This window comes from Zingiber officinale, chromosome 2B, assembly GCF_018446385.1.
Source record: "Zingiber officinale cultivar Zhangliang chromosome 2B, Zo_v1.1, whole genome shotgun sequence".
Taxonomy (NCBI): Eukaryota; Viridiplantae; Streptophyta; class Magnoliopsida; order Zingiberales; family Zingiberaceae; genus Zingiber; species Zingiber officinale.
In genome coordinates, this window is record NC_055989.1 from 118,177,169 (window position 1) to 118,321,347 (window position 144,179).

The 144,179-nt window shown below is 38.7% G+C and overlaps 6 protein-coding genes and 1 long non-coding RNA gene across 10 annotated transcripts; 6 read left to right on the forward strand and 1 right to left on the reverse strand.

Moving 5' to 3' along the window:
* The first annotated feature begins 587 nt into the window (after positions 1–587).
* LOC122046913 (PTI1-like tyrosine-protein kinase At3g15890) lies at positions 588–7,082 on the forward strand. 2 transcript variants are annotated; one of them, XM_042607869.1, is made up of 4 exons: positions 588–869; positions 1,049–1,199; positions 5,864–6,126; positions 6,206–7,082. In XM_042607869.1, the coding sequence occupies exons 1-4, from the start codon at positions 826–828 to the stop codon at positions 6,804–6,806; spliced, it is 1,059 nt and encodes a 352-aa protein (XP_042463803.1). In that variant the 5' UTR covers positions 588–825; the 3' UTR covers positions 6,807–7,082. The 2 variants fall into 2 exon arrangements, with proteins under 2 accessions (XP_042463803.1, XP_042463804.1); XM_042607870.1 differs by lacking the exons at positions 588–869; positions 1,049–1,199 and adding an exon at positions 1,213–1,452.
* Positions 7,083–28,616: 21,534 nt separating this feature from the next.
* LOC122046914 (serine/threonine-protein kinase PBL34-like) lies at positions 28,617–71,064 on the forward strand. 3 transcript variants are annotated; one of them, XM_042607871.1, is made up of 7 exons: positions 28,619–29,023; positions 46,298–46,617; positions 46,691–46,826; positions 54,572–54,705; positions 54,784–54,907; positions 69,809–70,156; positions 70,658–71,064. In XM_042607871.1, the coding sequence occupies exons 1-7, from the start codon at positions 28,894–28,896 to the stop codon at positions 70,675–70,677; spliced, it is 1,212 nt and encodes a 403-aa protein (XP_042463805.1). In that variant the 5' UTR covers positions 28,619–28,893; the 3' UTR covers positions 70,678–71,064. The 3 variants fall into 3 exon arrangements, with proteins under 3 accessions (XP_042463807.1, XP_042463805.1, XP_042463806.1); XM_042607872.1 differs by lacking the exon at positions 70,658–71,064 and adding an exon at positions 70,234–70,430 and having other exon boundaries at positions 28,620–29,023; XM_042607873.1 differs by lacking the exons at positions 69,809–70,156; positions 70,658–71,064 and adding an exon at positions 68,182–68,810 and having other exon boundaries at positions 28,617–29,023.
* Positions 71,065–112,755: 41,691 nt separating this feature from the next.
* On the forward strand, positions 112,756–114,426 carry LOC122046915 (uncharacterized acetyltransferase At3g50280-like). The gene has a single exon (XM_042607874.1). The coding sequence runs from the start codon at positions 112,805–112,807 to the stop codon at positions 114,161–114,163; it is 1,359 nt and encodes a 452-aa protein (XP_042463808.1). The 5' UTR covers positions 112,756–112,804; the 3' UTR covers positions 114,164–114,426.
* Positions 114,427–121,508: 7,082 nt separating this feature from the next.
* On the forward strand, positions 121,509–123,214 carry LOC122046916 (uncharacterized acetyltransferase At3g50280-like). The gene has a single exon (XM_042607875.1). It carries the CDS (start codon positions 121,588–121,590, stop codon positions 122,944–122,946), a length of 1,359 nt encoding a protein of 452 aa, XP_042463809.1. The 5' UTR covers positions 121,509–121,587; the 3' UTR covers positions 122,947–123,214.
* A 4,092-nt stretch (positions 123,215–127,306) lies between these two features.
* On the forward strand, positions 127,307–128,983 carry LOC122046918 (uncharacterized acetyltransferase At3g50280-like). The gene has a single exon (XM_042607877.1). The coding sequence runs from the start codon at positions 127,357–127,359 to the stop codon at positions 128,713–128,715; it is 1,359 nt and encodes a 452-aa protein (XP_042463811.1). The 5' UTR covers positions 127,307–127,356; the 3' UTR covers positions 128,716–128,983.
* Positions 128,984–131,688: 2,705 nt separating this feature from the next.
* Positions 131,689–133,550, forward strand: LOC122046917 (uncharacterized acetyltransferase At3g50280-like). Its single transcript, XM_042607876.1, has one exon. The coding sequence runs from the start codon at positions 131,849–131,851 to the stop codon at positions 133,247–133,249; it is 1,401 nt and encodes a 466-aa protein (XP_042463810.1). The 5' UTR covers positions 131,689–131,848; the 3' UTR covers positions 133,250–133,550.
* A 6,756-nt stretch (positions 133,551–140,306) lies between these two features.
* LOC122046919 lies at positions 140,307–142,711 on the reverse strand. Its single transcript, XR_006130423.1, has 5 exons — positions 142,520–142,711; positions 141,840–141,915; positions 141,743–141,777; positions 140,791–141,661; positions 140,307–140,668 (listed from the first exon to the last, which is right to left on the reverse strand). It is a non-coding gene; the product is annotated as an uncharacterized LOC122046919 (long non-coding RNA).
* Between the last annotated feature and the right edge of the window lie 1,468 nt (positions 142,712–144,179).

Consider the following 144,179-nt stretch of genomic DNA (forward strand, 5'->3'; position numbering starts at 1 on the left):
TGTCAGATATTTCTCTAGGAATTGAAAGGCTAGACAGGCAATGAAGAAAAAGACATTGGTTTCACTTTTCTCTTTTCCTAATTGAGAGGAAATTAGGATTTTGTCAATAAGATTTTAGAAAAAAAAAATTGTCCTTTTAATTTTTTGTTAATTATTTTATTTCTTAAAAATATAAAAATACTATAAATACTTAATTTTATTAAAGGAAATATAAAGCATTTTAGATTGTCAAATAGTGTTTAATGTCACCTAAGCAATATTGTTAGCTCCAACTATTGACTAAATTATTCATGCTATTTTAAATTGTCTATTAGATCATATTCTTTGAAAAAAGATAAATTAAAAAAATATTAAAATTCACAATTAAATTTGACAACTAATCAGTTAATTAGTAACATTGACATCGAGCAAACCAGCGTCAATCGCCGTGTTGACGCCGACCAAACGAATAAAGCGTGAGAGATACAACAGCCGTCGGCTTGGGCGGGCCCCACGACCTTTTTCAAATTCCAGCCGTCCAGTCGACCGACAGCTCAGCAGACGAGCCTTTAAGATTTTTTATTTTTATTTATTTTTAATAAAGTGGAACTGCCGCTCCGTTCGTCTCCGCTGGTTCCTGCGCTGCGCTGGGCTGTTGATCGCTTTACGTCCCTCTCGGCTTTCTGCCTGATCTGCCTCACCAGAACTTTCCCATCCTCCTTCCGTCGAATCTCTCTTTGATCCAGCTTCATCGCATGCGCCTCTTCATCTGGGCGATCGAGGTGAGCGGAAAAAGGAGGCCAAGTGTTTTCTTCTCATCGCTTTGTTCCTTCGTTGGAGGATCAGATGCCTTTCTGGTCCTTCTTCTGCTGCGGACGGTGTTCCGATTGGTACGCCATCTCCCTTAATTTGATTTGACTTGCGCTTTGTTGTAAGAAAGGGAGAACTTCGTTCGGTAGATGAGCAAAAGATTGCACCGTCGTGGGTTTTGATTGGAATCGTAGAGAAAATATTGCGGATTTTTGTGGATTCGTTGGGTTTGATCACAAAATTAATTTGGGATTTGTAGCAAGGAGCAGAGGAGGAAGGATTCGAACTCGTGGAGAATATTCTCTCTGAAGGAACTGCAATCTGCAACGAACAATTTCAATTACGATAACAAGCTAGGTGAAGGCAGATTTGGCAGCGTCTACTGGGGTCAACTCTGGGATGGTTCTCAGGTTTAGTTGTGGTTTCCATCTTATTTTAGTTATTGTGTCGATGCTCTTATCATGAATTCATAGTTTACGGAGGATTATTTGTGGTTACGTGTTGTCCCTTTTCGATTTCTTTTTCCCTCCTGCACATATCCCATGATATTCTTCAATAATGATATTAGCAAAGAATAGTGCCCAATTTATTATGTACGTCTTTGAGTGTGTGCAGGTGGAATTGATTCAATGACCTTGGAAATGCAAATAACCTAACTTGATGGTATAGATTGTTGTATAATTTCTTTTGGTGTGGATGGTTTCCAAGCCACCTCCTCACTTTAATTTTTTTTTCATATTTTATTTGTTTTTCCCTGCTATGCCTAATATTAATTTTGATGACTAATTTCTATTTGTGTGGTAACTTAATGCTCATCTTATTTCTTTGATAGTCCTTTTCAGTTTGATTTGTTTTAATCATCAGACTAAGTAGCATGTTTGTTTTACTATTGCATAATATTTCATTTTGTCCAAAGAGGTGGCAAATTAAAGTGTTATTTAATTTAACTGCAAATTTGTGTAAGCATATGTAATTGAGGAATTGTATTGTATTAAGGTTTGTGTTTTCCAATGTAAGTAAGAAATGAATTGCCTTAGTGCATGCGACCGCAAAAAAGGAGGAAAATGACTTGGGGGATAATGATATGATAGATAGGTAAGGATCGTTGAATTGAAATTAAACAAAACGTGTTTCGTCAAACCAATTTGGGTTTATTCCAAAAAATGTTAGCCATGGAGGCCTAATAAGCATGGATTGATGTAAAAGGTAAAACATGATTTGTATTTTTTTTTTTTGCTTATGTGAGTGTTAAAGGTATGATGTATTGATTGAATCCTCTCCCAAAACATTAAGATTAAGTGATCTCCTTGTCAAATTTACATGGTATCGAAAAGGAATGTGTTGAACTTTGTTAGTGCCATCATTTTTAAGACCATCCTGTGCATGGGCTTGTTTAGGTCAGTTCATAGTTCACCCTTTGGTAGGAGTTTTAGGATATAAAAGTTTGAATTTAACCTTTTCTTAAACAGCTTGGATTACAGCGCGCACAACCAAAGATTATTGTTAAGAAAATCTGCAATACTAGTGCCATTATTTTTTAAGACCATCCTGTGCTTGGGTTTGTTTAGCTCAGTTCATAGTTCACTCATTGGTAGGAGTGTTAGGATATAAAAGTTTGAATTCAACCTTTTCTTAAGCAGCTAGGATTACTGAGCACACAACCAAAGACTATTGTTAAGAAAATCTGCAATAGATTCTATAGAGATAATATATGGTTTGTCTCAAGTATTGTTTGGTTGCATAATATGTCAAACTTGTGTACATATTGAGTTTTTAATATTATTTGAAAGGCAGGAGTGAAATCTTCCATCGAGGCCTAGATTAGTCTAATTCTTTCTTAATGGTTTTGTCATTCTGATTCAACTAAAAGTTCATAGACCAAGGCCACTTATAGTAGAAAAATTATTTGGAATCTTCCAAAGTCAAGGTGTCTCGTGTTAAGATTCAATACTTTTTCATGAGTTGGGAAAACAATTTTGATTTCTAATATTATGTCAAAACTAAGATTAAATAATTTAGGTATATATGTATTTCCTTTGTGGTTTAGGTTTAGTGATATTTGATCAAGTGTTGGGCTATTAGATAGCAACATATACAAATAATAATAATAATAATGTAGTAGAGATGAAAATGTTCAGATGCTTTTATGGAATTATTAGACAGGATAAAATATAAAATATTAATATTCGAGAGAAATTTGGTGTAGCTCTAATAGATGGTAAAATGAAGGAAGATGTATTAAGATGATTTGCACATTCAAAGACAATTAATAGCTTTTATAGTTAGAAGAGTTGAATCTATTAGACTGGAAGCTATAAGGGGTAGATGGAGAAGGTAAAAACAAAAGATGGTTCTATGATGATGATGATGTTCTTAATGATCATACCTAGCCAAGAAATCATTTAGACACCATAATATATAATGAACTAAAGTGGAGATTTTGAAAAACCAAGGGTACATGGAATCCGCCTAAGGAGGTGCACATACAAAATTGGACCCATATTGTGTTTTCAATTGGAACTCATCTCAACATTTTCTCATCTACCATACTCATTGAATTGGTAGTGATCTGCATTTCAATTTTTCTTACAGACAAAGGGAAATCAAAAAGAATTTATTTGCTATTATCATTTATCAGTTCTGATGATCTGTAAATCGATCATTCACTCATCCATCCTTCACCATTAAGATTCTTCGTCCATGTTACCTGAAGTACAAAATCTTACACCTGCTGAAACATAGATTGATGACTGTCAAATGTTGAAATGCATTACAAGTTTTTATTTGTGGATCTAATTGACTCCTGGTTCCTGCAACTATCTAGATCTTGAATTCTGGCTACACAAGATGCTAAATCTAACTTGAAAGTGGAATTTACCTACTTCTAACAAAATATCCTCAAGTCATTTCCAAAGCAGAAACCCATGGTTTTGAATGATTTTTCCATACTGAATAATTTAATTTGTTTTTTCTAATCACAGATATATTTCCTTTGTATTATGTATTTGATTTTTTGGAGATGAAGATGAAGGATTTTGGGAAATACATTTTTTCATAGTTTCCTGAATTTTTTCATTGTACTATGATTAGACATATCCTAAATATCACTGGTATTATTTTATTTATTTTCCGGTGAAAAGTATGTTTGCTCTTTTAGTCTTTATTCATGATTTTAATAGATGCAACCCCTTATTATATACATCCTTTGAAATTCCATGACTTTCCTTTCAACTAGGCATGCCCACATAAACATATAAAGTAAACTATATTTGAATTGAAGCATAAAAAATCATGATTTTTATTACAAATAAATTTATAAATCGTTGTATATTATTTGTTTCAAACTTAAAAATAGAATTAAAATTTATTTTTTAATATTATACCAAATAGATTTAGTTTGATCAAGGTTGATCAGATAAAAATGTATTTTCAGTTTAATTTCAATTTGGTTAGTTATAAAGCTAAAAAAAAATAAATGAATCATCTTAGAATACAGTATATACCTTTCATTGAGATTCATTTTGAATATTTCATTTTGACAGTTTTATACTATGAAAATTTGACTTATCATATTATTTTTTTAACTATAAAATTTAACCCATAATATTATTACATTTTGAAAATAAAAAAAATTAAAAGTTTGATGTTTCATTGAAGGTTTAGTTTGAAACTTTAATTCATGTAAATGCAATTTTCCTTTACATGTCCCTTGATATATTGTGTCACCCTCCCTACCGGAGACATGGAAGACACATGGTGCATTTATCCTTATTATTACGAAACCAATATTTGAATTAAAAATATATATTTTTAAAAAAATTATATTCAAATAGGGGAATTCTGAAAATAATATTTTATTTTTTAAAAAGTAAAAAAAAAAACTTATAGTAAAAAAAAAAGGCAGCCCAGTGCACGAAGCTCCCGCCATGCGGGGTCCCGAGGAAGGATCCATTGTACGCAGCCTTAAAAAAAATCTTATAGTGATGTTTATTATTCAATTTAAATTGAAAAATTAAACAAAGAATTGGATTTCGATTGTCTTATTTTTTTAATTTGATAAATTTTGTTTGATTATGATTGAGCAAATCTGAATTTGTTTGTGAAATTCCTGATGAGTAACGAGGGCATAGGACATCTAATGTAAAAGAGGGGTGCTTGATAGGCTTCTAATTGTAAGAAGGTAGGGTGCTTGGCAAGGATGACCACGTGGTTGTCACTAGAGGAGTTTTGGTAGATGTCGGGCGCCACAAGCTCCCTACAGAAGGCAAAGTTGTCTTTTGGAACAACAAAGCTAGAAAGTGTTTCAAGGAAAATGATCTAGTGGAAACAGGGACATGATCCACTAGATGCTTGCGGCAAGCTCAATGGACCCATATAGATATATGCAAGGAAGACAATTGCATCTTCCTATTCTAGAAGATCTACAAAGGGGTCAGATCTACTTAAGTGCAAGTATGACCACTGATCTAAGGACTGAGATTGAAAGAGATTGATGAATCCTTCGTCAGAGAGGCATTAAAAGTGAGTTTAGCAATAGTGGATGGTTGGTAAATACATTGCTGGAGGTGGTGGGTACTGCATTGGGTGTTCGAGACTGTGGTCTGCAGTTGTTGTGGCTGGTGGAGAATTTAGGCAATGTGAGGTGGTGTAGCTTGGTTCCATGTGAGAAAGCTTGCAGTAGAAGGAAGGCTGTGGTAATGCTGCAGGAACTGCTAGGTGAAGGCCGTGGTGGAGATGGTCTGGCAGAAATCAGGGGTCTCTTCTCACAGTTGAACTGAAAGGAACATGATACTGAGTATCAAATACCAATAACAAATTAACTGATTCTTTTGAGTTGTCATTTGCAATTAATTGTTACGTAATTGGTTTCTATTTTTGCTATAAAGTTGTTTGTTTGTGAACTTTCTCACATTCCTTTCTATGACCTAGAAGCACAAATAGCACATTTAATGATTCAGAATCCTGGTGCTGGCTTCTTATGAGTTACATAGTGATATGATCTTTTTGATTCAATTATTGGTTTTACTTCTAATCGCCATTTCAAATTTGAAAAATATGCTCATTCCTTGTTCAGATTGCTGTCAAAAGGTTGAAAGTTTGGAGTAACTCTGAGCAAGAAGAATTTGCTGCCAAAGTTGAAACATTGGGAAGAGTGAAGCATAAGAACCTCTTAAGTTTCAGAGGATATTGTGCTGAAGGGCAGGAGCACCTCATATTGTATGACTATATGCCAAACTTGAGTTTGCAGTCACATCTTCATGGTTATAGCTCAGACGAGTGCCTCCTCGACTGGCGTAGGCGAATGTCCATTGCAATAGGAACAGCTGAGGGAATCACGTATGTTCATAAAATTAAATAGATTGATCTTGAAGTCTGTGTGCATTTGGATTGACATGTATACCATTTCTTGTTTTAGTCATCTTCACCAACAGGCAACACCTATCATCCACCAGGACATTAAAGCAAGCAATGTTCTGCTAGACTCAGGTTTCTTGGCCCGAGTAGCAGATTTTGGTTTTGTGAAGCTAATTCCTAATGGTGCAAATCATCTGACAACTAATGCTAAAAGTGCGCTTGGCTATCTCACACCTGAGTACATCAAATCTGGGAAGGCCTCAGAGAGCTGTGATGTATATAGTTTTGGAATTCTCCTTTTAGAGCTTGTTTCTGGAAAAAGACCAATAGATAAAAATCTGTCGATTATAGATTGGGCTTTACCTCTTGTAAAGGAGAGGAAATACCGAGAGGTTGCAGATGCCAGACTTAATGGAGATTATATAGAAGAAGAATTGAAAAGAGTTGTGATTGTTGCACTGAATTGTGTTGAAAAAACCCCTGAAAAGAGACCTAAGATGCCAGAGGTTACCAGTTTACTGAAAGGAGCCTCTGAAGAGAAGTTATCAAGTCTAGAAAATGAGATGTTCAAAACAAAACCACTTGTTAGCTATCAAGGAACATCTACTCCCGTTGAAATATCCGAGGATGTTCTACAAGAACAAACTGCTTTAAAGAAATGATTGGAGATGATAAAATCATCTGTATATTCTAGTTGCTACATGCTTTTCATCATCCAAATATCAAGATTTGTTGTCAAAAGGTCTTTTACAGGTTGACTGATCATTGTTTATGCATGTTGGAGTGATAACGATTTGGTTTGGTTAAAGATGTAAAAAGGACTCAATGTTTTAGGTCAAGATTTTCTGAGTGCTGTTTGTAAATCAGTTGCACAAGGCGGTGTGATTAAATTCAACCGAATGTGAGTTTCCTATTAATATTGCAGTTTTGATGATGCATTTTGCTGTTGCCGTTCTAACATTCATTGTTATGTATGTCTTGCACAATTCTTTTTCTTTTTATATAATTTGTAGGTTTGCTATTTCCTTGTGTACTTATGGGATTTGTTTACTTGGCTGGATAAATTATATAGAGAATTATAATGAATATGATGCTTATGAACAAGTTTTGTTCTATGTTGGATAAGAGTTTATTTATATTCATTTGAAATTTAAAAATAAATTATAAATAAGTTTTAACACTAATAAATTTTGCTTAATAATATTTATAAACAAAATTTCTGAAATAGTTGATGAATAAACTTTCTTTATTAACTTGCACAAATTTTGATTATGATTTTATTTTAAATTTTATATTGAAATTAATATAATATATTTTTATTAGATTAATGTTTGAAATAAATTTTAGATATAGTATTTTTTTTGTTGAGCTTAATGAAAAGCTTAAGTGCTAAGATTTTTTAGTAAACAAGCTTAAACAAACTCTAAATGAATAAGGTTGGCTTGACTCAATTGCAATCTTAAATAGGATTGAGCACTGATGTCATCTAGTTGGGCTCATATATATAAGGGAGAACAGGAGAGCAATTGATTTTGTAGAACTAAATGGATCCAATGAGTTGTTGAGCTAATCAAATTGTTTCTAATTTTTAAAAATAATAAAAATTACTATGAAATTATTTGGATATTTATTTTTTATTTTAATATTAAATTGCTTCTGATCACAAGTTATCTGGCTAAACATTTTGATTTTTTTTTATGTTGGATCATAGGGGATGAATAGTCGATTGTTTGTTTTGCTTATTCACGGCTCATGTTAGTAACTAGTGGAATATCAAATATAAAATGTAAATAAGAGGCAATGCTAATGTAGAACTGTCACATCAACATTTCCTAAAATCGATGCTACGGATATAGAGGAAAAATAAGAGGCAATGCTAATATTTAATTTTTATATGATTTAGAGCCCTCACTTTCTATTTCACAATCTATGACTCGCCATTGGTAAATATCTTTATTTTTTTTTCCTTTTAAGATACCTTTAAGATGGAGAAACCTTTTACAATCTAAGTTTACAAATAATAACAAGACATACAGATAAGTAATGATAATTACAACAAATAAACAATACAAGACGGAGCTCTTATTTTGACTTGCTTTCACTTATTGTTATTTGCCTTCATTTATGTATGTTTACTCTTGCACATTGCTAAAAATCTCTTATTGTTTGTCGTATTCTAAATAGTTATCTGTTGAATTTCACCTGATAATTGACTGATTTTGGGACTGCTTCAGCCTTCTATCTGCTAACGAATAACTGAGTTGATTAAACTTGCATCTAATCAATTACTTGAATCCTCAATAGATGAGTTGATTGATTCTTTATCCAATACTAATTGTGGTTCATAAACCATCTAATGTCTCCCGCCAATCTTTGCACATCAATAGTCTTCTTTTAGCTTTTTTGTTATGTTATTAGTCAACTAATTTTACATATCAATTGATTGCCTAGTCAACTTACGTCCAGCATAAATATTCTATTTGTAGGCAAACCCACATAAGCTGAATGCTTAATAATCAAGGGGGAGAAAGATGTATCATTAAACACCTTGGTGCTTATTTTACTTGTACACATATATATATTGACATCTTGATGTTTGACATGTTGGAAATGTGAATAGAAATAAGAGAGGTGGATGGAAAGGTTTCCCATGTGCATGGGAGTTTAGTCTTACATTGGGGAACGAGTGGCTTGTTGGCAATGTAAGTCATAGTGGGACTAGGGAATGTAAGTCTTAGTAGGACTATGTTGTATAAGTCCTAATGAGACTAGGCAGAACAAATGCTATTTGGGATCTAGGTAATGACAAGTCCTGATTGAGAACTAGATAATGAAAGAAATCTAGCTAGGAACTAGATGGTGGAAGGCTTGGTTGAGAACCTGGCAGTGAAAAACACTTAGTTGGGAACTAGACAATGGAATACCTGGTTGACAATCAAACAATGGAAGACCTAGTTGGTAACTAAGCAAACCTAGTTGGGAACTATGTAAAGTCCAAGAGGATCAACTGGAAGCTGAACACTTGGTAGTGGAAGTCTCGATGAGTTAGTTGAGAGATGAACACTTGGTAGTGGAAGTCTCAGTGGATCAACTAAGAGCTAAACACTTGACAATAGAAACCTAGTAAGTTAGGTAGAGCAAATAATGAGTTTTGCATGTTTATTTTGTTGAAAATTGCAACTGGACAAAGATTCAAATGACCAGAGAGTGTCCAAAGGCCGGACTAGTTGGGAACTGGTCTAGGTGATTGGACCTATGGTTCGGTCTACCAAAATTGTAGCTTGGTCCACCAAAATTGTAGTTAGATCAATCGAAAAATCTGGTCAACCGGAAGCTGATGTTATCAAGTTTGAGCGAATCGGTATTTAAATGAGCATTGACTGAGATCCAGAAGACCAAAAGAGTTCCAGGTGACCAAAAGTCACAAAAGTTAACCAAATCTGCATTCAAAGAAGATCGAGTTTGTTGCTAAGTCAACAAAAGTCTAATCGATTGAAAGAGCTTCCAAGCAATTGGAAGAGTGTCGATCAAGCTCTATAAAAAGGGAGTCAAAGCAGCTTCTTCTATCATCACTTGCAATCAAATCTCTTCATTCTCATTCTTAAAAAGTCCTCCAATTTATGATTGTGTGATTCAGGAAGCACTATGAGGAGTGTCGTGACATTCAAGGCTTCAACTCGAATAACACAAGTTTGCTTGTTTTAATTTCTTTATTACTTTCATTATTATTGTTATGCATTACTAAATCTATAGGAGGTTTCTCTACCTTTGGAAAGTATCCAAAAAGGAGGGAAAAAATAGTAGACTAACTATTGAGTGCATAGCCTTGGATGTAGCACCCAAGGGGTGCAAATCAAGTAAATCCTTTGTGTTCTTTTCTATTGTTGTTTATTATTATTTTTGTTGTGTTACTAAATTTGATATATTAGAAAAGAATGACAAAAAGTCATATGTTATTCACCGCTCCCCTCGAGCACAAAATAAATTCTACACTCTGGAATGTGATGAGTATAGATTATGTATGTTTTTAAGCATCATTGATTATATATCTTGTTACATTTCATAGTGTAATTTGTATTCGCACACCCTATTTATTTGAATTTGGCTACTTTTACTCTTTTAATTTAGAAAATTGCTCTTTGCTTATTTTCATTGATAGGATATGAATTTAGAGCTAAAGTTGAGCATTGAACTTGGAGCCGGAGCAAGGACACGCTCTGGTTGTGTCCCATGACACGGGTGCGCTCCTACGACCAACAAAGACAAAGAATGGAGTAGAAAAAGGCTCAACATGAGTTAACCATGCCTCATCATCGAGTTTCATTATCGATCCGAATACACGAAGCGTCCATAAAGAAAAAGCATTCAAAAGACCATCAAAATGAAGTTTTAACACGCTTCGACAATGTCCCATGACACGAGCGTGTTCGTATGAAAGAAATCGACCGTCCATGCCAACCAGCACGGGGTCATGTCAGCCTTAGACCGCACTGCAGTTCGAACGACCATAACTTTCAGATCAGTTTGAACCATGAGTCATATCACCTATGGAAATATAGATAATTTCAAGATCTGCAATTTTGTTCAGGGTTCAATCCAAGAAAATCTGGTTTAAAGGTCAAAAAATCATTTTGGTAGATCCCAACAAATCTACAGATTTGGGCAATTTGGGGGAAGTATAAAAGGGTCAAACAAACTCTTGCTTAGATCATCTTAGACCAGAAGACTCTACCCCCCCCCCCTCTTAGGGAGAAGGTTTTTTCCCTCTTGGAGAAATCCTAGAGCAATCATTTTCATCCATTTTGATGACCTATCCACTTCCGAAGTAAGGAATCATTCCGAAGACACCGAGAATCTTCTGCCTAAACATTTCTTTATCTCTATTATCTGATTTGGATTGTATGAATGTTTCTCTTTGTGTCTTTGATTTGTAATTGCCTCGTTATGGAGTAGTTCTCTTAATTTTAGAAGTAGAGATCAACTCCTTTGATATGTAAACACTATTCTATTTAATCTATTGAGTTTGCATTTACTTGTTTGATGAAATGTGTGTTTATAGTTTGGGCTTACTATATATACATAATCTCATATCAAAAGCATGATATTCATCTCACAAGGATTCGGAGATGAATCAAAATGAGAACCTAATCCTCTGATCAGTAGAAACCTGAGACTTGGAGAGTCGGTTATGAAAGTAGATCGATATGTCACGAGCAGCAATAGGTTATCATAGATCTTAATGGATCAATCCCAATTCAGAGATATAAAAGTAGGAGAAGGGCTATTTGGGGTTCATGGGATCTAGTAACAAGGTCTCCTTAGGAAAGCTATCCCTAATTTCAACCGCTCTGAAAGTAGACGATGAATTGGAATTGATATGCAGTATAGTTCCAAAAACCCACATTGGATACCATAGGGTAGTCTACCTATATAAACTACTATTGAGGATAGGAAACCAAATATAAATTAGGTGTTATTTATAATTATTTGGGTGAAAGTGAAGTCCTAAAATCACTTTCCCCTTCACTCACTTCCCTAACTCAGTTCCCTTCCCCAGCTCTCCCTCAACTCTCTCCTGTTCGCATATCTCTCAACTCTCTCTCATTTTTCCTAGTTTGTTCATGACTTTAATTATCCATGATTCTCTAGATAACCAATTTTGTCACTCTGACTAGTACTAAATTCACAGTTCTCGTGGAATTGATATATTTTTATTACTTGACGACATTCTATACATTTACGAATTTGGACACATTCGACTGCTAGAGTACATGTGGGGAAGTTGTATTAATAGTTAATTACCTTTTAAATAAAATGTCTCAAAATAAAATAAAGAAACCTTGTAAGTTGTGGAACGAAAGACAATCATCCTATAAATACTTGTGAATATAGGGTGTCTTGCAAATGTTTTGGTATCTTATCTAAAAGAAATTAAGATAGAACCAAATACTATATTTATTGGATATGCACATAACAATAATATTTATCGATTTTTTATATATGAGTCTAAACTATCGAAAATACATAATAACTTGATAATGGAATCGAGAAATTCCTCTTTTTTAAACTCGATTTCTTATAACTTGATAATGTTTTTTATGATCCAAGAGGAAACATGCTCCTCAAAATAGGCATATGAAACACAAGAAGATGAACCAGTTGAAGTTGAACTCAGATGTAGTAAAAGAGCTTAGATGAAAAAAAACTTTTAAAATAGATTTTCATCACTTGCATGTTGGAAAGTGAACTCTAAAGTTACTCAAAAGCAGTAAGCCCTTTTGAGGGAACTCAATGGAAAGAGGCAATTACATCTGAAATTTGTTGATACCCCAAGATAGTTTTGATGTGATCAAACAAGTTAGATTAGGTCCTGTTGTGTTTAACATTGTGTCTAAGTGTACAGGAACTTAGGAGCACAGGACGTCGAGCAAAAGACGTAGCTAGCGAGAAAGACGGCAAGAGAGAGAGCTGACGGGCTCGGTGTGTCCAAGAGACGAGGTGCTGCGAAAGAGTACGCAGGTGGACGAGAAGGAGGCGCATGATGTTTTCGAGGGATGAGAAGGAGGCGCATGATGTTTCCGAGGGACGAGAAGCCAGAGCGGAAGCTTCCTCGAGAAGGTCGGAAGCTGGGTTCGGGTGAACCCTATTCCAGATGGTCGAAATCACCCAAGCAAGAGGAACCGGAGCGGAAGACTCAGACCGAGGTGAGAGAAACTGGAGCGGAAGGCCGGGATTAGAGAAAGTCAACTTGGTTGACTTTCCTAGTCCATGCGCCCGGAACCTGTTTTATCAAGATCAACGTGGCCTTTGACTGGCGCATCGAGGATAAGATTTTATCCCCCTCCAAGCGCTTGGAACCCTTCCAGGCACCCCGAGCAGGGCTATATAAGCAGTCCTGCTCCTAGAAGCTAAATACAATAAAAAAAGATCAATACAACACTTGTATGCATTCACTATTCTGTTTTAGCTTTCTGTTTGTGAGCTTTGAATGTTGTAAAGAGGATTCTCCTCTTGAAGGAGAAAGTAGTGCGCTTTACTTCCTTGGATTAACAACCTTCCTGGTTGTAACCAAGTAAATTCTTGGTGCCTCCGTCTTTTAGTTTATTATTCATTTTTATGCTAGTGTTCTTTTAAAGTTTGAGAAAGGTGTTCTTTTGTTTTGTTTTTGTACAGGGGCTATTCACCCCCCCCTCTCTAGCTAGCCGCCAAGGGTCATAACAAGTGGTATCAGAGCAAGGACACCTCAAAAGGACTAACCGCCGACTGAAGTAATGAGGTAGCCGAAGCTAACATCTACCCATTAACATTCGAGGGGAAGTTCGCATTTTGGAAGCGATGAATGGAGGTATTTCTTAAAACAGATTTTAATATTTGAAGCACCAAAGAACACAAACGGAGAAGAAATTGAAAAACACCTCTAGATTAAAAAATAACACAACGACTTTACGTCAAATGGTAAGGCTGAATATCATCTAATACGCATACTACCAGTGGAGGATCTTAACAGAATCGACAACTACCAAAGTGCGAAAGAACTTTGGGAAAAGTTCTTGAAGCTCTACGAAGAATCCGAGACCGAGGAAATTACCGAGACAACCCTAATAGCCGAATTCCTTTCTGAGGACATAGAAAGCTCACCGCATATAAGCATCGATGAAGGGGGAGAGTCTTCGGAAGAAAGCAGCAGTTCAGGGGGAGTTACGGATAACGAGATCGACAAGATAAGTCAAGTATGATCTCTTCCTCCTGATAAGTTGTTTAAATTTGTTAAATTATTATTTAAAGACTATTGCAAATGAGAAAAAGAAAATAAAGAATTAAGTTAATTCTAACCAAATCTTGTCTATTAGAATATTTTGAAAAATTAAAATTGGAAAATGATAAATTGAAAATAGAAGTAGAAGACTTGAAAAATGCATGCTTAAATGTTAAAAATCAAAACAATAAGAGATATAATAATTTAAACTGGTATTTTAAATATCATAAGGGGCAAATTAAGAAAATTCTACAAAAATATGTTCCCAAAAGTTTCTTGATTAATCCAGTTAGAAAGAACCTATATGGGGTTTTAAAATCTTGTTTAAATTAAAATATAATTGGACTTAGGGCTTTCAGAGAGTAGATCAAATGTTTAATTTCCTTAAAAGGCTTTGTTTAGAAAGTTGTTATTACTCTAATAACCAAGAAGGCCTAGTGTCTCGCCACAGCTTGGAAGATTAATGAAATAAAATATTTAATTGACTAATTGATAATACTTTAAATAGTTCCTCAAACATTTTTTTTTCAGTCTTTTAACTTATATATATTTTTTTTTTGCAAATTTGTTTTTACTTAGAAATTTTTTTGCAAAACTTAGAGTTTCTAAAAATATTTACGTTGCAATTTTTAAGTGATATCAAAATTATTTTCAAAAACTTGATAAGCTCTTCAAAATTGTTGAAAAATCAAAGTTTTCTTTTTTTTAACTTTCCTATTTTTTGAAAAGTTACTCTTAGATTTTTTTTGGTACCCCATTTTTTTATGTGATCAAAGGGGGAAAAGAGAAGATTAAGTCTAGGGGGAGGTAGTTTGATTATTTTTTACTTCTTGCACTTTATTGCAAATTTATTTGTTTTTTACTTTATATTACTTTACCCTAACTTAACTTGGGTTGCTCACATCAAAAAGGAGGAGATTGTTGGTACCCTAAGGTAGTTTTGATGTGATCAAACAAGTTAGGTTAGGTCCTATTGTGTTTAACCTTGTGTCTAAGTGTACAGGAACTTATGAGCACAGGGCGTCGAATAAAAGACGCAGCTAGCGAGAAGGACGACATGGGAGAGAGTCGACAGACTTGATGCGTCCGAGGGACGAGGTGCTACGGAAGAGTACACGGGCGAACGAGAATGAGGTGTGCGACATTTTCTAGGGACAAGAAGTCGGAGCAGAAGCTTGCTCAAGAAAGCTGGAAGTTGGGTTCGGATGAGCCTTATTTCGGATGACCGAGATCACCCAAGCAAGATGAACCGGAGTGGAAGACCCGGACCAAGGCAAGCGAAACCGAAGTGGAAGGCCCGGACTGAAAAAAGTTAACTTAGTTGACTTTCTTGGTCTGAGCGTCCAGACTGAGTCCGGGTGCCCAGAACTCAAGTTTTATCAAGATCGACGTGACATTTGACTGGCACGTCGGGGATAAGGTTTTATCCCCTTCCAGGCGCCCCGAGCAGGACTATATAATCAGCCCTGCTCCTAGAAGCTAAATACAATAAGAAATATCAATACAACACTTGTACGCATTCACTATTCTGTTTGAGCTTTCTGTTTGTGAGCTTTGAATGTTGTAAAGAAGTTTATCTGCCTGAAGGAGAAAGTAGTGTGTTTTACTTTCTTGGATTAACAACCTCCCCGGTTGTAATCAACTAAATTCTCGGTGCCTCCGTCTTTTAGTTTATTATTCATTTTTATGCAAGTGTTCTTTTAAAGTTCGAGAAAGGTGTTCTTTTGTTTTATTTTTGATCAGGGGCTACTCATCCCTCCCCCCCTCTAGCCGACCGCCAAGGATCCTAACAAAATTGACTCTATCTTGTAAAAGCACACTTAGAAACTTATGAATTTCTTCCAAGAAATAAACGACCATTGAGTTACAAGTGGATTTTAAAGAAGAAAATAAATTCAGATGACACGATTGACAAATATAAGGTTAAATTGGTAATTAAAGATTACCAACAACATGAAAACTTTAATTACTTTGATACGTATTTGTTGGTGCTAGGAGCACAATGTCAAACCTATGTTTTGATGTATGGTTAAGTTTAAAGTTAATATGCATGTGTATGGATTAAATGTTATCAAGTGTGTAGGTGCAAGTTACTTGATAAGAATAAAAGTCCTAGTGAAGCTAGGTGGTTAAAGTTCTAGCGATACTAGGAAGACCTGATTAGGAATCAAGTAGGAGCTAAGTCTCGGTTGGGAACTAACCAACAAAATCCTGGTTGGAAACTAGGTGAATCAAGTTTAAGTGATGCTAGTTGAGAGCTAAAGGCTTGGCAAGACAAGCACAAGTAAAGTAAGCTAGGAGCAAAAGTTTGGTTAACAAGTCCAAGTAGAGTAAGCTGGGAGTTGAAACTTGGCAAGACAAGTCCAAGTGAAGTAAGATGAGAGTTGAAGTTTGGCGGACAAGTCCAAGTAGAGTAAGCTGGGAGCTGAAGCTTGACAAACAAGTCTAAGTGAAATCAGCTGTGAGCTATAGCTTGGCCACTCAATCTAGATGAGCCAGCTAAGGGATAAGAATCAAGAAACAAAGTGCAAGTAACTTTATATTTTCTATTATACTCATTATGCATAATAATTGTAGGGAACCAAAGTTTTATGATTTTAAGCGACCAGAGGGAGACCGGGGTGACTGGTTGGTGATAACTCTCGATGAAGAAAATTAGATAGTCCAGGTGACCATATCAAGGTTAGGGCGACTGGAGCATACGGACGACTAGAGCATACGGGCAACTAGAGCAGCTTCCAGGTGACTAGGAGATTATGTTATCCAACAATCCGAGTGAGTTGGGTCAAATTCAGATTTGACCCCTCTATAGGTGACCAGAGGTCTTCAAGTCAACTAGAGAATGTGATTAATTTTATCAATCACATAAACTTTGCAGCCACATCAACAGAATTCAGGCTATTGAGAAGGCTCCAATTAACCAAGGCTTGCCACGTCAACAACAGAGGAAGGCTATATAAAGAGCCTTGAGGCAGAGCTTTGAAGATCATAAATTCACTCAATCTCTCATTCATTCTCGTGCTCTTGTGTTTTCTGTGCTGTGACATGCTGCAACCTCGCACTTCATTTCTAATCAACAAAACATAGAGTAATCTTTCATATTTCTTATGTTATCATACTTGTTTTTATTTATAATTAACTTTTTAGATTTTTCTGTACGTATTCTCCACCTTTCCAGAAGCTTTCTAGAAAGAAGAAATTAAAGAAATAAGAATCACATTTTATTATTGTTGCGCATGTTTATCTCTAATTTAACTGTTATGTTAGTTTTCATTTTTGCTGTGCTACTTTGCTTCTGTTATTTTGTTATCATTTATTTCAGTTAATTTTTGTTTTTAAAATTCATAATACTATTCACTCCCCTCTAGCATCGAGTTCGATTCTATAATATTCTTTAGTATCAAAAATAACTTTTATCATAACATTGTTGACTATTATCACTTTATAGAATTTGGAAATACATCAAACAGATGTAAATATTACTTTTTTTAAATATAGATTTAGAAGAGAAAATCTACGTAAAGCAACTTGAAGGGTTTTCTATTCCAAACAGAAAACCAAGGTTTGTAAATTGGTAAAGTCGTTATATGACTTAAAACAAGCTTCAAAGTAGTGACATGAAAATTTTAATAATGTCATGAAAGAAACTAAATTTAATATCAATGAATATGATAAATATGTATACATGAAAGTCATAAGAATGACTATCATTTTGTATTTATGTAGATGACATACTTATTATTGAGAGCAATGATAAGATGATTAAATCTACTAAAGTTATGTTGAACTCAAGAATTAACATGAAAGACATATGTCTAGCTAATATGCTTCTAGGAATTAAAATTTCTAGAATATCAAAAGGACTTATTCTAAGTCAGTTCTATTATGTGGATAAGATTGTTAAAAAATTCACTAAGGGTGATATTGCATTGGCATGAACTTTGATAGATATAAGTCAATATCTATTGAAAAATTGAGAAAGAGTATCTCTCAGATATGATACTTTAGAGTGGTTGGAAAGTCTGATATACTCAATAAATTGTACATGATCAAATTTAGCTTATGTAGTAAGTAAACTAAGTAGATACACGAGTAATCTTGGCATGAATAACTAAAAAGGAATAACAAGAGTACTGAGGTACTTCAAGTGTACTCGTGATTATAAACTATATTATATGAGATATCTTATTATGATCGAAGGATACAACAATATAAATTAGATATCCAACATGAAAGACTTTAAATCTATGAGTGGATATTTATTCATTTTGGGAAGTGCATTTATTTCATGGAAATGTTTTAAGAAACTTATAATAATCAGATCTACGATAGAATCTGAATTTGTAGCCTTTGACAAATATAGAGAAAAAGATGAATGACTACGATAATTCTTAGAGAATATTCTTAGATGACTAAAACTTATAATGACAAATTGTATAGATTACGATTGCTAATCGACAATTGGATGAGTACCAAATCATCTATATAATGGTAAGTCTAAACACATACATCATAAACATAATATCATTAGACAACTACTCTTAACAGGAATTATCACTGTTGACTATATAAAGTCAAAGAATAACCTAGAATATTGGCTAACCAAAGGATTAAATAGAGTGATAGTTGACAACCTAACTATACCAACTAAGTAGATAACTATGGGAAACTACCCAATGGACCAGTGATATCTATAAAGGATGGAGAGTAAACCTACAACTTTTAATAATTTAATTGAGTAACGTGGATTATTTTTAAGAGATCACCTGTGCGAGAAAAAAAAATAAGGTCATTTCAAAAGGAATTGAAAGACATAATTCTTAGAACTTCTAACATAACTAGGTGCGTTTATGACCAAAAACAAACACATCTATGAGAATTGAGTTATATCAAAGAGAGTCCTGACTGAGATATGTAAATACTTATACAAATAGTAGAACAGTTTAAGGACATCACATCTACTGGTCAACTAGTAAGTAAACATATTTTATAAGAGAATGTTCGAAGGGTAAAATATACATGTTCTATACAAGACTCAACTATTGAATGTTATTAGACACTCTTTTTCCATTCATATAAGGGATTATTGAAAATGTGAATGTAAATAAGAGAGGTGGATAGAAAGGTTTCCCATGTGCACGAGAGTTTAGTCTCACATGGGGAGCTTCTAGCCATTGAAGTTGTGAACATGTGTGGGGAGAGACTCTCTTTCACTTGCGGGCCTGTAAGAGATGCAAATTCATGGCCCGATTGCACTGAACTAAGGTGACATGTGTGCGAGAATGACCTGCGCGTGTCAAATGTTGAACCGATCAGGGTAAAATTTGACCAAGTGAATTAGCCAACATTTTGTCACTCGAATCCTCTATTTTGCTACCTACTCATGTGTATAATAGATGCATTAATGTGTTAGAGTTGAAATGGTCAGATGTTAATGGCGAATTTATAACCACTTGGGCAGAAACAATCTATAATTATGGTCAACGACTGTCATTATGCCTTAGGCATTGAATAGTCTACTCGGCCTTTCAATGTTGCTGAGGGTGAGAGCCTCTATATATGGAGGCTACGACCTTGAGCAGAAGTAGTAGACGTATAAGAAAAAGAAACTTCATCTACCTTCATTTCCCTAGTTTCTTTCTCTCTGTCTTGCACATTGCTTGACAGTTTTTCTCATGATAACGTTTGGGTATTCACTCGGTTCACGACGAACAACCAGTGCTTAGTTGTGTTGGACCCCATGGTTTTTTTGATGTGATCAACCAAATTAGGTTGTGTCCTGTTTGGTTTTGATCCATGTGTCTAAGTGTGTAGAAGCTTAGGATCACAGGAAGTCGAGTGGAAGACGCAATTAGCAAGAAGGATGGTATGGGAAGGGAGCTGACGGGCTTGGTGCATCCGAGGGATGAAAGGGTTACGAAAGAGTACACCGGTGGATAAGAAGAATGTACGCAACATTCAAGGGATGAGAAGCGGGAGCAGAAGCCTGCTCGAGGAGAAGACCAGAAATTGAGTTCGAGTGAGCCCTATTTCAGTTGGCCACAATCACCCAAGCGAACGGAGCAACGGAAGATCCAAAGGAAGACTGGAACTATTTATACACTACAGGTGGAGGGTGCCCTCCATGAGGTATAGGAGGCACCCCTCCATGCTTATGGAGGGTGCCCTCGACCCAGTCTTTATAGCCGTTTGGCAGCGGATAAAGCTTTATCTGCGGTCTCGCTGGAGGCACCCTCCAAGCCCCTTGGAGGCGCCCCAAGCAATAAATAAAATTTTCCAAGGGCTATAAAAGGACTCCTGGACTTAGGAAAGATACAACAATTTTAGAACAACTAATGTAATCATTTCCTAGAGATTTTTTGAGCTTTTCAAAGAGTGAAGAGGCTTCTTCGCCTATAGAGAAAGAGATTTTTCTAGTAGAGCTTTGCAACCACCTTGGATTAACAACCATGTAACCAAGTCAAATCTGTTTGCCTCTTTTATTTTTAATTAGTTGTTCATTTCAGTTTATTTTAATTGCGATATTGCTACTAATCTTGGTTGGAAAGAAAGGAAAGGTTTTATTTTTTTTTCAGACACTGCACCCTCTCACCGGCCTCGTCGCTGCGCCAACAAGTGGTATCAGATCCCAACCGCCTCAGAAGGACTAACCGCCGATTGAAGCATCAAGATCAAGACGATGGCCAGTACAAGCATTCATCCACCAAAGTTTGAGGGAGACTTTGCACAATGGAAATGCCGAATAGAGGTATTCTTTAAAACAGATTTCGAAATTCTTTTAACAATGAAATATGGTTTTATAGTTTCAAAAGGCAAAGAAGAATATCAGTGGACAAAGAAGGAGCAAGCCGACTTCGTAGCGAATGGTAAAGCAGAATTCCATCTGCTCAACGTTCTTCCACCCCAAGAGGTTAATCGAATCGGCAGCTATGTCTCAGCAAAGGAACTTTGGGAGAAGTTCTTGGAACTGCACGAAGGAACTTCTGAAATGAAGCTTGCGAGATAGGACGTGCTCCGGAATCAACTGACGAATCTCCAGATGGAAGAAGGATAGTCAGTAGCACAACTACACAGAAGAATCAAGGAGTTGATCACCGAACTAACAAACCTCAGAGAAACGGTAACGAATAGCGACGCACAAAGGTATGTGTTAAATGTGTTCCCAAGAACACCTGAACGGACAACTATAGTAGACTCCTACTATATATCCAAGGATCTTGAGGTAAGTACTTTAGAAAGTCTTTTCTCTACGTTCGAATTACACGAATCTCAATGCACAGGACAAAGAAAAGGATCGAGTTAGAACATTGCCCTGAAGGCAAGAACAAATGATTCAGACTCCGAAGAATCAATTGATGAAAATGAAGCAGCGCTAATGGTAAGGAAGTTCAATAAATTTATTAAATATAATTAATTTAAGTCACAGATGAGAAAGCAGTATCGAAACAAAAGAACCGTCCAATACTACAATTGTAACGAAGAAGGGCACACCAAAGATGACTGCCCAAAACTGAAGAACAAAGGCAAAGAAATGAATAAGAAGTCAGCTCGATCCAAACATAACCTCAAAGCAACGTGGGATGAGTCGTCATCCTCTGAATCTAAAATTGAAGCATACGCCGGACTAGCCCTAACGAAAATCCATCAAGAAGAAGATGAGACCAGCTCAGAGATGAGCATAGATGAAGGGGGATGATCATTGGAAGAAAGCAGTGATGAAGGGGAGCATTAGAAATTGAGGTAAGTGAGATACGTGCTCTATCTCCCAAATAGTCTTTTAAATTTATTAAAAGTTTTACTAAATATCTAGTTAAACTAGAAAAGAAAAATGCTGAATTAAAATTGAATTTAGCAAAAGCATGTCCTCTACAATTGTATGATATCTAAAATTAGAAAATGAAAAATTGAAAATAGAAATCAAAAAATTGAAAAATGATCATGCATGCTTGAATAACTTTCAAAATCAAAACTTAGAATTTATGGTAAATTAAATTGGTATATTAGACATCACCAAGGTCAACTTAGAGAAATTCCCAGAGAATATGTACCCTCCCAAATTCTTAGTTAACCCAATAGGAAGGAACCTATATTGGGTTTAGGGTTTAGTGCCTCGCCATAGCCTGGAAGTTGATTATTGAATTAGTTATTTAATTGTCAAACTGATAAGCTTGTGAAATTAAGATAATTGCTTTCAATGTTTGTCAATTTTTAAAAAACTCCATAAGCTAGAAATTGTTTTAAATTTATTTTACTTGTTTTTATTAAATTAAGTTTTTTAAAAAAATCTCCATATTTTTTTGATGTGATCAAAGGGGGAGAAATAGGTACAAGTTTAGGAGGAGTTAGAATTTTTTTTAAATTCTAAATTCAAATCAGTTTATTTTATACTTGGTGTTGCAATTTCTTTTATTGTAAACTTTATACTTAAAATGTTTTTTTTACTACTTGTTTGTTATTACCCTAACTTGAACTTGGGTTGATGCACATCAAAAAGGGGGAGATTGTTGGACCCAATGATTGTTTTGATGTGATCAACCAAGTTAGGTTGGGTCCTGTTTAGTTTTGATCCCTGTGTCTATGTGTGTAAGAGATTAGAAGTACAAGAAGTCGAGTGGAAGACGCAGTTAGCGAGAAGAATGACACAAAAAGGGAGCTAATGAGCTCGGTGCATCTAAGGGACGAAAGGAATGCGGAAAAGTACACCGATGGACGAGAAGAATGTACGCAACGTTCGAGGGACGAGAAGCCGGAGCGGAAGCCTGCTCGAGGAGAAGACTAGAAATTATGTTCGGGTGAGCTCTATTTCGGTTAGCCGCAATCACCTAAGCAAACAGAGCAGCGGAAGATCCAAAGGAAGTCTGGAACTATTTATACACTACAGGTGGAGGGCACCCTCCATGAGGTATAGGAGGTGCCCTCTATAAGGTATAGGAGGCGCCGTCCATAAGGTATGGGAGGCACCCTCCATGCTTATGGAGGGCGTCGTCGACCCAATCTTTGTAGTCGTTTGACAGCGGATAAAGCTTTATCTACTGCCTCGTTGGAGGCACCCTCCAAGCCCCTTGGAGACACCCTCAAGCAGTAGATAAGATTTTCCAGGAGCTATAAAAGAATCCCTGGACCTAAGAAAGATACAACAACTACTGTAATCATTTCCTAGAGATTTTCTGAGCTTTTCAAAGAGTGTAAGAGGCTTCTCCGCCTATAGAGAAGGAGATTTTTCTAGTAGAGGTTTGCAACCGCCTTGGATTAACAACCACCTAAGATATAACAAAGTCAAATCTGTTTGCCTCTTTTCTTTTTAATTAGTTGTTCATTTCAGTTTATTTTAATTGTGATATTTCTACTAATCTTGGTTGGAAAGAACGGAAAGGTTTTATTTTTTTTTTCAGACACTACGCCCTCTCACCGGCCCCGTCGCTACGCCAACAAGTTGTTTACATGGTTTTCCCATTATATCCTGGAAAATAGATGTCCAACGTGGCCTCGAAGTACAATTAGAGAGAACAAATCTGTTTTAAAGAAAACTACGTCAAACACAAGCCTCAGTATCTTTCTCTCCTGACTCAACGATTAAACAACGACAACCCACTTGACCGACTTGGTAATCGGGCGATGCAACTACTCAACGTACACTCAGGAGCACTCACCCACTTGACAAAGTCATATTAGGTGACTTGGCAACTCAGCAAGTTCGACATTCAAAACTCAACCATGTTAAACTCGACCAACTTGGACTCAACCAACTTGGCCAACTCGACACTTGGTAGATTGGCTAACTTCGCACTCAGTAGCTTGGCCGACTTGACACTCGGTGACTCGACGCTCGGCTAGCTAGGGAAACTTGGAAGCTCAGCTAGCTCGACACTCTTTGTGTAGCGCTAAAAAATTTCACTACTAACTCATATGCTCTAGTATTATGGTTAGTAGTAGTATTATGAATTTTATTCCATTATCATATTATTTGATTCATTTAAATTGTTTAATGACGAGTTCTTTTAGAATTTTAGTTTTGATGATACGAGGCTTGAAATGAGAGGGCGGGAACACCGGGTTAAACCTTAAGAAATTTTAAAAGTAGTGGGGATAAAATTTAAAAAGATCTTAAAACTTATTTCACAAATTAATGCTTAGAAGGGAGGATTAGGAGAATTTGTAAAATTTAATAGCACTTTTATTAAAAGTAACAACTTAGTCTCCTCCTTTACAAAGTTAACTAGTTGGCCAACTCACGGATGAATACAAAAAGGGGACTAAGAAGCCAATCCTAGAACCCTTGCCCCCCCTAAGTCTATTTTCCCCATCAAATTTCAAGCTTCTAATTCAGAGATTCAGTGGTGTCTATGTATTCCCCGGCCTCCTTGGTCGCCTCGTGACTCCGTGGTTGTAAGTTATCCAAATAAAGGCAAGTACAAAGTTTTCTCTAGGAATTATTCATCCATATTTATTGAATGTTATGATTTGCGCATTTTTCCTTCGTTTTAGACATAATATAATGTTAAAGTTAATGTTTCATGATATTCCTTTCATGTCATGGCTGCCTAGGGTCCCCAAAAAGATGTTGGATTGCTGGTTTGCTGCCTGTGCATGACTAGTGAGTTTGTTTGAGTCGTACATGCTACTTTCTTGGGTCTACATGGTTAGGATCAAGTCTAGGTGATAGCCCTTTGAGTTAGGATCATGTGGATTCAAACAGGGAGTGATTTGGCATAGAAATGAATAAGTTATGAATTTTACGGTGAGACCACTCAAACTACGTCTTGTCAGGGCAGAATTGAGCAAGTCGAGTTTTTTGGGTTCCTAGGGGCAGCCGATTGACTTGGAATGATTATTTTGATTTTTAAGCATATTTTTATGATGTTCTAGTAATTATTTCAAAAATTTAGTTTGAGGTAAGAAAAGAGTTTTGAGATTTGAGGCGAGGAAAAATATTTTTGATAAGGAGACTTGAATGTAGTATTCTTTGACGGATATGGGGTCGAGAGTCGTCTCGTTTGGCCATATCAAATTGATGCGTAGTGGACTTCGGATAAGCACCGAGGTACCCTGCACTTGACAGGTATGGATTCCAGATGAGTACTGAGATGCCATACCAGCCTGGTACCATGGTTTGACAGATCTTGATCAAGCGACATGAGGTTGAGTAGTAAAAATCTGGGAGTTGATTTCATAAGAAATTTAGTTGAGAAAGTTCATTCATGCCTTTCGGTTCATAAACATTTACTTGAGTTCGTTTAGTTTAAAATGACATGTAATTGTATATTTAGTACTAGATATTTACGAATTTTGTACTTGTTGAATCTTTAAACTCACTACGGTTGATTGGTGCAAGAGAGCACGAGCCAGAGACAGAGGGGCAGGATTCTTGAGAGGACTGTATTATAGCAAGACACTCGACCCAGTGACCTTTACGTTTTCCGCATGATTTTCTTTTGGAGTTGTTGAGGGAGGTTAAAATAAAAAGAAATGTTTCCTTTTTTCTTCTTTACGGTTGTCGCAATAATTTGGGTTTTGACTGTTTCTTCATTAGGTTCAGATATTTATAGACTAAATAAATTATTTTATAAATTGTTTCAATTTCTGATATTTATTTATGATTTGATGAAAATTAATATTCTATTTTCGTCCAAATCACTGTTCATGTGAATAGTGATGTGATCAGTAACATTTTAAAAAAAAATTATTTATTCATTTAAAACTTTAGGGCTTTACAGTTTGACTCGGCCGACTCGCCACTTGATAGCTGGGCTTAGCTTAGCTTGGCCATACAAGGCAGCTTAGCATCCTAGATAGCTTATCCTTCCCTACTTGACAACTTGATATTCTCAACCCAAGTCATCTCAAAAGATAAATTTAAATTTAATTTCTATAATTTAAATTTGATAAATTCCCCATATCTCGACAATATCACCAACATGGCAAAGGGGAGAAGAAAAGTTAAGTTGGATAAAGGTGATACACTAAGGGGTAGGTATAGAATCTAAATTTAAGGAGTTATTATATACTTCTTTTTTGTTCATTCTTCATCATCTAACTTAAATAGATTGTTAAATATAAAAAATAGGGAGATTGTTAGTACAATTAGTTTTGATATTTTGGTAAAGACCTAAGTTAGATCATGTGTTTGATTATTTATATTAAGTGTGCAAGTGCAAAACACATGATGAAAATGTTGTAGGTGTTATAAAGGAAGTTCCATTAGATCGAGGTTGATTGGATGTTTAGTAAATCAAAGTTTTGACATATCAAGGTTGATTGGATGCTTGAAAAATTAATGAAAATTCTAATAGATCAAGGTTGACAAAATGCTTGATAGAAGAGGAAGATCCGAAAGCAACTCAAAGTACTAGAGAAAGGCATGCTCCTATAAGTTTGATAGACTTCTTTTGTGCAAAGATGAGTGTGTGAGGGCACATATATCTACGGACTAATTGAGGGTTAGCTTAGGCTTAGACTAAGGCTTAGAAATGGTCTTAATCAATCACCAATCAATTGAATTTGAAATTCAGTCGATTGATACTTGAATCGGCTTGTTAGTCAATTCATGGTAATTAAACAAAAAAGGGAAATAAAAGCTTATTGATGGGCTCTGCTCATGTGGTATCTTAAGCCAACTAAAATAAAGGTTGCTTGAGATCTTGAGATTGATAGAGCAGTTAAACGATTGCAATGGAATTGTTAGCTGATACAAAGGTAGAATCCAAGAGCTTCGCTAAAGAGCAATCAATTAATGATGATAGACAATCAACTAAAGTAATTGATAAGTAGTCACATGGCAGAGACCAGTCGAATAATTCAAAATTGAACAAGAGGTAGCTTGAAGACTTGGGTGACAGCTAAAAAGATAGCGATAGTCTATGTGTTTTACAACACTTCTAAAGCATTGTTATTTTTCCATTTTCTCATGTCTCCAAACCCTCTTCATTCAATTGTAATTCTCTTTTTGTTTTAAATACTATACTTGTTAAAAAAAATAATTATAAGGGTTTCTTTACCTTCGAAGGGTTTCTTCACCTTTGAATGGAGTGTCACCTGTCCAAAGGTTACGAGTCATGGAGTAAAAATTTAAGGCTGCTTAACCATGTAAATTTCTAAGGGATAGGCTATCATTTCAATTTGTATTGTGCTTTGATTTTTTTCTTTTGGTTATATTTTTATCTTGCTAACAGTTATTTTGTACGCTAATCTCTGTTATCAGTTTAAGAAATATTATTCACCCCTCTTGCCTTCCCTCTTTGATGCAACACCTTGGCTGTGACACCTTGTATTAAGAGTGATAAGTTTTACTGACTTCGTATCCTACTTCTGTAAAGTTAGTAACATACCTAATGACAACTACGCATGCATCCATTTTAAGCATCATCAAAGTTCTCTTGGACGATCTAATGACTAGCGTATTAGATGTTGATTGATGGAAGTGTTGGAACGAAACGTTCGTCTTTAATTTACCATCATTTTAAGGACCATCATCTTTTACTACAATTTTTCAAGGACCATCACATTATATTAAAAGAGTGATTTTAATAAATTTTATTATTTCAGTGCATAGTGAGTGTCCATATATGTTTGCTTCTGTAGCACCTTCATTAAAACATTTTAATTAGATCGACACATTAGACTAGCCAAGATTAGCAAATTGAGTTAAGGCACTTAGTTTGACTTGTTGAGTTACCAAATTCAACCACCAAATGATTTGCCAATTTTGTCAACTCGTATTATTGACCCTTTTTTGATTGATTGATTAGCTTAATTAAGCCTTGTAGAATTATTAATTAAAACAAACACACATACCTAGATAGTTCGTTGGATTAACCATTGCAATTCACTTTTTTTTCCTTTTTTTTCATAATATTAACCAAACCAACTCGGATGGACCAATTGAGTTAGTTTCAGATTGCAATTAATCAATAGTGATGGTCAAACTTAATTGGCTTGACTTTAATCAAATATTAATCCCTTGTGATTTTGGTTGGTCCTTTCCACTAGCTAGATCGATCCTTTTAACTACCATAAATTAAGTGATCAATTAACTAATCTTGATTCAATTAGCTTATATTAACTCGGTCAACATTGAATTGTAGCATAAAAATGGTTACATTTATTTTAAATATTTCTCATAGTCCGTCTTCATAAAGAAAATAAATTATATTAGATTCGAAATTACCTGTCAGTGACCAAATGCCCAAATGGGATCCAATTGGACATATTTTTTTAAAAGCCTCGTGCCAATACAGGGAAGAAGAACTCAGATATTTTTAAAGGCTTCGTGCCAACTCAGATTCAATTGGATTTCTTATTCAAACAATGCAGCCCCAAATGTCGTTTGTTAGTGGCCAAATCCAACGGAAGTGGCTCGAGTAGGACGGTGCCAAGAAAGTCAAACGAACCATATATCCATACACCTTTATGAAATAAAAGATTTCCCATCCCATGTGCCAATGATATGATGTGATATTTGATTTGATTTAGGAGGCTGTTCTATAGACTCAATTTATTATTATATTTAGGTACCACAATCAAAGTCAAAATACTTTTGAACTTATAAACGTTCCTATTACGCTCATCAAGATATTAGTTGCGAGCTGTTTCTGCTGAGCTGGGAATTGGATTAAATAAAGAATACGAAGGCGGGCGGATAGCGGAGGGGAGGAGTCAGAGTGCGCACGAATTGACTAATCTCCATAGACCACCTTCTATTTTCCTTTTTTTCTTTTCTTCTTGAAAATCAAATAAGGAAGAAAAAACAAAGAGAGGAGCAAATAGACGAAAAGCCGCTTTCGTTTCGCATATACCTCGATGATGGTGGTGGCGACCGACGACGACTTCACCTTTCCTATCAATTCTTTTTACCAATTCGCTTGCTTATCTTCGTCGTTGCCTCTGCTTCTCCTTTCTTCCTCTTCGACATGGAATCGTCGCGTTCTGCTTCGCTCGTTTTGATTTCCTTCCGATAGATAGTCGTGCCCGCTGCGTTCCTGGAGGAGGCGGCGGTGATGGGGCAGAGCTGCGGATGCTGGTCAGCCATAGCTGGTGGGTTTCGGGGAGATTGTGGAACGTCGGAGGCCGCGGCCAGCGCATCGCCTAACGCGATCCAGCTCAAGACCAGTGTGGTCTACGACGCAGGTGCTCTCTTCTCTCTCTCTCTTTCTCTCTTTGAATTTTCAGAGTCAAGTTGGGGTTTATTTGATTCACTTACTCCCGCGTCACGATGGTTTCGACACGAAAAGAGGGATCTCTGTAGCTCTATTTATGGGATAGATCAGATTCTGTTCCTTTCGGAATTTGTATTTTAATTGAGCTATTCGGTTCACTCTTCATCACTCTGATGCAATAGTCAATTGAAAGGGATGAATGTTGTGAAGCCAAAAGATAATCCAGAAAGTTGACTTTATGGCGATTAACCATTGCTTTTGTTAGATAATTCTTACTAAAGATTTACGAATAAATACAGACATGTTTAGCTGGTTTTAGTTAACAGATAAGAATGTTGGGATCGCAAGTGCTTCTGGTAATATTATATGAGAATGAAGACCTGACTAGCAGTCTCTCAATTTCACTATCTCAAACCATACACTTATAGATTGAAATCCAATGCCACTAAAATATAAAATAACTTCTACCACTAGACCACGTTATGGAATCTTTATTTCCCTTGGTGGATTAACGCAAATACATAAAGCAAACCGAATAGTTAATTTGGTTCGGCAAAGGCCTATATCTACAAAGGCAATCCCAAGTCCGTATAATGTGGGAGCAAGAGCATACTAAAAAATTCGACAATCTTGTTATTCACAAATTGAACAAAAGACTCCTTCATCCTGCTCTTCTCTTAAAACCAATGAAAATGGTGGAAAGTCTCACCTCAAGCACTTATAGAGTATTAAAATACTTATTGAAAAAACTCTTCTTTCCTACAAGAAACATATTATCTGACAACCTTCAAATGACTTCAAGGTATTTTTTGGCTTTAGAACTCTCCAACAATGTAAATTTTACATTTGCCTTTATTCTCGACGTCACAATGCTAAATAATGAAACCAATCTTAAATAAATGCTAATGTAAGGTCTATTTGGCACTATTGGGCTCGCCGGATTCAACACTTGGTTGCTACCGATGAGGTACTTCACTACTATATCTGGATGTCAAGATGATTCGGTATAGCGATTCTACTTCTCTTGACCTGCACCAATAGTATGCATGCTTAAGTTATTTTATCCATGTCTTTGAATCCATCTTCATTAACCTTATGTGCAATTGATCTGGTCAATGACGTTGCTAATATGGAGGGAGATTCTTGGATCTCTCAATCTACAATTTCCTATTTAGTGCCCTGAGATGTATTACGCGACTTGACTCCTTTGTATATGCTAAGTATCTCATTTGTCCTAAGGATCTCTTTAGATTATATAAACATTCCTATAGCAGTCCTCTCATGTGGCTCTATTACCTTAAAACTCCACTAGCTGTCCGTTGTAGTGCCATTTTTGAATTTAATTGACTCAGTGAAATTAGATTTCTTATGAGATGAAAGCCTCTTGCACTAAGATATGTTCCTCATGTAGATTGAGTTTGATTTTACCAACTCCCTAGACCTCCACCATTGCACCATTTCCTAAACTCATTGCCTTATTCACACTTGTATGAATGTCTGAAACAACTCTTTGGTACAAACATGCATTGCACAAGTTAAATCGAATACTCGACTTCTCCCAAGGATATAGGCCTAGATCTAGATCTATGCTGTTGAAATGTTTGCCCTTATGTCCATCCTTCCATTTTCTCGTTTTGCATAATTAGTGCATTCCAAATTCAACTTTGAAATGATAGTTTTCTTATTCCTTTAAGCAACATATACATTGACTTCAATCGTCATCTCTTGTAGAGTCACCTTGCTTCTTTTGCCAACTAACCATCTCCATAAAAGGATCAAATGAATTAGATAGTAAAGTAATGAATATTTGTACGAAATCATAATCTTAGATCTTCTGCCTTACATTGGTCCACTGATTTATAAGGTATGGAATGCATTTAGATGCTTTATTAAAGTCCTTGTCATTTGCCATTTATAACATGTGCAGTGCAATTGCATTTTGAGATGGAACTGAATAATGATGTTTCCCAACATGATAACATCCCTCCAATCTCTACATAAGCCCTTATGCTATAGTCTGATTGACCATCACATGAACAACACCATCTACATGACATGATGTCATTGACTTTTTTTTTTCGTTTCCATCATCTCTTGATTGCTTTTGTCACACCTTGCACTAGCTAGGCATGCTGTGAAGCTAGTTTCATTTTCTGTACATAAACTGCAATAATGTCAGAGCAAGAGTATACGCAACCTAACCAAACTAACTAAATTAATATATTTGAAGAAATTCCATTGGTACTGTTCCGCCGAGTTAAAGCAAACCCTAATTTCATAAGAAAACCCTAATTTTTCTACCGTCATCCCCGTTCCCTTTCTCCTGCGCGTCTGTGGCGCTGCTCCATCGTGCAGACCGACCGACACTGCTACAACGCGAACTGCCGACGCTGTGTCCTCTCATTTCCGCCGCCTCCAAGGAGATCCAGGAAATCCACCCTTCTTCACGCGCCGCCTCCGCCGCTCGCTCGCTTGGCGAGATCCTCTGCCTCGGCGTCGCCTTCGTGCTCTAGTTCGCGATTCTCCTTGCCACAGCCGCTCGCTCGCGATTCTCCTCGTCGCGCTCTCCACCACCTCCAAGATCGCGCCCCGCAGCCCCCTTCCGGGTCGACGCAGAATCTCCCTCCCTTGTCGCGCCTCCCTCGCCGTGACAAGCTCTCACAGGCGCCGTCGAATCTAGCTAGGGTTCGCAACGGTCCGCAGAATCTTCTTGCCCTTTCTTGCCACAATCTCGCAATCTTCCTCCTCTCTTGGACCCATCGCGCTGCACGGCGCATCTTGCATTCCAACCTACTCTCCGGCGTCCATCAGTGTCGTCCACCCGTGCTGGTCCTGCAAGTTCATCAGCGTCGTCCGAAGTCCTCAGCCTTTCTTCGTAGTTCTTAATACCTGGGCGACTCTCCTCCGTCCAAAGTCTTGACGATGCCTCCTTCTGTTCTTGTTGACTCGTCAGCTTTGGTCTCTCGACACAACAACAGATCTCCACCTTACAAGGGTGGCAAAAGACGTCCTTGGTGTGATCATTGATCGGGACATACGATTGATAAGTGCCGGAGTCTACATGGTTGACCTCCTCGCGCTGCTCAGATCGTTTAGAGTTCTGTTGCTTCCTCAGCTTCCGCTTCACAGTTAACACCGACGCCGATCCCACTACCTTCCTATAATGACTTTCTGAAATGGTTTGAGGATTGCCAGAATCCTGATTCCACTGCTACTATTGCACACGCTGGTAATTCCTTTGCTGACATATCTCGTTCTTCATGTCCTTGGGTTCTTGATTCTGGGGCCACCGATCATATCACTGGTAATAAATCCCTATTTTCTTCTCTCACTACTTCCGGTTATTTACCAATGGTCACCATGGCCAATGGTTCCCAAACTCAGTCCCAGGGTATTGGTATTGTTCATTCTTCACCGTCTCTTTCCATTCATAATGTTCTTTATGTTCTCGGAGCTTCCTTTAATTTATTGTCAATAAGTCAACTTACTCGGTCTCTTGATTGTGTCGTTTCTTTTACTAAAACATTTGTTTCCTTACAGGACCGGAGTACAGGGAGGATGATTGGTTTCGGATGTGAGTCTCATGGTCTATATCGACTTTAACAACCCTCTCTTATTGGTTCGGCAACGGCATCTCCACTTCTTATTCATGCTTAGTTGGGACATCCAGGTCTTGATAAGTTGAAACAATTATATCCTAGTCTTTCTCAGAGTTTTTGTCTTGTGAGTCGTGTCAGTTAGGTAAGCATGTTCGTAGTTCTTTTTCTCCTCGCATTGAGAGTCGGGTTACGTCTCCTTTTGCTTTGGTTCATTTTGATGTTTAGGGTCCGAGTCATGTTTCTTCTACGTTGGGGTCAAGGTATTCTGTTACTTTTATAGACGATTTTTCCCATTGTACATGGTTATATTTGATGAAGGATCGTTCAGAATTATTTTCTATTTTTGAATCTTTTTTTTTCATGAAATAAAAACTCAATTTGGTATTTCCCTTCGAACTTTGCAAAGTGATAATGCACGCGAATATTTATCTACTCAGTTCCGTACCTTCTTGGCATCTCATGGTGTGTTGCATTGCATATCTTGCCCTCATATCTCTCAACAAAATGGGGTCACAGAACCCAAGAATCGTCATCTCCTCGAGAGCACCCGGACTCTTCTTCTCCATTCTCATGTTCCTCTTCAGTTTTAGGGTGACGCCGTACTTACTGCATGTTATCTCATCAATCGCATGCCTTCCTTCACTCTCCAGGGTAAAATACCTCATCAGTCTCTTCATCCTTTACCACCTAGGGTCTTTAGTTCTATATGTTTTGCTCATGCTCTTGATCCTGACATTGACAAACTCTCTCCCCGGTCTCATAAGTGTGTCTTCCTTGGGTATCCACGGTCTCAGAAAAGGTACAAGTGTTATTCCCCTACTCTCCGTCAGTACTTTATCTCTGCTGATGTCACGTTCTTTGACTTGGTCCCATTTTTTGGGCCTCACGCATCTCCATCCGAGTTTTCTCCTTCTCCAACTGTACCAGTGACTATCTTTTGTCCTCCGGAGGAGTCTCTATCAGCTCCGGCCTTGTCTCCTCCTTTGCAGGTTTATCAGCGTCGTCCTCGTCCTATTTTGCCTCCGCCCTGCAATGACACTACCGAAGACATATCTTTGGAGTCAAGTCCTTTGCCTCTTCTTCTGGTCTTGTCCTGAGTTTGATATTCCCATTGTACTTCGAAAAGGTATACATTCCACTCGTAATCCTTCTCATTATGTTTCTTTGAGCTATCATCGTCTTTCTCCTTCCAATTATTCTTGTCTTTCTTCCTTGTTGTCTGTTTCTCTTCCAAAGACTGCAGGTGATGCCTTTGTCCATCCAGGATAGAAATAGGCTATGCTTGATGAAATGAGTGCCTTGCAGAGCAGTGAGACTTAGAACCTCGTTCCTCTACCACCTGGGAAGTTAGTGGTTAGTGAGACTCAGATCCTGAACGGTACAGACGATTAGTAGGGAAACTAAGCTATCTTACTGTTACTCGTCCGGATATCTTATTTGCAGTAAGTGTAGTAAGTCAATTTCTCAACTCTCCGTGCAAAGAACATTGGGATGCCGTGACTCGCATTATTTGATATATTAGGGGTGCGAAAGGGTCTTCTATATGAAGACAAAGGACAGACTCGAGTTGTGGGATATTCTGATGCAGATTGGGCAAGATCTCTCTCTGATAGAAGATCTACTTCTGGGTTTTGTATATTTGTCGAAGGTAACCTTGTTTCTTGGAAAAGCAAAAAGCAGAATGTTGTGGTAAGATCCAGTGCAGAGGCAGAATATCGAGCTATGGTTATAGCCAGTCAAGAACTTATATGGCTAAAACAGTTGCTTCAGGAACTAAGGTTTGGAGAGGTTATACAAATGTCACTCATATGCGACAACTATGTCGCTATGCATATTGTCTTAAATCCAGTTTTCCATGAGAGGACAAAGCATATTGAAGTTGACTATCACTTTACCACAGAGAAAGTCATATATGCTAGTTTTGTCAACTCACATGATCAGCTAACAGATATATTTACTAAGTCACTAAGAGGTCCCCGAATTGACTACATATGTAACAAGTTTGGTGCATATGATCTATATTCTTCAGCTTGAGGGGGAGTGTTAGAATATGTAAATATATAGGGGTATTTATATAATTATGTTGTATATCTTCTTTCCTATAAAAAGCCTAACTCGTGGTATCCAAGACACGAGATTTTGTTTTCCTTTTAACAGATACCATGCACACATCTTAGTAAATAACTTGGAGGTTAAAAACTCTAGAATGTGAGCGTAAAAAACAAAGTGAGTATAAGAGAGAAGTCCATGGTGTGAAATAGTATATATTTCACAACAGAATCCATTCAACAATCATCATTTTTTGCACTTGATCTCATTAATCTTTTTTTATAATTTTTTCTTAAATTCTCATAAATGTTTTTATCATTTCTCGTATTTCCTCTCTTATACTCTTACAAGTATTCCATTTTATATTTATGAGGGGATATGTTATTCACATTACATAGGGCAAACAACTTACAATTTGCCTTGTAGAATATGCATTGCATATAGAGATGAACGATCCGTAATTCACTTGGAATGAAGTGCATAAAAAATATAGATAAGTATAAATAGGTCGAATGACTTGCAATCCACTCGATATAGATGCATTGTATATATATAAGGTGAACAACCCACAATCCACCCACCCGATACAAGAATACATCATATATAAATATAAAATATAGAGTGAATAACTTGCAATCCACTCAAAATGCACCTTACAAAAGGAAAGGGTGCACAACTAGTAATCCACCTAGTGACAACAACTTTTCATATAAAATGATAGAAATCTACAAATGTGTGAAAGACCCAAGTGCCCTTTTTTACTGCGAAACCAATACTCTATAATATTAACAATTTATTTGTTTTATTAATTCAATAAACAGTCACATTGCTCCTTTAAAGTGCGGAGGTGAAATTCTAAGATATAAGGGTTGCATTCATTATGCCATTAATTTAGTAAAAATAATCACATAGTTCTTTTAGTACACAAAATCAAAGCTCTATGATACATATAGTGCACTGTATTCATTGTTTTGCTAATTTACTATAACTAATTTAGTCACATAATCCTTTGAGAGTGAAGTTGAAGATCTGCATAATCAATGTTGCATTCATTTTATTGTTAATTGAGTATAAGTAATGATGCAACTCCTTTAGAGTGCACAGCTGAAGCTCTATGCTAAAGGTGGTTCATTTATGGATTTTTTTCTTTAATATAAATAGTCACAGAACTTGTTTCAGAGCATTGAGCCGAAGCTCTATGATAGCAGTAATGGATTCATTGTTTTATTGTTTGGTAGGCAAAGTTATGCTTTAATCCATAAGTTTATTGTGTACATATTATCTCTTATTAATTAACTTATCATCAACAGTTGTCATCAAAACATGCCAATATGGATAGTCAATTATGAATATCAAAAAAATTAAGTAATGTGGAAGCACATATCAAGCAATAAGAGTAGAGACAATTACTGAAATAATTCTCTTTTCCAAAAAATTTAGAATTATATTATCTACTTTCATAAATTTAATCATTCACAAGGTAAATGTAATGAAATAAGCAAATTTTGCCACTTTATGGAAGAACCTTCTAAAGTGACACTAGCATGACAACACAATGCATCACTGCTCAAATCTATAAGATATAAATGAGAACATCAATTTTATATAACTTTACAACATGACATGGTGAATAAGCTTACTTTATGACTACGCCTCTAGGAGAGGTAATCAAATGCTTTCTCTAATCCTTGAAACTCATGTCATATTCTCCCTGAAGGCCAATATGAAATCAAGTTTGATTCTTGCCATATGGCTTCTTAACGCTCAATCACTACAAAAATTGTTACTCACAAAGGAGCCAATTTAGGGTTGTGATTGTTGATGTGAATGGAGATGGCACGTCCTTTTTTAGTCCAAGATAGTGCCTATTGCTATGGTTTGAAATTTTGTACCGTGCTTGGTGAAACGGTCAAAACGTATCATTTTGGTAAATCACCGAAACACGATACCACTTGGCACTAAGATTTACAATCTTGAAATTGTGCTGACGTTCCGATGTATGATGCTGGTGACAGATTAGGTTGAAGGAGGAAGGAGATGAAGCAAAGGAAGGGGATATTGTTTGTGCTGAGTGAGATTGAATTTTGATAATTTATCAGAATGATATGTTTTGACTATTTCTCTTGTTATGGTATAAGATTTAAAACCATATTCTACACATATAGTGTCTCCTTCCTATGCTTCATCTCCTTCCTTCAATAACTTTAATTCATTATCAGCACCGTGCATCAACTCATCGATACGATATCGAAACAATATCATTCAGTTAAAGATCAAAACTTTGGCACAACTTAGATTTTGAACCTTGATTGCTGCAATTGGTAGCTATGAAAAAGAGGAACAAACATGGAAGCTTTTGTCAGAAAATTCACTCTACACATAGTAGAGCTAATAGAGGACAAAGAAGAGGTTGAGGTCGAGGGAGGAGGCAGAATCAACAATGATTATGGTAACCAACAACAAAATCATTATCAAGAGAGTTTTTTTTTTCAGTTGACACTAGGTATTCACCTTATGCCAACTAATCTTTGGTGACCGGTCCAATGGAAATTTTCTACCGCCATCGGGGTAAATCGGGAAGCGCTCGCAGCTGGCGGCCCATTAGCCCAATGTTCTTAGTTCAACCGCCCATTAAGGGAAATTCATCCATTAATTTGTCGAGGCTGAGACTCGGTTTAGATGTCTGGGAAACTGAGAAAGCGCCGCACCATTTCCTCGGGGGCACGAGAGTTATTTTCAAAGAAGAGATAGAGGACATATAGGTCGCCATTTAATAACTTATAAAACAAAGTCAGTGGACTTGTTGAATGTACGCATATCATAGTAAAGTGGAGATCAAACTAACTTTGTAGAAAAAGAAAAAAGAAGTGTCTTTTCATGGTGTGCCATCCAAATGAAAGAGAATTCCACCTATACTATTGCTATTGTTCTTTTCGTGCTTGAGTTAAAGACCAATTTGCTTTGTGTGGGCCAATTACAAGAAAAAGGTAAAGGTAAGGGAATTTTTTTTTAATCAAATATGGAGTATGTTTAATTCAAGATGCAAAGTTGAGCTTAATAACTCAAGTTAACACATAGTTATTTAAGGTATGAGGTGCCCAAAAACGCATAGATGCTATGGGGCTTGAGGTGCACGTCTTACTGAAGTAAGGCCTTTGGGTATAAATTTATACAATTCAAACTTATATAGAAAATTTTTGCCAACATATTTCACTAACAAAATTATAATTCATAAACTATTAAATAATAATGTAAATATAAAATTTACTAACATTCAAATATTGAAATGGTTTATCTTCATAATCAAAATCAAACTTCAAATATTGAGGAGCCATGCAGAGAGAAATAAGTTTGCAAGGGAGGTTGACGTTCATTTTCTAGGGGAGAGGAAGAGTCACTCAAGAAAAATGTGTAGTATGCATGCAACCTAATTAAAGGTTGATGTTCATTTTCTGGGGAGAGGAAGAGTCATGTTAGAAAAATGTGTCACATGCATATAACCTAATTAATTTAAAGGGTAATTAAAGGTATGAGTTGGGCTTTAAATTTTTTTTCACTTCAATAAGGCGAGGGAAATTTCGCCTTAAGCGCGCCTTAACCTCTCGAAAGGCACGCCCTTAAGCGCGCTTCTTTCAAGTATTGCGCCAAGGTTACTACCCAGGCGCAAATGCACTTTTCACAACTATGAGGTAACATAATAACAAATTGTATATTCCTACTTTATCTCTACACTACATCTCATTTATGTTTTTCACCAAAATTAGAGGATAAGACATGACTTTGACACTTCAGCTATGATTTTCTAAATTTTGGTGAATTGAAAATGTTGCAACAAAAGAACATGGTGATTGGTGTTCCTCAAATTGCAATTCCTTCTCAAATTTGTGAAGAATGTATTGTTAGCAAATAACATTGTAATCAATTCTCATAAGAAAATATCTTGGAAAGTGAAGGCGACATTGGAGTTGTCCTTTTCGATATTTGTAGGACAATAACACCACGCTATAATGGAGGCAAAGAATATATTATTATGATTTTAGTTGCAAAATTTTTGTGCAAGAAAAATTTGAAGCTTTTGAAGCATTTAAAAGCTATAAAGTACTTGTTGAGAAAGAAGTTAACAACCTATTAAAGTTCTTTGTATAGATTGTGGTGGAGAATATAACTCACAATAATATATAAGTTTTTGAGAAAATTATGGAATCAAAAGATAGCTTACAACACACTATACACCACAACTGCATATATCTAGCTTACAACACACTATACACCACAACTGATTGATATATGCGAGAGGAAAAATTATACTATCATGAATATGGTGAAAAACCTTTTGACAACAAGTAGTATTCCAAAAGGTTTTTGACTAGAAGTGTTAGGTGCTACTTGGAATACCGTTCTGTTTCCTGTAAAAAAAATTTATGCAAGCACAGAACTTTTCCTAGCAACCCATGTGCTCTTCAGAAGTTAAACTTGGATTGGAAACGAAACTTAACATTTTTACTTCAAGTTCGTTCTTCAAAGTTAAACTTGGATTTGAAACGAAACTTAACATTTTTACTCCAAGTTCAACCCTTGTGTTCTTCAGAAGTTAAACCATATTACAGAAGTTGATTAAATATCTATTTCAAGGATTGACTTCCATGTCGTTGGCGAAGCACTAGGCCTTCTTGGTTATGAGATCATCCACCACTTCCCAGACAAAGTCTCTCAAAGAAATTGAATATTTAAACTTCTCACAGTAACCTTAGGTTTAACTAGAGACCTCAATCAAAGCACAAGATCGAAACATAAAATCGAAGCACAAAAACGAAAACACGAAATCGCTAGCCTCTTGTGTTGGTATTTCAGGATCCATACAAAGAAAATAAAACTAGTTGTGCTGCGGAATAAATAAATAGTTGTACCTTTCTTCGTAGACAAAGACCTCTTGATCTTCTGCCGTATTCCTCACCTCTTCTTGGACATCGTGTGGGCGACGATCTGCCAAGACAAAAACACCCAAACCCTTTTTGTTTCCAAGCCGCCTACCACAAAAGGATGCAAAGAAAGGAACACCTCCTCCTTCTTCTTCTCCTCCAAATTGTTGGCCACTAAGGTGCTTCGTCTCTTCGTTTTCTTTTCCTCCAAGCTCCGGCCACCAAGAGAAGATGGGGCGCCGACCCTAGAGGGAAGAAAAGGGAAGAAGAAAAGAAGTGGGGTGTCGACCTTAGAGGAAAGAAAAGAAAGAATGGGGCACCGACCTTAAGGGAAAGGAGAAGGTTTTTGGTTGTGGAGAAAAACTTATCAATTCTTAATTGATTGATTTTTGGGGCATAACCTCCTCTCCTTTTATAACCCTTTGCCCCAGATAAAAAAGGAGAAAAAGTAATAGATTTTTGTTTAGAAAAGAATTAACATAATTCTTTTTAGAAAAATTTCTTAAGAAAGAATTAGTATAATTCTTTTTAGAAAATTTCTAAGAAAGCATCAACATAATTCTTTTTAGAAAAATCTCTAGGAAAGAATTAACATAATTCTTTTTAGAAAAATTTCTTAGGAAAGAATTAATGTAATTCTTTTTAGAAAATTTCTAAGAAAGAATCAACGTAATTCTTTTTAAAAAAATCTCTAATTCTGTTGAGAAAAAAAAATCTTCTCCCTTTTTTTTTTCTTTTCTTTTCTTTTGGTTTGGCTGACCCCTTGCTTGGGCACCAAGCAAGGTTTGGTCGACCCCTTTCTTGGGTAGGAAGCAAGGCTTGGCCGACCCCTTGCTTGGGCACCAAGCAAGGATGTGGCGGACCCCTTTCTTGGGTAGGAAGCAAAACCAAAACGGGTGAATGCGAGGCTTTATAGAGGCTACAACAGGGACCGAGAGAAGGAATTGGTTTTGACCTCCTGATGGACTTGAGCTTCCTGTGTTCGACCCGAACACCCAACTCAAGTTCATCAATAATAACTCATACCACTAAAGAGTTATTATTGAACTACCACACCAATCCCATATTACAATATGAGCTCCTTCTTATCATGAGTGCGTTAGTCTCCCTGTGTTTAAGATATCGTATGTCTGTTAATTAAATGAGTTACTGACAACTCACTTAATTAACATCTAGCTCCAAGAGTAGTACCACTCAATCTTATTATCATGTCGGACTAAGTCCACCTGTAGCTAATTTGAAACATCTAGGTATGAGCTCCTCAAGGGGACATCATCAACTTAGATTACTAGGAAACAATTTCCTTTTATAATCAACAACACACCATATAAATAATATTATTTCCCAACTTATCGGGCCTATTGATTTAACTGAATAAATCTCACCCTTTGATAAATTAAAGAAATAAATACTAAGTATATGTGTTTGTTATTATATCGGGATTAAGAGTACGCACATCCATAATAACAGAGGTTTTGTTCTTTTATGCAGTCAGTATAAAAAGAAACAACCTCAAATGGTCCTACTCAATACACACATAGTGTACTAGTGTAATTTTATAGTCAAGATAAATTAATACCAAATTACACTACAACCATTCCAATGGTTTGTCCCTATCCATCTTGGTCGTGAGCTACTATTTATAAGGAACTGATAACATGATCTTCTGTGTGACACCACACACCATGTTATCTACAATATAAATTAAATAGACAACTGCATTTAACTAAATGTAGACATTTGACCAATGTGATTCTCATTTCAAAATGAATGTTCATAAAAAAGCTAGACTTTTAGTATACATCCTAACAAGAAGTAGTTAATTGGAGCATTCATGAATTGTATAGAAGTCACACTTTCTATCCAAAATATGACACTAGAGGAAGCATGGAGTGGAAGAAAACCTTTGGTTGGTTATTTTCAGATTTTTAAGTGTATTGCCTATTCCCATATTTCAATGAAAAGAGAAAGAAGCTACACAATAAAGGTAAAAAATGCATTTTCTTTGTTATAGTAATACGTAAAAAGCTTATCAATTATATTATTCTACCACCATGAAATTTTTTATTAGCTGTGATGTAGTATTTGATGAAAAAGCTAGTTGGTTATGGAATTCAAATGATGTTAAAGAAAATATTTCTGTAGGTTTTGATGATGATGAGAAAGAGAAGCAACTTACAAAAATGAGCAAAAAGAGGAAGCCACTTGAATATTCCAATAATTGATCAAAATCTACTTGCAATTGAATCACAAAGGTCACCACATGTTCAAAGAAGAAGAACAACATAGATGCCCTCGGGGCAGGGTTGAGTTGGCTAGTGTGAGACATAGTTGTTAGCATAGGGTAAGGGTTTGAATCTCGATAAAATCGAAGAAAAAAATCCCTCTCCACACTAGCCAAAGTTTCCCGATTTACCTCCTCACAGATGGTCGTGGGGTCGACCGTGTGGGGTTGCTGGGGTGACAGATTCCACCTTTTGCTACCAAAAAGAACAACATAGATGACTATTTATGAGTTGACTAGAATTGACCAAGATGATAATTCACTTACACATTTTACTTTGTTTCTAGAGTATGACACTAAATTTAACCATCTATCTTTCAGTTGGATGTCAACATTCCTTTATGGAGATTTAAAAGAAGAGGTATTTATCGATTAACCCCTAGTTATGTGAAACTTGTTAATGAGCATAAAGTCTATAAGTTAAAGAAAGCTCTATTTGGATTAAAACAAGCCCAATGAGCTTGGTATAATTGTAAAGAATCTTATTTTTTGAAGGACAGATTTCAAAAATGCCCTTATCAACATACCCTTTTCACATTGAAAATGAAGGGAAATGGCTAATAGTTTGTTTATATGTAGATACTTAATCTACACAGGAAATAATACATGTATATTTGAAAATTTTAAAAAAATCACGATGACTGAATTTGAGATGTTAGATCTTGGTATAGTGCATTACTTCCTTGGCATTGAAGTGGTGCAAGTTTCTCTGCAGATAAATGTTTCTCTCAAAAAAGGTGTGTGTAAGAAATCTTAGACAGGATTCAGATGACTTAGATGACTTGTAAGGACTCCATTTGAATTTGGAGTAAAGCTCAACAAAGATATTGTAGGAAAGATGGTTGACGACACTTTTTACAAAGTGGAGAGTTTAATGTACTTAACAACAAGATACATGTTGTAAGTATTAGTAGGCACATAGATTGTCTAAGATTCATCTCTTGATTGCAAAAAGAATTTTAAGTACTTGCAAGGTACTAAGGAAGTTTTGATTGTTCTACAAGAAAAGAGAAAAGAGAAAAGAGAAAAGAGAAAAGAGAAAAGACAATCTCAAATAGTGATTCTGCATGAGATTTAGATGATCGAAAAAGCACATCTGGGTCATCTAGGTATGCCTTCATGTTGAGGACTAGAGCTATTTCATGGTCATCAAAGACACAATCTATTATTGCTTATCAATTGAAATTGAAATTGAATTTGTTAGTGCAACACCTTGTGCCTACCAAGCTATTTGGCTAAAGAAAATCCTTAAAGAATTGTATTTTTAAGAGGATGGATCTACTCAGATTTATTGTGACAATAGTTCAACAAATAAAGCTATCAAAAAATCTAGTGTTACATAGTCAAAGTAAACACATAAGTAAACACATAGATGTCAAATATCATTTTTTGAAGAATCTCACAAATAATGAAGTCATTAATCTTATTTAATGTAGAAGTGAGATCAAATTGTTGAGATACTAACAAAGCCTCTGGATTTTCTTGCATTTCAGAAGCTTAGAAAGTTACTTGGTGTTTTTGCATGGAGTTTCAAAGTTTAACTCATATTAGACTGTCATATGAGGTATTGTTGATAAAATATAATATATAGATGTAGATGTTGACTTGGTCATGGAGTTAATGTGTTCATGATTAAAGGTTAGTGGATGTTAACGTTTGTATGGAGTTAGTGGGTTAATATTTGTATTATGGATAAGAGGGTTAATGTTTATATTATGAAGTTAATGGGTTAATGTATGTATTATGGAGTTAATGGTTAGTGGATGAGGAGTTAGTAGGTCAATTGATGTTTATGATTGAAGAGTTAGTGGGGTAATGGTTAAGTTGTTTTAAGATATGCATTAGCCCATAAATAGGTTGTTTGTTCATCAATAAAAAACAATGAGAAAATTTACTCTCGTGCCTTCTTTCTGACCTCAACCATCTACTATTGTTGTGCATTTATGTAAAACTCTTTCATTGTTTCTTAACATTTTTATGTATCACGACAGTAGTCAGAGCTAATTTTACTTGTTACCTACATTACTACTGTCAGAGCTAATTTTACTTGTTACCTACATTACTCAAACTCAGGACAAAGTATCCATATCCATGTTGAATACAAAATTTAGATGTGTGACTTTTTAAAAATAAGGACATGAAGACTCACTAAAAAAGTTCTAAATTTAGGACATGAGTTTGGAGGCACAATTATAATAAAAATTTAAATACTAATATTTGATCAAATATTAGAAAAACTAACTTTCATATGCTATTATGTTTATTATAACTCCTAATATAATCAATAGTTTATTTAATTATATAACTCTTTATTTATAGAACACATATGAATTGTGTTTTCTAACTTATTTAATTCTTTTTTTTTTGAAATAACTTACTACCTTATAAATTGCATAAAATATGTAAGTGATAACTTATATAAGTTTATAAGTTATATTTATATATAAAGTATATAACATATCAATGTATATTCAATATACCCTACATAACTAATTAATTTATAACCTTTATTTCTCAATGCCCCAACCCTAATCCCACCTCTCACTTTGCTGCTTGTGCTCTTCCTTCCTCTTGATGTGAGCTACGTTCACCACGTAGTGTCATGAGCATTAAACTTCACCATTGCATTTGACACCATTAAACTCTGAAAATCTCCTTAGTGCAAGTGACATAATTGTATTCTTCTCCTAGACTTGTGTGACGCCATTTAACTCCACTTCTTCCCAGCACAACACGAGAACATGAGTCATAGGTAGGTAATTTTCTTTCATTTTTTTCTTCTTCCTCTTGCTTTCACAGGCGAGTCTGACTGCCCAGTCTCTTATTGCATATCTGCATTTGTGTTATGTTGTATCGACATGGGTATGGTGTGGGTGAATGCTGTGTTCAAGTATCACAACTCATGATGCCCCTCTTCTTCTCGATGCCATTTGCACCATATTGGGCTCCTAGTTGCGACATCTCCAACTCTTGGCAGTGAAGATCCACTGCCTCTTTCCTTCAGTTTATCATGTCACACCTAGCTTGGTCTTCTGCTTCTCCCTTAGATCCACCCTCACAGACTGCTTGTTGCTGCCACGAGTGCTGCTTTATTTGTGTGCTTCTCTGTTGGATTTATTGTTGTTTTTTCTCACTGATGGATGTTCTGTTGTCTTTTACTGTCTAGTATTTTCTCTAGCCCGAATCAGATCCGATTCTACTATAAAGAGCCCTTCTGGGGTAACCAAGTGTCACCTTGTCTTCCCTTGGGGGGTCCAATAGAAACATCTGCTCATCCAACGTATCTATTGCATCTAATTAGACTCGTGTATTCCTTAGATTCTTTTAGAAATTCATATATCTTTGTTCTCAAATTCCTCTCACAACAATTTCTTCTTGTTTCCTTATTTCTTCAGCGGAATTCTCTCCTCCTAGCATCCTCTCTCTCCAATGTTATGTCTTTTTCCTTTTCATTCAGATCTACTCATCTTCATTCCCAACTTTTATATTTGCATGCTATTGTATATGCCACAATGACCCCATGATCCTCATTGATCATTTCCTCTCCACTTTCATCTATTTTGACTGTGCAGTTGTATACAATGCTACTGTGAGAAGTCCACTTGAGATACTTGTTCTCTGGTCTTTTCTCATTTTCTTTCTCATCCTTAGGTTCCCAGTCTAATGGTTTTCCTTCCTTTTCTTCTGCATACCATATGTTATATGTGCTGCTTTAAGGAGAAGCCCACCTGAGAGTGATTCCTGAGATCTCTTTCTATCATTCTCTTTCTGTTGATGTACTGGCTAGTTAGAGGTGAAGGAATACTTTTTTGTGTGTGAACCTTTCTAATATCATATAACCAATTGACATGTATAGTACTTATGCTCCAACTTTGAGTGCTAGAGGTATTATGCTAATAGACTTATTAATGCAGTGAATTTAGTCCCACTTTAGGTGTTTTATATTTAGAATTATCATATAATGGATACATTCTATATACTACAATATCAATACAATTTCCCTAACTTCTATAATAAAGAAGAAATGAAGTAAGTAACCTTAGCCAGATAAGAGATTGTGCCAAGATAGTCAAGTTTTGCAATTATCCAAACTTTAAGTTTGTCTATTGCGTGATCAGGAAATATATTAACCGTGAACACCCACTTGAAACTAATTATAGACTTGTCAGAACTCAGAAAGAAGAGAGATTAGTTCTGATTCCAAAACAAGCTTATGATAACATTATTTCATTATCATATACAAATTTGTATTATTCTTTTTCAATTTCCTTTGCTATTTTGAAGATTTTGAGAGAGATGAGTGCTATTGCTCTATATTTGTTTCTTTGATTGTGATATGAAGCTTGAACATCTAAGCACAGACTAAATGTTTCAAATTTGTTTCTTGTGTGCAGCAACTGAGACAAGATATTTAAATGCTAGCAACCGTGAACTTGCCTCTTCTCATGAGTCTGCTTTCTCGAAGGAAAATAATCAAGATGCAACATCTGAGGACAAAACATCTCATAAATTACTTCAATTTACTTTCCAGGAGCTGAAATCTGCTACAGGTAATTTTCGACCAGACAGTATTCTTGGGGAGGGTGGATTTGGATATGTTTTCAAAGGATGGATAGAGGAGAATGGCACAACTCCTGCAAAACCAGGCACAGGTCTTACTGTTGCTGTCAAGAGTCTGAAGCCTGATGCACTCCAGGGTCATAGGGAGTGGGTTGTAAGTACTCTCTTTTCCAAGCATTTACAATAAACTAGGAAATCTCTCACTGACCGAAATTCATACAATGCAGGCTGAGATTAACTTCCTTGGACAATTACATCATCCTAACCTTGTAAAGCTGATAGGTTATTGCATTGAAGATGATCAGAGACTTCTTGTCTATGAATTCATGTCTAGAGGAAGTCTTGAAAACCACCTTTTCCGGAGTGAGTAGAAGTTTATCAATTTAATTTTAATTTATTCTTCCCTATAATATTATGTCCATTCTAGTCATTTTTTTTTAGGGGTGCACTTGAGTATTGAAGAACAGGTCAATCTGCCATAATAAAATGAGTTATTGTATTGGTGAATAAGTGTACCAGTATTGAAAAACGGGTGCACTTGAGTTCCTTTCATGGAGGGGAGAGTTCTGTGAAGGGAGTTTCACATAAGTTTGTTCATATTTGATTAGAAAAAAATTAGCTAAAATTAAATTAAATTTCACAAAATATGTATATAATATAAATAACTCTCCAACCTGTATGATATTAACACAAACATCTTTGACTATGTGCATCGACTAGATCTGCTCAAGGCAAGGAAGAAGAAACACTTATCAGTTAAGTTCTTGCTGCAGAATTAGGGATTGTAGAAAAAGTGATGAACAACCACATATAAAATCATCCTTTTATGATCATGACCTGCTGACGAATAAAAGTGGGGAGCCATCAAATCATGGATTGGATAACACTTTTCTTATCACCCTACCTATTTATATTTGGTTATCCTTTATCTAATAACATTTTTTCCCTTTTATATTTCTCTCATAATCCTCGCTTTGAATATATTACTTAATAGCTATGTGTACAATTCAGATGTGTTACTTTTTAAATGATTGCACAATGTTATTGTGAACTTTCATGTTAAAATGAAGGTATACGTTATTCAATAGTATTAGTTTATTATGCTTGGAGGTATTAAGAAGCATAAGCAAAGAATAGTGGTTGAGGCATCACATAATGCATTTACAACGTGTGGTCTCATATATAAGTAGACATGCATTCTGAATTCAAAGATATAATATCGATCATAAAAACAATGATACTAACATTATGTTATTTCATCTACCACATAATATTTGTTAGACATTCCATAACTAGGCTAGTTTATGCTAGGATATTTTTACCATTTCTACATTATTTTTAAACTTTTCTATTTATAGGAGGATTATGCTAGGCTAGTTTATGCTAGGATATTTAAACTTTTCTACAATAAACAAAATATTTTCAAAAAATTAAAAATAAATAAAATTTTTTTTGAAAATGCTATTAATGAAATATCAAAATAATCATCATCTTCATTATCCAAATTTACGTCATCAGCTCCATCGCTTGATTTGTATCCATCGGTATCTTCTTCTTTAGTTTCTTCATCATCGAGGTTGATCTCTTCTTCATCTACTAGACTAGTTCGAGCTGAAGATTGCTTTCTTTTTGCTGGAGTAGATAATGATGCTCCTTTTGAAGTAGACACATTTCTAGATCAAAAGCCATACACAATTACACACCAATGCAAATCTTCACTTTCATAGACAAAATCATTATTATCGTCTTTATTGTATATTATATCTTTGCCTCAAAGCTCTATTGTACTTGATATATACCAAATCATTCAATCGTTGTTGAGACAACCTATTTTAGAATGTATCTGCCAAAAAATTAAAAAGTTAGAAGTTAAGTCCATAATATAAATTTTAATATGTATTTAAAAACTCCAAGTTAAATGTTCAAAAACACTCCAATTATGTTCACAACTTGAAGAAGAGCATTTGAGGTTCAAAATCTTCATTGCAAATATTTTTAATTCTGATGTTGATGCACCATAAGAAGACCACCAATCAACTTGAAATACAAAAACATATAAGATTAATTTTATTACCATCTAATATTGATATTGCACAATATATTATTTATGGATTTACTTGATGATTTTGAAGTTCTTTATCTAATAGCTATTGGAAAACCAAAAAAATCCAACTTTTTGTATTTTTCTAATTGATTCATGATCTTATCTTGTGAATCCTCACCTCTCACTGATTTAGATATGCACATGTGCAAACCCTTCATCACTTCTGCATTATTTTCTATGTTAGGGTTTGAGTAAAAAAACTCTGGATTCAAGAAATATCCGGTCGTGCAAAGGTAGATAGAGTTGAACGCTCTATCTTTTGTCAATGAATTAAAAAACGTTACAATATTTCTCTTCATTATTGTTAAATGATGCAGCGATAGCTTCTTTGACTCTGTCCATTAACTCATCAATATAACCCATAGGAGACTTCTACCAGTCACAATACTTTCACTAATGGGCTACCAACTTTTAATGCAAAACTCATATTTTTCCAAAAAGTAGGCATCAATATCACTTCTGCTACACGCTTTCCAACGGCTCTTTAGAAAATCGATTATTTATCCACTTTTAAGATGTAAACATCTTTCTTAGATTTGCTTGTGGTATGTGAAACCACTTTAAAGTAAAAAAAGCGGTTACAAAATGTGTCTTGGCGGTTCTTTCCATATCTCTCTGTCCCATAAACACCCTCATCATGCTCAATACTTGTGGTCTGTTGTAAATATAATCATTCACCATCAATATCCTTCGTGCAATTTTTTGAGATGAGGAATTTTGAATATATCCTTGAGTAACAAATCTAAACAATGAGCTGCACAGAGAGTTCAATACAAGTGTGAAAATCGGTTTTCCAAAAGATGGCCTGAAAAAATAAAGTAAATATAGTCAAAAAATTTAAAATATGATCCAATTCTTAATTGAAAGTAACATAAATTTAAAATATTATCTGCACTAACATTGCAGCTTGCATTATCTATTACAATTTGAACCACATTCTTTTCTCCAATGCAATACACAAATTTAGAAAGTAACTCAAACATCTTGTAAGTTGCGTGAGAATAGCCTAAAAAGCATAAGCTAATTCAACAAATACGCTTCTTTTAAGACCATTTACCATAAACTTTATAAGACTCCTACCCTTGTTATGGGTCCATCCAAACTTAGCATGATCTTCTTGGGATTTGAGAAGCAAGTTTGTATTTGCCAACTCCTTTAGATACTTAACTCTCACTTCATGATATGATGGAGGTTTCATCTCCGATCCAAATTGCCCAATTGTTTTAATACAAGGCTTAAAAAATCATATTTAATGGCATTGAAAGGAATTCTGGCATCATAAATCCATGTAGCAAATTTCTCCACCACAATTTCTCTTAACTTTGTTTTTTATTTTATCAAATTGCCCTTTATTTTTTTGCAGGTCTTTGTCTAACAATTTCATCAACATTTTTCATAAAATAAAGATTAATAGTCGAGTTTGTTTACATTTTTTATCTTAGACCGTAAGATGGATGCTTGAACCGGATATTGACCGTCTTCTTTTCACTTTAGTTTGAAGATCATCTTTATATTCTTCCAAATCAACAGTATCATCAGAATGAGGAATATCATCCATTTGGTTCTTCAAATTACTTTTTTTGTTTTTGCATGAACTCTCTAATTTCTTCTATAATATGCTCGGGACATTTCGGACAAACTTTCACATTTTTATTGCCCCCAATTAAATGTAGCTTGTGTCAATAAATCCCGTCATTTGTCATTTTACCACAAAAATACAACTGACAATATTTGAACTTTTAAGATCTGAACATGTTATATAATTCCAAGCAATACCTTTTCGAGTTGATGGAGTTATTGTATTTGACAGGGTTAAGACAACTAAAATCAATAATAATCAATCAATAAAAAAATTTTAAGAAAAAATTAATAGAAAATAAATTAACATGGATTAAGACAATTTAAATCAATAATAATTGCAACTGCAACTCAAATCAATAATAACCACAACTGAAATCAATAATGATCAATCAATAAATAAATAAAAATACAAAATAGTAAAAAAAATTAATAGAAAATAAGATTCTTACCAATATTGAGGAAGCAAATAGGAGAGGAAAACAATAGAAGCTGCAATGGCAACGGTGAAGTGGCGAGAGGCAGACGAGAGGTAGAGGCGAGATAAGATCTATCGATTTAGTATCGATTTAGTGAGAGTTTAGGGCTTTAAGACTTTCACCTTTTTTTTTTTTTTAAATTTAATAATAAGGGTAGAGTCAGTCTGCCCAACTTAAAAAAAAAAGAGAAAGTTGACTTCTCTAAAGTGCAAAAGCGCACACGAGGTCTCTGAAGCATAGGGCTTGCACATCACGTTGCTTTGCGCTTAAGTGAGCGAAGCGTTCGCTTTTGACAACTATGCTCGAGCACACTAGCAAAAGATGAGCTTCCGAGATATGAGGATGTTAAGGTGGATGTGCAAACATACGAGAATGGACAGGATATGATATAAGAATATTAGAGAGAAAGTCGGGGTTATATCTATTTATGAAAAAATCCAAGTGACACATTTAATATGATACAAATATGTATTTAAATGATTAATAAATGCTTTAGTTAGGCAACATAAAATTATGACAAATGCACATTAAATGAGCAAAAGGAAGACCAAAGAAGACTAAGTTAATAATCATAAAATAAAATAAAGTTTATTTAAATATAAATGATGATATAGTGTGGGATAAAACCCAATTACGTAGGAGGATCTATATAACCAACTTCACCTACTGAGATAAGGCTTGATTGTTGTTATTATTACAAGATTAAAATGTAATCTTACAATTATAAATAATATGTATACGTAGAAGGGGCTACTCGGGGAGGATTAAGCACCAAGTTTTTGATAATGTAGTACTATTTCAAGGTTTGATTCATTTTGAAACTCTCACACTCCTGAAATTGCTCATAAATCCTAGCCGACGTAAGGAGACAAAGCAATTACTTATGTTTTGGTGCTAACCAATGAGTTTATGAGTTGAAAAAGCCGCCACTTTGACTTTTGGTTTAATCTGTTTGCCCTATTTGGTATGTCTGCGCATCCTCTATGAAGAGATATCCATAATGGAATCAGGTAGATTAGACAAGCTCATTAGTGTATTTTTATTTTTGGCCACTACCATGTTTTTACAACTCCAAGAACATATCCAAGTTGTATTTTTTACCACTTTGTTTATCAAGGTGAAATGACCATTTTTCACCTACCTAGAGTAGTAAAAAATACAAGCGTAAAACTACTAGTTCTCTTAGAATATCCTAAAAGCCGATCTATGCCCTCACACTTGCATTTTCACCCTTCTAAGTCTTCTAAGTCCTTAGCATGAAATCACCAACACATCTCTTGGAGATCCAAGATCCATCTATTATACTCATTTCACCTTGGCATTTAAAATGTCAAAGTGGAAAGATTTAGGTAATTTGATACTCTAGGTAGTGCCTTATATATATATTTTTCATCAAAGTATTATTACACTTAAGACCTTGTAATGCATATTATTCGCAAATAGGTCCCTAACACTCCCCTCCCTTAAGTTGGTGCAAAGATATTATGAAAGTCTAACTTGAGAGGTCCCTAACACTTAAGAGGATGTAGTAAACCAATATAGAGCTACATTGAGTCTTAGTAAAGTAGACCTTTGTTTTTTGGAGCATTCTTTAATACAATAGGATCCTTGAGATGACATAATAATCATGACGTGGATCTTTAAGGAGCTAACCACACCCATTGCAAATGATATATCTAGCCTTATAACACAAGATAATTTAGTTTGCCAACAAGTTTTCTATATTTTTCTAGAATGACATTTTCCTATCTTAGTTAATGACTCCCTTTGTCTGGGTATAAATTAACATTTGAATCCATGGGAGTGTCGAGTAGCTTAGCCACTAACATGCCACTTTCCTTGAGCATATCAAGTATATATTTCCTCTATGGAGCATGAATGCCTGCTACCTGGGTGAATCATCTCTATCCCTAGGAAATATCTCAAAGCACCTAAATTCTTAGTCTAAAAATGTTGATATCGAAAAGTTTTTAGCCTTTTCAGAGTCATCACTAGTTATAATAATATCATTCACATAGAGTGAGTACAATAAATTTCCCAATTGAAAAGGTAAAATGAAATATTGAATGATCCGATAAGGTAGCTGAGCCAAGCCTAAATGAAGCAAGCAAATTAAAGTTGTTCAAGTTTTTTTTTAATTTATTTTTTATTTTTTATTTATTGAGCTTGAGCTTGATTCAAGCTGGACATTTGATTCATTTAGATATTATCGAACTCTCAATTCAAGCTTATTTGAAACTTTTATATTTTTAATCTTATTTAGTTGGTTAGTGAGTTTGATATTACAAACTTGTTTGTTTATTTTGAAGGCTTCTTTATTTATTACCATAATCATAAGAGTTTTATTGATGAACATAGTTCATAAACTTTGTTCGTAAACATTGTTCATGAACATTATTCACGAATAGTTCACAATCTATGTTTATGAACATTAACGAGCTAAACACATATATATTCAAGTTTGTTCATTTAGTTTAAGAGTTATTTAAGTTTGTTTATTTAATTAACCTTATGTATATTGAACGAACATAAATAAACTCTTATCAAGCCGAATACTAATCTTGCTCACGGATATTTGGTTCATCTACAGCCCTAGTGAGACCACTAGTGTACTTCTAATTTATGTTCTTACACTTGCATTTGACTTGTATAGGTCCATCCAAATGAAATAACCTTTTAATCTTGATGGACCTATACAAGTCAACATGTAAAACTGAGACAACCAATGTATACTCTTGGACTCTTAGGAATCCATTTATGCCCTTTAATTTGAACTTGTGTGGTCCATCAAAGTGGTTTGGCCATTTCACCTTGATGTATTAGGGAAGTTTGATCATAGATGTGAGGCCATTAGTGTGCTATTGATGATACCAAGAACTCATTCATGCCTTCATTCTTGGATCATATTCTTTGTGTCAGTTTGATTAAGAGAGATAAACATTCAGGGAGAGAAATAGATATTCAAAGAAAAATATTTCATAAAATCACATACATATTAGATGTGTGGTGAGATGAGAAAAAAAGGATTGTCATGAGGATGCACTTGCTCAAATGAACAAGGAAGAATAGTCAACAGACGGAAGGAGAGGAGTTGTTGATCTAGGAAAAAATACCGAGAGCATTACAAAAAGGAAAGATATTAGGTGGGCGTCTTCTTTGTCAACACTATACATCAAATTGTCACGATATAGAAATAGTATTGTTCGGTCAGAGATCAAAACTCTAACACAGCTCAATATTTTAAACCTTGCTCTGTTGGTCCCTTTACATCATTAACCAGTATTTTACCAATATCTTTTGACTCATTTTTTATTGCCTCCACTATCATCATTATATAGATAAATTATAAGTAACCTTTCTCTAGAACTCGTCTAGCTCTTCCAGTTTTGAGGCTATTCCAACCTGTGGCACAATTTCTATGGTAATTTGAAAACTTCTTAGCTTATAGATTTATGTGAATCTTCCATGTGATAATTTAGAAATATTCTTTACACTCACCTTTCCTCTTTACACATGCTCATTAAGTGGTAATTCATAAAGCTGTCAAAAGAAAAGTATCATTACATACAACCTCATACTTCCCTATGAATCTTTTATCTTCCTATATGTCATGGGCTTATCTCTCTTTATTTTGAAGCATTTAATGCTATTTTATCTTTCATTCTGAAATAAAGGTGCAAATTTATATTTCTACAAAATTGTATGTTGATAAAACTTGAATTTATACAAGGTGCATTACCTCAATCATTTACTTCTGTGGTCATTATTTATCATATTACTTGTGTTTGTACCTCTAAAAAAAATGAGGTTTCTAACCATACAAATATCGTTATCTAGGAGTAAATGATGTTAAAAGTTATCTAGAAGCCAAATTTGTTATTGAAAATGCACTTGTCATATATTATGATAAGTCTCTAAGTCTGTATTTACTTTATTATAACTATCAGAGGCTCTTCCTTTGCCTTGGTCGAGCAGGATGAAAGTTGCACTTGGGGCTGCTAAAGGACTAGCCTTTCTCCATGGGGGTTCTGAGCCAGTTATTTATAGGGATTTTAAGACGTCTAATATTCTTCTAGATGCAGTAAGTGATTGATGTCTAATTTGGAATTTCAAGTTTTGTAAATTCCTTGACGGGATTACACGGACCCTTCCATTTCAGGAGTACAATGCAAAGCTATCCGATTTTGGGCTGGCAAAAGCTGGGCCTCAAGGTGATAAGACTCATGTTTCCACCCGTGTTGTTGGTACATATGGTTATGCTGCTCCAGAATATGTGATGACAGGTATGCTACAGAAGTCAAGTAGCCTCCACGATGCAGTGATTAGTCTGCTTTATACAACCTAGGTGATTTTCAAATAAATTGATGGTTACACTTTCTATTCTTTGTAGAGTTGATCCTAAGCTAAACCTGATAAACCTGGGGGATAAACCTGGCAGAAAGCATAGGTAACTTTGCTAATTACCCAAATCACTTACCCAACTTTCGAAATGACCAAATCACATACCCTATTCCCATTTTACCCCTCATCCTGAAACCGGTCAAACCCGGCTAATAGACCTAGAGAGTTTAGAATGACATGGAACCAGGTTATATGTGTTTGTCTAATTCATATTAAAAAAAATCACTACTCTCAATATAGTCTGCCAAAGTGATGTTTGAGGGCATAGATATAATTAGAAAAATTAGACGAACACATAGAACTTGGTTCCATATTATTTTGAGCTTTCTAGGTTCATTAGCCGGTTTTGACGGGTTGAGAATAGTGATTTTTTTAATACGAATGTGTTCAAAAAATCTAATTCATGTTAATAAAATCATTGCACTCGATATAGTGTGTCAAATTGATGTTTGAGGGCATGGATATACTAGGAGAACTACACGAACACATATGACATGATTCTATGTCATTCCGAAGTTTTTAGGTCTATATTTTGACCAGTTGACCTAGAGAGCTCGGAATGATATGGAACTATGTCCTATGTGTTCATCTAGTTCTTCTAATTATATCCATGTCCTCAAACATCAATTTGACACACTATATTGAGAGCAGTGATTTTTAAAATTCAAATAGGATTTTTTAATCGATTGCTGTAACAATCAATTCGGATTGTTGTTCATCCGCAAAGTATGGTCTCGAAGTGTAGCAATCGATTTAGATTAAGTTTTTTTAATTTTTTTTAAAAGATTGACTCATATTTAAAAAATCATTGCTCTCGATATATTGTGCCAAATTGATGTTTGAGAGTATGAATATAATCAGGAGAACTAGACTAACATATACGACTTGGTTCCATGTCATTCCGAGCTCCAATTGATGGATCTACAAAGCTCGAAATGATATGGAATTATGCCCTATGTGTTCATCTAGTTCTCCTGATTATATCTATGTCCTCAAACATCAATTTGATACAATATATTGAGAATAATGATTTTTTAAATACGAATCGATTTTTAATAAAAAAAAATAAAACCCGAATGTGGAGGGGTAAAACGGGTATAGGGTACGTGATTTAGTCATTTTAAAAGTTGGATATGTGATTTGGATAATTGGCAAAGTTACCTATGCGGTTGGGTAAAAAGCTACAGAAATATTAACCTGAAATATAAAAAATGTTGAAGTGATCTCTAAATGACTATCTACTTAAGGGGCTTCGTTGATAAGCACACCAAAAACTAACCACCAAATTTGCACCTGCCAAACTAAGGTGTAGCAACCATGCTTCAACACCACTGATGGGCTTGGAGTAATCCTGCTTCAACATGACCCTCACTATCTTGATTTAGAGGTACAAACTTGCCTCCAAGACCATGCTGACATAGACAGAGTCCATTCCATCCCTGAATGATTAGCCTCTTGAACTCGATTCCACTCAAATTTTAATCAAACTGTACCGTCAAGTTTTGATGAGTTCCACATTACTCACATCACTATATCAAAATGAAATCCATATGATTGAGTCATGTTGGGCATTTGCGTTGTGTTGAAACTAGGCGTTCCACACTTTGTCTCTCATAGATGTGTGGTGGTCCTCGGTCTTCTTATATTGAAGAAATTTTCCCCAGCTAGTGGTTAGCAATTTTGGGACTGAACATGTTCCACTCTTTCTCCAACATATAAGAACAACCAATTCATTAGCAGAGATCATTCAGAATATGTTGAAGATAAACCAAACCTGATATACAAAACTAAAAGAACCGGTTATTTTTCATTTAATTGCAATGATGAAAAGAATGCCAAAATAATATTTTACTTGCAGAATCACTGATGATTGGAAAAAGATTTGTTTTCTGTTGGGTGAAAATAATGGAAAGTAATGGTAAAAAATGATCCAACTTCATTTTTACAAGGGATAACCTAATTCAATTAACATATATGCACTTCAACTAGGATGAGATGAAAACACCAAATCTAGATTTTGGGACGACCTAGATAAGATATTACAAAACATTCCTCCAACCGAATTGATTTTGATGTAAGGAGATTTAAATGAACATGTAGGAGTGAAAAATGGGGAATAAGGAATATGATAGGGTGTATGAGGGTTATGAGTTTGGAACAGGAAATGAAGAAGGAAAAATTATACTAGGTTTTGTGATAGCATATGACCTTATATTAACTAATATCAAGAAAAGAGAACATTTGGTCATGTTCAATAATGCAAATAATAAGTTGCAAATTAACTTCTTGATTGTTAGAAAGAATGATAAAAAATTTGTAAAAATTGTAAGGTCATCTCTCGAAAAACTTAATTACCCAACTTAGATTAGTAGTGTTGGATGGTGGAAGTTAAAGGATAGGAAACAATACATATTTAAGGAGAGGATAGGAGTATAAGTATTAGGAGAAATACTCGGCGACTCGAATACAACATGAGAGAATATAACTTAAAGTGTACTCGGTGAGTTAAAGGGATTAGCACCACTAACTAAAGAATCTTGGTAGTAGAATGAGAAAGTATAGAAGAAAGTGAAGGGAAAACAAACAGTTTATAAAATATTATACACTTATGAGAACCAAGGAATCAAATGTCGTTCCGTGCTGCCCGGCACGGACGGTTTTTACCATTCTGCTTGGTGGCAGAAATCGGCACAAGAGGCGTCCCCGTCTTAGGAGTCGTAGACGCCTCCGGCGGCATCGGAGGAGACGCGAGACGTCTCCGGCAGCGCTGGAGGAATCGTGGGACGCCTCTGATGGCGCCGGAAGTGTCCCGCGACGCCTTCAGTATCGAAGGCGTCGAGCGAAGTCTTCTGCGACACCAAAGGCGTCACCGGAAGACCCTGTCGGCGCCGTCGGATGCGTCCGGCGATGTTTTCGGCGCCGTCGGACGCCCCTTGCAGTGATCGTGGGTGAGCGATCACGATCACGTTTTTTTTTCGGATAAATAATTATTTTATTTAATTAATTTAAACAATTTCTAAGGATGTGTGATATTTCGAACATGCTTTTATAAACCCTAATTAAATTATCCTAATAAAATATATAAAAAATATATTTAAAATTAAAATAAATTTAATAAATTTTATTAATTAATATTTTGATTTTTTTAATGTTTTAAATTTCATTTAAAATCTTCTAATATTTTTTTAATATTTTATATTATTTTAAATTTCATTTAAAATTTAAAAAATTCTTTAAAAATTCTATTTTTTAAAAAAAATCTAATAAATAATATTTATATTCTGATATTTTTTATTATTTTATATTTCTGTACTTGATATTTTTTACTATTTAAAATATATATTATTTAATAAATAAATAAATAGTTAATTTATATAATTATTATTATATATAAAGTAATATCTTATATTAATTTATATACTTATTATTATAAATAGATCAATTTTAATTCGAGTTATTGATATATCAATTTTATTTAAATAAAACTATTTTTAATTATTTTTTCTAACAATGTTTAATTGTTCAATAATTGAAAATTTATACAAAATTAATATACAACTTATTTTTATATAAACCATAAACATATTTTTCTTATAATTATTATATATACAACAACAACAACCAAGCCTTTTCCCACTAGGTGGGGTCGGCTGTATGAATCCTTTTACGCCATTGAGCTCTATCTCCTATTATATCATCATCTATATTTAAATAAATTTTATCTTGTTTTATTGTTGCTAACCAAGTCTTTTTTGGTCTTCCTCTTCCTCGTTTGATATGTATGTTTATCATAGTTTCACATCGCCTAACTGGAGCATTTATTGGTCGTCGAAGTACATGTCCGTACCATCTTAAACGTGTCTCTCGGAGTTTTTCCTCAATAGATGCAACTCCGACTTTCTCTCTAATGCTCTCATTTCTTATTTTGTCCATCTTCTTCATCTTAACATCCTCATCTCTGCGACTCTCATCTTCTGCTCATGTGCTCGAGTCATAACCCAACATTCAGCTCCATATAACATAACAGGTCTAATCACTGTTTTGTAAAACTTTCCTTTAAGTTTTAGAGTTATTTTACGACCACAAAGAACACTTAACACTTGCCTCTATTTCAACTATCCTTCTTATATTTTATGTAAGACATCTCTCAATCCCTCCATTATTTTATAAAAATGATATTAAATATTTAAAACTCTTGGTTGAAGACAATTCATCATCCCCTATTTTAACAATTATCTCATTACGTTTAATATTGCTAAACTGAAATTTCATATATTTTGTCTTTACTCTACTAAGCCTAAAACCTTTCATTTTTAGTGTTTCCCGCCAAGATTTGAGTTTAACATTTACTCTTCACGTGTCTTATCTACCAAAACAACATCATTTGTAAGCAACATGCACCACACTACGGTATCTTGGATATGTCCAATGAGTTCACCCATGTACAAAGATAGAGACTTAGAGTTGATCCTTAATGTAACCTTATCTTTTTGGAAAATACTTTGGTTAATCTGTCTGGAGTCTCAACTCTTGTCATTACATCCTCATATATATATTCTTAATTAGTTCTATATACGTTATACTAATACCTCTCTTTTCTAAATTTTTTTATATAATTTTCCTAGGGACTCTATTATAAGCTTTTCCTAGGTCGACGAATATCATATGTAAGTTTTTCTTTTGTTCCAATACTTTTCAATTAGTTGTGTGAAGATGTATAGTTTCTATTGTTAACCTTCCAGGCATGAATCCAAATTGATTTTCAATTATTGTAGTCTCTTCTCTTTGTCTTTTTTCTATTACTCTTTTCCAAAGTTTCATAGTATGACTCCTTAGTTTGCATAATTTTGTACGCATCCTTTGTTCATATAAGGAAACTAGAGTACTTACCCTTGACCACATATATTTTTTCGTTTCAATATCATATTAAATAATTTTGTAAGTCATTCAGTATATTGTTTCTCTAAGCACTTCCATACCTTTATCCGAATATCTACGGTAACGGCTTTTCCATTTTGCATTTCCATTTAGTTTGAATTTTACGATAAAAATTAAAATTTAGATGCTCATTTGACCTAATTAAATTACCCAAGTTAAGTTGGTCTCCTAAACCTTCATTAAAAAGTTGATGAAAATACCTCTTCCACCGCTCTTTTATTTCCCCATCACTTACTAATACCATTACATTCATCTTTAATACATTTTATTTGCTAAGATCTCTTGTTTTCTTTCTCTCACTTTAGCTATTCTATAAATGTCTCTTTCCCCTTCTTTTGTATCCAATTTTTGATATAACCATTAAAAGTTTCATTTTGCTTTCACTTCTTAGCTTCTTTCTTGGCTATTGTATATTTTTAAGTTTTCCTCATTCTTACAAATATATAATTCCTTATAAGCGGTTGATTTTTTCTTCACTTTCTCTTATACTTTCTCATTCCACCACCAAGATTTCTTAGCGGTGCATGTCCCTTTGACTCACCAAGTACACTCTTAGCTACTATTTTCAACTTTGATACCATCTTATCCCATGTCATATTGTAGTCATCATATATTTCACCTAATGTACTCTTACCTTCTTCTTTAACTTCCACCACTTAATTCTAGGAATTGTATATATTTTCTTTCTATTGATACTATGTTTAAGATGTGTATTCAACACTACTAACCTATGTTGGGTAGTTAAACTTTCTCGGGGATGACTTTGCAATCTTTACAAATCTTTCTATCCTTCTTCTTAACCATAAGAAAGTCAATTTGCGATTTATTATTCCCACTTTTGAATGTGACTAAGTGTTCTTCTCTTTTCTTAAAAAACGTATTAGCTAATATAAGGTCATATGCTATCGCAAAATCTAATATAGTTTTCCCTTCCTCATTCCTCGTTCCAAACCCATAACTCCTATGTACTCTCTCATATTTCTCATTTTTCACTCCGACATGTCCATTTAGATCACCTCCTATTAAAATCCTTTCATTTTGTGAAATATATATATATATAATTATTATATATAAATAAAAAAAATACCAAAACTATATCGGCACGACATGATACGATACCGAAACCGTATCGTTCTGGTTTGAGATCGAAGTCTTGGCACGGGTCGAAATTTTAAACCTTGGTGAGAATAATTTTTTTTTTTTAAAAAGTATACAATAGTCAAGAAAGAGGTCAAGAAAGCAGTGAATAAAGCTAAGAATGAAACTTTTGAACATTTATATCGAAAATTGGACACAAAAGGAGGAGGAAAAGACATTTACAAAATAACTAAAGCGAGAGAGAAGAGATTTTATCTGAATAAGATGTATTAAAGATGAATTCAATAGGTTATTATTAAATTATGAGGAAATAAAAAAGTCATGGAAGAGATATTTTCATAAACTTTTTAATAAATGTGTGATCAACTTAATTTAGGTAATTTATATAGATTAAATGAGTATAAAAATTTAATTTTTTGTCGTGGAATTCAAAACTTTAGAAGTAAAATAAGTTTTAAATGAGATATACAATGGAAAAGTAGTTGAACCAGATGATATTTCGATAGAGGTATAGAAGTGCCTAGAGAAACATGGTATTGTATGACTTGTAAAATTATTTAACCTAATATTGAAAATGAAAAAATGTCCTAAAGGGCAAGTACTCTTGTTCCCTTATATAAGAACTAAGGGGACATATAAAATTGTGCAAACTATCTGGGCATTAAATTAATGAGTCATACCAAGAAGCTTTGCGAAAGTGTAATAGAAAAAAGATTAAGGAAGGAGACCACGGTGATTGAAAATCAATTTGGATTTATGTCTGTTGACAACAGAAGCTATACATCTTCTCATACAACTAATTGAAAAGTATCGAGAACAGAAGTAAGACTTAGACATGATATTCATCAACCAAAAAAAGCTTATGATAGAGTGCTGAGGTAAATTTTATAGAGAATTCTAAAAAAGCAAGATGTTAGTATAGTGTATATTGAACTAATTAAGAATATGTACAAGGACGCAATGATAAGAATGGGGACCTCAGGTGAATTAATCGAAATGTTTTTTATAAAGTTAGGGTTACATCAAAGATCATCTCTAGGTTCTTATCTTTTTATATTAATCATGGATGAACTCACTAAACACATACATGATATGAATGCACATTGTTTGCAGATTATATTGTTTTGGTAGATGAGATACGTGAAGGAGTAAATACTAAACTCAAATCTTGGTGGGAAACGTTAGAAGTGAAAAGTTTTAGGCTTAGTAGAGTAAAAGTAAAATATATAAAATTTAAGTTTAGTAATATTAGACGTAATGAAATAATTGTTAAGAGAGGAGATAGCGAGTTGTCAGTTAGAGCTTTAACTATTTATGATCATTTTTACAAAAGAATGGAATGATTGAGGGAGATATCTTTATATATAATACAAGTAGGTTAGTTGAAATGGAAGAGAGTATTAGGTATTCTATGGTCAGAAAAATGTTCACTAGAAGAAAGAACAACTTCACAAAAAGGGACCTACAAAAGGTGATCAAATCAAATGATGCAAAGGTGAAAGTCTCATGCTACGGGTGCACCAAGAAAGGACATTACAAGCACGAGTGTCCAAAAATCAAAGACGACAAACCCAAAACAACCAAAAGAAAGAAGACACTCAAGGCGACTTGGGACGAATCATCCTCAGAAGAATCGGACGTCGAAGATCAGAAGCACCACAACTATCTCGCGTTAATAGCATCCGGACCGGAACTAGAAAGCGAGACAGAACAAGACGACAAGTCCGAATACGAATCAAGCCACGAGTCCGCACTCGTTCCCAAGGTTCGAACGAGGTATCTTCTATCTTAACCTCTAAATTTTTTAGAATAATTACTTGTTTGAATAAGAAATTAATAAAGTTTAAAAAACAAACTGAAACACTTCTTGAGGGAAATCAACAACTCAAGGAACAAATTAAAAATAAAAATACAAATCAAGAAATAAAACTTGAGGAGGAAAATACAATCTTAAAAGGTGAAATTAACAAACTCAAAGGATTATTAGAAACTTTTACTACAAGATCAAAAAATTTGGACTTGATTCTTAAAACACAAAAAGTCGTATATAATAAGTCAGGTTTGGATATAAATCCAGCTCTATAAATAGAACCTTTATTTCTCTAATAAGTCAAAACAAGAAACTTACCAAAGCATAGGTTCCAAAAGCGTGTCTAACCACGCAAGTAGGACTCAATTAATTCTATATACCCAAAAATGAAATTCATTGCCTAAAAACAAATTCATCTAAACCAGTTAACCCAAAACTAAAATGTAAAAATAAGCCAAATTCAAATCGAAAAAATAAATTTAAATTAAAAACTAAGTTAAGCTCAAATTACCATCAAGGTTATTATAACTACAAAAATAATCGATATAAACCTAAAATCTAAATCTAAAAGCTTAATAATTCAAGGGAGGCTCCAAATTAGTTGGCACCTCTAAAACAATAGTTTACCTGGGTAATTAGGATTAGGTTAAAAGGATAAAAGTTTAACTTGAAAAACAACACTAGAGAAGTTTTGGATGATAGTAGGTTAAGGAAATTATGCCTATGCATGTTTAGGAAGATATAGCTTTGACCTGGTGCATTTAGCTTAGAAACTAACTAAAACTACCCCTTACCAATTCTATATGGTTAGACTAAAGTTTTGTTATTAAGTTCAGTGGGTAGGATTATTTTGAAAATTTCGAAGACATGATTACTCTAATGATATCCAGGTGACTCTCCACAGCTTAGAAATTTATCCAAAGAATACCTTTGAACCCAAAGCTAAACTTGAATCTAACAAGTTAAACCAAACCCTAAAATTCAATCTAACTCATCTCATAAAAACATAAGATCCCTTTCTGTATGAAAATTTAGACTGGTGAGATTAATAAGGCTAAATTAAATTAGATAAAATTAAATTACGATTAATTCTGATTAATCAATTCCTTTAAACTTATCATACAATTTTTTGCATGAACCTTTAATTAAGGGGGAGAATATTTATACAACTAATTTTTAAATTCTAGAAAAACTATTTACTTTTTCCAAAAACCTCCCATTTCTCTAGTGTTATAAAAATTGTTTTGGCCTTAGTCTAGATCGAACTCATAGAAAGCATGATCCTATAGATATAGGATTCAAACATCTCACAAATACACTAAGTTTACCTTGATTGTGCATTCACCAACATAGAATGACGTGAGATGAGTAAGCCTTTTGCTTGGACTTCAGATGCTTATATCATTAACATAAATTTGGACGAAAAATACAACAGTACATTGATCAAGTTAAACAGTCTTTTTTTAGCAAAGTCTAACGAGACATTAATACTTAACTTGACTAACCAGGTGAACACCGTCATCTTTTGGTAGTCAGTTAGTAACTAAAGGTTAGATATTTAAGGACCAATGTTAGATGAATACTTTTAAACTAAGTTTGCTTTGTACATTAAATTGTTCATTAATTTTAACTTAAATTTTTTAAACAATTAATTTTTAACATAAATTAATCTTTTTTAAACAATTAATTTTTAACACAAATTAATCTTTTTTAACAATTAAGTTTTAACTTAAAACTAATTTTTCTCATTACTTAAATTAATATTTTCAACAATTAATTTTTAAAACAACTCAATTTTTTTTCCACTTAATTATTAAACAACTCAATTAATCCTTACCATAAATTAATTCTTAACACAAATTAATTTTTAATTAACTTAATTATTAAATAATCTAACTAATTTAATTACTTATTAAACAACTTAATTAATCTTTACCATAAATTAATTCTTAACTTAAATTAATTTCTTAATTTAATCAATTAAAATTAATTTAATTTTTTTACTTAAGTTAACCTCTTAACTAAAATTAATTTCTTAACTTGCAATTAATGTTTAACTTGTAACTTAAACTAATTTGTCTAACTTAAATTCTTAAACAACTTATTTAATTAACTTAAATAAATTTTTCAATAATTAATTTTTAACTTAAATAAATTTCTTTCTTAGCTTAACTAAACTTGTAACTTAAATTAATTTTTCAACAATCAATTTTTTTTTTCTTAAATTAATTTTTGAACAACTAAAATTAATTTCTCTCTTAACTTAAACTTAAATTTTCAATAACTTAATTAATTTTTAAATAATCTAATTTTCAACTTAATTAATGTTTTACTTAAATTAATTTTTCATCAATTCAATTAAATATTAACTTAAATTAATTACAATAAAAAAAAATAGGGGCCCAAACTAGGGGCAAGCACCCTGGTATAAGGCTCCAGGCACCCGGAAGAGGTATCCGGGCGCCCCGCTTCTCCCGGGTCCAGACGCTCGGGCATCCGAACCAACCTATATAAGGGGGCCAACGAGCGCCTCCTCACAGGGCTTTACGGGCAAACGAAAGAAAAGGAAAAATAATTTTTTTCCCAATTTCTCAAACTTTTTTCCTCCGATTCTTGAGCCGCGTTGATGGAGTTCAACCGAGGTCGTCAGTTCTTTTACAAATATTCACTATGCGTCGGTAATATTTTAATCTTAAACTTTTTTTTTTGTTTCATTTTCAAATTTAATTTTTAGGATGTTGTTTGTTAATTAGGAAACGGCCAAATCCTGGTGCTGGTCCCTCGATTGCCAGTACGGACTTTAGGTTTCCTACCGATGAACTTAGGATTAAATTTTCCTCCACTATATATGTTCCTTTACTTTCTAGATATCTAGATAGGCATTTCTTCATGCGATCATGCATTCCCATTGTCAAGGTTATTGATTATCATAGCTTGCAGCGTTTAGTATATTTTCTAGTTCAGTTAACATAGGTCTATGCATTGAATTCTATAATAACTTAGTTAGAGTTAGCATTCTTACCTATTTCATTAGGATAGTCGGTACGGATGTTACGTTATCCCCTATTATCATACGTGACTTTTTAAGATTACGACCATCCGTATGCCCTTTCCAGTGCTACCCCATTGGGATCCATCGTTTGGTGATCCCTACTCGCATATCAAACTCGATACGATATATTCGTGGTTTTTTTGGGTCGGTGTGTACCGACTGTGACCCTGTTTAGATCCGTCACCCTTAGGATTATGTTCTGTACAGGGTCTTAGTTACATGCATTCTACCTCTAACTACCCGAAACGTAGATATGATGTGTCCGTTCCATTCATTTCTTCTTTATGCATTATGTCAGAGGTTAGATGTAGATATCAGTTTGCATATCTTTCATACCATCATCTATTCATCAGGTATTACCACTAGCCGGCGGGTTCATATGCCTTAGTGCCATATTTTGATTGCTTATATAGCCTCATTGGGTATTGATGTCACCACGGGTGATGTTAGAGCCCTAAATGAGTTTGATATAGTAGGTGCTAAGAACTTCTCCTTAGCTGGTGTACATATAGATGATGAGGGTGTTCTGTCCTGGAGGAAAGAGGCCTAGCACCTGGCTGGCCCAGCAACCCAGCCGCCACCTGACCCGGCAGCCCAGCCCTAGCTTGACCCCGCGGCCTAGGCTCACCCTGATCCAACTCCAGGAGAGGAGGCAGAGATACGTGAGTTCATGGCTAATCTTTTTGGGTTGCTCGCGCCTCCAGTCCCTCGTACTTTAGACGACAGAGTTACTGGCCTTGAGACATCCATGATGAGTCTTCGAAAAGAGGTCTCCGATCTTCGACAGGAGGTCTCCGGTCTTTAACAAGATATTTCTGTTTTTTGAGAGGTAGACCAGACTCATCATACTAAGTTGATGGACATGTTACAATCTTGGGGTTCTAACCCCTCTTCTTCATCCTCTCAATAGTTTATTTTTCTACTACATTTTCCTGACTTGATATTATTTGATCTATACTTTGGTTAGTAGATGTTTGCTGTTATTTCAGCTAGTATGCGTGACTATTTTTATCACATTATGCTTGCTATCGTTTACTTCAGTTTGTTTGTATGTATTCTATACCGTTTGCATTTTTAATATTGTCTTTTCAATATTTGAATTTTTTTTTTAAAAGTATCATCTTTTCAATAGTTTTTGCTATTTTTTTAAGCTAATGCAAAACATTTTAAAATTTAGTTTTTTCTTTCAAATTGTTTGCAAAATATTTTTTGAAAAATTTAAACATTTGAAAAATATTTGCAAAATTTTGAAACTCTTTTCAAATTTTCCTTGGTAATTCCTTTCACAATATTTTTGCAAAGTCATTATATAAAATCGTTTGAATACTATTGTATAAATTGTTTTACCAAATTATTTGAAAAGCCTTGAAAAATTTTCTTGAAAACATTTATTCCTCCCCAACATGACCCTGAGTTTCTACCTTTGCAACATTTTTATTTGAAAACATTACTTGCAAAAATAGCACTTTCTATTTGAAGTAGTTAGTTTTCAAAACCTTGTTTTCAAAATTCTTTAAAATACTTGCCATAATTGTTTGAAAACTTATTTGAAAAACTAAGTTTGTAAAGTCTTTTTTGCTAAACATTTATTTAATTATGCTTTGTGTATTATTTTTTGATGTATGCCAAAGGAGGAGGATAGTGGGTTAGGTTAGAAAAATCATCAAATCATGTTAACTCACCTTACTCAATTTTTAATGTTTGCTTAATTACATTTTTTTCTAACTTTAACCTAGGTTATCATTACATCAAAAAGGGAAAGATTGTTGGTGCAGGTTGCATTAATAATCTGATTTTGATTTATAACAAATAGGTTAAAGTTAGATGTGTTGTTTGTCTAACCTTTCTACCAAGTGTGCAAAAGTTGACTGCACTAGGGTGAAATCCAGCTAGGTCTATAGGACCCAATATCTGGCGGGAAGTCCGGTTGGGTCCGCGGGACCTGGCAACCGGCCGAAGTCTAATTGGGTCTGCGGACTTGACAACTGGCAGGAAGACTTGGTGGGTCAAAGACAAGTCAAGCTACTACCATTGGTAAGTGGAGGTAAGCAACTGGAGGAGAGACATGTTCCTCATTGAGGGAACTGTAGGCATCGGTCCAGCTTAGGTCCATTTGGGAAACCTAAGCTGAGACCTTGACTAGATCTTGGTCTTGGGAAGACAAAATCTAATTACTACTCCTGTTTTATTATGTTATGCTAACTCTGTTTTACAGGACAAATATATTTTTACTTGCCTAGACTAATTTTTTTTTACAGGAATTCAATCTGACAAGAAAAGGAGTCTGGGCACTCGGATGTGCCTTGAGTCCGGGCACTCGGAGCTGGTCCGGGCGCCCAGACCAGCTCGCCTGGGCAGGTGCCGTAGGCACCTAGACGATTCGGGCGCTCGAAATTGGTCCAAGCGCCTGGACCACAAAAGTTATCTCGAAGCTGAGTTGGAGTGCGACGACTAGCCGAACTCACGTCAACGGTCCAGGTACCTGGAAGTGGATAAACTTCGCGGATGAAGTTTTGACGAGAGATCGTCATGTCAGCAACGGTCCAGGCGCTCGGAGGGGCTCCATGTGCCCGGAATGGGCCTATATAAGGGCCTTCGACTAGCAGCTTCAGAGCATCATCTTCTATGACTTTCATTCCTATGTGCTGCTCTAGAAAAGCTCCTACGATGCTGTAAAGCTTCTCTGATAACCGGCGATCAAGATCTTCTTATTTTCTATGTTGTCGGTAACATTGTTTTTATTTCTTGTACAGTTGTACTTAACTTTTATACTCATTCGAGCTATTAGTGGATTGCCCAACGAAAGCACTTGACGAGTGCGTGCCTTGTAGTAGGGCTCCGAACTAAGTAAAAACTACTTATGTTAGCGTGTGATTGTCTTTTTCCTTCTAGCTTTTTCTTTTATTATTCTGCTGCGTAATTCGCTCTTGATTTTCAAAAATTGTTATTCACCACTCCCCCTCTAGTGTATTTACGGTCCTACACATTGCTTGTTTTGGTGTTGAGATCGCATTATGAAATAGGTCTGAGCTTAACATCATGCACAATGACAAAGCAACCATGTACACCTAGAGGATTTCAAGATACCATCCAGCAGGAAAAACAAGTTTATTACCTTATTCCCCTTAAAGTCTGTATATGCATTACTATTATTCTACATGTATATCCTATGTACTTCTATATTTATTAATGGATCACCAACAAGAAGCTTAGATGGACAAGCTGCTATTAACTTGGATATAAGGATTTCAGTGTTGTGCTTGAGCTAGATAAGTTAATGAGTTAGCTTTTTTTCCCATCTGGATAGGTTGTGATAACTGGTGCCAGAGCATATACCTAATTTATAATTAGATACAATGAGGTATGAAAGGGCTATTTGATTAGGATGGTGTTGAACCTCAGGTTGAGATTTGTCTTAATAAGGCAATCAAATATTAAGTAGGGAAGATAAGGATATTTTTTTTTAGTTCCATATTGAGAGTTCTTAATAAAGCTTTATAAGTTGAGATGGGTAAACTAATATTAACTTAAACATTTTGGGTATGTGGTTGAGTCTAACAACTTAAAAGGTCAGTGCTCTCATTTTGGTGGGTTGTGATATACAAAGTTGTAGTGCCTTTAAATACTAAAATACTGTTGCACCGTGCTGCTTCTACATTTCACAGTTTTAAATTCACATAAAGCCTGACTTTCAAGAAAATATAAACTTTGATTTTTGGAATCTAAGATATAGTATCTATCTGGAATCAATAACTCATTGCGTTCCTGGATGTTTTCTTCATTTAGGTATTTGTTAAGCCACGTTGTTCTAATTGTGCATAAGCTGATTATTCATTGAATCAGCTAAACACTGATTAACGAGGGTTGCACAAAATTTAAATACAGGACACTTGACATCAAAGAGCGACGTCTATAGTTTTGGAGTTGTGTTGCTTGAAATTTTAACTGGTCGAAGATCCATGGACAAGAATCGGCCTAGTGGGGAGCAAAATCTAGTGGCATGGGCAAAAATGTACTTAGGCGATAGGCGAAGGCTTTATCAAATTATAGATCCTCGTTTGGAGTTCAACTACTCGATTAAAGGAGTACAGAAGGTTGCTAAGATAGCGTACTGCTGCCTCAGCAGGGATTCCAAAGTTCGTCCTTCGATGGAAGAAATTGTAAAGAATCTCATCCCACTCCAAGACCTCAAAGACATGGCTTCATTATACTTTCACTCTCGAACATCACGAGGTAACTAAGATATACAGGCAAGATTGTGATTTTTCCCCCTACATAAAAAAGGCCCCTGACAGCTTTTTTGTGCACAGGTAAACCTTCTCGTTAACAAATATTTTGCTGCGATACTGGGAGGCTAATGTTGTGATTGTATTTCTTCAACCAAATAATGTTTGTGGGTTCTAATCACCGTTTCTACCTAAAATCTGAATGAGTTAACTTCTGTGTTGTCAATATAGGCCATAAATGATTCCATATGCTTGTTTTAATTTGGATGACCCCTATATCATTGTATCCAATGCAATGGCCCACATGCCCACTAGTAGGGATAGAATTGCTCACGTTTGTAAACCATAATGACTAGATTAGATGTGAGCAATCACTCATGCGTTCATTCCTGTTCTTGCTTGTCATTTCTTGGGTCAGGTTAGAGTTTGATTGTAGGTTTCATGTATGAGGCTGTTCGTCTTCTTGAAAACGTTTTGTAGAGTTAACCCCATAGTTTGATGGTTACAGAATTTGATTTGGCGTGTTGACATAAAATTGTCAACTATGTTCAGTATCTTGCTAGTCTTCATCCACACCATAGAGATACTCTGTGAATGCGTGCTTCGAGGTTGGGCATGATATTCTACTACGTTATTGGCTTGATTCATGGATATCTTGGAGCTGTTATTATGAATTCACGCATTTATTTAATAACTGTGGATGGTGCGTGCCCAACTTCCTGTTGCCATATTGGCGCTGGAATTGAGTTAAGAAACACTTGTTCCTTTTAGATATCTTCCTTTTTCTCTGTCACAAAGCATGGCTTACTGTCCTCATCGAATGGATGTGAAATCATTGAACAATTAATTAGTCGTTGAACCACTGTATTATTGTTGGATGAGCTGATTACAGTAATTTATCACCTTCTAAATTGTGTGGGCCGTCTTCGAGGGGCCATTAAAGTGATGCTTCTTTTGCCACCGCAGATGAGCTGATTTCTATTGATTTCTATTCCATGTCTTTGTTGTTACGTTTTTTCTCATTCTAGTTATACTTTTGGTTAGTTTCCTAGTGTACAATTTGACGAGATGATAGTACATACTCCTACAATTGTTCGCAAACTATTGAACGTGATATATTCGATTAACTTTGTAAGATGCAGCTTCAGCAACTAGAATGTCTGGTTCAGAACAGGTAAAGTTAGAAAGAACGCAAACAGTCAGCTAGATGTTCAGTGATTTTAGCAGTTTGTGCAGGAGGATGCTATTATTGATTTCTTTATGCTCCATATCATGGTTTCTAGATGATTTTGAACATGAAAAATACATTAAATAGATAACACTATGAACATTAAATCAAATAATTAAGACAATTAGTTTGCAAGTTTTTTTCCACTGCATTTTATTATTTCACGCACAAAAGATTTATATGACACTCAAAATGCTCATCACATTTTGAAATTTATTAAAAGAAAATTATACTTTCTCAAAGTGAAATTGAAAAAATATCTTATTTTATTTTGATAATATAGGTGTTTAATTCTTGATCCGACTAATTCTGAAATGATCAGATTGGTTTCATAAAAAATTTCCACTAGTTTTTAAGGAAATCTAGTTTTTAAGGAAATCGGGAAGCGCAGTGGGATCTTGGTGGGTAGTTCATTGTTATAAGCTTTTCAAGCTTCCTAAGGATAATGGACTTTAATAAGTGAGATTTAAATCCTTGTTGCCTAGGAAATTGTTCTACCAATTACCATACAGGGATGGAGTAACCAAGGGGATGTCATGAGCTATGTAACCCATTCCTCCTACTTTAATACCAAATGGATTCCATCCCCCATCTCTGTCGGTGTCGATTTCGTCCGAAGCTTCTTCCAATCCCCCCTCGGAATTAGAGTTGCACAAGCAAAGAAAAACCCATTCAAAACTGATCTCGCTGAGGTTCCATGACGGAGGTCTCGCCAAAAACTTGGGAGTCAGGGGGTGTCGTGAGGGGAGGAGGTGGCCGATGGCCACAAGAGGTTCTCGATCCAAAGGATCTTGATGCTCTTGGTGCCCTGGAGGGCAGTAGGAGGAACCGATGCCATCGAGGAAGAGGAGGAAAGTGAAATGGATAGGAGGACTTGTGGAGGAGTCTGAGGTTGAAGTCCAGAGGAGGCCCGACGATCGTGTAGTCTCACAAATTGTGGAGAATTCCCATTCGCAAATCAATTATTGTTATAACTAAGTAGTGTCAATCATAAATAGCATAATAGTCCGTTACATCAGGTGGATGGATATATCACTTCTCTCTTGGACCACACTTACTTGTCTTATGCCCTTTCCCTATCGTCGCTGGTAGCTATAGCCACTCCCTCTGTGGCAGGCCCTCACCCATGGGATGTAGTCGCCGACATGGTCCCTCGACCATGGTTATCACGGTCGGATTGACATGTTCTTCATGTCGACATACCCTTCAGTCGACGCCGGAGGCAAGCAATTGGCGAGCAACTGTTGATTCCTACATGAGAGAGTTGTATGTGAGGAGAGATCACAACGGATGGAGTCATGTAGTAGAACATGAGGACTGTATGTGGGAGAGCATGTAGGGGATGAGGGTAATGCATGGGGTGAATAGATCCATCTTATAAAGATCTATCTAGTCCACAGCAAACGACTAGGGGTAAAAACATATCAAATCCGTTTATGGCTGGAGTTTTGCCAAAAAGCCCAAGAAGATGAATAGACCCACCATAAAAGTCTATCTAGTTTGTTGCAAATGACTCACGGTAAGGATAACATCAAATCCGTTTATGGTTGGGGTTAGCAAACGACTCGCGGTAAAGACACGTCAAATCCATTGATATCTGGTCACTTGTTCAAAGTGATTTCATGGGCCTTGGCCCGTAACATAGGAGGAGATGGATCAAGATGATGTGATCACTGATGACTCACAGACACATGGGAGATGTGAGAGACATGGAGGAGGTGCGAGGCACCTGCTTGCAGAGGACGCAGGGCATAGTGCGAACACTGATTATATGGGTACATGAGCAGCATGGACAGAGATCGCAAGTAGTACTGGATGATACCTCATCTTCAGTCCCTAATGCTAAGGATGGGCTTGCAACCAACATGTGTAGAGAGATAGTGATAGATGGTACATGAGTTGACATATGTACACAATCATGATTCCCTTTTCAGATCTGACACATCGTCAAACATGACATAAGGGGTTTAAGGATTACTTTTGTATGAATGTGTATTTTGATGATACATATATTAACCTTTTCATCAAAAAAAAATAAATAAAAAATGAGACACTTGAGCACAACCTCGCGTCACATTCGTATACTGACTATCTCTACCTCATCATCGGTAGCATGCTCTCTAACGCCCGCTGTCAATGGCCAGATCTTCCATCACGATCTCCAAAATTTTTTTATCATTACATGTAATTTAACTTAACAATTTCATAAATAATAAAAAATATATTCAAGAAAATTTTAAAATTTGGTAAAATATAGAAAAATATGAGTTGGTAACATGCTTGCGCAGAGTATACTCGAACCTCTGCCAACTCAAGATCAACCTATCTATTTCTAATTTCTAAATCCGTCCTTACTCGTGCACCCTTAATAATAATTATATATTAATAAAAAAATATACCTATTAGCACTACCCAAATCATGTATACATTCTAGCTGGCCCCTGAATATGCCTATTACCTATTACCTATTAAATAAAATGCCCCTGAATATGCATGCATGTATACATTCTAACTGGCCAGATTCTGGTCATTTAGCACTACCCAAATCAAACAGTAAATCTTGTTGGCCAGAATCTGGCCAGCTAGAAATCTGTATCACCCAATTATAATGCATGCATGTGCATGCATGTAATTAATATACACATCTGATATTACTAAAATGCCCCTGAATATGCATGCATGTATACATTCTAGCTGGCCAGATTCTGGCCATTTAGCACTACCCTAAATCAAAATAGCCATGCGAATCAAAGGTAAAGGACTCCACTCTCTTTATATCCTTCGGCGGGCTCTAGTAATTAAAAATCTAATCTTCTTCAGCATATATGCATCCCATTTAATCTGATCCGTTGGACTAATCGGCATTAGTTAGTGGTAAGTAGTAGGTAATTAAGCGCATCGAGCCAGATGTCGGAAAATAAGCCTCTCATAGTGCATTGGGGCCATTCATGTTCTCGATCGTCTCTTCAATAATTAAAGCATTCCCGTAGTCCCAGAAAATCCAATTATATACAACCTTTCCCAATAAATTAATAGCTTTCTCTCCAAGTAAGGATCTTATGGTCTGGTTTTTTTTCTGTTCTCTCCTTATCTATTCTGTAATTATAGTCAGATTCTAATTAGAATCCCGTCATAATTAACTATGATTATGAATTCATATTCTTATTCAGATGATAATTTGAGTCTCGACAGACGATCGGAGACTGTTCAGAGGCCGCCGGCCGTTCGGAGGCCACCGACTATGGATGGGCTATCGGATTATATATATAAGGTAGCTTCCGACTGTCTTACCTGATCCAAACTACAACCTGGATGGGAATATAAACCTAGGGAGGAATCACAGTCAATTACGATAGGATTCCGACCAGAATCCAACCGTAATTACGGAGCGAACCAAGAGAGGACCAGGAAAAAATGGACCAGAGGATTTGCTCTCCTCCCTCCCTTATATATATATATATATAATCATCATGTCCCCTCAGGGCGGTATATTGACTGAAGCATGGGTATTACTAAAAGAGATAAAACAGAATTATCAAAATTGACTGGATCAAATTACCATATCAAATCATATTAGTATTTGGATTATTCTAATAATTCTGTTATAATTATTCTCAGAATTATTCTTAGAATAATTCTGTTATTTATTAATTAGTTAATTGACCAAGTACTTTTTGAACATTATATATTGTATTGTCCTTAGGGCAAATATCAATGAACAATAGATTTTATTGCTCTCATATCATTTCTTACTCTCTCCCTATTCTTCTTCTTACATGGCATCAGAGCTATCTCTTTTTTATCTTCCCTCAATTCCTTGAGGCGGAGATCCTATAAACGGCGAATTTTAAATTTTTTCCTCAGGCCTATTCTTTTCTCCTACATGTTTTAATTTTCTTATTCTTCTCTATTTTTCAGAACAAACGAAAAATACTTATTTTCTTCTACTGTCAACCCTTTTGCTTCTCTTTCCTCTTCCTTAATCTCTATTTTTTCCGTCTCCGTGGTTTTTCTCCATTGCCACCGGACAAGTTATTTTTTATTTTAGATATCAAATACTCGACGACATCAAAGAGGCCAAAAGCAAAGTTCAGACCGATGTCAGATTTGTCACATCGTTGGTCATACTGGAAATATATGCCCTAAAAGACTTGATTGATCTCGGGTAAAATATCAAATTTATCTTGGAATTGAACATTTTGGTATTCAATGTCCTAGTCAATTTGACTCAAATTTCATTAGTGGTCCTACAACCTCAAGACAACCAGCTATTTCACAAGTATATCATAAAGTTCTTTCGTTTGTGCCTACTTGTGGTAAAACCCCAGAGTTTTCATCTACTGATTGGTATATTGACACTGGAGCAACTCATCATGTCACATCATATTATAATATCCTTACAGATGTAATGTCATATTATGGCTCAGATATGGTGCAAGTAGGCGATGGTTCAGGTTTGCAAATTACTAATCTTGGAAACACGTATGTTCATTTATCTAATCGAACTTTTCACATGCGCAATGCCTTTCATGTTCCATCTATCACTAAAAATTTACTTTCTGCACGTCAGTTTTGTCTTGATAACAATGTCATTTTTGAATTTTATCATAATCATTATCTTATAAAGGATAGAGGAACAAATGCTATTGTGTTTTATGGGAGAATCAAAAATGGCCTCTATTATCTTCAGAGTTCTTCAATCAAAGCTTTTGTTGGTGAACACACAAATAAACCAGCTTGGCATGCTCGACTTGGTCATCCTTGCCTTCGTATTGTTCAGTCAATCATCAATAGGTATGGTTTACCTACTTCTATTACCTCCTCTCCATCTCATTCATGTAGGGTCTGCATAAAATCTAAAAGTCATAAGCTACCTTTCTCTTCATCTGATCATGTTTCTAATTTTCCACTTGAAATAATTCATTCTAATGTTTGGGGCCCTGCACCTATTTTGTCTAATCAAGGTTTCCAATATTATGTTACATTTTTGTAAATATACTTGGGTCTATCCTATGAGAAGGAAATATGATTTATATAATATATTCTGTAATTTTCAAATTCAAGTTGAATGATCTTTTAATCGTAAAATACTCTTTTTTCATTCTGATTGGGGAGGCGAATATCAAGCTCTCCATCGTCATCTTATCTCTTGTGGAATTGTTCATCGAGTTTCTTGTCCTCACACTCCAGAACAAAATGGCTCTGCTGAGAGAAAATATAGACATATAGTTGAAACTACCTTAGCTCTTCTTCATCATGCATCGGTTCCGTGCAAATTTCGGGATGAAGCTGTTAGCACTGTAGTATATCTCATAAATCGACTTCCTACTCCATTGCTCAATCATAAATGTCCTTTTGAAAAACTTTATAATCAAATCCCTAATTATACTTTTCTTCGAATTTTTGGTTGCGCATGTTATCCATGGTTACACCCTATTCTAAACACAAACTTGACTCTCGTTCACTACAATGTGTTTTTCTTGGTTATAACAATTTGCACCATGGTTATCGTTGCTTGCATATACCAACAGGACGAATTTATATTTCACGACATGTTACTTTTGATGAGTCTCTATTCCCTTTTTCGGTGGTTTCTTCAATCTCTCCTCTAGATACAAGTGACACCTTCTTAATGTCACCTAATATTATCAGAAGTGATGGCATCCTAGGTCATGCTCCGGAGCTCTCTAATAACTCTCATATACCATCAAAATCACCTCAGGTTGCTGCTCTAATCTTAGAAGTCTCGTCGATCGAAGATAATATGTTCTCTGGTTCTGGATCCTCGGATAATGTAAGTCCGTCATCTGCATCACCATGTCAGCCTACTTCCTCGTCGTCATCAACAAGTGATTCAGATGATAATACTCCTCGTCGCATGCTTCCCATTAGTGATATTTATGAGCGTTATCCACCAAATGCAACTCGATATCCCCTTCCACGAGCTCTAGTGGTCTCTTCAAAATCTATTGAGCCAACTTGTTTTACACAAGCAAATAAGGATCCGAACTGGCATAGTGCAATGACTACAGAATTTAATGCACTTCTTCGTAATGGAACATGGACTCTAGTTTCGCGCACTCCCTCAATGAATGTTATAGGCTTTAAATGGGTATTCCATCTTAATCATCGAGCTGATGGTTCTCTTGAAAGATATAAAGCTCGACTTGTAGCTAAAGGATTTAGTCAACAACTAGGTATTGACTTTAATGACACTTTTAGCCCAGTCATCAAAATTACATCTGTCAGATTATTATTATCAATAGTTGTTAGTTCTAATTGACTTGTACGACAATTGGACATTTCAAATGCATTTCTCTATGGTCATCTTGAGGAAACTGTATTTATGGATCGCAACCACTTGGGCTCATTCATCCACAATTTCCATTTCATGTTTGCCAACTCAAGAAATCCTTATATGGTCTTCGACAAGCTCCTCGTGCATGGTTTCATCGACTATCTAATTGGTTACAAGCTCAAGGATTTTCTGGATCAAAGACCGACTCATCTCTATTTCACAAATATAATGATGAATATATGATATTTTTTCTAATTTATATGGATGACATTCTGATAACCGACAATAATCGCAAGGGCATCACAACTTTATTAAGTCTTCTCAATCAAGAATTTCCTACTTGAGATTTGGGTATTGCTCGTTTTTTTCTTGGTATTGAGCTTATTCCACATGAGGATGATTATCTTCTCTCTTATAGCAAATACATTACTGGACTTCTTCAAAGAGCCAAAATGGATGGAGCACGTCCGATCTCTACACCAATTGCTATAAACAACTCTCCAACTTCATCCTCTCCTGCTCTATCTGATCCACAGATTTATCGAAGTATTGTTGAGGCCTTACAATATGTCATTATCACATGCCCTGATATTACTTTTGCGGTAAATCGTGTTTGTCAATTCATGCATGCTCCAAATGAATAAAATTGGGATAATGTAAAAAAAAATACTTCGCTATCTCAAAGGTACTATTCTACATGGTCTTCTTTTTTATCATCAATCATCTCGAGATTTACATGCATATAGTGATGCGGATTGGGCAAGTTCTCCTGAAGATAGACGCTCTACTAGTGGATATGCAATATTTCTTTGACGAAATCTTATCTCATGGAATTTGAAAAAGCAACCTACGGTATCTCGTTCAAGCACTGAAGCAGAATATAAAGCTATAACAAATACAACATCAGAAATTATTTGACTTCAATCACTTCTCTCTGAACTTCATCTTCCATCAAATATTGCACCAAAAATTTGGTGTGACAATATTGGAGCAACATATCTTATAGCAAATCCAATCTTTCATGCTCGTACAAAACATGTCGAAATTGATTTTCATTTTGTTCGTGAACGTGTGACAACTCAGGAGTTATCCATCTCTTATATTTCTGCTGAAGATCAAATCGCTGACATCTTTACTAAGCCATTATCCAGACAATATTTCAACAAGTTAACAAGCAAACTCAATGTCAGAGATCTCCCGTTGAGTTTGTCGGGGGGTAAAAGAAATAAAACAGAATTATCAAAATTGACTGGATCAAATTACCAAATCAAATCATATTAGTATTTGGATTATTCTAATAATTCTGTTTTAATTATTCTCAGAATTATTCTTAGAATAATTCGGTTATTTATTAATTAGTTAATTGACCAAGTACTTTTTGAACATTATATATTGTATTATCCTTAGGGCAAATATCAATGAACAATAGATTTTATTGCTCTTATATTATTTTTTGCTCTCTCCCTATTCTTCTTCTTACAATTACCACATGAGATTTGGGGATCAAAACTCGACACGTCTGAGTATGTTCTCTCTCATGCCTTGGCCACTTACAATAATGGAGACGGATTGACGGGGGCGCTGGATATATATATATCGCCCTTTGACCTTCCAGCTTACGTTGGCAGCTAGATCGCTCACCGAGGCCGCCGCAGGAGGCGGCGGTGGAGGATCTGGCAGTGGGTCCGGATATGGATCTGGCTCCAATTCTGGATATGGTGAGGGTGTCAATGGCGGGAGCGCTAGAGGGTACTGTAGAGGAGGCAGTGGCGGTGGCGGAAGAGAACGAGGCAGCAATAGCTTTGGCTCCGGGTCCAGCAGCGGTTATGGATTGGGATACGGTGAGGGCACTGGAGGAGGAAACGCTGGAGGGTATGGGAAAGGCGGCGGTTGTGGAGGCCGTGGCGGTGGGGGAGAAGCGGGAGTTGTAGGCTCCATCTCGGTTACCTTACGGTGAGGGGTGGTGTGGCTGGTAATGTCGGAGGATATGGAAGGGTCGCGACGGTGGAGGTGGTGGCGGAGGAGGAGAGGGAGGTGGTAATGGGTCAGGAGGATCCGGATTCGAGCAGGGGTATGGATCCGGCTATGGCTCTGGCGTAGGTGATGGATACGGTCATGCACGACAGCACGAGGCAGTGGATAGGATCATGGAGGAGGCGACGAAGGTGGAGGTAGTATGGGATCGAGCGGCAGCACTGGTTCTGGATACGATGATGGTGACAACAACAACAATTAGATTTCATTAGATTATATAAAAAGAAGTTGTGAGTTCTATTAACGTTGATAAAATAATGTGGAACTCACATTAGAGAGGGTGAAACCTTCTAAGTTTTGACTCCACGACCACTACAATTAATATTTTATCCACTGAATTAAACCCCTGATGACCGTTCTATTAATGTGGATGATATGACGTAATGTGGTATTAGTGTAACACCATTCTAAACAATGAATAAATGCAATCACGTATAAAGTTATATTTTATAAATATTTTGTTTATATTTATAAACAAGCAACCAAGTGTCACTTGGATAGTTTGAGCAGGGAGAAGAAATGATATATAATTTTTAAATAATAAATAAATATACCTTAAAAAAATTACACCCTGATATGATATGAAATTGTTGCATAATAGTTTTATTATCAATTTCATTAAAGAAATCTTTCCCAATGTACTAAACCATACCAACATTAAGTCAATCATCCTCTGTTAAGTTGCACAGTCAATTTCTCATGATCTTCATGATAGAAAATACTTTCTCTATACTCACAGTAATAACTGACAAAGTCAATACTAAAATAACCAGCATATAAATCATTTCAATGCTTAAGTAAATCGAAGGTTTTTCATTAAATACATAGTGAATATAGACTTAAATGATTGCATTGCATCTTACAGCGTGCTTCAACTTTTTTACTCTGTGTTTACCCTCTCATCGATAAAGTAGAGAAAAATTTTTAATCATAATTTAAATTTTACATGCAATCCTCATTCATAAAAAATTTTATTTCCATTTCCTACATGAAAAGTTTTATTTGCTTTAACTTCCTCATGCAAATATTGTGACCTAATTGCCCCTCAAATTTTTTAGGTACAAAAGGTCCAAAGTTGAGTATCATTTAAAGAAAATCTAGTATATTTTCTATCCAATTGAGTATCATTTAAAGAAAATTTAGTATATTCGAGTATATTTTCTATTAAAATTATCCTTCATATTTTTTTAAGGTATAAATAGTCTAAAAATGAGTATAATTCCTATTAAATTCAACATTTTAAACTAGAATCGAGTATATTTTTTATTAAATTGAGTACGACGTTTTTCCTATTTAATATAATTCCTCCTAAATTCAGTACCATTTGAAAAAAATCTAGTATATTTTTCATCCAATTGAGTATCATTTAAAGAAAATCTAGTATATTTTCCATCCAATTGAGTACCATTTAAAGAAAATCTAGTATATTTTCCATCCAATTGAGGTGGAAAAAGAATCGTACTCAATTTGATAGAAAATATACTAGATTCTAGTTTAATGTACTGAATTTAAAAGGATTTATACTCATTTTTAGACTTTTTATACTTAAAATATCATGGACAATTAGGTAAGTATATTAGACTAGGGAGTGAAAACAAAGTTTTTTTCCAATGGGGAGTGCATGCAAAGTTGTGTTTACCAATGGGGGTTGCATGCAAATTTATCCTTTTTCTAACACTTAATTATTTTGGAGGATGGGATAAGGTACTCAATTTAAATGATACTCAATTTAAATTATACTTAATTCTTTAAATGATACTCAATTGGATGAAAAATATACTAGATTTTTTTCAAATGGTACTGAATTTAGGAGGAATTATATTAAATAGGAAAAATGTCGTACTCAATTTAATAGAAAATATACTCGATTCTAATTTAAAATGTTGAATTTAATATGAATTATACTCACTTTTAGACTATTTAGTTTCACATTATACTCAATTTTAAATTATTTAACCGATGAATAATTAGTTTCACATGAGTTGAATGATATTGCTGATCAATTATACAGACGGGTGTGAAACAAGGATTCAAATTATACTAGCTCAAAAGATTCTTTTATGAATATCACTGTATATAAAGGATCGCAGTCAGTGCCCATGTGAAGCAGTCATAAGTTGCAAACTTTATTTTGTGTGCTCAGCCAATACGTGTCACACTTCTCTCATATAGGCATACAGACGTGTCGCATAAAGGACACACCATATAACATGCCTTTGCTTGAGTATACACAATACCTGGACTTTGTGTTAAATGTGCTTGTCTTTGTGGGGCTTGTCACGTACATTGTTGTATGTATCTTTTGTTGGGCTTGCCACGTGTATTGATCTACAAGCGTTAATTACACGGTGGCAAAAGTAACTATGGTCGCTCAGTGTTTCCGTCAAATTATCTCAGAGTTAATACATAAAAGATAACGGATGACTATTAATCTTTAGAATAATGACTGATATATTAAAATTGTGTTACTTGAACAGGATCTACAAGTGTTACATGAATGCACACCACTTATGTTGCGTTGCTGCACGCCATGAGCGTTTGCATGCTGAACATACGGACACATGCATAATGACACTTATTTACTTAGGCTATATTTGATAGGATATAATCTGTCTTGTAATATAATCTTTTATTTGGTATAGTTTTAAAGGTGCAATGTAAAATAATCTGGATTATAAAAAGTAATAAAGTTTTGTAATATGGATTACAAGGTACCATGCATGTAATCTGATTACATTATGAGATCACCGTTTAGCTAAATTTTAAATGTCAAATATATTCCTAGTCCATTTTCGACATCAATCGATCACCAACGTCACTTTCGCCGTTGCAGTCGGCCGCCGCCTCCGGCCGCTGCCTCCGGGTACTGTCGCCGGCCGCCACCGACTGCCTCCTCTAGGTGCCGCCGTGAATTGCCCCCAGCCACCCGCCTCTGGGCACCGTCGGTCGCCCCCAGCAACCGCCTCCGAGCATCATCGCCACCTCCGGGCGCCGCCGCTGGCGGTCACTTACGTTGCTGCCACCACTAGTCGCCACCTTCGGGCACCATTAACCACCGTTGCCGGCCACCACTGCCACCACTGCCACCAACCGCCGCCTCTAGTTGAGGTACGACGATAGCCGCCACCGACTGTCACCTCCGGCAGAAGTTATAGGATATTTTTATCATTTTATAATAATACGAATTACATTCGTTATAAAAATTATTAGACACCAAACAAAAGAATGTGATCACTCTTGTAACCAAGATTATATTGCATTACAAATTTGATTACATTACCAGCTAGATTACATTACGCCTAACTAAACGCGACCTTAAGGTTGATAGGCGATCCTTATAAGAGGAGGCGTATGCCAAGCTTGAAGAAGCAGGGAAAAATATGTGAGCAACTGAAAACGAAAGAGAGCAAGCTTGTGAAATTAACAGAGAAGGTGTTGAAAGAGAATCTCGTAATCCCTTTTGTTTTTCCCTCTTGTTGTTCTGGCATACAATTCTTCACTTGACAGACACTCATGATAGCATTCAGGTATACACTCAGTTCACCACGTCAATCTGTGCTAGGTTGTGTCGTGGTTTCACCATTTTTTCTTGAGAAATATACGTCCAAGTGTGACCTCTCAGTATTGTCGGAGGGGATGAATCTGTTTTAAGGAGACTGCCTCGCTGCAGGACTCTGCGTCTTTGTTCCTCGGGTGATGCTCCTCACACAACTCGAACACAGGTTCCGTATTTGTTCAGTGTCCGTCTAGAGACATTGGCATTAGCGTCCTCGACTCGACACTCGGAGAACTCACTGACATAGCAACTTGATGATCGACCTACTCAGCCAGGTCGACAGCTTAAGATTATCAGCTAAAGTCAGCTTAATAGATAAGTAAGTACTATCCCTCCAGCAGCTTGTGGATAAAGGATCAACAATAAGTTCAAATACTTCAATTATAGATGAAAACATGGAAGTGAACCTAACTAAAGTACCATAATATAAATCCCAATCAATATCACTGGCTCGTTGCAAGTTAGTTTCTTGATTCAATCCACGTCCACTAAGAATCTCCCCTGTCCTTAGCGTTTTTATAACTTTTTCATGTTGTTTGGCTCTAAGAATAGCTTACCTCTTACAAGATGCTCCAACAACATTCATAACATTTGATGTGATCTCAAAAAGATATTGAACTTGAAAATGATACTTTGTAACATCTACTAAACTCAATTAGATTTGATGAGCGAAATAATAACATAAAAGGAACATGATTTTTTTGTTTTTTTGTAAAATAAGAGTTTTCAAGCATTTAAGCTCACCTTGCATATTGCTCCTCCCATCAAAACCTTGACCACGCAAACTTGATATGCTTAAACCATTACGAGAGATAATTGATCGATGACATGATCCTTAAGTGAAGTTGTACTAGGAAATGTTCAATACCAAGAAAATGTTCTAATATCTTTCCCCCTTTATTCATGTATCTTAAAACAACTGTCATTTTTCTTTTTCATTGATACATCACGAGAATCATCAAGCAAGGTAGTAAAATATTGTTAGGACCGGTTGAGCTGGGGTGAATGATTCACTTCGATTTCTTGGTTAACTTCATGTTGCACAGCGAAAACTTGAAGGCGATGCTAACTCCTTGTATTTCTTTGGTATTCACCTCCTTGGGGTGACTAATCCAAGGGTCCACACCACGATCACACTTTTATACTATAAAACTTCTCCTTCTCGGATCAACACCGAAGGTGGAGAAATCTTACACAATGATCAACAAATCTTCCTCTCAACAGAATACCTCACAAGGAAGAAGAAGACAAAAGATTAGGGTTTTGAGTACACCTTCTTCTTTTTTAAGTGGCTTGAGATTGTAGCACTTGTGAGAGCTTGAGCTTGAGCTTGAGCTTGAGCACTGGAGAAAAATTGATCGCAATGGAACAGTGTCTGAAAAACAAGCGCCGTAAGCATTCTTAAACTCTATGAGAAGGAACTATTTTTCTTATCGTTTTGTGAGTCTTAATCGATTAAAAAGTAATCTTAATCGATTACCCAGTGTTAATCGATTAGAGTAGTCAATTTGGTGCGTGTTTCATTTACGCGGCTCCTCTAAATTGCCTACCCTAATCGATTAAGATTAGGGTAATCGACTAGATCAGTCGATTAGAGATTATTCTATTTCAAGTAGAATGTGTTGGTCCCTTTGGAGGCCGACAAGAGGGGAGGGGTGAATTGCCCTATAAAAAAAATACAAACATTTCTCGGATATTCAACTAATTTAAAAGAACTTGTAATCAAAATAAAGAGACTAATAAAATGCAAATCAGACACAGAGGTTTACTTGGTTTGCAATCAGGAGATTGCTAATTCAAGGAAAGTAAGCGCACTATCTGATGATCTCCTTCGGGCGGAGTAACCTCTTTACAGCGTTGACAACACAAATAAAAAGAACAGAAATGAAAGCACAGAAAAAACTGATTACAAGTGAGTTTAATGTTCTGTACAAACCAGTGCTATATTTATAGCACTGGTCGGGGCGCCCCGAAGGGTTCCGGGCGCCCTGGGGGGATAAAATTTTATCCCCCAACGTTCAGATCGAGTTTGACTCGATCTGGTCAATTTCTCTGGTCCGGGCGCCCGGAAGGGGTTCCGGGCGCCCCAGGCTGCTCCGGCCGCCCGGAATGGTTCCGGGCGCCCTGAGCCCTGAAGTCAACAGAGGTTGACTTTTTCGTCTCCGGTTCAGCTCGTCTCGGTCCGGGTCTTGTTCGCTCCGGCTCCGCTAGCTTGGTTGATCTCGGCCATCCGGAATAGGGCTCACCCGAACCCAAGTTCTGGCCTTCTCCTTGAGCAGTCTTCCTCCCCGATTTCTCGTCCCTCGAATGCCGCGCACGTTCTTCTCGTCCACCGGTGTACTCTTTCGCGGTCACCTCGTCCCTCGGACCCACCGAGCCCGTCGGCTCTCTCCCCGTGCCGTCCTTCTCACTAGCCGCGTCTTCCGCTCGACTTCTTGTGTTCCTAAGCTCCTACACACTTAAACACAAGGGTTAGACACAACATGACCTAACTTAACTTGTTTGATCACATCAAAACACCTTAGGGTTCTAACAATCTCCCCCTTTTTGATGTGAGCAACCCAAGTTAAGTTAGGGTAAAACTAGTGTAATAAAAAAATAATTTAATATGCAAATAAGTCCAAATATTTTTCAATTTAAAGATTACTCTCCCTAGACTTAACATACTTCTCCCCCTTTGATCACATAAAAATTGGGGTTCTAAACAAGTCTAAGGTAAATTCTTACTTAAAAAATCTTAAGTGTTAAAAAATTTTTAAAAAAATTTCTAAGTTTTAAAAGAAAATATTCATAAGGAGAATTTTTTTTTAAAATTGTTAAAAAATATGACAATTTTTCAAAAATTTAAGTATTTGCAAAAATTTCTAAAAAAATATTGTGCAACAGAATAGATATCTTAAATTTGCAACGTAAAAACTTAAAAAATTTCTAAGTTTTTGAAAATATGAGTATTTTTTAATATATTTTCTAAAATAAATTGAGTAACTTTTTTAAAACATTAAGTAATTTGAATTAATGCTCTTTCAGTTAGTCAATTAAACTTTTCATTTTGATACTTGGCTTCCAGGCAGTGGCGAGACATTAGGTCTTCTTGGTTATTGGAGCAACTACCACTTTCTAGACAAAGCCGCATAAAGAAATTACATGTTTAATTTTCTTATTGAAAATGCTTAGTTTAATTTTTTAAGTTAAACATGTTTTCGAAACCCAATAAAGGTTTCTACCTACAGGGTTAATCAAGTATTTCCTAGGTACATAGGCTTTTGATATTTTCTAATTTGACTTTGATGAAATCTATAATACCAATTTAAACCTTTATAATTTCTAAAAGTATAAATAATTGAAGCATTAGCCTTTTTCAATCTTTCTATTTCTTCTTTTAGTTTATCAAAATCCTCTATAAGACATGATTTTGTCAAAATTCTTTTTGTTTCTAAAATTTCATTTTCTAATTTGGTATTTTTATTTTCTAATTTATACATGGATTTTGCCATAGACTTAATTCCAAAGTAAAGTTGATCAGGGGGTAAGAGGCATACCTCACTTACCATATCAGACTTGAAGCCTGAATCTCCCCCTACTTCGCTGTTTTCATCTGAGGTCACTCCCCCTTCATTGATGCTGGGTTTTGATGTGATTTGCCCTTCGTAGCTTGCCATTAGCGCTAGCCCGACATATTTTTAAATCTCAGACTCAGATGATGAAGTGTCGTCCCAAGTAACTTTTAGGTTCTTATGCTTCTTGGGAATCTTGCCTTTGTCCTTCTTTAGTTCTGGGTAATCCTCTTTTAAGTTTCCTTCCTTTTGACACTGGTAGCAACACATCCTTCTTCTATTTCTTAGATTCTTTTTATTCTATATTTCTTTAAATTTATTAGATCTAATTTTTTTTTAAAATTTTCTTACCATATATGCTTCCTGATCCTCTTCTGAATCTGACTCGGGTTCATCCTTATTGGTTGCGTTTAATGCAATCATCTGGCTTCCTTCCTTTGTTGTCCCGACACACCTGGTTTCATGTAGTTCAAGTGTAGAGAACAATTCTTCTAAGATACTTACCTCCAGGTCCTTTGAAATGTAATAGGCGTCGATGATTGACGTTCATTCTGGAGTTCTGGGAAACGCGTTGAGAGCGTAGCCTATGGTGTCCCGGTTTGTTACCGTTTCACCGTGGTTCTCGATACCGGTAATCAATTCTTTTACCTTCGCGTGTAGATCGGCTACCTTCTCACTTTTCTCCAGACGGATGTTTGTCAGTCTGTTCCGAAGGATGTCTCTTCTTGCGAGCTTCGCTTCGGACGTGCCTTCGTGGAGTTCTAGGAACTTCTCCCAGAGTTCTTTAGCAGATGAATAGCTTCCGATGCGGTTGACTTCTTGAGGCAGCAACACACTGAGTAGGTGATATTTCGCACGGTTGTTCGCTATGGACTCATTCTGCTCCTTCTTTGTCCACTGGCTCTCTTCTTTTTCTTCTCCATCTTGATCCGTCGGAGCTACAAACCCATACTTTATAATTAACCGAATTTCGAAATCAGTTTTTAGGAATACCTCCATACGACGCTTCCAGTGTGCGAAGTCCCCCTCGAATTTTGGTGGAACGATGCTTGGTCCGGCCATCTCGTTGCTTCGATCGACGGTTAGTCCTCCTGAAACGCCTTGCTCTGATACCACTTGTTGGTCCCTTTGGAGGCCGGCAAGAGGGGAGGGGTGAATTGCCCTACAAAAAAAATACAAACCTTTCTCGGATATTCAACTAATTTAAAAGAACTTGTAATCAAAATAAAGAGACTAATAAAATACAAATAAGACACAGAGGTTTACTTGGTGTGCAATCAGGGGATTGCTAATCCAAGGAAAGTAAGCGCACTATCTGATGATCTCCTTCGGGCGGAGTAGCCTCTTTACAGCGTTGACAGCACAAATAAAAAGAACAGAAATGTAAGCACAAAGAAAACTGATTACAAGTGAGTTTAATGTTCTGTGCAAACCAGTGCTATATTTATAGCACTGGTCGGGGCACCCCGAAGGGTTCCGGGCGCCCTGGGGGGATAAAATTTTATCCCCCAACGTTCAGATCGAGTTTGACTCGATCTGGTCAATTTCTCTGGTCCGGGCGCCCGGAAGGGTTTCGGGCGCCCCAGGCTGCTCCGGGAGCCCGGAATGGTTCCGGGCGCCCTGAGCCCTAAAGTCAACAGAGGTTGACTTTTTCGTCTCCGATTCAGCTCGTCTCGGTCCGGGTCTTGTTCGCCCTGGCTCCGCTAGCTTGGGTGATCTCGGCCATCCGGAATAGGGCTCACCCGAACCCAAGTTCCGGCCTTCTCCTCCAGCAGCCTTCCTCCTCGATTTCTCGTCTCTCGAACGCCGCGCATGTTCTTCTCATCCACCGGTGTACTCTTCCGCGGTCACCTCATCTCTCGGACTCACCGAGCCCGTCGGCTCTCTCCCCGTGCCGTCCTTCTCGCTAGCCACGTCTTCCGCTCGACTTCCTGTGTTCCTAAGCTCCTGCACACTTAGACACAAGGGTTAGACACAACAGGATCTAACTTAACTTGTTTGATCACATCAAAACACCTTGGGGTTCTAACAGAATGTCCGGTAAGCGATTGAGCTAATCACTTAAGCTTTGAACAGAAGCATTTTGTTCGAAGTAAAAAAGGCATCGTAGGCGATTGATCCAATCGTTTACGGTGCCCTAATCGATTACCGTAATCGATTAAGAAACCTTCTGTTTCAAACACAAGGTTTGTTAAGCAAATGACCCAATCACTTAACCCCCTCTTAATCGATTAAGCATTTTTCTTAATTAATTAACACGCTTTGCTTGTGCTAATTATCAATTACCGCACCAAGAATCTTGTTCTCGACCTCTCTGGACTTCTTTTTCTTTACATCAGGTTCCAATCCTGTGCCAAAGATCTGGTCCCCTGATCTCCTTGAACTTCTCTTGTCTTGCATCTGGTCTTCCAACTTGCAAGGGCTTTTCTTGCCAAGAATCCAGTCCTCAACCTTCTTGGTCTTACAAACTCGAACTCATATTAAATACAATGTATTAGCTTAAACTTAAATAGTCATCAATCATCAAAATTTCTTCCTTAGGGCATGATTGCACCAATAATCTCTCTCTTTTTAATGTTTGACAGTGTATTTAACTTTAGACTAATTTCCAACATAACATAAGCATAAATAATATCATGTAGCATAGTGAACTTTTTGCAATAACATGAAACTATGTAAACTATATTTGTAAACTAGCAAAATGTATAGTAAGGTGTTATGCAATAGCATGAAATTTAGATGCAATACTTTCTCCCCCTTGCCAAATATCAAAAAGAATGATACACAAGAATAGATACCAAAGAAAGAAGTGAAACTCCCCCTGAAGCGATGCATATAATCCATATCACAAAAGCATGTGCTCCTTTTAAACAAATACAAGGAACATAAACATAGTATGGGCACTCCCCCTAAGCATATGTAATATGAGAAAAATATAACCATATAAACATATAGATATAATAGGGGCACCCCCTCCAAAACTCCATAGATAAGTCAAATTGTTCATACAAATAGTCATGACCCAAAAGAACGTATCTAAGTACACTATAGATATCCTCTAGTCTCTGGTGAATGGTATATAAAAATCCATCATGTCAGCAGCACCAACATCATCATCGCTAGCTGCAGGAGGAACGACAGCTCCGGAGGTGCTAGCATCATTAGCAGAGTCACCACCAACAGGAAGAGGAGGGCGAAATGATGGCCCGACGGTCCAGGAGTGGACCAGCTTGTGCAATGAGGTAATATCAGATCAAATATTAGCAAGAGTCATCTGAGTACCTACCTGGCCTTGTGTAAGAGTAGCAAGTCACCCATGGATCTGTGTCATCTCTAGATCATGCTCCAAGTGTAACTCCTCAAATCGGGTGTCCATGGTCTCCTCAAACCAAAGAAGCTGAGCCTGGACGTCAGCCTCAGACTCAGACGTGTCAGATTCAGCCTCTGCCTCAGCATCAGCTCCGATAACCTCGGCTGCCTGCTACCTCGACCGCCTGCTACCTCGACCGTTGCATATCCCAACGAAGATGACCACCCTCGGCACAATGTGAGCCAAGGAGAAGGAGCACATAGAGATCCTCGAATACTTTCGCGACATCAGAAGCTGATGACCATGTGTCACATTGATCCCCACAGATTGCAACCACTCAGTAATGAAATGGTCAAACGACATGTGTATCGTCCCATGAGCTAGCCGAGTGAAATGAATGATGTATTGGAATATGTTTAATGCAATGTTGATGTCAAGGGACTGGCTAAGAGCATATAACATGAACATATGCATGGGTCTGATGGAAGCAAGAGCCCGAGTGACAATGGGTAAAATGTAGTTGACTATGATCTTAAACAAGGCATAGTCAGTTGGAGAGAGCTCCATAGCAGAATATGTGGTGATAGAAGCTAGGGGTCCACCAGGATGAGGTCGGCTATAAAAATGATGATGCATGCTATCTAGAGAAATATGATCAAATGGTGAAGGTAGAAGCTCTGACAATGTAGGGTAGAAAACAAAAGTATCAGTGGACGACCACCACTCTAAAAATGATTGTAAAATAGAAGGAGAAAAATTTAAAGTGCATTTAGCAACACAAGTTTGATATTGGTATTCTTCACCATGAGGATGGAGGTTATTATAAAATTGGGATACATAATTCTCATGGATCCCATGCTCAAGATATACTAGCTTGTCTAACTGATAGTGGCGTAGAATTCTCACTACATTGGAGCAATGGCCATGAAAGAACTTTTGATCTATGGATCGAGTAGAAATCAGCTTGAACTTATGGGTATTAAATTTATATTGTAATGATACATTGGGAAACCTAGAATCTATAGGTGGTTGAGGGGATTGACAAGAACCCTCACCCGCAACAACTGATTTTCGTCTAATAAGGATGAAACACAAACAATGTTCAACATATGAATGATGTACCAACAATGAAGGTTATACACAAAGCGTGAATGCAAATGAGATGATGCATAAAGACATCAGAAGCAACCGATTTGCAATGGGCATAGAGCAACAAAAACACTAAAAATCAAGTTCTAGGGTTTAGGAATTACTTAATTTTCGGAGGCATGGCTGAGGAGGAAGATGGCGCTGAAGTGTACTGTTGAAGGAGAGAACTTGTCGATGGTGAGGAAGCGTTGGCTAGGGCACTCGATCGACGGCAAGAGAGATAAGGAAAATGTCGCCGGCTAGGGCAGAGACACGAAATAAGAGGTTTTAAAAAGGGGAAAGTGGGTAGGTGACTTATTTATGACATAGGATTGTAATCGTAATCGATTATGAAATATCTTAGTCGCTTAAGAATGGCGGTAAGCGATCAGAACAAGCGCTTCAGACAGATTCTATGCGTCGTGAGAATGTGCAGTAAGCGACTACCTTAATCGATTAAGGAGTCTGAATCGATCACTGTGATCGATTCAGAAAGTTGATTAGGTGAATTTAACCAAATCGATTACCGTAATCGATTTGGCACCCTTTTGGCATAGACTATGGTTCCAAATCGACTGATCCAATTGATTTGGGTTGTCCTAATCGATTGACTTAATCAATTCCAACCTGAATAGTGACTAAGTGTTGAGTTCTTAAGTGATTGATAACTAATATCAATCGCTTAAGGTTATGATAACTCCACAGATGTCAAATTCCTATCGAATTGTTACCAACTTGAGCCCCCTGGATTTAAAGATTCTAAGAGTATCACTAAAAGAGGAAAGTGATTTAATTTGACTAGGATTGTTGGTAGGTTTAAAATGTCTGATCATGATCTTTGGACCAAATACACATTAATTATGTATTGATCTTCCCCATGATTAACTAGTTATTTGATTCCGCTGCATAATTAGTTTAGTTTTCTTTGTATCGATTTTGAATACCAACACAAGAGGTCAGCGATCTTGTACTTTGATCAAGGTGTGCTTTGATCCATCAAGAACTTGCTTGATTGATCAAACAAATGTCTGATCGAACATGCTGGTTTCTAGGAAAAGTTCTGTACTTGTACAATTTTTGTACAGGAAAATTGAAACAGAACGGAATTCCAGCACCTTCAAGACTTTTGTAGATCATCCCGAGCCGACATACCCGGGCATGATAGAAGGTGCTACATGACAATGGGGTCAGGGAATCGTAACTGCTTGTCAGAAAATAACTGCTGTATGTTAGGGAATATTCCAATGGTCTGTGGTCACCTACGAATATAACCTTCCTCCAGTCTATAGGAAGATGCCACATGTCCTCTGTCATCAGACAAGTCCTGACACTCGACATTCTCTGACAACGGTTAGTCTCTAGAGGTACGTACGGTCATATAAAAAGGGAAGTCCTCTCCCTTACGGAGGTACGCTCACTCGCACATTCGCACTTGTCTTCTACTTTTCTTCTTCGTACACTATAGGTACGCTCACTCGCACATTCGCACTTGTCTTCTACTTTTCTTCTTCGTACACTATTCATCTGGGGGAAAAATACCTGACTTGAGCGTCGGAAGGCCTGCTCCAGAGACTTTTTCCTTAGTTTTTTGCCTCTAACGTTCCGTGTGCTTGTCTGAGTGTGCGCAGAGCTCCAGTACCGCTGTCTTAGGCACCGCAGTCCTTCAGGGTCACATGGGGGTCCGTTCTCTGAAGCCCATACAATCATAGCGTCATAGTCGCCTCCCTGTCAACGCCAGCAACACCTCATCCTGCCTCCGTCTGACTCAGATTCCGGACAGGATCAAGGAGGCATGTCTACACTCCGGTGGAGGAGTGCGCCTTCCACTTCTCAGTCGATGCGTGGCCAAGATCAAGGCTACGGTGAACGCTGATGATCCGGCGGTAAGAATGGGGGGCCCACCTTCTGAAGGGTCCCAACCTAAGGATGGAGGGAGGGCTGGCCAAGCGGGTAATGGTCCGAGCGGAGCTAGAGATAACCCATCCATGGGCTTGGGTTTCCGACGCCAAGGCAGGAAGATCGAAGGGCCGAGCGGAAGTCCGCTCGGCTGGGACCGAAAGGCCGATCGGGTGGTCCCGAGAGTACAAAGGTGGCCGAGCGGCCTATGCGCTCGGCTCGGGTTATGGGATATCAGCAGAAGCATGTCTGATGATTAGGCCGTACACAAGATCACACGATGGAGGATCTTGCCGTCACATCATGGGAAGGTTGATACAGTAGCAGTATGGCCTCATGGACGCCTTCCTGACAGATCCATATCTGGGCATGGCCCTTCTGACAGACCCATACCTGGGCATGGTCAAAGGCAGGTGGTTGCTTTGACTGGCGCGCCCAGGCTTCTTCGAGAGGTCTATATAAGGCCTCCATTTCTTCACCGGAGGTATGAAAAAAAGTCTTCATCTTGAGGCCACCTATTCTTGATTCCTCGCCTGACTTGAGCGTCGGAGGGCCGTCGCCGGGACACCCCTCCCGGCTCGATTTTGCTGCAGGTTCGCCGGAGCGCTCGAGTATTCAGCAGGGAGCGCCACGTGCCCAGTGTCCGTTGACTCCTGGTTTGGACAGGATCAAATTGGCGCCGTCTGTGGGAACGCTCCTGCATCCGACTGGAAACAATGGATGAGGCTGGACGACAACACACGGTGGTGCTTTCGACGGAAGAACTCGAAGCTCTGGTCGAGATAAGGGCCGCCAAACTTGTGGAACAAAAACAGAAAGCAGCAGCCGAGCGGCCTGAGCAACAAGCAACATCTGCGTCAGGTGGCCGAGCGGAAGCACCTCCAGCCACCGTCGCATTCCATCGAGCCTTGTTTCGCACCCCTGAAGCCGTACCAGCTCGAAGAGATAGGGGATCTTCTTCAGACGAGATGCCAAGGCGGGATGACAGAAAAGGGAAAGCTCCCCGGGCGGACTCATCTCCCGAGCGGATCAATCGCCAATTCTCGGAGGCTATTCTACGAGACCCTCTACCCAAGCACTACGTGCCTCCGACGATCGGCGAGTACAACGGAACAACGGACCCGGATGATCATCTGGGTAAGTTTGATAACACAGCTACACTCCATCAATATACAGATGGAGTAAAGTGTCGCGTCTTCCTTACAACTCTCTCGGGATCGGCTCAACGGTGGTTTCGGAGGCTGCCGGACGGATCCATCACTAGCTTCAAGGACTTCCGAACGGCCTTCCTCCACCACTTCGCTAGCAGTCGGCGTTATCAGAAGACAAGTGTCAGCTTGTTTGCCATCAAGCAAGAGTCGAGAGAATCGCTTCGAGCTTACATCCGGCGATTCAACGGTGGCGATGGATATCCCAACGGCCACATCGGAGACGATGATGAATGCCTTCACGCAGGGCCTTGTGGATGGGGACTTCTTCCGGTCGCCGAAAGCCGCCCGAGATTATGATCATATGCTACATCGGACCAACGAATACATAAGCGTGGAAGAAGCGCAAGCCGCCGGAAAAACTCCTACCGGCGGGCACCTATTCATCGGCGGAAGCGACCGCCCGCTCAGCGACCACCTAGAGGACCGAGGCGAGCAATCCGATCCCCGCCGGTCGCACGTACAAAGTGGGCTGCCGCCGTCAAGCCAAAAAGAGGTGGACCCCTATGTTGCTCCTTCCACGAGACGGATCGCACAACGAAGGATTGTGAAGTCTTCCTTCGTGACCAATCCCATTCCGGGAATGCCGGCGGCGGTCTCCTCCATCGGCGGAGACCAAGGACCCATGAAGTGACGGACCCGCGGCGACATCAGCAGACACCGATCGGCACGATCCCAGGTAGGAGAATCGTCGGCGTCGAGAGCGATCCGTGCGTCCGCGGGAAGAGGAAAATAGAAGCAATACTTCCGGCGAGATCAGCGTTATTCTGGTGGGCGAGGAGAGACTCAGCCAAGAGCGAGGCGGCGTCCGGACTCGGATCCAGCGGTCGGTTGCGGCCGGGAGGCGGGCAAGTGGACCGGAAATCACCTTCGACCGGGGACTTAGAAGGAGTTGAAGTGCCCCACGATGATGCTCTACTCATTAAAGCGGTAATAGCAAATTACACTATTCACCGCGTGTTTGTTGACATAGGGAGCTCGGTCAACATCATATTCAAAAAGGCGTTCGACCGGCTGCAAATTGATCGGCTGCTGCCCATGACAACCCCTCTACGGGTTTATGGGCAACGAAGTTGATGGTCGGACAAATTCGGTGGCTACCTCATGGGAGAAGAGCGCTCGGGAGGACCGGGACAATAAACTTCGTGGTGGTCGACTCTCCTTCGTCCTACAACGTCATTTTGGGACGGCCGGCGCTAATTCCGAGCGGTCGTCTCAACCTTCCACCGAAGATGAGGTTCCCGTCGAAGACAAAGTGGGAGAAATGCGGGGATCGATTAGCGGCTCGGCGATGCTATATCGAGATGGTCCGAGCAACTCCACTCGGAAGGCGCCTCGAATCGAGGTAAATGCCATCACGAAACCTTCTGCTTTAATTTATGATGAAAAGGAGGAGGTTCAGATCCATCCGACCCGATCGGAGGCCACGACTTTATCGCCTCCGATCCGGAGGAAGAGGAGGCGATCCAATGCCTCCAACGAAATCATGATGTCTTCATCGGTCGACACATGAGTTGCGAATTTCGTCGAGCTGGCGCGGCATGGTTGCATGTCCGGCCGGACGCTCGACCCGATGAAGCGGAGGAAAAGGATTTGATCGAAGCGAACACCATCATCTGGGCGAAGTAGAAAAACTTAGGAGCCGGCCACATCGCAGTCACGGTTCCGGCTGGTTGGCTAACGTAGTATTAGTCTCAGCCGGCGGCAAGTGGAGAGTCTGCATCGACTTTCGGGACTTAAACAAAGCATGCCCCAAGGACTTCTATCCTCTGCCCGAATAGATCAGATGGTGGACTCTACGATGGTGCGAATTAATTTGCATGCTTGGCGCCTATCAAGGATATCATCAAGTGCCTCTCCTGGGAAGATCAAGAAAAAGTAAGCTTCGTGACTGGCCGATGGCACATATTGCTATAATGTGATGTCGTTCGGATTGAAGAATCCGGGCCACCTATCAACGCTTGATGAACAAGGTGTTCAAGGAGAGATCGGGCGTAATCTGGAAGTCTATGTGGACGACATTCTTATCAAATCCGTCCGAAGCGACCGATCTTGTCACGGATATGGAAGAAACCTTCCGAGCACTGCTGAAATATGGAGTCAAGCTAAATCCCGAAGTGCACAAAAGGAGGGCGTTTCTTGGGGTACATAGTGACCGGCGGGGAATCGAAGCAAATCCGGCAAAGTGAAAGCTCGCAAGAAATCGCCCCAAGAAATACAAGAGAAGTCGAGAGGTTAACCGGTAGGATAGCTGCTTTGTCAATTCATCTCCAAAATCGCCGGAGCCTTCCATTCTTCAAGATCCTGCGCAAGACTACTAAGTTCCAGTGGGATGAAGAATGTGACCAAGCGTTCGAAGAATTGAAGACATATCTTAATTCTCTGCCAGTGTTAGCCAAGCCGATCGGGGTGAGTCACTTTATATTTATTTGTCATCGATTGAGCATGCTGTAGGCTCGGCACTTGTGAGGGCAGCGGTGAAGAGCAGCCGGTGTATTTTCTAAGCCACATTTTAAAAGATGCTGAATCTCGTTACACCGGGCTCGAGAAGTTGGCCTTTGCTTTGGTTCTAGCCGCTCGGCGCCTTCGACCGTATTTCTTGGCGCACACCATCATTGTCCGGACAAACAGTCCACTCGGAAGAGTACTGTTGAATTCAGAAGCGTCCGGACGGCTCATCAAGTGGACGACAGAATTAAGTGAATTTGACATCCAATATCAACCCCGCTCGGCGATCAAAGCACAATCCTTGGCTGATTTTGTGACTGAAGTGCAAAGGCCAGAGCCGGAAGCAATGTGGAGAATATATGTAGATGGGTCCTCCACTCGGCTCGGAAGTGGGATTGGAATAGTGCTGCTCTCACCTCAAGAAGAGAAGATGCACTTATCCGTCCAACTGGATTACAAAGCAACCAACAACGAAGCAGAGTATGAGGCCCTCATAGCCGGATTCCAGGCAGCCCGGCATGTGGGTGCCGGTCGGGTGACTCTCTATTCGGATTCGCAGTTGGCCGCTCAACAACTTTCTGGCACCTTTGAAATTAACAGTGTTTAGCTTAAACTCTACGTTGAGGCCTTTGAAAAACTCAAAGCCACTTTCCGAGAGGTTCTTATACAGAAGATCCCCCGAACGGAGAACCAGGCAGCAGACGAGTTAGCCAAACTCGCAAGTTCAATAACACCAGTTGTCATTCAGCAACCAATTGAAAAAGTACTGCTGGTGGCGCATGTTGATCGGATGTAAGGACTCACGTTTCCAAGCGACTGGAGGACACCTATTATAGAATTTATCCGTTCGGGCACCACACCCTCCGATGAATATGCAGCCCGGCTCCTTAGAAGAAGAGCCGGTCGGTTTACACTCATCGGAGATCAGCTTTACAAGAAAGCTTTCTCGCGCCCGTTGCTGAAATGTGTAAGCTCGGAGGACTCGACACATCCTCCGAAGTACATCAAGGATCATGCGGGGTCATCCGGCGGGCGCTCATTGGCGAAGATCATCTTGGCGGATACTTTAATGACTTTACAAGCAGATGCGCTCGGACGGTATCTACACGCCTTTCATGCGGTATCACAACTTCTCCCACCGACCGGCTAAAGAAATGAAGGCGTCAAGCGTTTCATGCCCGTTCGACCAATGGGGAATGGATATTGTCGGTCCATTTCCGATGGCGACCGGGCAGAGGAAATTCTTACTAGTGGCGGTAGACTACTTCTCCAAGTGGGTGGAGGCCGAGCCGCTAGCAAAGATCACTGAACAAATGGTTAAAAAATTCATCTAGCAACACATCATTTGTCGGTTCGGCATCCCTCGCCGACTAGTGTCCGACAACGGGCGGCAGTTCACAGGGAAGATGTTAGAGGATTGGTGCAAGAGCTACGGCATTGAGCAACATTTCACATCCGTGGCCTATCCTCAGAGCAACGGTCAAGTTGAAGTGGCCAACCGGGAAATTCTCTGTATTCTGCGCGCTCGGCTCGATCATTTGGGAGGAAGTTGGCCGGACGAAGTGCCGAGCGTCTTGTGGGCCATCCGAACGACGCCAAAAGAAGGGACAGGAGTCACACCGTTCCATTTGGTATATGGCAGTGAGGCCGTCATTCCGGTCGAAGTCGGCGTTGAGTCAGCCCGGATCCAGAGCTACGATGATGACAACGCCAAAAGGAGAAACATGGAGCTGGATTTGGTAGAAGAGGAGAGGGCAAAGGCATCCGTTCGGCTGATGGCGTACCGCAAACGAATGAAGCAAAACTATAATCGGCGCGTCATTCCCCGATCATTCCAGGTCGGCGACCTTGTCTGGAAGAAAGTCAAGCCGGTCGGCGACGTCGGCAAGCTTGAAGCTCCGTGGGCAGGTCCCTTCAAAATCATCGAGAAGCTCCGCTCGGGTGCGTATTATTTGGAAGATGAGGAAGGTCGCCAGCTAGATAGGCCGTGGAGCGCGAACCACCTCCAGCCTTACCGGGCAGGGTGAAAGGTGTGCCTATGTAAATCATCTTGTGTACTTTTTTCGACTGAATACTTGAAATGCAGAAACGAAAAATCAAAAGAACAAATAAGGCACCACCAACAAAATAACGAAGGCCCCGAGCCGCTCGGCCGGAGGTAAATGGGTCAAGCCAAGCGCTCGAAAATTGAAGGCCCCGTACCATTCGGACGGAGGTATATTATCCTAGCCAAAATGCTCGACGAAGCAGACCCTGAGTCGTTCGGCCAGGAGTACGTTCTCCAAGCTAGGGAGCAAAAAGATGAAAACACATGGAGCATTCTCCGCTGAACGGCGTATGCATATAGATACTTAAGAAAATGACCCGTGCCGGTCGGATGGGCGTAAAATTTGTTCGAGCACGGGAAAAGTTATGAAGGCCAAGGTCGCTTGACCTGGTAAGGAGTTAGCCTTGGAGGCCGTCTAGCCCAGACGTTAAACCGTAGAGCCGCGCCGGCGGCTATAAACGATTGGAAAACCGACGAGCACCGTCGTTAAAGATCGAGCCGGCCCGGTCGGATATAAATATCCGCGCCGACGAGCACCGTCGTTAAAGATCGAGAGTCGCGCCGATCGGCTATAAACATCCGCGCCGGCGAGCACCGTCGTTAAAGATCGAGCCGCCCGGCGATGGCTATAAACATCCGCGCCGACGAGCACCGTCGTTAAAGATCGAGCGCCGCCGATCGGCTATAAACATCGCGCCGACGAGCACCGTCGTTAAAGATCGAGAGCCGCGCCGATCGGCTATAAACATCCGCGGGAGCACCGTCGTTAAAGATCGAGAGCCGCGCCGATCGGCTATAAACATCCGCGCCGACGAGCACCGTCGTTAAAGATCGAGAGCCGCGCCGATCGGCTATAAATATCCGCGCCGACGAGCACCGTCGTTAAAGATCGAGAGCCGCGCCGATTGGCTATAAACATCCGCGCTGACGAGCACCGTCGTTAAAGATCGAGAGCCGCGCCGATCGGCTATAAACATCCGCACCGACGAGCACGGTCGTTAAAGATCGAGAGCCGCGCCGATCGGCTATAAACATCCGCGCCGACGAGCACCGTCGTTAAAAATCAAGTCGGTCCGACGACTATAAATACCCCGAGCGGACGAACGAATATCAGAGTAAGAAACCGCGGAAACTACAAATATTAAAACATTCAGGCCCGATTGGGGGTTGGTCCTTCGATACTTGGCGTTTGTTAACTTCACGCAGGCAAGATACGTGCAGAGCGAGTAGGCCTCCCCGCTCGGACTTTATGCAATGGGCCAAGCCGATCGGACGCGTGACGGTGAACGCTTAAGAGCATGACTGACTCTAAGCATACACGTTAAGCAAACAGAAGAATATTATGGATAATGAGTAAGAAGACAAAAGCAGATGGGCATCGTTTCATTAGAAGAAAAATTAGGCCGAACGGCACGTACAAAAATTTTGCATCCGCCGAGCGGATGAAATACAGAAAACACTTAAACTCGCCTCACTCAGGGTCTTCAAAATTAAAGAAGGCGTCCGGGATATCATCGATCATGGCCGCCAGGTCGGAGGCGGGAATATGCATTCCCTCAGGAAGGTGGCCACCCCTCTTCAAGTACGCCATGGCGACCTTGACCGCTTCGGCGAAAGTAGAGGAGACGCTGCCACCGAATTTTACGCTGAACCTCTCCGAATGGAGTTATTCCTGGCGCGCTGCTGCTAAGCGACTCGGCTCTCCCTCTTTATATTTTTTGAGCACCGCCCGGGAGGCGATTAAGGAATCTTGGAGGGCCTTCAAGTCCATCGCAGCCTTTGTGCGTTCTGCCGAACGGTCCTCTCACTCGGCGTTCAGCTGGGCCTCCAGATCCTTGGATCGCTGATCTAGCGCGCGGACATCTACTTTCATCTTGTCCGAAGCGGGCGGTCGGCTACCGCCCGCTTCTTCCGGGCAGTAGCGCGTTTGACATCCGCTTCGCGCTTCTTGACTTGGCCCTCTAGCCGAGCCACCTCTGTAGCCAGGTCGGCAGCCTTCTTTTGTTCGGCCTCGAGCCGACGGACCCCCCGACACTTGAAGTTTTTCCAGGAGCTCCTCCAGCTCGGCTAGCCGATGGCTAGTGGCAATTTGCTCAGCCCAACGCTGTGAGGGGAATAATAACATCATAAGTCAAACGATAGCATGGTACAGGAAGAAAAATGAACGTACCTGAGTGGCCTGCTGCATGTTGTTATCGCCGAGCTGCTTGGGTGTCATGAGGGCCACTTGAATCTGCGCGTCCTCAAAAAGCTTGGCGAGCGGACCCGTCAAGGTTATTTCGTGAACGGGGCTCGATGGCCGATCGGCGGACAGTAAATATTCCTCCGATGGGAATCGGAGGGTGGTCTTGATGGTCGGATGGCCGGACGGCGCTTCTTCAGTCGCGGCCGCCTGATGCGAGGACTCCCCTATGGTGGAAGTTTCGCCAAACCGACGTAAGCGGCGACAAGTCCGGGGAGGAGAGCCGGAGGGCTGTGCGGTGGGCGAAACCGCAAGGGTCCCGATCTGTGATGGCGTGCGATCCGGCGAAGTTACGTCGATTGGCGCCTGTGGTTCCGCCTCTTGGGTCGGCGGACGGCTGGAGTCTCTTCGACGTTTCCGCCGAACCTCCAATGGGGGATCCCCGACCTGGGGAACGCCCAGCTCGGCGGGAGCAGTGGAAACAGGATCCGCCTCAACCTCCGTTGAAGCGGATTGGGGAGCTTCTGTTTCCGGGGCGGACTGTGTCCCCCCCTCTCCTACGTCCGCCGGGCGGCTAGGGATAAGACCCCGCTCGGCGAGTTCCTTTTTTGTGGCGGCCTCAATCTCCACGGCCTTCAACTTCAGATGATCAGTAGCCTTGGAGCGCCACATGACTTCAGCTGCAGTAAACGAAATTAAAATCAATTAGGCAAAAAAGACTGAGAGAGTAAAGAATCCTTACTCATGCGGAAGGGGAGATTTGCCCGAACGGGAGACAATCCGAAAATATACAACACCCCCTTGAGCAGCAACTGGTCGATCTTGTATCGCTGACCAGACAACCAGTTCGCCGCATGAAGATAGGCTGGATTGCTTCTGAACTTGCCGAGCTCCGGCTGAGTCGGCACAGTGGTCTGCCATTTGGTTCGGAATGCTGACCGCTCGGGAAGTCGAATATAGAAGAAAAACTCCTTCCAGTGTTTGTTGGAGGTCGGCATATTATCAAAAAATTTAAAGCCTATTCTACTTTGGAAGATAAAAGTGTCCGGCTCGGATTGTTTGGGGTAGAAGAAGAAGTGGAATATTTTGGGGTCAAGAGGAATACTGTGTAGCTTAAAGAGGACGACCACCCCGCTCAACAGCCTAAAGGAATTCGGCACGAGTTGGCCAAGCGGGATGCGAAAATAGTTACAAACCTCTAAAATAAAGGGATGGGTAGGAAATCTAAGGCCACCCTGGAATTGGTCTAAAAAAAACCGATCGGCGGGTCATGTGGCCGGTTAGTCGGGTCGGCTATAACTATTTCATGGTTATCGGGAATCCCATACGTCCTAACCAGGCGCCGAGCACCCTCCTCATCAAATCGGCTCTCCATGGTCAGGTACCAAGGGCCCTGAACGCCAACAGCGGGTTCGGAGGAGCTTGCCATCTCGGAGAGGCGAAAGAATAGCAAGAAATCGAAGGGAAACGAAAGGGGCGAAATGAGCAGAGAAGACCTAGTAAGTGAAGGAAGAAGACTCACGGGGAAGGAAACGGGTGGAAAGAATCACCGAAGAGATGATCGCCGCCTAAAAACAAACACTAGATCGTCGGAGGTCGCAGCAGAGGAAGAAGCAGAAGGCAAAGCACGAGCAAGTGACCGGCCAAAAAAGGGGACGGAGGCTTTATACGGCCGAGGCCGGTCAGCCTCCGCCGTCCGATCTAGGTCACGAGAAACGAGGACGCCATCGGGCCGTCCATTTCAAACGGGGGCGTCCCATCGTAAGTGACGCCGCCGCCACACAATGGTCGACACGTGGCGCCCTGTCATCGAGCGCAATTAATGCGCCCATACCGCGCACGCTTCGCAATTTGTACGATTTCCGAGAAGATTTAGACAAGCAAACACCCATGTTGAGCGACAAGACAACCAAAACGAAGAGCCGAGCGGCTGAAGTTGGCAGAAGGGCCGAACGACCCCATGGATATTATAAGCTACGGAAAGACGGCGACCGCCCGCTCGGACACATATGGTCCAGTCAGTCGGACTCACTTCCTAGACTTGAAGGGAAGGCAAGTGATCCGGCGGTAAGAATGGGGGGCCCACCCTCTGAAGGGTCCGAGCGGAGCTAGAGATAACCCATCCATGGGCTTGGGTTTCGACGCCAAGGCAGGAAGATCGAAGGGCCGAGCGGGTGCCGTTCGGCTAGGATCGAAGGGCCGAGCGGGATACCGATGGCTAGGATAGGCGGCCTATGCGCTCGGCTCGGGTTATGGGATATCAGCAGAAGCATGTCTGATGATTAGGCCGTACACAAGATCACACGATGGAGAATCTTGCCGTCACATCATGGGAAGGTTGATACAGTAGCAGTATGGCCTCATGGACGCCTTCCTGACAGATCCATATCTGGGCATGGCCCTTCTGACAGACCCATACCTGGGCATGGTCAAAGGCAGGTGGTTGCTTTGACTGGCGCGCCCAGGCTTCTTCGAGAGGTCTATATAAGGCCTCCATTTCTTCACCGGAGGTATGAAAAAAAGTCTTCATCTTGAGGCCACCTATTCTTGATTCCTCGCCTGACTTGAGCGTCAGAGGGCCGTCGCCGGGACACCCCTCCCGGCTCGGTTTTGCTGCAGGTTCGCCGGAGCGCTCGAGGATTCAGCAGGGAGCGCCACGTGCCCAGTGTCCGTTGACTCCTGGTTTGGACAGGATCAGCTGAGATGGACACCGATGGTCAAATCTCCTCCCTCCAGTCTCTGCTCTCGCTCATCTGGGTGTCCGTGACTTGGGCGTGTCGCCTCGATCCTAACATGGAGACGTTGTACAAGATTCTCAACGGGTGCAGGACAAGGATGATTCCTCCACTGCCAGAAAGTTACCTCGGCAATGCGGTCCGCATAGCCACGACACAAAATGTAATGGCAGGGAAATTGCTGCAGCGCGGGCTGGGTCGGGCGGCGTGGCAACTCAACCAAAAGGTTGCTTTGTTCAAGGATTCTTGGGTGCGAAATTACCTAACGGACTGGATGGCGACGCGGTCGTTCTATCACATGGGAAAGTCCAAGCTAGGGGACCTGCTAACGGGCAATTCTCTGAGGTTCAAAAAACATAGATTAAGCTTCCATTCTTACAAATTAGGAAATTATAGACTAGTTATTGCAAACAGAAAGCTAGGAAATGCATCAAGATGTGAGAGATTAAAGACTTACGGAAAGGGTAGACACTACTTATTTGTATGAACTTAAAAACTTACAAATTTATAGTAAGCACACATATTCCTTCTTATACACCTTCTTGCATCGATACTTTAGCCAAGGACATAGAGGGTCCTTACATAAAGATTTGTAAGTCTTCAGACTTCAGGAGTTATTAAAATTACATAACTAAAAGATAAGATATGCTGACTCAGCTTGGACATATTGAAAAGACATAAAGAAAAGTTAAAGAATCTTGGGTCCACTATTAATCATCTACTGTATTATCAAGGTTCTTTTCTTCAGTGGATATAAACATCATGAGTGACGTAGAAGTTATGGTAAATTTTTATAATATTGGACTAAAGTGACGTACACAGTTGTAATTGGAAAAGAAAAAATTAGGACTCCTATTTTTTTTGGCCAGTAAATTTTTTCTGCATTGGTTTCTCTTGCTAGGAGAAAATCTTATAAGTCTACCATATTATCTTATCCCCACGTGCTTCCTTGGATAATTGCTCTCCAGTGTCAAAGTTTCTTTTCTAATGGGATTAAAGAAATCTGATCCGGTGATAAGGACGGGGGATCCTCGTCAGCAAAGGGTCAACTGTACGAAGAGGTCAAAGGTCAAGATAGTCAACCCGAAGACTGGCTGATCGGTCGAAGCGACCCGAAGACTGGCCGACCGGCCAGGAGTTCTCCGAACCGAATGGAGTACAACCTGACTAAGGGTCGGGTTTTCGATGCTCACGATAAAAAGGTTCAAGGGTCGAGCGGGGTCACCGTTCGGCCAGTGCGCAAGGCAACACAGGCAGAAGCAGGCTTAGCCGAGCATATGACCGTTGCAGGAGTGAGATGCGTGCCGAGCGGCCTATCCACTCGGCCCTGAAACAGACAAGGAACGCAAGAGGACAAAAGAGACAAGGTAATATCATCCTCGAGACGCCTGCCGCCGACAAACAGCAAAGTTGGCGGCCGAACCGTACATAGAATCGTACAGTGGAAGCTTCCACCGTCGCATCCGGGATATGCTCGGACGATTGCAGAATGACGCTAGAAGCACTTTTCTGGCACAGGCTTGTTAAAGTATGTTTGGGGAAGCGTGCACGTGACGGGAAACGTGCCCGCGCTTCTCCGGGGTCCTATATAAAGACCCTAGACGTCAACAAAGGTATGCGCAACTATTTACTGTAGCCACGTTACTCTGCCTCGTTCGTTGCCTGACTTGAGCGTCGGAGGGCCGTCACCGGGGAACCCCTCCCGGCTCGGTTTCTTTGCAGGATCGTCAGAGAGCCACACCACCAGTCGAAGATAGCGGAGCGTGCCATGTCCCCAGCGTCCATCGACCCAGCGCTCGGACAGGATCAAATTGGCGCCGTCTGTGGGAACGCACCTGAATCTGAGCCAAGAAGATGGAAGAAGCTGGACGTCAACTTTTGGTAACGCTCTCCCCTGAAGAGCTCGAAGCACTCGTCAAAGCGCGAGCAGCGAAGATTGTGGAGCAGCAGCAGAAAACTCAAGCCGAGCGGGCAGTGCAGCAGGCGACATCAGCTTCGGGTGGCAGAGCGCCACACGAAGACTGACAAGAGCAGCTCTCAATATGGAGGCAAAACAAGGGGCCGACTGGCACACAGATGGGTGCACCGCCCGCCCCAATACCTTTTTATCGGGCTCTTTTCCAGACGCCCTCGGAAGTGGCGCAGGCCAATCAAGACAAGGGATCCTCATCAGACGAGGCACCCATCGGGGACGTTAGAAAAGAAAAGGCGCCCCGAGTGGACGCATCTCCCGAGCGGACCAATCAGCAGTTCTCAGAGGCCATTCTCCACGATCCACTGCCGAGGCATTATGTGCCCCTGCTATCGGGGAGTACAACGGAACAACCGACCCAGACGACCACCTGGGTAAATTCGACAGTACCGCCACTCTGCATCAGTACACAGATGGTGTAAAATGCCGAGTGTTCCTCACAACGCTTTCTGGATCTGCGCATTGGTGGTTTCGAAGACTGCCGGACGGCTCAATCACCAGTTTCAAGGAATTCCGGACGGCGTTCCTTCATCATTTTGCTAGCAAGTTAGTCAATTCCGTGACGCGCTGCTCCAGCGCTCGAACCTCCACCTTCATCGCGTCCAAATCAGCAACGACCCTATTTTTTTCTATTGGTGGCCACAGTGATCTAATGGTCGTGGGACTTGACTTGGTTTTCAAGTCCGGCCACCCTGGTTTCCAGGCCGGAAGATTTGCGCTGCTCAGCTGCCAGCAGTTTTTCTATTCTGGCTAGCTCGGACTTGAGCGTGGCGTACGGGGGCCCCTCAGCCGGCGCCCCAGAAATTTGAAGCTTCTTCAATTCCTCTTCCAGCTCGGCCAAACGGTTGCTGACCGCAATGTTCTCCACCCAGTGCTGCGTTCGGATGGATAACGTCAATAACCTGGTGAGATCATCATGATAGCCTTAAGAAACATACCCCGGTGGCTTGCTGCATGTGGCTGTCTGCCAGCTGACCAGGAGTCATCAGAGCCACACGAGCCCTTGCATCTTCCCACGTCTGGGCGAGCGGACCCCGGATAGTGATTTGGTGCTCGGGGGCGGCAGGTTGATCCGCTGCCAAAAGGAATTCCTCCGTAGGAAGACGGAGGACGAACTTGATCATTCGGCGGCCGCTCGGATCTGCTTGAGCAGAAACTGCTCGGCTGGAAGACTCGTCGATCGGTGCAGAAGTAATGCCCGAGCACTTGAGCCGAAGGCGGACCCGGGGCACGGAGCTAACGGGTGGTGCTCCAGTCGAAGGTGCTGGCTGGTCGAGCTGGGAGGTGGTCCGATCGGAAGAAATGGTCTCATGCGCGGCAGGTAGCGGGTCGGTTGCCTCTGGGGGAGCGTCGATTGGCTCAATCACCGACTCAACAGGCGCAATGGCGATCCGGCGACATTTGCGAGTTATTAAGGGGGAGTCGCCGGCCGGTCGCTCAGCGTCCTCTGATGCGGGCTGCTGACCGGCCGAAGAAATAGCTGTTAGTTAGAGCCCTAGAGCCAATCATTTGATGATTGTATGGACTCATTGTATCATATTCTTGTATATTAATAAAGGCATTTGTTTGGTTATTATACTTATTTGTATTAGTGCCAAATAGACTAAGTATAATAGCGTCCTTGAGTAGAAGGTTCATACCTATATCAATCGATTAGTTGAATCGATAGTGAGATGATATAGGGAACACTACTCTAAATCATTCCTAGTCGAGTATTAACATTCAGGGACAATGTTAATACAATAAGACTTGCATGTAGGTCAGCTCGATGACTTGATCTCACAAGTCATGGATATAGAGATATCAAGCTGACACATGGGTATGCATTAGAGAATGTATACTGAATGACCCGCCATGAGAAAGTATCATGTATCGTTATATGAGTGTCATATACTTTCTCATGTGGCTATTAGTATGACTATTAGTCCTTAGACCTGAAGTCACCATGGATCCCTACATAAGGAGTTATGTACTTTGGTTTCGTCAAACGTCACCCGTAACTGTGTGGACTATAAAGGCGATTACTGGGTATGTAACGAATTATGCAGAGGGATGTGAGTGATGTAGATGGGATCTATCCCTCCTATATGACGGGAGTGACATCGATATTCTTGATAGAGTAAGACCACGAAGTGTATGGCCATACCCAAATGAGTCAATATGAGATATTGAGCTCATTTGATTGAGTGAGTCTACTTGGAGTTCAAGATTTAGATTGGTCAGAGGATGACACGGTCTATGCCTCACATTGATCAATCTAGATGTCTAGGATAGAAGGACACTTGTCATATATTGTGAGAAGTCACAATTAATAGTCACAAGGTGATGTTGGATCTCAACATTCTTGTAACTTGGGTAGCAATGATGTATTGCTAGATGCCGCTCATTGCTTATGTTTCTAAAGGAGTTTAGAAACATTGCCAACGTTACAAGAGCCTATTGGGTCACACACAAAGAACAAGTGGATGGAGATTAGGTTCATATGATGAACCAATTGGATTAGGTTCATATGATGCACCAAAGATTGGATTCGAATTAGACTTATTGAGTTAGACTCAATTAGATTCAATTGTTGAATGAGTCTAATTTAAATTTGATTCATTGAGTCAATTTATATTAATGAATTGAGATTCATTAAATTGAAATTGACTTGAATCAAAGGTTGGATTTAACTCAACAAGGAAGAAATTGGTCAATTTTGACTTGACCAAATGGAATTTGAAACATCAAGTTTGACTTGATGTATTGCCATATCATAAGGATGACTCATCCTTGCCACATCACCTCCACCTCATGAGGTATGCCACCTCATGGGGGTTACACTCTTCCCTTGGTTTTAATGTGGCCGACCACATTAATGAAGGGGGTTACATTGTGTGGCCGGCCACACTAATGGTAGGGGGATTTTGATTTTGTGGAGTTATGTGTGCATTCATTCTATCATCTTCTTGCTTGCTTCTCCCTTCTCTTTGCTAGAGGTTGCCGTGACTTTCATGGTGAGGAGAAGGTGGTTGATTGAGTTAATCTAAGAACTCCAAGAAGAAAGGTAATAACTTCTTGATACTTTGGAGATCCGACACGTACCTTAGACAAGCGGGATTTTGCGAGGGCACGCATCGAAGGTAAAATGTTTTCTTTGTAGATCTACTGTAGATCAAAGTATTAAAACTCGTACTCGTGTTTTCCGGAAATTTTCCTTGCACGGATCTATGGCTTTGGGTGATTCGGGGTTTCCGCGACGCGAAAAGCGATTTTCGCGGCCCGAAAAACCCAACAATAGCATCCCCGGTCGTTCCAGTGGTGGTGCCCTGAGCGGCAGACTCTCGGGCCTCAGTTGGAGCCTCTTCACTTTCGCCCTCGTGCGAGCCGACCGGCGCGATGCCTAGATCAGCCATCTCCTTGGATGCCACCGCCTCAATCTCGGCGGCTTTCAACTTCAGCTGTTCGGCAACCTTGGCACGCCACATGATGTCAGCTGCATAACAGAAGAATAAATCAGTTAGACCAAAAGGAAAAAGGACAAGGAAAGTACTTACCCAAGCTGCTCGGGAGCTTTGTGCAGATCGGGCTCAAGCCGAATACATACAACACCCCCTCGTGAAGTAGTTTGCTGATATTGAACCTCTGGCCGGCCAGTAGATTAGCCACATGAAGATACTCCGGCTGGTTCTTGTACTTGCCGAGGTTAGGCGGGTTCGGCACGATGGTTTGCCACTTGGTACGAAAGGAAGGCAGCTCGGGAAAACGAAGGAAAAAATAATTTTCCTTCCAGTACTTGTTCGAGGTCGGCATCTTATCGAAGAAGACGAGGCCGATTTGTGACTGGAAAAGGAAAGTACCCCACTCGGATTGCTTTGGGTAGTAAAAGTAATGGAAAATTCTGGGGGTTAAGGGAATACCGTGCAGCTATAAAGAGGATTACTACGCCGCACAGCAGCCTAAAAGAGTTAGGTACAAGTTGGCTGAGCGGGATGCGGAAATAATTGCAAACTTCCCGGATAAAGGAGTGTAGAGGGAAGCGCAGACCGGCCACAAATTGATCGTGGAAGAAGCAAACAGTGTCGGTCGGCGGGTTATGGGGCCGATCGGAAAAGGTGGCTAAAACTAGTCTATGGTCGGAAGGCAATTCAAATTCATTAAGGAAACGCCCGGCGTCAGTTTCGTCGAAACGGCTGACCATGGTCATATACCATAGGCCGGGGGAAGGACCGAAAGGCTGCGAAGTGCTAGCCATCGCCAAGACAATAGCAAGAAAGGAAGAGCCGAGGAAAGAAGATTGAGAGGGTTGGAGAAGAAGACGGAAACTACAGTGAACCAGTGCAAAGATCACCAAAAAAGAAGAAATCGAAAGAACGCAGAGATAGGAAGGGGCTTACTGGGAGTAAAGTGCGAGGGAGAAGGCCGAGAGTTTGTCGGAGCACCAAGGCAAGCGGACGCTGGGAGGATGGTCGCGGAAGAAGTCGCCAAAAACGCAAAGGCAAAGGTGAGAGATGGAGGTTCAGTGCCGGCGCCTCTTAAACCCCGGTCTCGGTTCACAACAATCGTCCGATCCAGGTCATCGAAAGAATCGAGGACATCGGACCGTCAAATTTGAACCGACGTATGTCCCATCAGAGTTTACGCCCCCGCCGTACGATGACGGCGGATATGCCAAGTGGCTATCAATGATTGGACGACATTTAATGAGCGCCATTACCCGCGCATGGGCAGCTTAATGAGGATTGGCACGAATTCCGAGGAAACCCGACGACGCCGACCACCCCTAGAATAGTAGCGTGACAAGCAACGAAAGGAGATCAAAATTACAAGGCATGGCCACCAACTTGCCGATCGGCCTAAGGGACCTCCTAGAGCTGATCGGGAATACACTTTCGGAAGTGGCGAAGTGAAGGTCGCTCGACCAAATTCATAGTCCAGTCAGTCGGACTCGGCGCCTCCTTCGACTAGACTTGAAGGGGAGACATGTGATCCGGTGATAAGGACGGGGGATCCTCGTCAGCAAAGGGTCAACGACACGAAGAGGTCAAAGTCAAGATAGTCAACCCGAAGATTGGCTGATCGGTCGAAGCGACCCGAAGACTGGCCGACCGGCCAGGAGTTCTCCGAACCGAATGGAGTACAACCTGACTAAGGGTCGGGTTTCCGATGTTCACGATAAAAAGGTTCAAGGGTCGAGCGGGGTCACCGTTCGGCCGGTGCGCAAGGCAACACAGGCAGAAGCAGGCTTAGCTGAGCATATGACCGTTGCAGGAGTGAGATGCGTGCCGAGCGGCCTATCCGCTCGGCCCTGAAACAGACAAGGAACGCAAGAGGACAAAAGCTTCCACCGTCGTATCCGGGATATGCTCGGACGATTACAGAATGGCGCCAGAAGCACTTTTCTGACACAGGCTTGTTAAGGTATGTTTGGGGAAGCGTGCACGTGACGGGAAACGTGCCCGCGCTTCTCCGGGGTCCTATATAAAGACCCTAGACGTCAACAAAGGTATGCGCAACTATTTACTGTAGCCACGTTACTATGCCTCGTTCGTTGCCTGACTTGAGCGTCGGAGGGCTGTCGCCAGGGAACCCCTCCCGGCTCGGTTTCTTTGCAGGATCGTCAGAGAGCCACACCACCAGTCGAAGATAGTGGAGCGTGCCACGTCCCCAGCGTCCGTCGACCCAGCGCTCGGACAGGATCAAAATCTATTTAGCTTCTTAATCTAACTTATTATAGGTTTCCATTGTGGAAACTCATCATCTTTAAGTAGGCTTTCAATTTGAAATCTAATCAAGTATTTTGGTAGTTAACCATTCTGGAGAGGTGCTATCAATATGTAAGAAAATTGGCATTATTTATTTTTCCAACGCATCCATTGTTATTATTTCTAACATTGTTAAAAAAATATTTTGACAGCTCTAAATCTATAATCCATAGCATATTGAACAGATCGTAACCCATTAAAGTTAAGAGAGTAATAATTATATCTTTATACTCTATTGTCTGAAAGTCTTCATAGAGGATATTAGCCTTCAATATAGAGTATAGGATGTGACAATGACACTCATTTGTGCAAATAGCTAGAGTGTTGCATTGTGGATAAGTATGTTGAAATCTTCATTGATAACTGTATTATGTGTTATAATAAACATATATGCTAGAAATGTCTTGAATCTATCCTTTATGCACAAGCTCCATAAATTTAGAAAGTATTAGAAATTGTTCTAAAGAAGAATCATTGGGTTTATTGCTAATAGCTGTTAGAGTCAGTTGACTAGTAGCAGTTGAAGTTTTGCTTAAAGTCATATATTTCCTAGATATTTCTTTGGTCTAGTTTTTCATATTCCGAAAGAAATGAGGCTTTGGACTTAAAATGTCCTTGAAGGATAAGTCTTGTTGGATAACAGTCTCATAAGGCCTTGTTGTAAGAGAAGTACTAGTGAAAAAATTAGGTCCACAACAAACTCTAACACATTCAAATGCTTCCCGCAAATTATAAAATCTTTTGGATGGATTTGTTAAGTTTTGGATTATAAGTTTTGTTTCTTCTTAAGTGTCATAGACACCTTATTATAGGGAAATCGAGCTGGCAACGTCACGATTGCGCGTCGCTCATGGTCACGCACAAAGCGTCGCCCAGTATAAATCGAGAGGTGGTAAGCTCTCACAACAGCTGTGAGATTGAAGAGACCGGTGAAACTTTCCCGGCGAGCATCGCTCAGCCACGACGGACGACGGACGACAGACGACGGAGATGACGGAAGGGAGAGAGAGAACGACGAGAAAAATTTTAATTTAGAAAATTTTTCAACAGAAGTGTTTTAAAAAAAGACGGAAGAAAATAGAGAATAAATAACATATTTTTTTATAGTGAAATTGAGCTGATAACGTCACGACTGCGCGTCGCTGTTGGATGAAGGTTCGTAACTTGTCTGTGTGGGCCGGCGATATTGAATCATTTGGGAGAAGCGTTATCGCAGTTGAAGCTTTCGGGAAATTTCGTCACCACTTGAATGAACGGATTGACGCCTTTTTAAATCAATTATTTGTGGACAAATATTAGAAGACCAGATCTAGATATGACGGAGAATAGTGAGGTACGCATCCTTTCTAATTTCTCAGTCCGACCATCCCCTCGCCCCTGCGAGGAAGACGGCGGTCGACTGATCCATCTCACTTCCTGGGATCTGAAGTTGCTCTCCGTCGACTACATCCAAAAGGGCACTCTCTTCCTCTGGCCGCCATCGTCGGACGCCGACGCAACCCTTAGCATTTCCCGACTCCGCGATTCCTTCGCCGCTGCCGTCGACCGATTTTTTCCCTTGGCCGGCCGCCTCTCCGTCGCCAACCTATCCACTTTCCCTCCTTCGCTTTCCATCTCCCTCATGTGCAACGACGAAGGAGCCGACTTCATCCACGCGTCCGCCCCAAGTGTGACCGTCTCCAGCATACTCCACTCGCTCTATGTGCCCCCCGTCGTGCGATCCTTCTTCCCCCTTAACGGGGCTCTCAGCTACGACGGCCATTGCTTACCACTTCTCGCCGTCCAAGTCACTGAGCTCGCCGATGGGATCTTCATCGCTTGCTCCCTCAACCATGCCGTGGCTGACGGCACTGTCTTCTGGAACTTCTTCAACTCCTGGTCGCAGATCTGCCGAAGCGGCAGCTGTCCCGAGGTCAGCAACCCCATGGCCGTCGACCGTTGGTTCCTAGACTCCTGCAATCCACCGATCCGTCTCCCGTTCGGCAGCGCAAACGATTTCATCAGGAGGCCTGTCTACACTCCCGTGGAGGAGTGCGCCTTCCACTTCTCAGCCGCCGAGGTGGCCAAGCTCAAGGCTACGGTGAACGCTGAGATGGGCACCGACGGCCAAATCTCCTCCCTCCAGTCTCTGCTCTCGTTCATCTGGGTGTCCGTGACTCGGGCGCGTCGCCTCGATCCTAACATGGAGACGTCGTATAGGATTCTCATCGGGTGCAGAACAAGGGTGACTCCCCCACTGCCAGAAAGTTACCTCGGCAACGCGGTCCACATGGCCACGACGCGGAATGTGACGGCAGGGGAATTGCTGCAGCGCGGGCTCGGTTGGGCGGCGTGGCAACTCAACCAAACGGTTGCTTCGTTCAATGATTCCTGGGTGCGAAATTACCTAACGGACTGGGTGGCGACGCCGTCGTTCAATTACGTGGACAACAAGTCCAAGTCGAGTGACCTGGCAACGGGTAGTTCTCCGAGGTTCAATGTGTATGGGAATGACTTCGGATGGGGGAGACCGGTGGGCGTGAGGAGTGGAGCAGGAAACAAGATAGATGGGAAGGTGACTGTGTATCCAGGGCCTGAGAAGGGGAGCATTGGGGTGGAGGTGTGCCTTTTGCCCGAGACGCTTAGCGCACTAGTCAAGGACGAGGAGCTGATGCGCATGGTCTCCTGCAATTAGCAAGGCTTCACATCGTGCAACATTTCCAATTCCAGCAGTTATCAGTACAAAACATGAACGGAGATGATTTAGCCAAAATATTTAAAGGAGCTTCACACCACTGCGCGCCCAGATGCGGGAGCAAAGGAGTAAGGTTAATTTCCTTCAAGTTAATAAGAAAGGAGGGGATGTAACATTCTTATTTCTTTCACCCGTGAATTTTATAGTGCTTAATGATGAACTTTGTACGTGGTGGTATGGGGTAATAATTTGTATTTTGTGAACCGGCTCCTTGTCAAAAGTTGGTTGACTCTCCCAAGGAGATAGCTAGCCTCCTAGTTTAACATCTCATCAAAAGTAGATACCTCAAGATGACTACCCTAAACCAACTACGTACTCGTAGGAATTGGTGCTTTAATATAATAGTCTCATGCATGGATCAAATCCCTTATACCGACTTCCATTTAACAGTCTCTCGAGATAATAATCCCTGTGGAAATCATCGACATCTACGGGAGTATCATCTCCCTTCATCTCTTATAAATATTCAATGTTAATAGCTCTGTAAAGGTATGCACTAGAAACCCTATGCTTTGAGGGATTTCCTACTCTTTTAGAGGTGAAGCTAACTTAGGCATTAGAGAGACTTTGCTATAATCGTCCCCGACACCCTCTAACGAGTTTTCTATTGATTATAGGCTTATTACATCATCCCTGGAATCCTGTTCTCTATCTTTTCAAATCGTCCAACGTCATCCAACAATTTGTAGTTACATCATATTGACCATATTTGAAAATGATAAATACAAGAAGAGCTAATTTCAAAGATCCAGAGTCCGGCTAGCAAAATCGACCTCCGCTTGATAAGGATTGGATGTCATGCTATTGTTAATTAGGTCAAAAAATTAGCATGGCTACGGTTTAATAATTAGCAATCGAATTTAAATTTAATCATTAAATTAACGATAAAAATTTTAAATTCATCATTATTTTAATATAATTTTAGCATGATACAATTTAATATATATTAACATATACAAAATCACAATATCACACCAATATGCAGAATTATATTAGTAACTAGTCCCAACTCTACACAATTATAATATTAACACCAATCAATTTAATATTTAGTAACGGCATTCAAATCATCAACTTTAACATACAAATATTTATCTAAAAATATTTATGGCCAAAACACAACCTATATAATCTACTCTTCAATGGCTCTTGGAGTTGAAATTTCAAGAAAAGGATGAGGATGAGCTAATGAATGAGACAACATAAAACAAGACATTAAATCTTGTATTGACAGGTCTACTGTTGCCTTGACCTAATAGTCTACTACCGCTTGGACCCGATCTTCCATTGATTGCTCTATTGTCATGACCCAAACTCTCAATTCTAGGTTCTTCATCCTTAATATTTGAACTTCAGCCGATGAAGAACTCGAACCACCCTTGAACCTAAGAGTACATAACACATGATTAAATACAACCTTTGCCTAAGAGCTAAGGTCGTAAAGGGAGTTCTTTTTGCTTCCATAAAAAATCTCATAATATATATTATTTATAATATCATGTGACATGTGCAACTCTCACAGTCATATCATCCTATTTAAAAAAAATATTATTATTATTTAATATACAAATGATAAAACTAGTCATTGATAAATGTGAGAGGTAGTAAAGTTTAGATACTTACATTTATGGTCTGTGATCGAATATCAATAAAAGTGTCATTATTTTGATATGTATTGTTAAATAACACACTCAACAATCAGTTGGTCATTGTAAATTGTCTTCTTGCATAAACAAATTTGTTTATAAATTAAAATTAGTTCATTGATAATTATAAAGAAGTACTTATATAAATTTATTATAAACTCAGCACACTCTATTGCTCTATTGCATGCTCCACAATAGATCATGATCTAGCCGTATATTTTATGGCTCCCACACTTGGGTCAGCAACCTCAGTATTTCTATTGTTTCGAGCAATGTCTTAATTTTGTTGTCATTTTGTAAAAAACAAAATTATTTTAGAAATATTTAAGAAGTAATTGTTGAACCATTTGCAAAGTTTAGTAAGGTTTTAAAAGAATTTTAAACCAAGACTTTGCAAAAAAAACATTTTAAATAAAATTATTTTTGAAAAAAGTTTTCAAATATCTTCCCCTGAACATGATATTATTTAAAATAATATTCATCTAAAAAATATCATTGAATGTCTAACCTTTAGTTACTAACTAAATATCAGAAGATAGCAATGTTTACTTGGTTAGTCAAGTTAAGTACTAATGTCCAGTTAGAAATTTGCTGAAAGAGGACTACTTAACTTAATCAATATACTATTTATATTTTTCATCAGACTTATATTGATGCACTGAAAAAGGATTACTTAACTTAGATACTTCTTGATGAGGGATCAGAAGAAATCATTATCAAAATTTCTTGAGTGGTCGACAGGACGTCCATGGCCATTTGGTTGAATCTTTTGATGAAAGATCGTAGTGCCTCCTTGGGTCCTTGCTTAAGTAAAAATAAATTTACAGTCATTTTCTGATAGCGACAAATGCTGGCGAAGTGTTGGGGGAAAGTCGCTCGGAAATCCTTGAAACTACGGATGGATCTAGTCGATAGTCATCTGAACCATCTCTGCGCCGAACCAGACAAGACAGTGAGAAACACTTGACATTTGACTCCATCGATGTACTAATGGAGTGTGGTGATATTGTTAAACTTGAGTAGATGATCTTTGGAATCAGTCAATCCTCCATATTCTTCGATCGACAAAGGTCAAAAAAGAGCTGGCAGCTGGTCATTTAGGATTTCTTGGGAGAACTGCAAGTTTACCCGCTTAAGATATTAATCATCGGTTCGAGATGCCTTTCCCTTACGAACATCCTGGGTGAGCGTGTTCTCAGAGGATGATCTTTATGTTCTCTCCGCTCGGCCATGCTCTTCTGAAGGTGTTCTAAATAATGCTCTATGGTATGGGATCGGATCAGCATTGGGCGTTGGTGACAAGCTGGTCAGTGGAACGGGTCCTTGATGGAAAGCGCCCATCAATTAGTGGTTTGGCTGATGCCAGGCGGGACTCTCCACTTGAGTCCCATGTTTAGTGTGTTGGCCCGTAGCGGATACGACCGGGTCGTTACGTTCGACACTTGGTTGTTGCTTGTTGTTGTTGCACCATCTTTGCCGCTCAAGTGCTTAACAACATCTCTAACTCTTCTAGAGTTAACATCACTGTGGTGAATCATCTAGTGTCCATCCTCACGTCTCGAATGTAGGTGAGATTTCCACAAACGACACAAAATATGATCATATCTGAAATCGGTGAAGGCAGTGAGCTGGGGACGTGGATTTGCTATTAACTTGATGAAGACTCTGCACTATCCTACAACACAGGGAGTGTTAGTGTCAGGCCAAAGAAGGGGTCCCCAGCATTGTCTCTCCGATGCACAAATCAGTGATCGATTCGAGAAAAGAAAGTAGTGGAAGCAAACTGTAACAAAGAGCATGTGTAAATATGAAGCATCGTATATCTCCACCAGTAGATGGAAACCCCTTTTATAGTATCACTGTTGCGTTATGCACGTATCTAAAAACATTAGTACGTTTTCCAAAACTTTTCTAAGAAATGACAGGTTATAAAGTGCTTTTGACACTTTTCTTTAAATGAGCGCACAAATTTATGTGATTTGACATGATAGAAGCTTCTAAAGGACAATTAATTGCCTATAGGATATTTTCTTTCATTTTTTGCACAAACTTCTAAAAGAGTACGATATGATAGACATTTGGGTCCCGCTGTAAGACGACCGGTCACAACTTGGCTTGGAGATCACCAGCTCGGCCATATAGAATGCAGTCAACAACTCGTTCTTCACTCGGCTCTTCATTGTACCGAGGAGGTGCAATATGTCCAATCGGCTCCTATGTCCAATCGGATAGGATGACAGGCTGGGTAAATTAATACTCATCTTCAAACCTTGTCTGTAAGTTGCGAAGGACAGCCACTCTGGAGGTCTAGTCGGCCCTTCACATTCGATTAGTAATGAGGTCTGCTCAGCCAACATAACCTAGTCAACAATTGTTGGTCTGTTTGACTATGTAATTTTGACCGCTTGACTTTAACCTCGACATCAACTGATTCTCCGTACTTTGACTTACTTTTTGAGGGGTCAATTTTATCTACGTACTAAGAAAAAATATATCAACTTATAATCAATTGTCAAATAAGCTAGGGAGTGAGATTTTTTTTTTCTTAAAGGCCTACACCTATGTATAGTTATAAGCATCTACGTTAAAAAGGCAAATGGATGGAAAAAAGAAACATAAATGATTTTTCGGCAATTTACTAAAGGGCGCATGCAGATTTTTAAATTTACCAAAAGGTGTACGCTACTTTTATATTTACCAAAGAATGCACCTTTTTAAGTGCATTTCCCATTTTATCTTTCTAACAAATCTGACTTTTTACTTTTCTCTGTTGATTCTCACTCTCTCTTCTATTCCTCTCTTTTATGCATGCAACTAATCTTATTTTTACTTTTTAAGTGCATTTCCAATTTCAAAGTTCTAAGAGTTGAATAGCCATACAACATCTGGATTAAATGAATCCATTACCAAAACCATTCAGCGCAAAGACATTAGACAAAAGCCATTACTTTAAACAATGGCGAGGAGAAAGAACGATGGGAGAATTCTGCCAAACCTCATCATGCAAGGTCTGAACTTAGCCATCACAGAAGCCCCCAAAAGTAATTTTTTTTTATAGATAAGCGTGCTAACACTACTCCAAATAAGCGTGCTAACACTATACCAATTACTAAATAATCTAAATAGATAGCCAACCTCTAACTATATTCATATTGCATTTGGACCTGATATGAATCCTATCAGACCCAACGTGGAGGTTTTTTTGTTGATTATTTCTTATTATATTTTAATACCTTTTGGAAGTCAAAATAAACAATGGACAACATATTAAAACTCCTTGCAACATCAGAAATCCACAAAAACTGAAATGGGCACAATCAGAGCTCTTTAGGTTCATCGGTAGGAGATTTTTTACTGATTCTTTCTTATTATATTTTAGCACCTTCTAGAAGTCAAAAATAAATAATGGATAGCATATTTGAACTCCTTACAGCATCAAAAATCCATAGAAATTAAAATGGGCACAATCAAAATTCTCTAAGTCCATTAGTAGGTTTTGACTAAAATCCACTGATGGACCTAGAGAGCTCTGATTGCGCCCATTTCAATTTCTGTAGATTTCTGATATCGCAAGGAGTTCAAATATATTATCCATTATTTATTTTGACTTCTAAAAGATGTTAAAATATAATAAGAAAGAATCAGTAAAAAAAAACCTCTACGTTGGGCCTGATATGAATCATATCAGGCCCAACGTGCTAACGCTACACTAATTACTAAATAATATAAACAGATAGCCAACCTCTAACTACATTCATATTGCATTTAGGCCTGATATGATTCATATCAGGCCTAATGTGAAGGTTTTATTATTATTATTTTTTTATCATATTTTAACACCTTTTAGAAGTCAAAATAAATAATGGATTGCATATTTAAACTCTTTGCAACATCAGAAATCCACAGAAACTGAAATGTGCACAATCAGAGTTCTCTAAGTCCATCAGTGGATTTTGACTGATGGACCTAGAGAGCTCCGATTACATCCATTTCAGTTTCTGTGGATTTCTGATATTGCAAGGAGTTCAAATATGCTATTCATTGTTTATTTTGACTTCCAAAAGGTGTTAAAATATAATAAAAAAGAATCAACAAAAAAACCTCCATGTTGAGCCTGATAAGATCCATATTAGGCCCAAATGCAATAAAATGTAGTTAGAGTTGACTATCTGTTTAGATTATTTACTAATTGGTGTAGTGTTAGCACGCTTATTTGGTGTAGTGTTAGCACGCTTATCTTTAAAAAAAATAATCACTTTTTAGGGCTTCTGTGATGGCCAAGTTCAGAACTTGCACGATGAGGTTGGGTAGAATTCTCCCAGCGTGTTTTCTCCTCGTCATTGTTTAAAGTAATGGTCATATCAGGGCCATCGTATGAGGATTTTTGCTGATTCTTTCTTATTATATTTTAGCACATTCTGGAAGTCAAAATAAATAATGGATAGCATATTAAAACTCTTTGCAATATCAGAAATTTACAAAAACTAACATGGACGTAATCAGAGCTCTCTAAGTCCATCAGTGAATTTTAGTCAAAACTCACTAATGGATCTAGAGAGCTTCGATTGCGTCCATTTCAATTTTTGTGGATTTCTGATGTTGCAATGAGTTTAAATGTGCTATCCATTGTTTGTTTTGACTTGCAGAAAATATTGAAATATAATAAGAAAGAATCGGCAAAAAAACCTCCACGTTGGGGCCTGATATGATGTATGTCAGGCCCAAATGCAATATGAATGTAGTTAGAGGTTGACTATTTGTTTAGATTGTTTAGTAATTGGTGTAGTGCTAGTACGCTTATTTAGTGTAATATTAGCACGTTTATTTGTAAAAAAAATAATCACTTTTTGGGGCTTCTGTGATGGCCAAGTTCAAAACTTGCACGATGAGGTTGGGCAGAATTCTCCCGACGTGCTTTCTCCTCGTCATTGTTTAAAGTAATGGTTTTTGTCTAATGCCTTTATGCTGAATGATTTTGGTAATGGATTCATTTAATCTAGATGTTATATGACTATTCAACTCTCGTACCTTTGAAATTGGAAATGTACTTAAAAAGTAAAAATAAGATTGGTTGCATGCATATGAAAGAGGAATAAAAGAGAGAGTGAGAATCAATAGAGAAAAGTTAAAAGTTAAATTGATCAGGAGGATAAAATGAAAAATATATTTAAAAAATTATATTTTTTTTATAAAATTATTGATTTTTTTTTATGTGCATGCATCCTTTGCATCAAACAGTTGAAGCTTTTAGGGCCTGGACAGGCTGGTGCATATGTGATAAAAAATGATTTATTTGTTTTAGTGTCTCATATGATTATTAGTTAGTTATTGATGTAAATGGCTAAGGAATGAAAAAATAATATACTTAAATGTGCCAAATTTTAATCCTAAAATAATATAATGTGACACTATTTTATATCTCAATTATCGCACTGTCACATGATTAAGAGTGATGGTGTCGTGGATAAGTCCGATTCTCAATGGATAATGGAAGCCTTAATGACTTCTCTATCTTCCCAGCAGCTATCGCTGTTGGATGAAGGTTCCGTAACTTGTCTGTATGGGCCGGCAATTATTGAATCATCTGGGAGATGCGATATCGCAGTTGAAGCTTTCGGGAAATTTCCTCACACCACTTGAATGAACGGATTGACGCCTTTTTAAATCAATTATTTATGGACAAATATTAGAAGACCAGATCTAGATCTAGATCTAGATATGACGGAGAATAGTGAAGTACGCATCCTTTCTAATTTCCCAGTCCGACCATCCCCTCGCCCCGGCGAGGAAGACGGCGGTCGACTGATCCATCTCACTCCCTGGGATCTGAAGATGATCTCTGTCGACTACATCCAAAGGGGCTTGCTCTTCCTCTGGCCGCCATCGCCGGACGCCGACGCAACCCTTAGCATTTCCCGGCTCCGCGATTCCTTCGCCGCTGCCGTCGACCGATTTTTTCCCTTGGCCGGCCGCCTCTCCGTCGCCAACCTATCCAATTCCCCTCCTTCGCTTTCCATCTCCCTCAAGTGCAACGACGAAGGAGCCGGTTTCATCCACGCGTCCGCCCCAAGTGTGACCGTCTCCAGCATACTCCACTCGCTCTATGTGCCCCCCGTCGTGCGATCCTTCTTCCCCCTTAACGGCGCTCTCAGCTACGACGGCCATTGCTTACCACTTCTCGCCGTCCAAGTCACTGAGCTCGCCGATGGGATCTTCATCGCTTGCTCCCTCAACCATGCCGTGGCTGACGGCACTGTCTTCTGGAACTTCTTCAACTCCTGGTCGCAGATCTGCCGAAGCGGCAGCTGTCCCGAGGTCAGCAACCCCATGGCCGTCGACCGTTGGTTCCTAGACTCCTGCAATCCACCGATCCGTCTCCCGTTCGGCAGCGCAAACGATTTCATTAGGAGGCCTGTCTACGCTCCCGTGGAGGTGTGCGCCTTCCACTTCTCAGCCGCCGAGGTGGCCAAGCTCAAGGCTACGGTGAACGCTGAGATGGGAACCGACGGCCAAATCTCCTCCCTCCAGTCTCTGCTCTCGTTCATCTGGGTGTCCGTGACTCGGGCGCGTCGCCTCGATCCTAACCTGGAGACGTGGTCCGCGATTCTCATCGGGTGCAGGACAAGGTTGACTCCCCCACTGCCAGAAAGTTACCTCGGCAACGCGGTCCACGTGGCCACGACGCGGAAGGTGACGGCAGGGGAATTGCTGCAGCGCGGGCTCGGTTGGGCGGCGTGGCAACTCAACCAAACGGTTGCTTCGTTCAATGATATCTCTGTGCGAAATTACCTAACGGACTGGGTGGCGACGCCGTCGTTCGGTTACGTGGGCAGCAAGTCCAAGTCGAGTGGCCTGGCAACGGGTAGTTCTCCGAGGTTCAATGTGTATGGGAATGACTTCGGATGGGGGAGACCGGTGGGCGTGAGGAGTGGAGCAGGAAACAAGGCAGATGGGATTCTGACTGTGTTTCCAGGGCCTGAGAAAGGGAGCATCATGATGGAGGTGTGCCTTTCGCCCGAGACGCTTAGCGCACTAGTCAAGGACGAGGAGTTGATGCGCATGGCCTCCCGCAATTAGCAAGTCTGCACATCGTGCAAGATTTCCAATTCCAGCAGTTATCAGTACAAAACATGAACGGATATGATTTAGCCAAAATTATTAAAGGAGGGGCTTCACGCCACTGCGCGCCCAGATGCGGGAGCAAAGGAGTAAGGTTAATTTCCTTCAAGTTAATAAGAAAGGAGGGGATGTAACATTCTTATTTCTTGCACCCGTGAAGTTTATAGTGCTTAATGATGAACTTTGTACGTGGTGGTATGGGGTAATAATTTATATTTTTGGTGAACCGGCACCTTGTCAAAAGTTGGTTGACTCTCCCAGGGAGATAGCTAGCCTCCTAGTTTAACATCTCATCAAAAGTAGATACCTCAAGATGACTTCCCTAAACCAACTATGTACTCGTAGGAGTTGGTGCTTTAATAGTCTCATGGATCAAATACCTTATACCACTTCCATTTAACAGTCTCTCGAGATAATAATCCCCGTGGAAATCATCGACGCCTACGGGAGTGTCATCTCCCTTCATCTCTTATAAATATTCAATGTTAATAGCTCGGTAAAGGTGTGCACTAGAAAACCTATGCTTTAAGAGATTTCCTACTCTTTTAGAAGTGAAGCTAAATTAGGCATTAGAGAGACTTTGCTATATTAGTCCCCCGACACCCTCTAACGAGTTTTCTGTTGATTATAGGCTTATTACATCATCCCTTGAATCCTGTTCTGTAGCTTTTCAAATCGTCCAACATCATCTAACAATTTGTAGCTACATTATATTTGACCATATTTGAAAATGATAAATACAAGAAAAGCTAATCTTAAAGATCCAGAGTCCGGCTAGCAAAATCGACCTCCACTTGATAAGGAATGGACGTCATGCTAGTGTTCAAAATTTAGCATGGCTACGGTTTAATAATTAGCAATCGAATTTAAATTTAATATAAATTTTAAATTCATCATTATTTTAATATAATTTTATCATGATATAATTTAATATATATTAACATATACAAAATCACAATATCCCACCAACACTAAAAAAAATACACTGTTCTGGGATGAAATCTGGGACGAATTTATAAAAAAAAAAAATGTTGTAAAATTTTTTGGGACGAATTCTGCGACGAAAATATTTTCGTCCCAAACCTCTTGTTGCCAACTTCTTGAACAAATATTTTGTTATTGCAAATTTGACAATGAATTTGGAGATGAAATTGACGACGAATAATATTTTCGTCCCCAAATTCGTCGTCAAATTTGCAACAAAAACATTATTTGTCGCAATATCCTATACAAATTTGGAATGAATATTTGCTTTGCTGCAAACCTAGCAACGAATTTGGGGACGAAATCAGTGACGAATTTATTTTTGTTACCAATTTGGTAACAAAATTTCAGTTTCTATGGATTTTTGGTATTACAAGGAGTTCAAATATGTTATCCATTGTTTATTTTGACTTTCAAAAGGTGTTAAAATATAATAAGAAAGAATCAATAAAAAAACCTCCATGTTGAGCCTGATAGAATTCATATCAAACCCAAATGCAATATAACTATAGTTAGAGTTGACTATATGTTTAGATTATTTACTAATTGGTGTAGTGTCAGCACGCTTATTTAGTGTAGTATTAGCACGCTTATCTTTTAAAAAAAATAATCACTTTTTGGGGCTTCTGTGATGGCCAAGTTCAAAACTTGCACGATGAGGTTGGGTAGAATTCTCCCAGCGTGTTTTCTCCTCGCCATTGTTTAAAGTAATGGTCATATCAGACCCAACATATGAGGATTTTTATTGATTCTTTCTTATTATATTTTAGCACCTTTTGGAAGTCAAAATAAACAATGGATAATATATTAGAATTCTTTGCAATATCAGAAATCCACAAAAACTGATATAGATGCAATCAGAGCTCTCTAAGTCCATCAGTGGATTTTAGTCAAACCCACTAATGGATCTAGAGAGCTCCGATTGTGTCATTTTAGTTTCTGTGGATTTCTAATGTTGCAAGGAGTTTAATTGTGTTATCCATTGTTTGTTTTGACTTCCAGAAAGTGTTGAAATATAATAAGAAAGAATCAGTAAAAAAACCTCCACGTTGGACCTGATATGATGCATATCAAGCCCAAATGTAATATAAATGTTGTTAGAGGTTGACTATCTGTTTAGATTATTTAGTAATTGGTGTAGTGTTAGTACGCTTATTTAGTGTAATATTAGCGCACTTATTTGTAAAAAAAAATAAAATCACTTTTTGGGGCTTATGTGATGGCCAAGTTCAAAACTTGCACGATGAGGTTGGGCAGAATTCTCCCGGCGTGCTTTCTCCTCATCATTGTTTAAAGTAATGGCTTTTGTCTAATGCCTTTGTGCTGAATCGTTTTGGTAATGGATTCATTTAATCAAGATGTTATATGACTATTCAACTCAAAGACCTTTGAAATTGGAAATGCACTTTAAAAGTAAAAATAAAATTGGTTGTATGCATAGAAGAGAGGAATAAAAGAGAGAGTGAGAATCAATATAGAAAAGTAAAAAGTCAGATTTGTCATAATGATAAAATGAAAAATGCACTTTAAAAAGTATGTTTTTTTTTATAAATATCAAAGTAGCGTATGTTAGACACAAATAATCTGTTGCCGGAGATTTTAGGGAACTTAGTTGAATTTAAAACTTACACAGAATTTAAATTCAACTTACTGTCGAAATGACCTGAGCAGATAATCTTAGGCTGCCAGCAGGGACTGGTTTCCGTAACGCAGCAGAGCTGAGCGACAGGGCAGGTCTGCAGAGCGATAGAGCAGGTCTGCAGAGCGGAAGAGTGGGTCTGCAGAGCGGTAGACCAGAGCGGAAGACCAAGGCAGGTCTGCAGAGCAGCAGACCAGAGCGGTAGAGCAGGTCTGCAGAGCAGCAGGGCAGAGCAGCAGACCAGCGCTGCAGTGCGATAGACCAGAGTGGCAGAGCAGGTCTGCAAAACGGCAGACCAGAGTAGCAGAACAGATCTGCAAAGCGGCAGACCAGAGTAGCAAACAGATCTGCAGAGCGGCAGACCAGAACAGTAAGTCTGCAGAAAGGAAGACCAGGTCTGCAAAGCCGAATGATCAGGTTTGTTTCAGCAGGTCTGCAGAAAGGAAGACCAAATCTGCAGAGCAGAATGACCAGGTCTGTTTGAGCAGGTCTGGAGAAAGGAAGACCAGGTCTGCAGAGCAGAATGACCAGGTCTGTTTGAGCAGGTATGCATAAAGGAAGACCAGGTTTGCAGAGCAGAATGACCAGGTCTGTTTGAGCAGGTGTGCAGAAAGGAAGACCAAGTCTGCAGAGGGACAGACCATACAGTAAGGTCGGGCGAAAATTCCGAGTGGCCAAGCTGACAAGGAAGACCAGGTCTGTTTGAGCAGGTGTGCAGAAAGGAAGACCAGGTCTGTAGAGGGACAAACCAGACAGTAAGGTCGGGCAAAAATTTCGACCGGCCAAGCTGACCGAGGCCTGCGAGTAGCAATTTCCTTGAAACAGATTCACCCACCTCCCCGACTGTGTTTCGAGGTTTACTCAGGTCGTCTGTTTCCCAAGATATAATGATCGACCGTGAACTCCACCAAACACTTGTGGTCGCAATCTCCTTATATAGGAGCTCAAGACTAAAGGACTGGCATTCGTGTGCGCACGAGTCAATTTGGTTCAATATAATCTGGGCCCTAGATTTACACCCCCTGCGCACCCACGAGTGATAGAGAGTCTCTCCCTATGCACTATTCACATCTTCAATGTATGTGAATCAATATAAACTAACAAATATGCCAAGAAACTCTCAATGTGGGACTAAAGTCTCATGCACAATAGAGCTTCTTCTCTTCCTCCTCTTTTCCATTCACACTTATTCAACATCGTATACTTTTTGATAAATTTAAAAATCTACATACGTCTTTTAGTAAATTGCCGATGTTTTTTTTCCTTTTTGATGTGCATACATCCTTTGCATCAATCAGTTGAAGCTTCCAGGACCTGGACATGCTGGCGCACATGTGATATAAGATGATTTATTTGTTCTAGTACCTCATATGAGTATTAGTCATGATCTTAATTTTAATCCTAAAATATAATGTGACACCATTCTATATCTCAATTATCGCACTGTCACATGATTAAGAGTAATGGTTTCGTGGATAAGTTCGATTCTCAATGGATAGCGGAAGCCTTAATGACTTCTCGTATCTTCTCAGCAGCTATTGCTGTTGGATCAAGCTGTATGGGCCGGCAATTAAGCAGCTATCGCTGTTGGATCAAGCTGTATGGGCCGGCAATTATTGCATCATCTGGGAGAAGCGTTATCGCAGTTGAAGCTTTCGGGAAATTTCCTCACCACTTGAATGAACGGATTGACGCCTTTTTAAATCAATTATTTATGGACAAATATTAGAAGACCAGATCTAGGTATGACGGAGAATAGTGAGGTACGCATCCTTTCTAATTTCTCAGTCCGACCCTCCCCTCGCCCCTGCGAGGAAGACGGCGGTCGACTGATTCATCTCACTCCCTGGGATCTGAAGTTGCTTTCCGTCGACTACATCCAAAAGGGCATTCTCTTCCTCTGGCCGCCATCGCCGGACGCCGACGCAACCCTTAGCATTTCCCGACTCCGCGATTCCTTCGCCGCTGCCGTCGACCGATTTTTTCCCTTGGCCGGCCGCCTCTCCGTCGCCAACCTATCCACTTTCCCTCCTTCGCTTTCCATCTCCCTCAAGTGCAACGACGAAGGAGCCGACTTCATCCACGCGTCCGCCCCAAGTGTGACCGTCTCCAGCATACTCCACTCGCTCTATGTGCCCCCCGTCGTGCGATCCTTCTTCCCCCTTAACGGCGCTCTCAGCTACGAAGGCCATTGCTTACCGCTTCTCGCCGCCCAAGTCACTGAGCTGGCCGACGGGATCTTCATCGCTTGCTCCCTCAACCATGCCGTGGCTGACGGCACTGTCTTCTGGAACTTCTTCAACTCCTGGTCGCAGATCTGCCGAAGCGGCAGCTGTCCCGAGGTCAGCAACCCCCTGGCCGTCGACCGCTGGTTCCTAGACTCCTGCAATCCACCGATCCGTCTCCCGTTCGGCAGCGCAAACGATTTCATCAGGAGGCCTGTCTACGCTCCCGTGGAGGAGTGCACCTTCCACTTCTCAGCTGCCGAGGTGGCCAAGCTCAAGGCTACGGTGAACGCTGAGATGGGCACCGACGGCCAAATCTCCTCCCTCCAGTCTCTGCTCTCCTTCATCTGGGTGTCCGTGACTCGGGCGCGTCGCCTCGATCCTAACATGGAGACGTCGTACAGTATTGTCATCGGGTGTAGGACAAGGGTGACTCCCCCACTGCCAGAAAGTTATCTCGGCAACGCGATCCACGTGGCCACGACGCGGAATGTGACGGCAGGGGAATTGCTGCAGCGCGGGCTCGGTTGGGCGGCGTGGCAACTCAACCAAACGGTTGCTTCGTTCAATGATTCCTGGGTGCGAAATTACCTAACGGACTGGGTGGCGACGCCGTCGTTCAGTTACGTGCACAACAAGTCCAAGTCGACTGACCTGATAACGGGTAGTTCTCCGCGGTTCAATGTGTATGGGAATGACTTCGGATGGGGGAGACCGGTCGGCGTGAGGAGTGGAGCAGGAAACAAGAAAGATGGAAAGGTGACTGTGTATCCAGGCCCTGAGAGAGGGAGCATTGGGATGGGGGTGAGCCTTTTGCCCGAGACGCTTAGCGCACTAGTCAAGGACGAGGAGTTGATGCGCATGCTTTCCGGCAATTAGCAAGGCTTCACATCGTGCAACATTTCCAAATCCAGCAGTTATCAGTACAAAACCTGAACGGAGATGATTTAGCAAAAATTATTAAAGGAGGGGCTTCACGCCACTGCGCGCCCAGATGCGGGGGCAAAGGAGTAAGGTTAATTTCCTTCAAGTTAATAAGAAAGGAGATGATGTAACATTCTTATTTCTTTCACCCGTGAATTTTATAGTGCTTAATGATGAACTTTGTACGTGGTGGTATGGGGTAATAATTTGTATTTTTGGTGAACCGGTTCCTTGTCAAAAGTTGGTTGACTCTCCCAAGGAGATAGCTAGTAGCCTCCTAGTTTAACATCTCATCAAAAGTAGATATCTAAAGATGACTTCCCTAAACCAACTACGTACTCGGAGGAATTGGTGCTTTAATAGTCTCATGGATCAAATCCGGCCCTTATACCGACTTCCATTTAACAGTCTCTCGAGATAATAATCCCTGTGGAAATCATCGACATCTACGGGAGTATCATCTCCCTTCATCTCTTATAAATATTCAATGTTAATAGCTCTGTAAAGGTATGCACTAGAAACCCTATGCTTTGAGAGATTTCCTACTCTTTTAGAGGTGAAGCTAACTTAGGCATTAGAGAGACTTTGCTATAATCGTCCCCGACACCCTCTAACGAGTTTTCTATTGATTATAGGTTTATTACATCATCCCTGGAATCCTGTTCTGTAGCTTTAAATCGTCCAACATCATCCAACAATTTGTAGTTACATCATATTGACCATATTTGAAAATGATAAATACAAGAAGAGCTAATCTCAAAGATCCAGAGTCCGGCTAGCAAAATCGACCTCCGCTTGATAAGGATTGGATGTCATGCTATTGTTAATTAGGTCAAAAATTAGCATGGCTACGGTTTAATAATTAGCAATCGAATTTAAATTTAATCGTTAAATTAACGATAAAAATTTTAAATTCATCATTATTTTAATATAATTTTAGCATGATACAATTTAATATATATTAACATATACAAAATCACAATATCACACCAATATGCAGAATTATATTAGTAACTAGTCCCAACTCTACACAATTATAATATTAACACCAATCAATTTAATATTTAGTAATGACATTCAAATCATCAACTTTAACATACAAATATTTATCTAAAAATATTTATGGCCAAAACACAACCTATATAATCTACTCATCAATAGCTCTTGGAGTTGAAATTTCAAGAAAAGGATGAGGATGAGCTAATGAATGAGACAACATAAAACAAGACATTAAATCTTGTATTGAATACAGGTCTATTGTTGCCTTGACCTAATAGTCTACTACCGCTTGGACCCGATCCTCCATTGATTGCTCTATTGCCATGACCCAAGCTCTCAATTCTAGGTTCTTCATCCTTAATGTTTGAACTTCAGCCGATGAAGAACTCAAACCACCCTTGAACCTAAGAGTACATAACACATGATTAAATACAACCTTTGCCTAAGAGCTAAGGTGGTAAAGGGAGTTCTTTTTGCTTCCATCAAAAATCTCATAATATATATTATTTATAATATCATGTGACATGTGCAACTCTGACAGTCATATCATCCTATTTAAAAAAAATATTATTATTATTTAATATACAAATGATAAAACTAGTCATTGATAAATGTGAGAGGTAATAAAGTTTAGATACTTACATTTATGGTATGCGATCAAATATCGATAAAAGTGTCTTTTATCATTCTTTTGATGTGTATTGTTAAATAACACACTCAACAATCAGTTGGTCATTGTAAATTGTCTTCTTGCATAAACAAATTTGTTTATAAATTAAAATTAGTTCATTGATAATTATAAAGAAGTACTTATATAAATTTTTTATAAACTCGCACACTCTATTGCATGCTCCACAATAGATCATGATCTAGTCGTATATTTTAGGGCTCCAACACTTGGGTCAGCAACCTCAGTATTTCTATTGTTTCGAGCAATGTCTTAATTTTGTTGTCATTTTGTAAAAAACAAAATTATTTTAGAAATATTTCTGAACCATTTGCAAAGTTTAGTAAGGTTTTAAAAGAATTTTAAACCAAGATTTTGCAAAAAAAACATTTTAAATAAAATTATTTTTGAAAAAAGTTTTCAAATATCTTCCCATGAACATGATATTATTTAAAATAATATTCATCTAAAAAATATCCTTGAATATCTAACCTTTAGTTACTATCAAAATATCAGAAGATAGCAATGTTTACTTGGTTAGTCAAGTTAAGTACTAATGTCCAGTTAGAAATTTGCTGAAAGAGGACTACTTAACTTGATTAATATACTATTTATATTTTTCATCAGACTTATATTGATGCACTGAAAAAGGATTACTTAACTTAGATACTTCCTGATCAATATACTCGTTTGAGCTCGTTTAATGAGGCTCGTTAAGATAAACAAACCAAGCTCAAGTTTCACAATATTCGACTCGTTAACTCGTGAACATGTTCGTTAAGCTCATAAATCAATTTTTAAATAAAAAAATAATAGTTTTGATATTTAATTTATAGATTTTACACTCTACTTATGAAAAACATAGACAAATTTATTAAATTTATTTATTAGAATAAAATTATAAATTTTAACAAGAATATTATAATTTTTTTAAAATATATAATTTAATTTTTAATGATTATTTAAATTTATAATTTATATTTATTAAGCTCGTTTAGGCTCGATAAAAATTTGAATAAACTCGTGAATCATGAATATATTCGTTAAATAAAACTCAAACTCAACTCGATTATAAACGAGCTAAATTCAAACATGCTAGAGTTCAATTCGACTCCGTTTGATTACACTTCTAGCCAGATGATTCAAAGTGATGATGTCAATGTGTAAAAGTTCGATTCTCAACGGATACCGGAAACCTTATGACTTATCCATCTTCTCAGCAGCTGTCGTAACTTGTCTGTGCGGACCGGCGATATGGAATCATTTGGGAGAAGCGTTATCGCAGTTGAAGCTTCCGGGAAATTTCCTCACCACTTGAATGAACGGAGTGACGCCTTTTTAAATCAATTATTTATGGACAAATATTAGAAGACCAGCTCTATATATGACGGAGAATAGTGAGGTACGCATCCAGATCTAGAAATGACGGAGAATAGTGAGGACGGAGAACATCCAGATCTAGATATGACGGAGAATAGTGAGGTACGCATCCTTTCTAATTTCCCAGTCCGACCATCCCCTCGCCCCGGCGAGGAAGACGGCGGTCGACTGATCCATCTCACTCCCTGGGATCTGAAGATGATCTCCGTCGACTACATCCAAAGGGGCTTGCTCTTCCTCTGGCCGCCATCGCCGGACGCCGACGCAACCCTTAGCATTTCCCGGCTCCGCGATTCCTTCGCCGCTGCCGTCGACCGATTTTTTCCCTTGGCCGGCCGCCTCTCCGTCGCCAACCTATCCAATTCCCCTCCTTCGCTTTCCATCTCCCTCAAGTGCAACGACGAAGGAGCCGGCTTCATCCACGCGTCCGCCCCAAGTGTGACCGTCTCCAGCATACTCCACTCGCTCTATGTGCCCCCCGTCGTGCGATCCTTCTTCCCCCTTAACGGCGCTCTCAGCTACGACGGCCATTGCTTACCACTTCTCGCCGTCCAAGTCACTGAGCTCGCCGATGGGATCTTCATCGCTTGCTCCCTCAACCATGCCGTGGCTGACGGCACTGTCTTCTGGAACTTCTTCAACTCCTGGTCGCAGATCTGCCGAAGCGGCAGCTGTCCCGAGGTCAGCAGCCCCCTGGCCGTCGACCGTTGGTTCCTAGACTCCTGCAATCCACCGATCCGTCTCCCCTTCGGCAGCGCAAACGATTTCATCAGGAGGCCTGTCTACGCTCCCGTGGAGGTGTGCGCCTTCCACTTCTCAGCCGCCGAGGTGGCCAAGCTCAAGGCTACGGTGAACGCTGAGATGGGCACCGACGGCCAAATCTCCTCCCTCCAGTCTCTGCTCTCCTTCATCTGGGTGTCCGTGACTCGGGCGCGTCGCCTCGATCCTAACCTGGAGACGTTTTCCGCGATTCTCATCGGGTGCAGGACAAGGTTGACTCCCCCACTGCCAGAAAGTTACCTCGGCAACGCGGTCCACGTGGCCACGACGCGGAAGGTGACGGCAGGGGAATTGCTGCAGCGCGGGCTCGGTTGGGCGGCGTGGCAACTCAACCAAACGGTTGCTTCGTTCAATGATTCCTCTGTGCGAAATTACCTAACGGACTGGGTGGCGACGCCGTCGTTCGGTTACGCGGGCAGCAAGTCCAAGTCGAGTAACCTGGCAACGGGTAGTTCTCCGAGGTTCAATGTGTATGGGAATGACTTCGGATGGGGGAGACCGGTGGGCGTGAGGAGTGGAGCAGGAAACAAGGCAGATGGGATTCTGACTGTGTTTCCAGGGCCTGAGAAAGGGAGCATTATGATGGAGGCGTGCCTTTCGCCCGAGACGCTTAGCGCACTAGTCAAGGACGAGGAGTTGATGCGCATGGTCTCCCGCAATTAGCAAGTCTGCACATCGTGCAACATTTCCAATTCCAGCAGTTATCAGTACAAAACATGAACGGAGATGATTTAGCGAAAATTATTAAAGGAGGGGCTTCACGCCACTGCGCGCCCAGATGCGGGAGCAAAGGAGTAAGGTTAATTTCCTTCAAGTTAATAAGAAAGGAGGGGATGTAATTCATGAGCTAGACATTCTTATTTCTTTCGCCCGTGAATTTTATAGTGCTTAATGATCAACTTTGTACGTGGTGGTATGGGGATGTAACATTCTTATTTCTTTAACCCGTGAATTTTAAAGTGCATAATGACTCTCCCAAGGAGATAGCTAGCCTCCTAGTTTAACATCTCATCAAAAAGTAGATATCTCAAGATGACTTCCCTAAACCAACTACGTACTCGTAGGAATTGGTGCTTTAATAGTCTCATGGATCAAATCCCTTATACCGACTTCCATTTAACAGTCTCTCGAGATAATAATCCCTGTGGAAATCATCGACGTCTACGGGAGTGTCATCTCCCTTCATCTCTTATAAATATTCAATGTTAATAGCTCAGTAAAGGTATGCACTAGAAACCCTATCCTTTGAGAGATTTCCTATTGCTATAATCGTCCCCGACACCCTCTAACGAGCTTTCTGTTGATTATAGGCGTATTACATCAACCCTGGAATCCTGTTCTGTAGCTTTTCAAATCGTCCAACATCATCCAACAATTTGTAGCTACATTATATTTGACCATATTTGAAAATGATAAATACAAGAAGAGCTAATCTCAAAGATCCAGAGTCCGGCTAGCAAAATCGACCTCCGCTCCATAAGGAATGGATGTCATGCTATTGTTCAAAATTTAGCATGGCTACGGTTTAATAATTAGCAATCGAATTTAAATTTAATTGTTAAATTAATAACGAAAATTTTAAATTCATCATTATTTTAATATAATTTTAGCATAATACAATTTAGTATATATTAGCATATACAAAATCACAATATCACACTAATATGCAGAATTATACTAGTAACCCGTTCCAACTCTATACAATTATAATACTAACACCAATCAATTTAATATTTAGTAACAATGTCCAAATCATCAATTTTAATATACAAATATTTATCTAAAAATATTTATGACAAAACACAACCTATATAATATACTCATCAATAGCTCTAGGGCCTTGAGTCTCCTAAGAATCAATACCATACGGAGTTGAAAATTCAACAAAAACATAAGGATGAGTTAATGAATGAGACCATATAAAACGAAACATTAAATCTTGCATTGACGGGTCTATTGGTACCTTGACCTGATGGTCTACTGTCGCTTGGATCCGATCTTCTATTGATTGCTTTATTGTCATGTCCCAAGCTCTCAATTCTGAGTTCTCTGTCCTTAATCCTTGAACTTCAGCCGATGAATAACGCCCCTTGGACCTTGGAGTACACAACACATGATTAAATACAAGCTTTGCTCAAGAGTCAAGGTTGTAGGGGGAGCTCTTTTTGCTTCCATCAAAAATCTCATAATATATATCATTTATAATATCGTGTGATGGAATCTATGGTTCCCCTCCCTCTATAACAAGTTGAGATTCATGTATAACTCTAGTAGTCATATCATCCTATGTAAAAGAAAATATTATTATTATCTAATATACAAATAATAAAACTAATCATTAATAAATGTGAGAAGTAATAAAGTTTCAATACTTAGGTCTGTGATCTAACATAAATAAAAGTGTCATTTTTTTACGTGTACTATTAAATAACACTCAACAATCAGTTAGTCATTGTAAATTATCTTCTTGCATAAATAAATTTGTTTATAAATTAAAATTAGTTCATTGATAATTATAAAGAAGAACTTATATAAATTTATTGTAAACTCACATACTCTATTGCATGCTCCATAATATATCATGATCTAGCCGTATATTTTATGGCTCTCGTACTTGGGTCAGCAACATCAATATTTCTATTATTTCGAGCAATATCTTAATTTTATTATCATTTTTTACCGTCCAAATTTTCTTCCAAACATCCCAAATCTCATCTAGTATATGAGATGACATTGTCTTCTTCTTTCTCCACTTGTATAAAAATTCTTTGTATTATTTTTGACAATACAAGTTTCATATTACTTTAAATTCAGCCTCGTGTCATGGCTCCCAAATATATTTTTCCTACAATAATATTGAGAAAATTAGTATAAGTACAGTATGAATAATATTCCAATCCTTACAAAAAAAAATTCACAATAATAAAAATCTTTAATATCCGGGTCTACACGCTTCCATGCATAACCATTAACACATTGACATTCTTCAAATTTTTTTGTGATGTAAATGGATATGCTATGACCATTAGGAGCAAAACTGTATGAAAAAGTCTTTAATATTTTAAAATGAAAAAATTATATAAATATGAATTAGTAATAACATCGATTATTTAACAATACATAATGAAAATACTTATCACTAATAATTTTTAGCATAATCTGGCCATCTTATATCAGTGGATGATATGACATGATTATATTAACAAAATAATATTATAACACATACAAGTTCCAAATACTAATCAAATTGGTACAATAATGTTCTATATGGTTGAACAAGTAAAATTTACATGTAAATAAAATTAAAAAATTAGTACAATAATGTTCTATATGGTCAAAGCTAGCACCATAGTATGCTATTGGTTTGAACATTTAACCACCACACTGCGGTTCTAAAATAAGTGTTGGATCGGAGAAGTGAGCACGTGCATCGGGGGAGGGGGTGAATATCCACTACAACAAAAATGACTTTTCGCAGCGTGCAAATTTACTTTCTACAGCGTGCATAACGCGTTGTACAATTAAAAGCTGTTGAAAATCCTACATTATCCACAGCGCGCACTGCGCGTCGCAAACAATATTATCCGCAGTGCGCAATGCACGCCGTAGAAAATATTATCCGCAATGCGCGCCGTAGAAAATATTTTCTACGGCGCGCATTGTGTGCTGCGGATAATATTTTCTACGGCGTGCATTGCGCGCTGTGGATAATATTTTTTGCAACGTGCAGTGTGCGCTGCGGATAATAATCCTCAACGTGCAAATATATGTTGTTGTATTAAAAAAAATCAATTTCATTAACAAAGACAATAAACTAAAATTTTACAACAAATTTAGTGCAAATCAAATACACACAATTAATAAAAGTCATAATTTTTCATTATACCAAAACAAAGTCTAAAGATTTAAAACAAGATACGAAATCTATAACAAACTAGCTATTACATAATCCTGTTAAATTATGATATTATAAACTGGCTATTAATAAAAGTCATAGTTTGTAAGAATATATTTGAAGAGAAAAATATTACCCTGTTAAATTCTAAAAAAATTTTGTGAAATTTAACAGTACTTATCCACTATACTTTTCCTTGTTCAAGCTTCTTCAGCAATTCAAATGGTTGATCTAGTCTTCCTAAATAGAAGTTAGCCTTGACCTTTAGGAGCAAACCCAAGGTTCTGCATCACTAAAAACACAATGCATAAGATAGTGTTGCTTCCTTTGATTTAGTAAGCCGATCCAAAGCGTTGTTGTCATCCTTTAGCTTTGCAATCTGCAAAAAAAATAGAAGAAATTTTAACCTTCCAAATAGGATGGAATATCTTCAACGGAACAAGTTTTAAACCTGAACAGGAAAGACTAAGGCCTAAAGTTTGAATAACATGGAACTGTCTGTTCAAATGATATCAGATCATAACAGGCATTGTATAGATCTGTATCTGAATGACCATAAGATAGCTGCAATGCATATACACAACTTCAGAATAGCTGTGTTCAGGATAGTAAAACTACCTCCCAATATGACAAATTTAAATATCATATTGTGCAGTTGAAAAGTTTCCTTTATATATAAGTTGTATAATACAAAAAATAGATCCATATATCTCATACAAAAATTAAGTTGTTCTTTGATTCAAAGTAGTTGGATAATGATAGGAATAGATGTGAAACACAAAATTGAGATGTTTTCTCTAAGAAATATTAGCTGAATAATAATTTTGTTGGAATAAAATTTCAACCAGATACCTCTTGCCGTGCTAACTTCAACTCTGCCTCAAGAGGTGCAAGTATGGCTTCAATTGGAGGTGTGTCATCATCTTTTTGAGCTGCATAAACTCTTTGAAGTGTTGCCTCTGTTGCAAATTGAGAAACCAAGACTGCTTTCTTCTCATCATTTATCTTCTTAATTTTAAGATTATGTAAAGTTACTCACCCATCAACCATTAATTCACAAAACAAATATAAGTACTTCGCCAACTTGCGGATCATAGATGTAACAACCCAACTTGCCGAGGTTTGAACTAGAAACCTCAGGTTAAGCAGAGATTTGCTTAACCAATAGACCAGTCGCAGGTTTCTTAGTAAAACCCGAACCAAATGGTATTTGAGCTATAGTTGGCACATTTAAAACAAATTGAAATAAAAAGTGTGCAGCTGAGGAATCGAAGCCGAGACCCTTGACCTGAGCAAAACCCGACTGACCAGCTGTGCCAGCGGGCTTTGCTAATTTAGGAAGGAAACAAAATTAATTTAAGTGGTATTAGATGCCGAAATACCCTAGGTATTAAAAAGGAATCGTTTTATTTTTTTCCCGAGCCCTAAAATTCCTTCTCCCTCTCGTGTGCTCGCAACGGCGCGATTTCCTCTTCTCGGGCGGAAACGAAGCCACACCTAGGGCATGTCTCCGACGCTGGCGAGAGGTTTTTCCGGCCGGTCTTCACCCGTGCGTGATCCTCTCGACGAGAAGAGCTCGTGAGCACGAAGGAGAAGCCGAGATCTTCATCTCTCTGAAACCCTAGCAGCCTTCCCCTTTCGGTTGTAAGTCTTAAAAGCAAGGGTAAGTTGCTTCTCACCCGCGGTAAGAGTAGTTCCGAATGTAATTTGGAGTTTCCTTGTGTTTTTGAGTATGCTGTGAAGTTTTTTTTGGGTTTAGAGCTTGTTGCCGTGAGCTTCATAGGAAGAACATGAGAGGGATTAAGGTGTTGAGCATGTAGGGTTCGATAAATTGCTTTCTTACCGTGGTACTGAACCTGAAGAGGGATTGTTATTCTTGTGAATTCTATATTACTTGCAATTGTGTGCTCTGCTATGTGTTTGTTGGTTTCATGGATTAGGGCTATGAGCAGTATGCTATTAGAGAAAATTTAGATCTCTTCTACTCTATAAAAGTGTAAGTTTTGCTTAGGTTTTATATGGATTCAAACTTCAACAGTTTTGTTTGTTTGAATAGCTATGTATAGCATTTTGTTTCCCTTATATTACTTTCTTGCCGTGGAACTATAGCCAGCTCCCACTAGTAGGCATGAGCATGAGCATGAGCATGAGCAGATTCATTCAAGTGAGCATTTATATTCATTCAAGTAGAAGTAGGCATAAGCAGATTCATTCAAGTGTGCATTTATATATTCATTCAGTTTCTTTGCTATTTAGATTTAGTAAATAACATGAACATGTGCAGATTTAGATTTCTAGTTCCTTTGCTATTAGAATAACATGAGCAGATTTCTAGTTCCTTATGTTATTAGATGTGCATGAGTAGCCTTCCTTTTAAAACAATCAGTTTCTAGTTTCTTTAAAGTTTATAGTGCGGAATTGTGTAACTTAATATGCAAAATTGTGTTAGCTTAATATGCAGCATTTTAGTGTGCAGATTTTATTAAGTATTAGTGTGCAGAATTCATTTACCCCTAGCTGAACATGTGCAGATTTTTATAAGTGTAGTAAGCTGATTTTTGTTTTCCCTTTTTGCTTTAAGATGGACAAGAACAGATTTTAGCATATACATATATATACATAGCATTTAGTTTAGACTTTCCTTGCTATAATGAGTAGTTATAAGTGAGAAAAGACCAAGGTCTTGATAGAATCCCTAAATTTTAAGTATTGGGATCAGCAGCATATCAAGTGCTCAAAGAAATGCCAAGGCATTTTATTATAAGAACATAAAAAGAAAATAAGTATTTTATTTTAAAGAAAGGCTAGTACCCGACTTCCAAGGTTGTCGTTAAACAAATCCAGGTGACCAATTCCAAGGTCTTGGCCCTGGTAAGACCAAGGTCTTTACCCTCGTAGGACTGATGACTAGCTACCACAGTTCCTATTAGGGAGCGCGCATTGGTACTAAGCTTGGGCCCAAGAAAGAAGTTGATTATTATTTTTAAGTATTAAAGTATAAGTTTTTAACCAAGAAGAACTTTATTATTGTTTTGAAGTAATAAAGTATAAAATTTAGAACAAATGAAACAAGTTTCACATATGCTTAGAATCAGTAAGTTTAGTTCTTTTAATTTGAAGCATGCAGTATTAGTTTTGTTTGTTTCCTGATTAGTTATTTAGCATGATTAGCTTTATCTTCCAACATGCAGTTTTATCCTTGTATAGCATGATTAGCTATTAGGATTACATGAGTAGATTCCTTAGCTTTTCTTTGCTTTTAGATTAACATGAGCAGCTATGTTTATGCTTTATTTTCTTTTAGAGCATACAGTTTCTAGTTCTTCTTGTATACATGCATATCCGTATTTTTGTGAGTTAAATAGCGCTTACTAAGCAAATTTTACTTATAGATTGTATTTCCTCTTACTGCAGATAAAGGAAAGGAAAGGATATAGCAAGGGAGACGACAAGGTGGTGCGGATGGTGTGTGATGCTAGGACTATGGGAGAGAACTGAGAAGTTTTGCGTTTTCGTGTTTAGTGGATAAGAAGTAATTGAGTTGTACTCTATGGTTGATGTCATTGAGACTGTATTTTATATTCTATGTTCCTATTGAGTTTATTCGTGTTTTAGTTTGCATGCTGTGATAAATTTCTATGTAATAGGTAGATATTATAATTTTTGTCACTTGTTAAACTGCGTGGGTGTTTGATATATGTTCCAGCCGCCTGTGGCTGTGTATACTGTGTATGTATTGATGTTCATGGTCACCGGTACAGGGGAGACTGCCGAAATTTTTCGGTAGAGATTCCTCGTGGTTTCGATCACACCGGTTAAGTAGAGTTAATAGTTAAGTAACGGTCACCTTAGAGAGTAGTAGAGTTATAAGAAGGGTGGTCATTACAATAAAATCTCTCCACTGATCTGATCACAGTAGATTTTCCACTGCCACTCCTACTAAAGCCATAGTCGTACCACTTGAAATACACATGGAGAAGCCATCAAATATCAGTTGTTCAAACCTCGATGGATAGCTGAAGTGAACATCTCTGAGTTCAACATCACCCTTGATTTCTTCCAACAAAATGTCGCTAGTGTCATAAACATCAATACTCGGTATTTGGTTGATTGTCTCGAACATTTGGTATGCTGCAGCTTGGTCCGATGCAAAGGAGGACAGGCATGGTGATGCTTGGCCAAGAGACCTAGTTGAGGGGCAAAAGAAATGAAATTAATCCAAGAATATATATATAAAGCTAAGACTTTTAGATTCTGCTCAGATTGAAGAAAGTATCTAAATTGCTATGAGATTTGTTTGAGGACTTACATTCCACATGTAGTGACAGCTATCATAACATTGAAAATAGTTCTTCCATCGTAACCTTTTTCTATGATAAGCTTGGCATCATACCATATAGCCCGATCATAAGAACAGAAAAGAATAAATATAATGACACCCATTGTAAAGCTAGAAGCAGTCCCTTCACCAACAGCAGCTTTATATGATTTATTTGTGAGTTTCTTGTAACTATCATTGCTTGATTCTTGCCATGAAAAGACACAACCTGATAATTGATATGGTAAATAAAAGAGAGAAAGTAGCTAAAATGCTATGAGATTTGTTTGAGGACTTACATTCCACCTGTAGTGATAGCTATCATAACATTGAAAATAGTTCTTCCATCGTAACATTTTTCTATGATAAGCTTGGCATCATACCATACAGCCAGACCATAGGAACAGAAAAGAATAAATATAACGACACCCATTCTAAAACCAGAAGCAGTCCCTTCACCAACAACAGCTTTATATGATTTATGTGTGAGTTTCTTATAACTATCATTGCTTGATTCTCACCATTAATAGACACAACCTGATAATTTATATGGTAAATAAAAGAGAGAAGGTAGACTAGAATTTAGAGCTATAAATAACACTGCACCAAATACAAACAACTGTATAGAATTTAAACATACTGTTCTAATAGATCCAACTATGTGTTCAACCATAGTACCAGCTTGGGCATACACCTTCTGCCCACTGTTTGAGGATTTGAAAATAACTAATGACATGGCAGCTCCAGCAGCAACAATAAGAGGTATGCTTGACATTAGAACGAGTGATAGGAGCCAACCTTTCGTCAATGCAACAATAAAGCTACCAAACAAGGTTGAAGATGACTAAATGAATTTGCCAACCTGGAAAATAGTAATTGCTAGTAAGACAAAGAACATGATTGATGATTGTATGCCTTATGGGTTGTAATCCAGGAACTCTACCTTCTCACCAATAGCATCTTGGATAAGTATTGTGCCTGCAGACATTCTACTTATCACTTCTCTTGTTGATTCATTATCAAAGATTTTAATTTTCTACCTGAGTATTGCTTTCAAGTATAAACAACGGATCCGTGCTGCCTACCTTTCTCCACTAACCATCTAGCAAGGCACCTCTGCCAATGAAGTTACATGGAAATTTAAATTAGGAAATTGAATGAATGCACAACGATGAGCTTCCAAATTCAAAATACTTGGGCCTTCGTGTACAATGGAAGAATAAGAAACATGTAAGTCATCCCAAAATAGTTCAAATAATACTTAAGACTATAAAACCTAATGGAAATTTTGAAATTAACAGTTTTAGCTATCACTAGTTCTACATCATTAATTGTGATTGAGGATATGTAGTTCATGTACCACTTCTAGGAAACTCACTTTATCCCCGTGTGGGATTAGAAAGTTTTCTCAAGGAGAATAAATTTTTGATAAATGTAAAAGCTAAGACCTTGGAGGACTAAGTTGGATGAAATTTACACAGAACCATCTCTAAATAATTATATAAAAAAAACACAGCAATGGGGTCGCTGCCTCGCCAGGTGACGAGCGCTCACTTCGTGTGTGGTCGCACATGAGGGGGTCGGTGCCTCATCAGGCGATGAATGGTCGCTTCGCGTACAGACGCACACGAAGGGGACATGCGGTCGGTAGGTGGCTGGTTTGCACGGCCGATGCTCGTTGGGATTCTATTTGTATAAGAAATGTGAAATTTAGGGCTACCTTTGAGCTCCTCCTTGCTTGCTGCAAAGAGGGAAGAAGAGCTCCTCCTTTCTTGTTGCAGAGAAGGAAGAAGAGTCTCCTTGCTTGCTATGGAGAGGGAAGAAGAGCCTCCTTCCTTGCTACAGAGAGGGAAGGAGAGCTCTTCCTTGTCGCGAAGAGAAAAGGAACGAAGGGAAGAGGAAAGGAACATCGACGCGGAAAGGCAGTTTAGGGGAATACAAATAAATAAGTTGAAAAGTCTTTTAACCGCGCTGACGCCGATAAAAGTTTATTTTAAAATTTTATAATATTTATTGGTAGTGTATATTTTTACATGGAGTATGTATAGTAAGTATTAACAGCGCGTTTCACACACTATTAATATTAAGTTTTAATAGACACTCTATACGTTGTAGAAAAATTTATTGACAGCATACTTTTTCTGCACGCCGTCGTTTATATAAATATTATACTATCCGCAACGCATATAATTGGACACGCTGTAAAAATTATTATTAACGGCGCGCTTTAATTGCGCGTCATTAATGATGCGCTGCGGAAAGTCACTTTTGTTGTAGTGATCATGATTTATAGTAGTGAAAATAAGTGTAAGATCGGAGAAGTGAGCGAGCGCACCGGGGAAGAGTGGGTGAATAGCACTCATCATTTTTTTCTTGTTTAAAAGCTTCTTTTATCTTTTCAGAATTAAGCATCAGAAATAAACTCAAAAACACTCAAGAACACAAAATTACTTTTATTTTTTTTACTTAATTCATAGTCTTACTTCAAAACCCATAATAATTGATTTCTTTTTGATGGACAATCTACTAGTTATCTGTTTCTCAAAAGAGAAAGAGACTCATCTTTACAAAAGATGAGGAACGATAACACATTTATCATTCCTTTATAAGATAAAGCACAAATACGAAGTAAATACGAACAAGTATACTGACAATGTAAAGAATTTAAAGTTGAGCATGTTTGTCAAAGCAACGATTCGCCATAACATTGGTGTTCCAAAGAGAAGTGAGAATAGGAGCACTTGGCAATTAATGATGAAGCCTCAGCTCAAGGCTTTCTTTTATAGACCCGGATTGGTCTACCAATCAACCTGATTAGCATACTGATTAACATCAAAAATAAGATTCAGGTCTAGTCAATCGATCTACCAATCTATAGGATCGGTCTACCTATCCAACCTTCATCCAATCCCCTTCTACCATGTTAGCTCGTCGATGATGATCCTCTGCCATGTCAGTACCATGGTCCTTATGTTTGACTGATTCCACGTCAGTTGGTTAAGGCTTATCCCCACTCCAAGTCAACAAGATCATCGTTATCCTATGCCACATCATCAATCTGAGACTTATCCTGTCCACCTCGAATGCCATGTCAGCAGACAAGATAGTGATATGCGTGTATATATATATATATATATATATATATAATGTATTTTTTTATGCACATCTACTTGTATTTCATACATATAATCTATGTTTATTGCACTCTATTTCATTATTATGTCATACTTCATTCTATTTATTCAGAGATCTGCTCTTTGCATGTTTTGATTGATAGGATACCATTTGGAGCAAAAATAGAGCAAAAGACACACATCGAAGCAACCATGTGCCTTCTTCCAAAACAAAGCCAAATAGGTCGTGCCTCCCACCAGAGGCCA

Bases quoted from the DNA above. Each gene is read 5' to 3' on its own strand.
- LOC122046916 (XM_042607875.1), top strand. From the start codon at position 121,588: ATGACGGAGAATAGTGAAGTACGCATCCTTTCTAATTTCCCAGTCCGA.
- LOC122046913 (XM_042607869.1), top strand. From the start codon at position 826: ATGCCTTTCTGGTCCTTCTTCTGCTGCGGACGGTGTTCCGATTG. The intron at 1,200-5,863 runs GTTTAGTTGTGG...TTCCTTGTTCAG, and splicing joins AACTCTGGGATGGTTCTCAG to ATTGCTGTCAAAAGGTTGAA. The intron at 6,127-6,205 runs GTATGTTCATAA...TTCTTGTTTTAG, and splicing joins GGAACAGCTGAGGGAATCAC to TCATCTTCACCAACAGGCAA.
- LOC122046915 (XM_042607874.1), top strand. From the start codon at position 112,805: ATGACGGAGAATAGTGAGGTACGCATCCTTTCTAATTTCTCAGTCCGA.
- LOC122046918 (XM_042607877.1), top strand. From the start codon at position 127,357: ATGACGGAGAATAGTGAGGTACGCATCCTTTCTAATTTCTCAGTCCGA.
- LOC122046917 (XM_042607876.1), top strand. From the start codon at position 131,849: ATGACGGAGAATAGTGAGGACGGAGAACATCCAGATCTAGATATGACG.
- LOC122046914 (XM_042607871.1), top strand. From the start codon at position 28,894: ATGGGGCAGAGCTGCGGATGCTGGTCAGCCATAGCTGGTGGGTTTCGG. The intron at 46,827-54,571 runs GTGAGTAGAAGT...TATAACTATCAG, and splicing joins TGAAAACCACCTTTTCCGGA to AGGCTCTTCCTTTGCCTTGG. The intron at 54,908-69,808 runs GTATGCTACAGA...ATTTAAATACAG, and splicing joins TCCAGAATATGTGATGACAG to GACACTTGACATCAAAGAGC.